The following is a 144179-nucleotide window of genomic DNA, read 5'->3' on the forward strand; positions in this document are numbered from 1 at the left end:
ATATTTGACAGGTTTCAGGTGTGTTTTTCCTCATAAACTTCTGGAAGAGACATTGGTGCTCCCATAATGGAGATGTGTGGGGGTTTGGAGACTGGAGGCAGTGTGATGTGGTGGTAAAAAGTTCAGGCTCACCAGGCAAATTGTCTGGTTCAAATCCAGGGCCTACTACTTTCCAGATATATGCCAATTATTTAACCTCTCTAAGCTTTAGTTTCTTCTCCTGTTAAATGAGGATAATAATAGAACTTCTCAGAGTCCTTCTGGGGGGCTTGGCATAGTGACTGGCAAATGGCAAGCATTCAATAAGAGGGTGCTATTATTATTTATTGGGTAAGTAACATGTGAATGTGCAAATTTTCCCCATTTTGTATATGGCTTACTTTTTGGGTGTCTCTTTAACCATTTCTCCTCTTTCTCCCCCTTACCCATTACGGCCAAAGGGAAAAATCAATAGGATTTTAGTATCCATTTATGTTTATCAAATAACGTTGTTACCCTATCTTATTTGAAAGCAAAACAAAACAAATATCAGAAAAGTTAAATATCTCCTATTTCTGAAGGAAAGAATTTATTGTTACATTCTTTCCCATAAGTGTATCGTTAACTTTTTCTTTGTGGACCACAATGTCCTTTCCCCAGTCCCGTAGGATTGTTTGACTTTTGCTGAAACTTCTAGCCCAGTTGTGCGGAGTAGGTCACTGCTCTCTCTTCATTCCTACAGTGGCAGTCTGGGAGTAACCTGATGCTTTAGCTTTACTTGAGAAGGAAGAAACATCCACGTCAGTCATGGTTTAAGCTGCGTTCCCAGCCCTGGTTTTATCAAGTATGACAGCCTAATTATAAGGCTTCCTACACGAGTTAATGTAGGCAACCAAGATCTTCTTGTCCTAATGTGGGTCTCTTGTGTTGTAATGCAGTCCTTTTCTAGCATGTTCATAGAACGTGTTTATTTGAGACTAATCCTTCAAGAGACTCTGGATAATTTCACCCTCAAATTTCCTAACGTTGTCTGAGATAATCTACTTATATGACAACGCCAGGGGCCTTGGACAGCGTATGAAGGAGGAAATCTAAAGACATCAGAAGTGTTAGTGCTTAATGCAAATATTAATCATGATAAGGTGCACAACTGGACAGGGGCATTCAGGGTTGACAAGAATTCATATGAGAAATCCCAGCTGGTGGAGGTAAGAATTTTTGTTAACTGCCAGCCCAACATGTGCCAGCAGCATAGTTCAGCTGAGGATGTCAGAAAAGAGAATAGACTGGGCTATAATTTTGTGTTTTCCCTACTATAAAGTGCAAGTTGGAGCTTAGCAGTCATTCACTTGGGCTGTTGTATGAAATTTTCTGGCATCAAAATGGAGGAGATTAAGCTAAAATGATCCTTGTGGTCCCTTAAAACTGTAAAATTGGATGCTGCGATGTTTCTTTCTCTAATTTTTTAAATAATAAAGTATAATTTATCTTTAACAAAATGTACAGATACTAAACGTAATGTTTGATGAGGTCTGACAAAGGTATACACCTGTGTAACCCCTCCTCAGTCAATATATAGAACATTTTCATCACCCCATAACGTTTCTTGTGGCCATCTACCATCAATGTCCCTTCCCCATAGGTAATCACTGTTATGATTCCTATTAACATAGATTCTCGAACTTTATGTAAATGGAACTATAATAGTACAGTCATACATTGCTTAACAATGGGGATGCATTCTGAGAAATGCATCATTAGGCAATTTTGTCATTGTGTGAACATCATAGAGTGTATTTACATGGACCTACATGGTATATCCTCCTACACACCTAGACTAGATGGTATAGCCTATTGCTCCTAGGCTACAAACCTGTACAGCATGTTACTGTACTACTATAGGCAAATGCAACACAATGGTAAGTATGTGTGCATCTAAGCATATGTAAACATTGAAAAGGTGCAGTAATAATATGGTATTATGATTTTTATGAGACCACTGTCATATATGCTGTCATTGACCAAAATGTCATTATGTGGTGCCTGAGTATATGTACTTATTTATATCTGGCTTCTTTCACTTAACATAGTGTTTGTGAGATTCATTCATGTTGTTAAATGTACCGTGGTTCTTTCTGTTTTATTGCTGAGTTGTATTCCATTGTATGGGTATACCAAAATTTGTTTATCCATTCTCCTATTGATAGACATTTGAGTTTTGGGCTATTATGAATGAAGCAGAATAAATATTCTTGTACAAATCTTTAGGTAGACATATTTTTTTTCCTCTTGGATAAATACCTGGGAGTGGAGTTTCTGGGTCATAGGGTAGAGGGATTTAACTTTATAAGGAGCTGCAAAGTTCCTTACTGAAGTTTTCAAAAGTGATCGTATCATTTTACATTTCCACCAGCCATGAATGAGAGTCCAGGTGTCCTACATCCTGGCCACTCTGGTTTTCTTGTCATCACGTGCATCCATTTCCTCTGGGTGTGTTCCTAAGGAAACCAGAGAGATGACCACTGTTACTAGCAAAAGTTCACTTGAAAAGTTACCCTAAGCTAGACCAAATTAAAATAAAGAGTTTCTGCTCAGCAAAAGAAACTCAACAGAGTAAACAGACAACCTACAGAATGGAGAAAATATTCAAACTACACATCCAACAGAAGTCTAATATCCAGAGTCTATAAGGAACTTGAAACAATTGAGCAAGTGAAATACAAATAACCTCATTAAAAAGTGGGCAAAAGACATAAACAGACACTTTTCAAAAGAAGACATGCAAGCAGCCAACAAACATATGAAAACATGCTCTGCATCATGCATCGTCAGAGAAATACAAATCAAAACCACAATGAGATACCACCTCACACCAATCAGAATGACTGTTATTAAAAAGTCAAAAACCAACAGAATGCCTATACACTGTTGATGGGAAGGTGAATTAGTTCAGCTACTATGAAACGCAGTTTGGAAATTTCTCAAAGAACTTACAACAGAACTACCATTCATCACAGAAACCCTATTACTGGTATATATCTAAAAGAAAACAAATTCTTTTACCCAAAAGACACATGCACTAGCATCTTCATCACAGCACTATTCACAATAGCAAAGCCATGGAATCAAGTAGGTTCCCATTAATGGTGGATTGGATAAAGAAAATGTGGCTTATATACACCATAGAATACTACGCAGCCATAAAAAGAATAAGGTCATGTCCTCTGCGGCAACATGGATGCAAGTGGAAACCATTATCTTAAGTGAATTAATGTAGGAACAGAAAACCAAATACCACATGTTCTCACTTATAAGCGGGAGCTAAACAATAGGTACACATGGACATAAAGATGGGAACAATAGAAACTGGGGACTAGACAGGGGAGGTGGGGAGAAGGGCGAAGGTTAAAAAACTAACTGGTGGGTATTATGCTCAGTACCTGGGTGACAGGATCATTCGTATCCCAAACCTCAGCATCACATAATATACCCAGTAACAAACCTGCACACGTACCCCCTGAATCTCAAATAAAAGTTGAAAAAAGTTACCCTAAGCTGATAGGATGACCAGAAAATAGCATGCATTGATCACACTGGAGGTGACTTTTGAGTAAGGTTTAACTATTAATCATCTTAAGGTAAATTAAAGCTGCATTGTGATTTACAAATAACCATGTGGGGAAAAACATGTGTATGCTAGTGTATCATTTCCTCTAAGTGTCTTAGAATGACCTGAAAGCTGTAGTTGCTAGTGTTTTTGCATGAAGTACTTTGGAAGTTTGTTCTGGCAATGGGCAGATAGGAAGAAAGTAGCAAATTACTTGTCCATCAATCTGAGGTACTTTTAGAAAAAGAATCCCTGGCAAACTGGTAGTCTGTGTTAAGGGCTGCTTGGGGCTCAGAAAAGAATTCCCCAATAAATGGTACTTTGTCATGTGGAACTACAAAAACAGCCTCAAGATCTCTCTGCTCTCTGACACCCCCCTCCCCACGCCCCCATCTCAATCCTCTGTCTCTCTCAAAGCATAAGATGAAGCTGTTCTCAGAAGTTCTGTTATCTACCTGGAAACCTGACTGCCAAAGAGGGACACAGTTACCCCAATCTCCTGCCTGAAATTTCATTAACCAGAGAACTTTAAACTCAAATCACAGAGGAAGAGACTGAAAATTAAACACCACACCTAAAGCCCAGATAAACTTTGTCCCAAACTATCGTCTGTTCTCAGGTTCCGTTCAATTTCCAAAGATAATTATTTACTAACCATTGTCTGAGCAATGGGTGCATTCATTCCCCTTAATAATTATTTACTACCCCTCAAAATAGCCACATTCCTCCCGTCTCCCTTTCCCCATAAAAAAGGGCATATAAGCATCTGGACTTCACTGAGTTATTGGGTAATCATTCTCTTGCAACTGCCTCATGCTTATACACATTAATACATTTGTACGTCCTTTTCTCCTATTAATCTGTCTATTTTCAGTTCATTTTCAGTGATCCTTTAGAGTTCAGAGGAGAAGCCTTCCCTTGGCCTCCACAGCTTTAGGCATAAAAAAGCAGGGTTGGACAAAATATCATGGATCTAGCATATATGGAAGAAAATGTTGTACAAGGTGACTCTTATATTGTGAGTGAAGAGGTATTTTGCATGGTAGATTAATAATTTGCCATTATTTATTAAATGATTATTACATGCTAGGCACTGGACTCAGTATTTTCATATATTGATTCATTTAATCCTTGCAACAACCCTACAAAATATGCAATGTTAATTTCCCAGTATTATGGAAGAGGAAAATGAAGTTAACCCATGGACAGAACTATTACACAGTACAGCTAGGATTTGAACCCAACAGTCCATGATCAAGCTACACTTTGTTAAGAAAGTTAAGCTGAATAGTCATGTGAAAAAAAGTTTTGTGTGTATGGGTGTTATAGGGTGACCAGCAAGTCTTCAAGCACAAAAAACAATTTCATTAGGATAAAATTCTATGGGAGAAGTGGAATGAAATATGAGATTGATGATGAGAAGAAACATAAAGTTTCTTTCTATATTTAAGAAAATGAATGATAAGTATCTAAATGGTATTTAGATTCTATTGGACACATCACATTTAAATGAATGATGTGTGTTTTATTTGTAAACATCCATATTTATACTGCACTGGTAATTCTATTCTTTATAATTACTTAAGTTTATGATGAAAATCTTGAGATGTCGACTTAAAAATGGGTAAAGAGGTTACATGGGTTTTCAAACTCCTTAAGTGATACAGCAGTTAAATTCTGAAGACTATGACTTTTGAAGGGCAGGGATCCCGACTTAGTTACATTTTAATCTTTGCACTTGGCACAGTGCCCAGAATCTACAAAGTTTTCAGTCCACATTTGGAGAATGAAGATTCAAGGAAAACGATGTATTGTGAAAGGCTATGCACAAAAGTCCCAGAGCCACAGAAAAGACTTCATGCATCATCAGTGTCAATGAGGAGAAGCTTCTAATCTTCCAGACTTATTTCCTCTGCTCAGAAAATAGAATTCTAAAATAGTTATCTCATACCAACAAGCAAATACTTTTAATAATGATGACTATTGTGATCATGGTATTTTACAGCTTAGAAACTCTTTTGTGGACATCAGCTCATTATAGTCCTGGGTGGGGAGTGCAGCAGTTCCTTTCTTTCAGTCCTCATTGTCTATAAACTTTCATCAGGTTGATTTTTTTTGCCTCAGACAAGCAGTTAAGTCTTGGAATGCTACATGGCTGTGCAAGGACTGACATTTACTCAAGAAGGTGAAAGCAAGGGAGGGGAGGCAAGAAGGGGACTTCTCAACCTGAGTATTCTTTAGTTCCAAGACTATTATGAGATGCCTGCAACATGGGGTCATAGATTTCTGTCTACACAGGAGATAAGTGGACGTTCCCTGTGGTTCGTCCATCCATCCATTCAAAAAACATAAACACCCACTTTGTGCAAGATCTTGGGATAGGAGGTAAAGAGGTAAATAATGCTCACAAGGACACTTTCTCCTGCCTCAGCCTCCCTAGTAGCTGGGATTACAGGTGTGTGCCACCACACTTGGCTAATTATTTTGTATTTTTAGTAGACATAGGGTTTTGCCATGTTGGCCAGGCTGGTCTCAAACTCCTGACCTCAAGTGATCCACCTGCCTCAGCCTCCCAAAGTGCTGGGATTACAGGCGTGAGCCACCACACCCGGCCTAAAGCAAATACTTTAATGGGAAAATACTTATTTCAAAAAGCTGTCAGGCAGAATTATTGTTCCCCATATAAGTTAATATTTTCTGTAGTAGAGATGAATGCCAACCTTCCCCTCTATCCACTGAAGGTTTTCTGGAATGAACTGACAATAGACAGGCTAATAGGAGAAAAAGGCATACAAAATTTAATAATGTATGTAAGCATGGATGTCCCACAAATATGAAACTCAAAGAAGGGCCAGATTGTTGAGGCTTAAATACTCTCTTCATAACAAAGAGGGGAAATGGGAGATGTATGTAATTTTGAGGGATAGTTAATGATTTTTAGGGGAAATGCATGAAACCAAAGAACAGACAATTGGCCTGGGACAAAGTTCCACTGAGCTTTGGGGGAAGTGGAGATAAATTGCAGGAAGGTGAGGGACAGAACTTCGCTGTGAACAAAAATTGTCTTATTATGTAGATGAAGTCTCCCAGGTAATCTCTTAGAGCTGCCTTTGGAAGAATAGATGAAGTCTGTCTGGGTATGGTGATGACTTCTAGTCTTTTCTCTTCTCCAGTGGTTAATCTTTCCTTCTTTCTTGGTTATTTGATAAAATCCCTGGGGTGGAGGGTGGGGGGTGCAGGAAGGCCGGGGTGCTGTCCTTAAGATAATTACATTTCTTTTGGAAAAAAGTTGCCTTAGTTAGGAAATTCCAGAAAGAGTCCCTTTATGCCCTTGGAGGGGGAAAGAAACAAGGTAACCTAGATATCCTTAATTCTGAGGCAGCTTCTAAGGCCTTCCAATTTCAATTCAAAGTGCTCAGCATTCCAAAGCACCATACTTCTGAGTATTGTTCTGCATCCCAACACTATGAACAGAATATTCCTTCTACATAAATGGTATTAAATCTGAAATGTTAGTCCATAACTTCATGACAGATAATGAGTCATATGGATTGCTGTTTTTACCTGTTGCCCAAGTGGAAAACAGAAAGAAGAGAGGACCTTAAAATTATTTCTGTAAAACTTGTAATCTACCTTTAAAGTGATATGCCTGAGTATGATTTTTTTTGTAAACAGGAAGGGACAATGCTGGACTGCACATAAGCATCAGCTGCAGGGGTTGTTTATAATTCAATAGCTGTGGGGTGGGGCCCAGACAAGCTCTTTGGTGATGCTGTTACTGCTGGTATGAAAACCACATTTTGAGAGCCATTGGTTTAATCTCAAGGATATTTATGCTTCATTAGGATTCAGGAACTCCCAGGCTCAGTGGTAACATGGTTTCTTTGGCCTGATCTTTCCCCAGTCTCCAGTCTGTGATCCTTTTCCTCCTCTCTTCACTTCCCATTTCACTATGTACCCAACACTCTCATGCTCCCTTGACCCTCCTCTATCAAACATTGCTCTCAGGAAAGGGTTTTATATAAAATATTAGCATGATGTTATAGCAATGTTTTACCCTTTACAAGGTAATTGTCATTAGAGCTTATCCCTGCTTGTGGAATGGGACATATGTCCATGTTAACTTTTTAGGGCCAATTTGTGCAAATCACCTCTATATAGGTATCCTTATTGCCCAAGATCTATTGGTCCAGGTGCAACACACATCAAGGAGTTTCTGCCATATGGTGTACACAAACACACAAACACCAAATGAAGCAAACAAACAAACAACTGTCTGTATAATGAGGGGATGATTGTTAAGGCAACTTCCAGCCCTACTCTTCTATAATGATTTAAGCAAGTTCAGGGGCAAGGTAAACCTTTCTGAAGTGTTGGAATAGTCCTCTCTCCTACTTAGGTGCTAATGACACTTAAAAGACCCCACTGCCACCACAACCACCATCCTTTTCTTTATACCCATCAGTTGGCGAGAGAGCAAAACAGGTATCCACATTCCCGCTACTGAGATTATGAAAATTAATCTAAACGTGAAGTTGTATCCAGAATGAAAAATTTTAAATGATACTTTTGACTTAAGAATTGTTATTACAGTTAAACTCTGTTGCATTTAAAGCAATCACTAAGTATTAATGTAAGAAAGAAATACTTCCTTTTTATAATTTTGATGGTTGCCTTCTCTTCACCCCCCGAATTACAGGGTTTAATTTTTGGTAGATAAAGGGAGACAACCTATGATTACTTCTGGTGTGTGAAACTGAGAGAAATTCAACATTAACAATCTACCTACCAATGAGTTTGTAGCAGGTCATGTGTCTATTCATCTGGGTTAAGGTCAGGTGCAATTAATGACTGGATAGTCTAATTATTTCTTAATCTAGTTAACTTTTCAGTTGAGTGGTTGGACCTGAATTTCAATTAGAGCAGTCAGTGGAGAATAACAAATGTGTAAATGCTGTAGCCAGTGAATTTGAGAAATAAGAAGAAAAAAGCAAATGCTTTTGTCTCTAGAAAGGAGGGGCACAACTGGAAACTTTCCTGCTTTCTTTCAATGCTCTATCCCTGCCCTAAGGAGGAGCAGGGTGGAGCTTTGGTGATGTGGGGACAGGAAGGAAGGAGGGAGGCAATTTCTCCCAGGCCTAGAGATTATGTTTCAAGCAACATATTCTTATATTCCTCTACATTTCTTCTTCATACTTTAAAAAGTAGCCCCCCCAAACCCCTTACCCACACACCTCCACTTACCATCTGACCATTATTGAAGGCTGGTACATGATGGTGATACAGAGTTGGCAGTCAGATAAAAGCAATGCTGGGTGCAGATTCTTGACATATTACTGGTAGCCTTAACATGCTCTGAAACTGCAAAGAAAAGGAGGATGAACTATTTAATCAGAATGAGTTCAAGTACCTTAGAACAATAATGGAAATGATGTCAGCTACTGATTATAAGGCTTCACAATGCATTCCTTTTTTGATTAGTACATTTTACCCCTTTGGTTCGTCAGAGTAATTCACTGAAAGATTGTGGGAGGTAGTGAAGCTTAATGCACAGCGAGTATACCAATTAGGAATGCATTCAACTGCTGGTAACAGATCTCAGCTTACCTCCTAAATGCTAGGCAAAATATGAAGCTCTTTTCAAATATGATTTCTTATCTTCACAGCAACCTTGCAAGATAGTTTTTTTTTTAATAAGTTAATTTTTTTAGATAATGAAGCTGAAGCCCAGAGTAGTTAAGTAACTTGCTCAAGGACACAACCTTAAAATAATAGCCTCTCCTGATAGTTTCCAAATCAGTAAACATTATAGCATTACTTGAGAATATAAAATGTGTAAATCAATTCGTAAAACTCAGGATCAATTTCCATGTGGCCTGATGAAAAACACAGAGGGGCATGTTCCTAAGTGGAAAAGAGGTCCAGGGACAGGGTTATCTTTTAGTTAGGGAGTATCCACGGGTTGTACATTTTGTACTTGCTACAAATGGATAGATACTTAGAGGTAAGCATTACTTAGAGGGAGAGGGGTTGGGTACAAAGGACGAGTGTGTTCCCTGTGGTATATACTGTAGGTTGTCTCAACATTCCCTTCCAACAGCCTTCACCCCTCCTTTTGCTATAAAGGCTATAATGCTGAAAACCTTATTTTCTAATGAGATACAAACGGACAGCTATTGAGGGTGGTTCTGGGAAAGGTTTTCTTTCTGAACACAAGGGGAGACTGTGTCAGCTGTCATGGTCCCTGGCCTTTTTTTGTCTTGAATGTAGACTTGACATATGAAGCTGCGCTAGCCATCTTACAGTCATGAAGACAAAAGCCAGTACACTAAAAATCATGGATCAAAAGAAGAGAAATAACTGAGTCTTTTGATCATATTACCAACCCAAGATTGTCTGCCTTTGAATTGCTCATCATGTGAGAAAAATAAATTCCTATTTGTTCCAGCAACTGTAAGTTGAGTTTCATGTTATTTACTGTTGAATATATTCCCAATTGACATCACCTCCATGGTATAAACCTCACCCCAAACCCCATAATGTTTTGCTATAATAGCCTGATAATCCCAAGGAAAAAATAGTGTACCTGTCAGAAAAGTGATAGAGAGTAAAGCCTTGTAATGCATGAAATCAGCATTGTAAATAGTGAAACATAAGCCATGCTTGCAAATTGTGAAATGCAAGTTTATATTTTTCTACAGCAGTATAAGAATCATAAATGTATAGGAAAAGATGAAAAGAAAAGTGAAAAACAACCTGCAGATCAGACTATTGTTCAGCATGTATTCATTCCTTCCTACTCCACCTCCCAAAAACTTCTTGGGAGGAGTATACCTACCTTCCCCATTGATGTTAGGCTTTGCCATATGATTGCTTTGGCCAATGGGATGTGGGCAGAAGTGAGAGGGTACCAGTTCTGAGTCTAGGTCTTAAGAGATATAATGTGTTTCTGACCTATGGCATTTTTGCTAGCACCATGACAAGAGTACACCTAAGGTAAGCTGCTGGTCTAAGGAGGATGAGAGATGTGTGGAGCAAAGTTGAACTAAACCCACACATTGGAGCTAAGCCCAGCCAAGATCAGCCAAACTCTAGCTAACCCCAGGATACCACATGAGGGAGAAATACATGTTATTGTACAGCACTAGGTATTGAAGTGGCATGTTATGCAGCATTAGTATGTCAAATAGCTAACTGATACAGAACCCCGACAGCATAATCTCATGGAGAGAGATACCATAATAGCAGAAGATAGTCCTGCTCAACTACACTATTCACACTAAAACACTGACCCAAATTAGCAAAATTATACTGTCCTGACTGGTTTTTAATCTCTGTAGGCTTTGAAGAGGGTTATTGATATAGGAAAGAGTCAATACAGTTTTCGACTTTGGAGAGAACTGGGAAAAGATGTAAATAGGCATAGGAGCAGGAATGGCGTCCTGATTTTACCAATAAAAACAGAGAAAATATTAAGGGGTTCTCAGCCACCATCTCAGAAGAGATTTGGGAAAAAAAAACACAGTCATGACTATAAGCGCTTAGCATGACCCTGAAACTTCATAACTTTCTCATATTTGCTATTTTCTGCCTGTTTCTCCATATGAGTAGTAGCAAAATCTTTGAAATCAGCAGAAAAGTGTTTGTCCTAATTTTGAGGGGAAAATGAAAGAGAGGTACAAGAAAGACTGCTCCTACTCCATAGCTAGTCTTGCGGAGAATTACCAAGAGATTGTAGTAAGAGTAGAGGAAGGAAAAGCAAACTGAGGCACTGATAATTGAAGTATGAGGTATTAGGCAAAAGGAAGAAATAAAGGATATACAAATTGGAAAGGAAGAAGTCAAATTGTCCTGGTTGCAGATGACGTGATCTTATAGATAGAAAAACCTAAAGACTCCACCAAAAAACTCTTACAACTGATAAACAAATTCAGTAAAGTTGAAGGACACAAAATCAGCAAAAATCAGTAGTGTTTCTATATACTGACAAACTAGTTGAAAAAGAAATCAAGAAAGCAATTTGTGTTTCAAAAATATTTGGGTACATAGTAGGTGTATATATTTATGGGGTATATGAAATACTTTATATGTAAAAATCACATCATAGAAAGTGGGGTATCCATCCCCTCAAGTATTTATCCTTTGTGTTACAAACAATCCAGTTATACTTTTAGGTATTTTAAACTGTACAATTAAATTATTATTGATGCTAGTCCCTCTGTTGTGCTATCAAATCTAGATCTTATTCATTCTTTCTAACTATTTTTTTTTTGTACCCATTAACCAGCTCCGCCTCCTTCCCCCTCCTCACTACTGTTCTCAGCCTCTGGTAACCATCCTTCTATTCGCTATCTTCATGAGGTCAATTGTTTTGATTTTTAGATCCCACAAATAAGTGATAACATGTAATGTTTGTCTTTCTGTGCCTGGCTTATTTCACTTAACATAATAATCTCCAGTTCCATCCATGTTGTTGCAAATGACAGGATCTCATTCTTTCGTATGGCTTAATAGTACTCCATTGTGTATAAGTACCAAAATTTCTTTATCCATTCATCTGTTGATGGACGCTTAGGTTGCTTCCAAATCTTGGCTATTGTGAACAGTGCTGCAACAAACATGGGAGTGCAGATATCTCTTCTATATGCTGGCTTCCTTTCCTTTGGGTATATATCCAGCAGTGGGATTGCTGGGTCATATGGTAGCTCTATTTTTAGTTTCTTGAGGAACCTCCAAACTGTTCTTCATAGTGATTTTACTAATTTACATTCCCACCAACAGTGTGCAAGTGTTCCCTTTTATCCACATCCTTGCCAGCATTTGTTATTGACTGTCTTTATAAGCCATTTTAACTGGGGTGAGATATTGTAGTTTTGATTTGCATTTCTTTGATGATCAATGATGTTGAGCACCTTTCCATATACTTGTTTGCCATTTGTATGTTTTCTTTTGAGAAATGTCTATTCAAATGTTTTGCTCATTTTTTGATGGGTTTATTAGATTTTTTTCCTATAGAGTTGTTTGAGCTCCTTATATATTCTGATTATTAATCCCTTGTCAGATGGATAGTTTGCAAATATTTTCTCCCATTTTGTGGGTTGTCTCTTGACTTCATTGATTGTTTCCTTTGCTGTGAAGAAGCTTTCTAATTTGATGCCATCCCATTTGTCCATTTTTGCTTTGGTTTCTTGTGCTTGTGGGTTATTATGCAAGAAATTTTTACCCAGACAAATGTCCTGGAGAGTTTCCCCAATTCTTTTGTAGTAGTTGCATAGTTTGAGGTATCTGATTTAATTTTTTAATCCATATTGATTTGATTTTTGTATATGGTAAGAGACAGGGATCAAGTTTCATTCTTCTGCATATGGACATCCAGTTTTCCCAGCACCATTCATTGAAGAGACCGTTTCTTTCCCCAGTGTATGTTCTTGGCACCTTTGTCAAAAATGAGTTCATTGTAGGTGTGTGGATTTGCTTCCAGGTTCTCTATTCTGTTTCATTGGTCTATGTGTCTGTTTTTATGCCAGTACCATGCTGTTTTGGTTACTGTAGCTCTGCAGTATAATTTGAAGTCAGATAATATGATCCCTCCAGGTTTGTTATTTCCATTTAGGATAGCTTTGGCTATTCTTTTCTTCTTTTCTGTTTTTTTGGAGACAGAGTCTCACTCTGTCACCCAGGCTGGAGTGCAATGGTGTGATCTTGGCTCACTGCAACCTCTGCCTCCCGGGTTCAAGCGATTCTCCTGTCTCAGCCTCCCAAGTAGCAGGGATTACAGACACGTGCCACCATGCCCAGCTAATTTTTTGTATTTTTAGTGGAGACGGTTTCTCTGTGTTAGCCAGGATGGTCTCGATTTCCTGATCTCGTGATCCACCTGCTTCAGCATCCCAAAGTGCTAGGATTATAGGCATGAGCCACTGCGCCTGGCCAGCTTTGGCTATTCTAAAATTATGTGATTCCACTTACATTTTAGGATTGTTTTTTCTATTTCTGTGTATAATGACATTGGCATTTTGACAGGGTATGCATTGAATCTGGTAGATTGCTTTGAATAGTATGGACATTTTAATAATGTTGATTCTTCCAGTCCATGAACATGAAATATCTTTCAATTTTTTGGTTTTCTCTTCAATTTCTTCCATCAGTGTTTTATAGTTTTCATTATAGAGCTATTTCACTTCTTTGGTTAATTCCTAGGTATTTTTTTTTGTGTGTGGCTATTGTCCTTCCCACTCTTTCCTCCCCTTTCCATAGGCAGAGGATCCTCTCTCCATGGCTACCACCACCAGCCCACAGAGAGTTCTGTCAGGCCACTACTGATGTTCACTTAACGGCTCCTCAGTCAGCTTGTGGTGAATATGGCCCTGGGACTCACCCTTCAAGGCAGTGGGATCCTTTCTGGCCCAGGGCATGTCCAAAAATGCTGTCCAAGAGCCTAGGCCTAGATTCCAAGTGCCTTCTTGGTGCTCTACTTCACTGTGGCCAAGGTGGTACCTGAAGCCAACACATCTCAGATTCTCTCACCCAAGGCCCATGGCATACTATTTGGGTAGTACTGTTGGTTATTCATGCTCTTCAGTCAGCAGGTCATGAATACTGCCAGGACTGAGTACTTCCTTTCAAGGTAGCATGTTTCCTTTTGGTCCAGGGTATGTGTAGAAATGTTTTCCATGAGCTAGGACCTGGGATGGGGGTCTCATGAATCTGCCTGGTGCTCTATCCTATTGTGACTAAGCTGGTATCCAAGATGCAAGACAAAGTCCCCTTTAATCATCTCTCTCCTCTCCTCAAGAAGAAGAAAGAAGTCACTTTCATTGCTGCAAGCTGGAGTTGGGGGAGGGGCGTGCAAGCACTCCTGCAGTGAAAGCAATCTGTCTTGTGTCTGCGAACCCTACGGGCTTACTTCTTCCCCCAATATCTTTGAATAGAGGCACTGAATTGCAGAACAGCAAACTTAAGCTCACATGGAGTCCAGCATTTTTTGTTTGGGCAACTGAATAAGATTTTTAGGAATTCAGATGACAGGATAACTACTTTTGTCTATGTTCTATTTCTTTGCTTTTTCTGTATGATTATGCCACCATTCATTTTTTATGACATGGTATGTCATCCATCACTTTTAAAACAGTTTTTCAAGGCAACATTGACATATAATAAACTGTACATATTTAAAGTGTACAAGGTGATAGGTTTTGACATATGTATACATCTATGAAGTCATCACCATAATTAAGATAACGAACATATCCATCACTGTCAAAAAAAATTTTTTATGCTTACTTATAATGACTCCCTCCTGCCCCTCTCTACCCCCATTCCTAGGCAACCATTGATTTGCTCTCTGATATTACAGATTGGTTTCCATTTTCTAGAATTTGTGCCCATCAAATCATAAAGTATGCACTCTTTTTGTCTGGGCTCTTTCACTCAGCATAATTATTTTGATATTCACAGATCTTATGTGTAGCAACAGTTCATTCCTTTTTATCACTGAGTAGTATTTCATCATATGAATATACCATGATTTGCTTATCCATTAATTATTCATCATTCTTTAATGGTTTGAGAAAATTATTTTGTGGGCAAGGAAATTTTAGCAGTAAGGAAATTCTGTCCCTCAAATTTATTCTTATATGAGAGGGACAGTTTATGCACCATTTTAAGAAACATCAGTGGACAAATAATCTGGCAATTGCATGGTTATATAAACTGCAGGTATAGATGTCACACAAAATAAACTGTGATTATTTTACATTTTTAAACAAGGACTAATGTTGTAATGACCTACGAAGATATTCTAAATGGAACCCAATTTATTAAAAAATAAAATCCAACATTTACAAAGATAAAACAAGCATTTATCCAGTAAATTAAGTGTTTATTTGCTTAATCCCATTATTTTAGGAATTAGGGATATCCCTATGCTTAGCCAATCCAAGGAAGCTTTCTGTTTCTTCCTAACAAAAGGTCTAGCTTTATCTTTTGACCTGCTTCTGTCTTCCTTCTGTTAATATGCTATGATCCATAGTACTCTACCCTTAAGATTTTAATAAGAAAAGTAACAAAGAATGTCTCTCTGATTAAACAAATATTGGATAGACAAATGTTTTCTTTGCTCAAAATTGATATTTGTTCTAAGTTCTATTAATTATCTATTGCTGTATTACCCCAAAACTTAGAGGCTTAAAAAATAATAAACTCTAACAAACAATATGCAATTTTAGTACATCAGGAATTCAAGAGTGGCTTGATGGGTGTTTCTGGCTTTGGGTCCCTGATGAAGTTGTAGTCAAGAAGTCATCCAGGGCCGTAGTCATCTCATAGCTTGACAGGAGCTGGAAGATCCACATCCAACATGGATCTCATGAGGCTCTTGCCATGTGAACCTCTCCACAGGGCTTGTGAGTGTCCTCATGATATGGCAGCTAGTTTTCCCTTAGAGCAAGTAATCTAAAAGATCAATGGTCTTATTGAAACCCTTTTGCAGAATTGTACATAATGAGAGAAATCTAACATGACTGACTCCATCTTGCTTCTAACCTCACAAGCTAAATTGTTGTTTTGCTTACTGTAGCACAGACAAGATAATTATGAGAATTTAGTGTATAGTTAAACACTGAGGCAAGGGAAATTGACCCCCTCTTTGTCCAGAGCTTGAAGCCACATTGATATAGTTGGGATCTGTGTCCCTGTTCAAATCCATGTTGAATTGTGATCCCCAATGTTGGAAGTGGGACCTTGTGGGAGGTGACTGGATCATGGCGTGTATCCCTCATGAATGGTGTAGTACCATCCTCTTGGTGGTGTTCTCATGATAATGAGTGAGTTCTTACAAGATCTGTTTTTTGTTTTGTTTTGTTTTGTTTTTTTAAATGAGGTCTCGCTCTCGTCCTCCTGGCTGGAGTGCAATGGCGTGATCTCTGCTCACTGCAACCTCCACCTCCCGGGTTCAAGCGATTCTCCTGCCTCGGCCTCCCAAGTAGCTGGGATTACAGGCGCCTGCCACCATGGCCAGCTAATTTTTGTATTTTTAGTAGAGATGGGGTTTCAACATGTTGGCCAGGCTGGTCTCAAACTCCTGACCTCAGGTGATCCACCCATCTCGGCCTCCCAAAGTGCTGGGATTACAGGCATGAGCCACTGTGCCTGGCCAAGATCTGGTTTTTTAAAAGTGTGAGGCAACTCCTGTCTCTTTCTCTCTTGCTTCTGCTTTCACCATGTGACATATAAGCTCCAGCTTGGCCTTGTGCCATGATTGTAAGCTTCCAGGGGCCTCCTCAGAAGCAGACACTGCTATGCTTCTTGTACGTACAGCCTGCAGAACCGTGAGCCAATTAAATCTCTTTTTAACATAAATTACCCAGTCTCAGGTATTTCTTTATAGCAATGCAAGAATGGCCTAACACAAGCGTTCATAAGGCAAGGTTAAAATTACAGTAGAGCCTTAAACTTTGCTAAAGAATAGACATAGTTAAAAAAGGACCTGCCATCATTTAGCGTGTTTCCCAGAGTTATGTAACAAGGGGTTGCAAGATTTGTGATTTACTCAACTACTCCTATAGATAGCATCACTGTTGTGAAACCTAGAGAACTGATCTTTGAGATATTTTTCAGACTTAGCATTTCAATACACCAAGAGACACCACTTGGTCCTGAACTTTCACTCCTGGGAACTGACTGAGCTGCATGAAGACAATTTTAGATGCCCTTGTGATTTCATCCCCAGCCAATCAGTTGTTCCAGTTCCCCACCCCGCTGCCCACCAAAATACACTTAAAAACCCTGCCTTTGAATTCTCAGGGAGACAAGTTTGAGAAATTTCTCCCTGTTCTCCCCACTTGGCCAGTTCCGTGATTATTAAACTCTTTCTTTGCTACAACACCTGCTGTTCACATTGTTTTTGGTGGTGGAGGGCAGCAGTCAAGACGAACCCATCAGGTTGTGGCATTATGACCTAGCTTGAAGAAAATCATACTGTGTCAGTTCCACCATGTTCTATTGGTTACATAGGTCAGCCCTATTCAGTCGGTGGGGAGGCTTATATAAAGGCATGAATACCAGAGAGCAGGACCATTGAGTGCTATCTTGGAGGCTGGCTACCAAATTTTCTAATACACATTTTCAACACGGTCTCTCTTGGACTGCTCTGAGAATCTTTTAAAAAATGAATTGACAATTTAAACTAGTGGTTCTCCCCTGCCCAGCCCCTGCCCCAGAAACATTTGCCAATATCTGGGGACATTTATGGCTGTCCCAAACGAGGGGAAGGGGTGCTACTGGCACATTTGTGCATCTAGTGGGTAGAAGCTAGGAATGATGCTAAACATCCTAAAATATACAAGACATTCCCCCCAACAACAAAGAATTATGCAGCCAAAATATCAACAGTGACAAGCCTAAGAAACCCTGCATTAAACTGTTACAATCTGCTAGGATAAACAGTTTTTCCTTACAAATCCTTCAATATATCATATAGATTCTGCTTTTCATTTTTAGTCAAGTGTAATCAGATTAAGCAAAATTGAGTTATTACAGTGCAAAATCAAATTGCAGGTGCACAACCAAAAGGGAGTGGGCAGCAGAAATGAGTTGGGCCAAGAAATACATACACACACACACACACACACACACACACACACACACATACACGCTCACACACACATACACACACATACACACATACACACATGCACATGCTCTCACAGACGCTCTCACACATACACACACACACATACATACACACGCTCTCACACACACATATACACACGCTCTCACACACACATACACACACATGCTCTCACATACATACACACACATATACACACACGCTCTCGCACACACACACACGCTCTCACACACACACACACAAGTCCCTTTCCCCAGAAGAGCTGTATGTGCGTTGGGGGGAGGGCTTCCCTTTTAGGTGATAGACTTGCTGAATTTGCAAAAGCGGCATCACATTATGCTATTTTATTAACAACTCCTTAATAAAGTAACTAGAAACAGCATTACCTGGGTGACACTGTGAATTCTGCAAAAATCAATCTGGGATTTTAAAGACAAGCAGAAGAATGAGAATGTGAATTCGATTGAGTTTTGTTGACAACATATAGTTTATAGAGCTTTCCTCTAACCCTTGAAAAGTCTTCTTTGCATCTGTAGTTTATCCGAGCACTCAGAAGGGGTTAAGTTAATAAATCCATAACAAAGTAGCTGGGTCTGCCAGTGACTGATCTCCTCCTTCCTCAAAAGTGCTTAGAAGCTGAGGAGTGATTATTAAGCAGACTGCCAGATTCGGGGACAGCCTCAGGACTCCTTGTGCTCTCTAACAATTAGGGAGATAAAAAAAGATAAGCCTGAACTCTAATTGTCCTTGAACAAACCATGCAGAACTGAATTGGCTTCTGGGCAATGTTCAGAGCCACTGGGACAATGGACAAAAGCTGGATTGAACCATACCTCCTGAGTGTCTCTAGGCTAGGACATGAGTAATGATTCTTAAAAAAAAAAAATGTAAATGTATCTTTGCGTTGTAAGTTCCGCCAGTTGAAGAATACATATACCTATATTCTTAATCTTGTTTTAGAAAACAAGACTTGGCCCGGCGTGGTGGCTCACACCTGTAATCCCAGCACTTTGGGAGGCAGAGGCAGGTGGATCACTTGAGGTTAGGAGTTCGAGACCAGCCTGGCCAACATGGCAAAACCCCATCTCTACTAAAAATACAAAAATTAGTCTTGCGTGGTGGCACATGCCTGTAATCCCAGCTACTTGGGAGTCTGAGGCACGAGAACTGCTTGAACCCGGGAGGCAGAAGTTGCAGTGAGCTGAGATTACGCCACTGCACTCCAGCCTGGGTGACAGAGTGAGACTCTGTCTCAAAACAAAAAACAACAAAAAACCCCCACAAACTTAAGAAATAACTGTAAAATGTTTTCCTCTCTTCCACATGGGAAACCATGTGAAGTGTTGGGAGGAGAGGAATAAAATAATTCCTAGAGATTAGCATACCTAAAAGTAGGGGAATCCATTATCTCATCCCCCAGTTTAGCATCTGCTTGGGCAGCAGATAAGAGAGAGACACAAAGAGAAATAAGAAAGAAAGAGACAGACGAGAGAGAGAAAGAGAGGAAGAGAGAGAGGAGAGAGAAATGTTATCTTCTATGGAAACAGGATCTTTGCAGATGTGATTGAGTTAAGAATCTTGACAGTCTCATTGGGCTGAAATCAAGGTGTCAGCAGGGTCAGACTCTGTCTGGAGTCTCTAGAGGGGGTCCATTCCTTGCCTCTTCCAGCTTCTGGTGGCTGCCTTCTTCTTTAGCTTGTGGCCTTATCACTCCAATCTCTGCCTCTGTGGTCACATTGCCTTCTCTGCTTGTCTGTCAAACCCTCCTCTACCTCTTTCTTATAAGGATCCATATGATTGCATTTAGTGCCCACCGTGATAATTCAAGATAATCTCCCCATCTCAAGATCCTTAGCTTAATCACGTCTGAAAAGATCCTATTTCTATATAGGTTAACAACATTTACAGGTTCCAGGGATTAGAACATAATATATTTGGGGTGGGGGAGACATTTTCCAGCCTAATGTATCTTGCCCTGCCTTCCCCTAGTCCTTCCAGGGTCTAACTCCACACCCTGTTTATCTGCACACACACACACACACACACACACCCCTCCCCCAGCCTGTTTTCTTCCTCAATAAAGTTTGATGACCCCAAATCTTTAACAACTGAAAACTTATTAGTCTGAAGAGCTAAACTCCAGCAGGAGAGGGCTGTGTTTGCATTCCACTAGTGGTGGTGCTAATGGTGAAGTAGGTTTTGGTAGATCTTTCTCATGGAGCAAAGACAAGGAAGAAAAACAAAGGAGAATGTTAACTTTCCATATTGAAAGAGATTGAATACTCTTATTTTTCTATGTGAAGAAATCATATGATTTCTTCACATAGAAAATCATATGTAAATCATATGATTAGTCAAGGAGCTGTTATAAAAATGAGTATAGAGATATCTTGCCAGAGAAATGGCTAATCATTGTTGGTCCTCAAAGGTAAACCTTGGTTGGATATTTTTGGCTTGAATTCTATAAGCCAAAAATATAAATGCTTCCCAAAAGTCTAGAAGATGCTGTCCTTCCTTTCCCTTGCACCTGTCTGTCTAGGAGACCTCCTTGTTTTCATTCAATAAAAACCTAAGGGGCTCACTCTGAAGCTTTTACTTTGAAAGCTAGAAATTAAATGTATACTGTTTATCTGAGGCTCAACCTCTGCATATTTTATATGGCTCTTCAGCTTTGGTTAAAAGACTTTCTGCTACCTAGTGGGTGTCATTAAATACAGACCTGATGTATCTAGCTAGAGGAACAATACTTCTGAAATCAGTGTGCTTTAGGTTTATAAGAAAAGATTTTTTAAAAATTCAGCTACATATACATAAGGAGGAATTTGTTTTAGAAAAAAGATTAAAGCTAGAAGAGATCTGAAGTTAAATGGTAAACTTGTTCAGTTTACAGATAAAGAAACTGAGGTCCAGAAAGATAACAAGATGTATCAGTTAGCTATTGCTGTGTAACAACCAACCAGACAATTTTAGCAGCTTATAATAAGCATGTATTTAGCTAATGCGTCTCTGAACTAGCTGAGTTTTGGCTGATCTAGGCTTTTGTGGCTTGGGCAGTTCTGTGGTTTGTTGCCCATGACTCTCATCTTCCTCGAACCAGTGGGCCAACTAGATGGTGGTGTTGAGGTGATGGTGAAGGCACAAGAGGGCAAGTGGACATGTACAAGGCCTTTTAAAGCCTACACTTGGAACTGAAGTAATTTCTGCTCATATGTCATTGGCCAAGGTATATCACATGGCCAAAACCAAAGTTAAGGGGCAGGGAAATAGTCTCTGCCCACAGTGAGGTCCTGCCAAGGGTATTGATTGGAGGTGGGGTGATGAATTGGAGGCAATCAATTAATCCTGCACCCAAAATTTGCCTAAGGTCAAAAAGCGATTGGCCCAATTAGGACACCAGAATTCGGGGCTCCTAACCCCCAAATCCACAGTTTCCCCATTAACCAAGCAGGCACTTAGTGGAACAAATAATAGATATATTTAAAATATCTCTTTGGAAAATGTAATTTATCAAGATGACAACACTGCACAACTGATTGCATTTATATTATCTGGATTTACTATTTTCTGTCTATGTAATTATTAAGAGCCATTCATAGATTTCTATAATTATGATCTGCAAAGGCTTATGAAACCTTGACGCATGTTAAACTTGGTACTGTTTTCATTCATTGTCAACCCAAGTTTCTCCAGCCTGTGAGTACTAAAGTGGTCATATTAAAAACAAAAGTCCAGATTTCGCCGGTTTTACAAAATCCCTTTCTGGCAGCTTGTAAGAAGCCTTCCCATTGTCTTCTCCTTGAATCCCTCAAGGGTATCTGCTACTTGGCGCTGCTGATCACCACAGCTAGCACCTCTGGGAGAGTGCTGATGTCCCAGGTACTCCAGAACTGTGAACCCTCTAGTCACCAAAGTTACATTATATTCCCTGCAGCCTTCATTCACTGTCCTCAGCAGAGCTATAGTACAATGCTGCTTGTGACCTGTGCATTCAGGATTTCTCACTAAAATGGGTTCCTCAGATTTTCTTTCTTTCTTTCTTTTTTTTTTTTTTTTTTTGGAGACAGAGTCTCGCTCTGTTGCTCTGTTGCCCAGGCTGAAGTGTAGTGGTGCAATCTTGGCTCACTGCAGCCTCTGCCCCTCGAGTTTAAGTGGTTCTTCTACCTCAGCCTCCTGAGTAGCTGGGATTACAGGCACCTGCCACCACGCCTGGCTAATTTTTGTATTTTTAGTAGAGACAGTGTTTCACCATGTTGGCCAGGCTGGTCTTGCACTCCTGACCTCAGGTGATCCTCGTGCCTCAGCCTCCCAAAGTGCTGGGATTATAGGCATGAGCCACCGCACCTGGCCATGGGTTCCTCAGATTTTCTTATTAGCCCATCTCTCCAGAAAGCTCAGACATCAAGCCAGAGGCCTATATTCAAAAGACTATTTTTGACTCTTCCCCAGGTGCTAAGCAAACTTCCTCTTCCTTCAGCCAAGGATGCTTATGCAAATCACTTTATAGATATAAATTGACTAGAGATATTTATATCAAAGTTTACACCTGAACTAAGACCTTATCAGTATATTTTGTTTGAAGAATGAACTCTTAGATTAACATTAAAAATATTGTTGCCCAAAATGGAATTCAGCAAATGAGTGAGTCAGTCACTCCCATTAAGAAAGAAAAATTAATGATGAATAGCTGATTTTAGTGACTTTCTCTGTAGTTCTTTTGATTTTTCTTTTTTAGAAATTATTACTTGAGGATTTTTAATGGGTTTCTAAAATGCAATTTATAGAAAACTTCTCAATTTCATGGGGCATAACTAAGTTGAATTAGAACATGGCAAATCCATTTAATTTTGCTGAGAATGTATTTAGAAACTGAATCTTCTGCTAAATGCTTCTGCCAAAGGCCATTTTTTTCTCTGCGCTGAAATACATTTTCAACATGGCTCTAAAGATGTGGATGAAATGGCAATCCCAATTTCAGCTTTTCTTTTCAGTTTATATATCTGTACCTTATTTACCCTTGGGTAGAAAAACAAAATGGAAGAACCTCTTTAGCAAATACTTTCCTCATTAGGTAGCACATTGTAATGAGGGATCTGGCTTAGCCCCTCGCAAACATTTTAAGCCAAAAGCAAACATGAGCATTTCAAATGACCCTTCTGAAACTCATCTGTCTCAATGTTATAATTTTATGCTGAACTCTTTTGAAACTTACTATCTTCTCTCTATATTTACCAACCAAAGAGATAAAAACCCAAAGTATTGCTATTTTATAAACATAAAATTATGTTATATTAAATATGGTTTTTAAAACTATACATACCTCCGAGATATTCTGATTCGCCCTTGTACAAAAGCACTGCCCCCAGTCATTTTTATAAGTGCTGTTCTTCTAGACTCTACTGGTAAAGCATCTACTGTCTATCTCCCCATATCTACTTGGGCCTTACCATTTTAGTGGGCAGGCTTAATTTCTAACTGCCAATATGTCATCTCTTTTCCTGAGGATTTTCTGTGGCCACTGAAGCCCTCTCTATCCATGCACATGGAAGGCCAAAAGTGCCAGGAAATTACCATCTTCCTAGGAACAGTTCTCAACCAATGTCCAATGAAAGTTGACATATAAACACCCCCACTCCCTTCCCTCTCCAGTAGAATAATTCTCAGACATTTGTTTATTTTATACTGACTCCCAGAGTTTCCCAGTGTGATTGAATTCTAGTTACTCACAGAGGAAATTTGCTTGATAATATAGCCTTTATTGGCCCTTTCCCTTCCCTGACGTGCTACCCTACTCACCTACCAGAACTTCCTAGATTATCTGCCAAATAAATTATTTGAAGTCAAATCTGTGTCTCAAGGTCAGCTTCTTTAGAAACTAAACTTATTAATGGTATCAAGAAGACCATCATGCCCTGATACCAAGAAGTGGGCTGCTGCTGTAATAAATACCTAAAAATGTGGAAGCAGTTTTAGAACTGGGTAACGTGTAGATGCTGGAAGAGTTTTGAGGTGCATGCTAGAAAGAGCCAACATTGCCATGAATGAACTCTGTATTAGTCTGTTCTCACACTGCTAATAAAGACATACCTTAGACTGGGTAATTTATAAAGAAAAAGAGGTTTAATGGACTCATGGTTCCACATGGCTGGGGAGGCCTCACGATCATGCCAGAAGACAAAGGAGGAGCAAAGCCGCGTCTTACATGGTGGCAGTCAAGAGAGCATGTGCAGGGGAACTGCCCTTTATAAAACCATCAGATCTCATAAGACATATTCACTATCAAGAATAGCACAGGAAAAACCCACCCCCAGGATTCAATGACCTCCCACTGGGTCCCTCCCACAACACATGAAGATTATGGGAGCTACAATTCAAGATGAGATTTTGGTGGGGACACAGCCAAACCATATCAAACTTTTAAAGATAATTCTGCTGAGGGATCAGAAAAAAAAAAATGAGTAGAGCTGTAGAGAAAGCCTCAGTCTTCTTAGAAAATACCTAAATGGTTATAAACATAATATTGGTAGAAATATCAACAGTAAAGGCTATTTTGATATGGTTTCAGATGGAAATACAGAACACGTTATTGGAAACTGGAGAAAAGGCAAACCTTGTTATAAAGTGGCAAACACCTTGGCTGAATTACATTGTGGGCTCTGCTCCCTGTGCTCTACTGCCACCTTCCTCAGTTGCCCTAGGTGTGGCTTGAGTGGGTGCAACAAACTGTGTTGCACCCAAAAAAGCCGTGGGAACAGAGCTTCCTGGAGTCTTGCAGGTCCAACTGATGCCCAGCAAAGCTGCAGAGGCAGGACCTCCAGCCCAGTGCGTCGGGAAAATGGGCCTTTTTCTCCAGTGTGTCCGTAAGTTGGGACCTTCACCCTGGTGGATCTGGAAGGCAAAGCATTGAGGCAAAGAAGATTATTCTCAAGCCTTAAGGTTTTGGACTCGCTCAGGACATGGTACTCCTTTCTTCTTTTCTATTCCTGTTTTGGAATGGGAATGTCTGCCCTGTGCCTATCTCACCATTGTATTTCGGAAGCACATAACTTGTTTGATAACACAGGCTCACTGTTGAAGAGGAATTTACCTTAAATCTCACCCATATCTGATTTAGATTATATTTATGTTGGTTTTTGTTTGTTTGTTTGTTTTTATTTTGTTTGTTTGTTTTGAGACAGAGTCTCACTCTGTAGTCCATGCTGGAGTGAAGTGGTGTGATCTTGGCTGACTGCAACCTCCGCCTCCTGGGGCAATTCTCGTGTCGCAGTTTCCCAAGTAGCTGGGGTTACAGGTGTGTGCCACCATGCCTGACTAATTTTTGTATTTTTAGTAGAGATGGGGTTTCGCCATGTTGGCCAGGCTGGTCTCAAACTCCTGGCCTCAAGTGATCCACCTGCCCGGCTTCCCAAAGTGTTGGGATTACAGGCATGAGCCACTGTGCCCAGCCTGGATTATATTTAGGTGAGACTTTGGACTTAGGCTTGTGAGTTGATGCTATAATGAGTTAATACTCTGGGGGCTATTGGAATAGGATGAATGCATTTTTGCATTTGAGAAGGGAATGAATTTTGAGGGCCAGGAGCAGAATGCTATAGCATGAATATTTATACCTCCACCCCCAAATTTATATTTTGACATTTTAACCCCTAGCATGATGGTATAAGGAAATGGGGACTTTGGGGAGGTGATAGGGTCATGAGGGCAGAGCCTTCATGAATGGGATTAGTGTCATTTTAAAAGAGACTCCAGAGAACTTGTTCACCCCTTCCATTATGTGAAATTACAGTGAGAAAATGGTTATCTATGAATGAGAAAATGAGCTGTCACCAGATGCCAAATCTGTAGACACCTTGATCTTGAACTTTCCAGCCTGTATTTTGTATAGTAGCTAGTTTAAGGTATTTTGTATAGTAGCTTGAAAAGACTAGGACAGGTGTTATACCTATTCTTCAAGAATCTTCAATGTCTAAAGTAAATTTTGTCTCTTCTGTCCAAGAAGTTTTTCTTTCTCGCCCTTAAGATATAATTTCTCATGCCTGGGAACTCTCTAGATGTATTATACAACTCTTGGGGTGATTTAGCTCATATTTCCTCTTATCTTCTGTTCTCCCCTAATACATAGAAAGTTTCCATATGGTAAAGACCATTTCTTATATATGTTTACATGCACTGCATTGTTATTACCTTGAGTAGGTCAGTGGAATGAGTGGGTGAAAGGAAGGATGGATGCATTGATAGATGAATAGCTGGATAATAAATTGATGGATGGGTGGAAAGATGGATGCATGGATGGAGGACAGATGAATAATAGACGAAGAAGTACATGGATGAGTGAGTGGATGTGTGAATAAATGTAATAGCAGTTTAAAAAGTCATTTTTCCGTGATACTTTAGTTCCTTATAGGCATAAATTACCCAAGAGTCGCATTCAATTAATAGTCATTTTACCATTCCATGCCTTATTAGAACTTTAACATCCCTTCTCATCATATCATGAATTAGAACAAAATTTATCTTATTCACCAGTAAGATGTATTTCTCCCAGTCAAATTTATTAATACACATAAACCTCCTTATCAAATAATTTGTTTTGTCTGTCCAAAAAAAGAGTACTGATTATGGCTTTGTATTAGGTCGTTCTTGCATTGCCATAAAGAAATACCCGAGGCTGAGTAATTTATTAAAAAAAGAGGTTTAATTGGCTCATGGTTCTGCAGGATTTACAGGAAGCATGGTGCCAACATCTGCTCAGCTTCTGGGGAGGCTTCAGCAAGCTTACAATCATGGCAGAAGGCAAAGGTGGAGCAGGCACATCACATGGTAAAAGCAGGAGCAAGAAAGAGAGAGAGCGCGAGGTGCTACACTTGTTTTGTTGTTGTTGTTGTTGTTTGTTTTTTTTTTTAGGGGGGACGGAGTTCTGCTCTTGTTTCCCAGGCTGGAGTGCAATGGCGTGATCTCAACTCACTGCAACCTCCGCCTCCCGGGTTCAAGAGATTCTCCTGCCTCAGCCTCCCAAGTAGCAGGGATTACAGATATGTGTCACCACGCCCGGCTAATTTTGTATTTTTAGTAGAGACAGGGTTTCTCCATGTTGGTCAGGCTGGTCTTGAACTCCTGACCTCAGGTGATCCTCCCGCCTCAGCCTCCCAAAGTGCTGGGATTACAGGCATGAGCCACTGCGCCTGGCCTTAGGTACTACACTTTTAAACAGCCAGATCTCATGAGAAGTCACTCACTATCTCAAGGACAGCATGAAGAGAATGATGCTAAACCATTCATGAGAAATCCACCTCCATGATCCAATTACCTCCCATCAGGCCCCACCTCCAATACTGGGAATTAAAATTCAACATGAGATTTGGGCGGGGACACATATGCAAACTATATAAGGCATATAATTTTTATTATATATATTTTATATATTTATATATTTTATATTTATTTATTATTTAGTCACATAAATACAGTGTGCTTATAGAGAAAAAAACAAACTTTCCCATAAAAGATGGGAAAAGCTAATTTTATACAAATGTGGCTCAAAAGACCACAATGGAGTTGGCTGAATATCAAGTGCAAAATTTGACAATGATACTGGGAAAAAGAGCTACTGTTTATTGAATATTTCTACGTGTCATTTAATTTTCACAACTACCTTGTGAGTTAGAGATTATTTCTACTTTATAAATAATAAGATGATATCATTTATAGATAAAGAAATATAAATACATAGAGATTCTGAATCTTGCTGAAAGTCACACATGGGGAAACCAAGATTGACAGTTGCAGTATTGTTGCCAATTCAACATAGTTCAGACTTGTGCTTTTTCCTCCTTTTCTTGGGATGCACACATGGCCACCACCAAGGAGGAAGAACTAGGAAGTAATTACATTGTTCCTATACCAAAGCTTTAAACAGAGAAAAATTGGAGTAAGTGTGTCCCCACTCCCCAGTCCACAGGCCCTAATAACATCAACAGCTTGAAGCTAGAAGTCATAACTATCTCAGTTTTCCACTTTGCAAATCAGGGACTAGAAAGGAGAGGAGACTGAGGAGAGAGGAAAATAAAGGGAATGGAAGAGAAGAGGGCTCTGGGAAATCTCAGGATTAACTTTAACAAAGGCAAAACCAGAGTCTTTCCTTCTTACTCTTTCTCCTGCCGGGCCTATTGACTATTAATCAGATTTAACTGCAAGTCATTCACTTCTTAAGAAGAGGTGTCTAGGAAAAGAAAAGAACATGGCCTGCTGTTTTCAGATACAGCATATTCCATAGCATTGTACTTAAGAGATAGGCTGAGTTTGCATCCCAGCCCTATTCCGTTTTAGATATGTGACTTTTAACCTCTCTGTACCTCTGATGCCTCATCTGTGAAATGGATGCAATTATACTACCTACTTCATTGTGTTGCTGTAAGGATCAAATAAATAATTCACATGTAGCTTTAAGCCAAGACCTGTCATTAATATTCAGTAGATGTCAATAGTGATAATAATGATCATGATGGAAAAAAAAGATCACGATGGTGGTTGTGATGCGATGGGACAATTTTGTCTGAAGAACTCTAGGAAGGCTTTGTAGAAGAGTGACATTTCAGCTTGGCATAAAACAATGAGAAGCTTGCCAGCTGAAGGAGAGAGTGAAGAATATTTAGGGCATTTCAAGCAGCATGTGAGAAAAAATTATAGGGCAGTAAAAGAGCCTACCTAAAAATAACAAGCACTTCTGTGTGGCTGCATTCACTACATTTTTGATTGTCTTAGGAATTTCTTTTCTCTTCTTTCTTTCTTTTCTTTTCTTTTCTTTTTTCTTTTCTTTTTTTTTTTTTTTGAGACAGGTTCTCACTTTGTTGCCCAGGCTGGAGTACAGTAGCACAATCTTGGCTCACTGCAACCTCTGCCTCCTGGGTTCAAGAGATTCTCCTGCCTCAGTCTCCCAAGTAGCTGGGACTACAGGCGTGTGCCACCACACCCGCTAACTTTTGTATTTTTAGTAGAGACAGGGTTTCACCATGTTGGCCAGGCTGGTCTCCAACTCCTGACCTCAAGTGATCCACTCACCTTGGCCTCTCAAAGTGCTGGGATTACAGGTGTGAGCCATCGCGCCTGGATGATTGTCTTAGGAATTTCTTAAAGGGGAATATTAACTTGAGAATCACCTTCATGGAAGAGGCTATTGAAAACACGAATGTTTTACCTTAATAGAGATGCTCTTTAACTTACTATGGGGTTACTTCCTGATAAACCCATCTTAAGTTGAAAATATCATTAAGTGAAAAATACATTAAATACTCCTAGCTTACTGAACATCATAGCTTTAGTCTAGCCTATCTTGAACGTGCTCAGAACACTTTCATTAGCCTATAGCTGGGAAAAATCATCTAACACAAAGCCTATTTTATAACAAAGTGTCGAGTAGCTCATGTAATTTATTGAATATCATGCTGAAAGTTAAAAAGAGAATGGCTGTATAGGTACTGGAGGTGTGGTTTCTACTGAACGCATATTGTTTTTGCAGCATCGTAAAGTAAAAAAGTTGTTAAGTCGAACCATCTTAAGTCAGGGATCATCTGTACTGAGAGACCTCACATACAAGAAAGACAAGGGAGGAGCAAAGACATTGTTCAAATGATTGGCCTTGAAATTTGATTATTTTCCTCCACCTTCAATGTTAGAAGTATCAGCAAAGTAGATTTTATTCCTGTGCCAGGTAGGTCCTCCCTGGAAAGCAGAAACTGAATTAGAATTAGGTAAGAAAGCGGTATGTTGCACAGGTGATAACTGTGAAAGATAAAAGGGTTATGAAGCAGATTTGGCTAGGGAGAGCCTTGGACAACGAAGCAGCTCTGACAAAGTCTCCACCAACCCAATGGGAAGCTCTGTAGCAAAGATTGCCCATTAGAAGAGTCTCCCGTTGGGCAGAAATGACCAGGTTGTAGGTCTTCTGCCATGCTGAGTCTTTGGCTGAGGGCTGCCTTGGAAGAGCATGGCTTCAGCTAGAGAGTTCAGGTGGATTTAAAAGGCACTGACTAGCTGGAGGTTCTTAGCAAACTGTACTCTTTGCTGCTAACAACGTGTTTTTTCTTGATGGGAGATCTGAGTGGTGCATCTTTGTGGATGCCATAGTTCTTCTGATGAAATGTCTCTTTAGAGAGCTTTATGGCCGGCGGGGTGGAAGGAGAGAAATATGTAAACTATCAGGAGACCTGGTTTCCGACCATCACTCAACATTAGTTTACTGTAACAGTCTCTTTCTCTCTTTTTAGTGGCTTGACACAACAATGATTTATTTAGCTTTCAATTCTGTGAGTCAGAAATTTGGGTTGGACTTAGGTGGTGGTTCTCAGTGAGTCTCAGTTGGACCCATTCATGCATCTATAGTTAGTGATTGGGATAGCTGAGGGACGTTTGGTGTTTATAACCTCAGATGTGATCGCTTGCTATTACTTCATGTGGCCTCTCATCCTCCAGCAGGCTAGCCTGTGTTCAACCACAAGGTGGTGGCAAAATTAAGCATGCTAGGATTCTTGAGACCTAGGTTATAGCTGGCACAAGGCTATTTCTAGTGCATTTTTCTGGGGAAAAAATGTCATAAAGGCCAGAATAAATAGAGAGTTAGTCTCTACATTTTAATGGGAAGAGCATCAAGGTCTTATTTCAAGCAAGTGTGGATACAGTGATGCAGAATGTGTGTACATTTTCACAATTTGTCATACTCTATAAGAGAAGTATTAAAATTAGGTTTATGTGAAGATAAATAAGACAAGGTCTTTGCATTCCAGAAGCTCTATAATATGATTAAAAGATATTGCATGTCGTAGAAACTGGGATGACAAAAATGCAATAAGAATGTAGATAAAAATAAATATTGTACTGTGACAGTCTCTTAACCTCTGTGCATCTCAGTTTTCTCAGCTATGAAGGGGTGGGGGAATCTATTTGAAATTTTAAAAATATCTGATTTCAGATAGCAAAAATTCTTATTCAGAAATTGCATGGAACTAGAATGGTATTAAGAGCATGAAATCTGTGCCAGATTGCCTGAGTTTGAAACCAGGCTTTAGCATTGACTAATTGTGTCATCTTGGGTGAATTATAAAACCTCGCTGGAGCTTGGTTTCCTCATTCTTAAAATGGGATTAATAATAGTACCTTCCTAATAGGGTTCAAAATCTAAAGAGCTATAAAGCATTTAGAATAGTGCCTGGCACATAGTGAATACTCAGCAAATGCTAATTCTAACTCCTACCCTTCTACAAATACATGTTCTCACATACAAACACTCTTGAATAAACCTGGATTTTGGAGTGAGAATTTAAGGGGTGAATGTGCCCATGTTAGGTTTGGCAGTAGCTATATCTAAGGAAAAACTTTGGTACTACTTTTCGTGTGTCCTAGTTTCTGAGAAAGGGTAAAAAGCATTTTTCTTCCAGAGTACAGTTTATGTTGCTTCTGGATTGCCTAGTAACAAAAGCCTCTCCTCATTCTTTTTCTGCTCTGATTGTTTTTACCTCAACAATTTAATTGAAAGTTAAAAAAAATTATTGAGTTCTGCCTCCCCGACCAGTTGAAGTCACTGAATCTCAATCAAAATGCTTCAGAAACCTATAAACATCATAGCCTGTTGTAACCTACTCAGAGTTATTAACTTTCTATTTTTTAAAAAATTTTTGTATGCTTGGCAACCAGGCTTTCTTTGCTATGGACATAATGAGGCTTCACCCTTAAGTCAGCCTTATAGCCTGGGGGGTCTGGTCAATCTCTTTTCAAAGGCAGTATTTCCACACTTTTAGGCCTTTGATTAAGGAAATCAAATGTGTGTTGGTAAGTTCTTCTCATGGTACAAAACCCAAAGAGGAAGACTATTATTAATCATAATCATCAGAAGGAGAGTTTACAAGTGAAGGAAGAGGAATGAACACTTTTGGATGACTAGAGTGAAGTCTCTAATTCCAACATAGCAAATTAGCTCTTCATTTTGAAAGGTGGCACTTCACTGCTGGTGAAGGGATATAGAAGTGGGGTTAGGACAGGGAGTGGGGTGCACTAGAAGGAGATGAAATACAACTTAGCAAGCCTTGCTCTAATCCTGTGAGAAGCCTCTTTGCCATGGGATCAGAAATGGGGGCATTTTCATTATTGCTAAGAGTCACCCTGAAGCCTAGCAGTGTTTTCAGTAAAACATTGCATAATTTGCTTCATGTTTCCATGAGGATGTTTTATCTTGTTTATTGAAAGAGGAAGTACAGTTGAGGACCTGTCATCATTAGGAACTAGTGAGTTTCTGCTTTTCTCTATTCCACATCTTAAATTATTTTGATATTAAAGAAATGTGACTATAGACATGAGACAGGAACTGAGCATCCTGTTTATTTCTCTAGAGGCGAAAAAAAAAAAAAAACCCAAAAACAAAAAACACAAGATACCGTTGCCGAGAAAGAAATAGAAACCACAGCTGCTGGATTCTCCTTATTGGTTTTTTTCCACCAGTCTTTCAGCTCCCTAATTCTTTATCCCTAGTTTCTACTTGTTTCAGTGCACTTTTTTCTTCATTTTCCTATTTGTCCATTTCACCTCCCAGGAGAACTCTGAGTCATAACTATCCCTCTAGTTCTCTCCCTTGTCCCCTGAGAGATGATGTGGTCTAGTGGTTACGCACCCAATTACAGAAACACGCTTCTTAACCATGTAACTGCAGGCGAGGTGCTTGCCCTTTCTATGCCTCATTTTCTCATCTGTAAAAGGAATGTAAATAGTCCTATATCATAGGGTGGTTGTAAGGATTCCATGAGAGAACACACGTAAAGCATCTGGAATCAATATTGGCTCTATTATTATATCCTCTGTCCTCACCCCTTTCCACAGATCCTGTAATACTCATTATCTATCTGGATATATATTTGGTTGCTGTGGGACACTAGCAGAATTTAAAATACACTAATATGCCCACGGGGAGGAATGAGGAAAGATTGGGGTGGTCAGTAAAAACAGCAAATCAGTCTACTTCCCTACTGCGTCGAAGAGTCATTTTCCTGCACTGACAATCCACTAGCTACTCTGAAACAAATTCCATTCTAAGTCATGTGCATTTCATGGCACTTCAATCTTGGACCTCCAGGTTGATTGATGTGGAGGAGAGGAAATGCATATCTGAATGGCTGGAATGATACTACCACCCTTTCAGGGAAGAGTTTCACTTTGCACCACCCAGCCAAGACCTCAAAGATATGTGAATAGTTACTTTGTTGGCATTATTAACCATGTTAATAATTAATTACATTTATTAGACGTTGTAAAAACTTTTTATAGTGCAGAATTTAAAATATATACAAAAATAGACAGATGCATAACATGGGCACCCACATACTTTTCACCTGTCTTCAGCAAGTATCAACTCAGGGCCAATCCTGTTTCATTTTTGTCCCTACCCACTTCTCTACTTTCCATATGATTTTGAAGCAAATCCTGGCTATCATGTCATTTTATCCATAAATATTTCAGCAAGTTTTCCTGAAACAGAATCAGCAAACTCTGGCCTGTGGGCTAACCTCCTATTTTGCAAATAAAGTTTATTAGAACAAAGTCACACCCATTCATTTACCTACTGTCTATTGGCTGCTTTCCCAGCAGGGACAGGCACACTGTGGTCCACAAAGCCTAAAATATTTACTATTTGGCCCCTTAAGAAAAAGCATGCTCACCCGTGCTTTAAAAGATAAGGACTTTTAAAAACACAACTACAATATGGTTATCACACCTAAAAAATGTGATAATTTACTACAAAGTCACTTAAAATTGTTTAGGACCTTACATCTTTTTAAATGCCTTCGTATGTGTTATCTCATTTGAATCTTGCAACAATCTCTGTGAGCTAAGAAGGAGAACCCTAGTGTCATTTAAATCCCTTTTATATATATGAAAAAATGGAAGAGTAGAGTTTAAAAGTAACTTCATCAAAGGCAGGCAGCTAATAAGCAATTTGAATAGAATTCAGCCTCGGATACCTTGTTGTGGGGCAATCAGATGCTTAAATTCTGCAGTTTGTGAATGATAAATTCCCTGTGTATTTCTCAGCTGTTCCATTTCAAGAGTATTTGACTTGAAGAACTTGGTATGGGATATATATTTCAGACATGACTTGGAGTTAATTTAAGGTGAGCCTCCTTCAAGCAGTAAAAATAACAGGGTTTTTATATTGAGTGAGAGTTCCCATGGAACCACTCTGAGTTTGAAGTGCCATAGTGGCGCTTGGAGAAAAATCTACGGATAAGCCTGTTTTCTAGCATCTTCCTTAGAGAAGAACATGGTGTGTTATTTTACGACCAAAGACAAAAGGTGAAATGTGAGGTTTGGATTCATTTTAGTTGCATGAGCACCCATAGTCTGGGGGTGCATCCCGGCCATTTTGTCCCATAAAGCTGGCTGGAAACAAAAATAAAAGCCAGACTGCTCATGAGAAACCTGATGGCATTTTTATTGGTTTGCCCATGAGATGATAACACCTTTGAGAAGAGAATCCAAGAGAGCATATAAAAGTGGAAAATAGTCACAGAAAGTCCAATCATACTTTGGAAACTCTAAGAACATTAGTTTCCATTTTTATATGACCAGAAACCTACTGTACAATCAAAGGTCCTTGCTGAAGCAGGTTCCAGATTTTATATATGAAAAAAATGGAAGCATAGAGTTTAAAAGTAACTTCATCAAAGGCAGGCAGCTAATAAGCAGTTTGAATAGAATTCAGCCTCTGATATCTTGTGGTGGGGAATCAGAAGCTTAAATTCTGCAGTATGTGAAATTCTGCTGGAGCAGGTTCCATTGTTTAAAAACAATGCTGGTTTCTGTTACAAAATAGCTTTCTTTCAATACATTGAAAACATTCTTCCTAGTTAGGCAATTAGCTACTTGAGGGCAGGAACCATTGTTTGCTAATTTTTGTATTTCTGGGACCTAGAGCTTGGGCTGGCTGGGAAAGGAACTTAATATAAATGGCTGGGCGTGGTGGCTCACGCCTGTAATCCCTGCACTTTGGGAGGCCGAGGCAGATGGCTCACGAAGTCAGGAGATCGAGACCATCCTGGCCAACATGGTGAAACTCCATCTCTACTAAAATGCAAAAAAAAAAAAAAAAAAAAAAAAAAATTAGCTGGGCCTGTTGGCACACACCTGTAGTACCAGCTACTCGGGAGGCTGAGGCAGAGGAATCGCTTGGGTTGCAGTGAGCCGAGATCGTGCCACTGCACTCCAGCCTGGCAACAGAGTGAGACTTTGTCTCAAAAAAAAAAAAAAAAAAAAAAAAAAAAAGAATGGTGTCAAATGGCTACAAAATGTCAACATTATTACTTATTTAGCTGTGAGTAAAATCATACTTTTAGCAATGAAAAAAAATCTATCACCCCAAATACAACTTTACAGTGGAGAAATCCTAGCAGATACCACCTTAATCAACCTCACCACTGATAACCTCAGGTTAACCTCACCACCGATAAATCATATGGATAATCGTGTACCCTGTAGTATGCTAAATAATGGCTCCCAAAGATATCCACCCCCTAATCCCCAGAACCTGTGAATATGTTCCCTTATATGGCAAAAGGGACATTGCAGACAAAATTAAATTAAGGATCTAGAGATGGGAAGATTGTCCTGATTATCCAGATGGGCCCATTATACCACAAGGGCTCTTATAAGTGGGAGGCAGTGGGAGATTTGACTGCAGAAGAAAAGGCAATTTGACAACAGAAGCAGAGATTGGAGTGATGTGGCCACAAGCCAAAGAATACTGGGAACCACCAGCAGCTGGAAGAAGCAAGGAACAATTCTCCATAGGACCTCCAGAAGGAGCCTGCCCTGCCAACACTCTGAATTTAGCCCTGTAAGGCTCATTTCTGACTTCTGGTCTCCAGAGTTGTAAGAGAATACATTTTTCTTGTTTTAAGCCACTAAGCTTGGGGTAATTTGTTACAGTAGCAACTAATACATACTCCCTGATAGGAAGTGATGAGAAGGGTGCCTTACCTCTTATGGTTTTTCTCCCCCAAATTTATATCCCTAGTCAAGTCATGAAAATATACCAGGCAAACCCCAATGAAGGGACATTCTACAAAATACCTGACCAATATTCTTCAAAAATATCAAGGTCAGGAAAAACAGGAAAGTCTGAGAAACTGTCGCAGCTAGGAGGAGCTAAGGAATCATGTTGATTACATGCAATATAGTATCTTGGATTGGACCCTGGAACAGAAAATGACAGTAATGGAAAGACTGGTGAAGTTTGAATAAAATATGTAGTTTAGATAATAGTGTTATATCAATGCTAATTTCTTCATTTTGTAACATTTTAATAATAGAGGAAGCTACGTGAGGGGCATACAGGAACTCTTTGTACCGTCTTTGTGACTTTTCCATAAACTGAAAGACATTTCAAAATCTAACATTTAAAGAGGAATCCATGCCAGCAACATGTTTTCTTTTCAGACATCTGTTATTAGAGATGGAAATAATATAGGAATGTATTTCAGGGAGTCTAGGACTGTGCTGATCGAACCCTCTCAGGGGAGAGGAAGAAAAGGCTAGAAACAGATGGCTGAGGGTAGAGAAACAGTACCACTCTCATTTGCCTTCCATGCTCCTGGTGGTGCTAATGCATCAAGTTGTCCTGGGGCATAGGCAAGGGGAAAATGTTCCTGTACTTTATGAATGGAGAATCCATAGCACAGAACAGTTCAGTAACAAATAATGTTCATTGAATTTATTTTACTTGTCCAAGTTCACTGAGCAGATGCAGAAATGAAATATAAACGGTCTAATTTCCAGGTATATGGTGGCTGAGCAAGAAAGTTCAGTTCATTTACAATATTTTAAAAATACATATTTTGATCCAGATAAGAAACTTTGGTGTTGCAGAATGACAAATGAATTTCAGTGTGCACAACCTTTCTAGATTTGACCATACTTTCCTTCCCTCACACCCTGTATGACCACTCCAGGTTTAACTCAGGTTTATAGCACTTGCCTTTTCTGGTCTTCCTCTTCTGTTTTCTTTTGTCTTTGGGGTGGTTTTCTTTTCTTCCTCTTCTCCATCCATTCTACTTACCAGGTGTTACCTGTGGGTGCATAACAAATTACCATAAAACAATGGGTTAAAACAACAAACATTTATTAACTCATGGTCTCTGTGGATCAGGAATTTAACAGTGGCTTGGCTGGGTGATTCTGGCTCAGGGTCTTTCATGAAGCTGCAGTCAGAGAGTCAGCTGGGGCTGCAGTTATGTGAAGGCTTGACTGGGGATGGATGATCCATTTCCAAAATGACTGACTCACATAGCTCTGGACAGGAGGTTTCAGTTCCTCCCCATGTGGATCTGTCCATAAGGTCACTTGAGTATCCTCATGACATGGCTGCTGATTTCCTTCAGAGCAAGTGATCCAAGGAGAGAGTGCAAAGAGGAAGCTGCAATGTCCCTTATCATCTAGTCTTGGAAGTTACACACTATTCCTGCTGTGTCATTCTATTTGTTAGAAGCAAGTCACTAAGTAAAGCTCACACTTAAGGGGTGGAGGTGGGGGTTAAATTAATCTACATCTCTTGAAGCAAAGAGTACTGAGAACTGGCGAATATATTTTAACCACCACACCAGGTGTTCTCCTAGCCTCAGATGTGTCTGAGAATTTCGTCTTCCTCTTTAGGCTTTCTCTTGGCATCTACATTTACTTCTGCAGTTTCATGTGACTCAAAATGAAACCCAATTCATTTTTTCCTTCCAGAAGACTCCTCTCATCTTTCTTCTAAGTTTTTAAGCCCCATAAAAAGTCACAGAATGTTGAGAAAAGAAAAGGGAACTTGAAACGATCCCAGCATTACAGGATCTGGATAGAGTCATCTGCCTCTTTTGTTCCTGCTGCAGTACTAAAATTTGACATCTCTGATTCTTCTCAAGCAAGAGTTGCTGCAGTCTTTTGAGCAGCTTCTCCGTGGTGCTGTCACAAATCTAATATTGAAATCACGCTTAGTCTTCACTGACTTTTACCACATAATCTTCTTCTCAAAGCCTAACTTCACTTGATTCTCTGTGATTCTTTTACTGTACATTTAAACTATTTGGCATTCAGGGTTCTAGTTCTCAACCAGTCCTCTTAATTATTTACTTCTATGCTTTCAGACTTCACCTCTCATTTTCCATTGGCTTTCTTACATTCCCTTGTTCATCTAGCAAACTCAATATGCCTGAAGCCAAATTCAGCCTTTCCCTCCAGAAGCTTCCCTTTTGACCTTGCTCATAGCCAGTGGGAAGAGGCTTTGTCTCCACACTCTGTGGTCCCATTGAATCTACCTGTTCTCCTAAATTCTATCAAGTCACTGTTGCCCACCTCATGTTAGAGCCCCACAGAAAATCCAGTCTTTTGGAAAGATGAAAAAGGTGACTCTATTGACTGAAATAGAAACAGAAGTGACAACCCTGTCCCAACACATAAGAAAAGATGCTGAGTCATACTCCAATTCTATTCAGAAATTGGACTCCCTGGGGACAGAGATTTTATATTACATTTGTTCCATGTCATGTTCACATGTCAGAGGCATCTCATGTTCACCAGTAAATAAAAAGCTAAGCAAATGTCTGAATACGTTTGGTGTTTGGTGTTCCGGCTCTGCCGGAAGGTGACACATAATGGTAGGGATGGAAAGAGTCATTATAGTTAATTAGTTGAAATGACATAGAAATTATGGAATTAGCTTTTTTTTTTTTTTTTTTTTTTTTGAGAGGGAGTCTTGCTCTGTCGCACAGGCTGGAGTGCAGTGGCACGATCTCGGCTCACTGCAAGCTCTGCCTCCTGGGTTCACGCCATTCTCCTGCCTCAGCCTCCCAAGTAGCTGGGACTACAGGTGCCCATCACCACGCTTGGTTAATTTTTTGTATTTTTAGTACAGACGGGGTTTCACTGTGTTAGCCAGGATGGTCTCGATCTCCTGACCTCATGATCCACCCGCCTCGGCCTCCCAAAGTGCTGGGATTACATGCGTGAGCCACCGCACCTGGCCCGAATTAGCTTTTTAAAGCATCCTTGATCCCCGAAAATATTAGATGTCAAACCTCAACGCACCTTTACTCCTAAAATACCATTAGAAGAATCTATAGTGCTGTGGAACACATAATGCTAACACCAGCTATGAGAAATCAATATCTATCAGCATCCCCTTAACTTACATTGGAAGAAACACTAACCACCCAATTAGATTTAAGTAGTGAGGCTGACTCAGCACACAGGGGTGTCTAAAGAAATAAAGGGAAACAACATCCAGAAGTTCTCTTTGTGAACCAAAAATATGCCTTTTAGACCAAACTTCTTAGCAAGAATACAAGATCCATCACAATCTCACCCAAACCTGCTTCTAGCTGCATTTCACGCTGTTCTTTTTCCACCCCTGTCTTCCAATCTGGGTGACCCTCTGGATTTATAGATGTCCCTCTGCTCAATGTCATGCTCTTTCCTTTATGCCTTGATCCTAGGCACATATGATTTTCTTCATTCAAAAGACCTTGTCAACACTTAACCTTTAAAGATATCGTCTTTTCTGGAGAAAAGGTAGTTGCTTCACTCCAGAGAGGGGTTGGGGTCTAAAGAGCTGTGAGAGTACACATCTTCATGCTATTTTTCTCAGCCTCTTGCTCAGTGCCTGGCAACTGGTAGATGTTTGATAAATTTTTTTCAAGTAAATAAAGGAGTTGCTAATTCACTCGTATGAGTGCTTGCCTATTGATCTGAGGTCAATCACTCTTCTGAACTCATTGGGCTTTTCCAAAGTAAGCCTTTCCCCCTCAATCTAATAATGATAATAATAATAAGTGCTAATATTAATTGAGCACTTACTATGTGCCAAATACTATGCAATCTTAACATGAATCATTTCATCTAACTTCATAAGTTCTCCTCACCCTGCAGATGAGGAACCTGAAGCTTAAGACACTAAGTAACTTGCCATAATTATAAATGAGGGAGCCAGGATTGAAGCAGAGCCTGTGTACTGTATCATTAAGCTATATTGCTGGCAACTAATCAACACCACTGGGCTCATGGCTATTGGCTGGTTACTGGTGCTACTGATCTCTGCCGAGAAGCTCTTCCACCTCTAGCCATGCAGCATCAGTCTCCCTCCTGCTGGCAGAGAGGGGCGCTGAGCCTTTCATATTTACATAGAAAGCATGGCAGCAGCCTCAGTGTTGGAACCTGCCACTGGAAATGTCCATAACAACACAGTTGGGGGCTTTCTTTGTGGGCCCTGGCATGGTAAGTGCAAGTTTTGTTATTCCTTATGGGTTCTGAAAAATGAGACTTCACCTGTTAGTGACTGGCTTCACGTCATGTACCTGGAGGAGCTGGCTTCACATACGTCATAAAGATGCACTCTAATAATGTATTTAGAAGTTGTTGGCTAAAGGTCTAAGCCTGATTCTAATAGCACTTCCTCAATTAAGCTTTTTCTAGCACTCCTTCAACGATAACTTACTTCTTTTACCACCCACTCAATTCCTCAGTATTGTATCTATCACGCTTTTATAGTTCTTTATTTTCCACACAGGGCTATAAAGAGGATATTTGCTATAAAACATGGCAAACATTCAATTAAAAATGCAAATAGCTGCATCAAAATGCCGATTCATAAAATTTTTAGATCAGATGAGAAAAGACCCATTTTTCTGGAAAAGACTATTGATCATTGAGAGTTAAGAATACAGCTGGTTCCCAATTTAATTTCTCCCTGGTAAACAGAATAGGAATGGCTTGGCAAATCTACAGGAAAGAACATGTGTGCATTGTGCTTCTGGCTTTTCCAGATGTCAGTTGCTGAAGGTTTAAGGTGTGAGTCTGTGCATGTGTTTCTGAGGATCAGTCCCTGTTCAAAGAGGCAGTGGGAAGACTGAGTGGGATAACTCACACATGGACACCCTGTGCATCAGTGTGCGTTTAATTCAAAGACAGACCTCATTTGATAGCAATATTGACATGTCATTCTAATGAATTAGAAAAAATGAGAAAATGGGATGTAAATCCCCATCTGGATTCATGGGGATAGTATCAGAAAGATTTTCAGTGCCTTTGCAGAATGCTAGCAACATTTATTAAATACCTACCCTAGGTGCTATGTGCTTACATGAGAAGCCAAAGGTATCTGTTAAGCTAGGTAGGAACTGCAGTCGGCTGGTTGCTTCTCATCTGGAGAAAGCAGGCAACTGGGCAGTGATTGAAGTGTCCAGCAGGGGGCTGGCATTCTCTGTCTATAAGTAACACTGGTTCCTCTTCAGAGCCTCAGCTCAGCGGAGCTGCCGTTTGCTGGTGAAGCCCGTGACGTGCAAAGCATCCTGCCTATAGGATTTGAGGATTTCTCAGTGCAGTTTTTTTCTACCCACTTTAAACCTCCAGATTCTAAATATCAGGAAAGACGCTGTGGGAAAATAGCAGGCCAAAAGTTCTTAGTAAACTGCAGCCAGGGAGACTCAGACTAGAATGGAGGTAGAAAGAACTGATGCAGAGTGGGTTTAATTCTAAGCCTTTTTGTGGCTAAGTTTTGTTGTTGTTAACTTATTGAATTTAGAGTTGTATTGCACTGGTCATGTGAAAGCCAGAGCAGCACCAGTGTCAAAATAGTGACAGAGAGTTTTGAATACCATAGTTAGTATATATGTACTCAGAGTATTTTTATTAAAGAAGGCAAAGAGCCCGGCATAGATCTTATCTTCATCTTCACTCGGTTGCAAAATCAATAGTTAAGAAATAGCATCTAAGGGAACTTTTAGGTGGGAAAAAAAATCTAGAGATGGCTCTAAATGACTGTTTCCTTCTGAACTTGGAGGTGGACCATTTCATGCACTGCAACATCTCCAGTCACAGTGCGGATCTCCCCGTGAACGATGACTGGTCCCACCCGGGGATCCTCTATGTCATCCCTGCAGTTTATGGGGTTATCATTCTGATAGGCCTCATTGGCAACATCACTTTGATCAAGATCTTCTGTACAGTCAAGTCCATGCGAAACGTTCCAAACCTGTTCATTTCCAGTCTGGCTTTGGGAGACCTGCTCCTCCTAATAACGTGTGCTCCAGTGGATGCCAGCAGGTACCTGGCTGACAGATGGCTATTTGGCAGGATTGGCTGCAAACTGATCCCCTTTATACAGCTTACCTCTGTTGGGGTGTCTGTCTTCACACTCACGGCGCTCTCGGCAGACAGGTAAGTACAGGCTGAAAGTTACATGCTCTCCAAGGGTGATAGACGCCTGGGTAAATGAACTACCATGTCGGGACAGGGAGCTGATTGCACAAGGGAAGTTTTACTCAAACACGGATTCCCTTCCAGGCAGGTTTTTATTCTGGGTATGACTTCTTGAGTGTAACATATTGGTTTAAGAAAGAAAAGTGAATGATGGGGACAGAAGGAGACAGATGAGAAAAAAAAAATCTCTAAGCAGAAAACTGAGGTGCCTTTTTCTGGAGACATATCTATTTAGCATTGCCTTTTCCTAACTTCTCCCTCCTTGCAAAATTAATTGACCAGTGAGAAAGACAATCACACCCAATAGAGTTTAAACCTCAGGCAAATGTTTTTTAGGAGCAATTGAAACCCCTCAGAGAACAGGAAAGTTCCACTGGATTTCTTCAAAACGTTCTTTCAGAAATAACCAAGAGGAGAAAATAAGCCTCATTTCTCTGAAATTCATTTTCCTCAGACAGTTTAACTTTTCTCACAGCTGATTTTGAATTTGACTCTCTGTGATAGAACAATTGTATGCCGGTTTTCCTAAGTCTCTCTTAAATGAAATCAAACATTATTTGAGTTTTTAAAATTTTCTGGAGAAAGCTCTATTCAAGGTTGATTTCTAATTTTAATATCTTTATTGACAATACTTCATATACCATGCTTTTGGGGCTTATTGTGGGGAGGAAGAGGGAGTTCACTACAGTTTTTTATTCTGGGAAATATACATATTTGCAAACTGCATTTCTTGTGTGAGCACATTGCATAAAAGTTTACGTTTATTCAGTCTTAAAACTATATATTCATTCTTTGAACATTTATCAAGTGTCTAGCATGTAAGAAACACTTACCTGAATTAGCAAGTCAAGAAATAGCTGCAGGTTGTTCACATAAATTACTGAACATACTTTATGTACTTCTGTGTTCTGGAAATTGGACATAGTAATGAATAGACTTTCAGACACAGCATAGACCATATGGTCAAACCCAGAAAAACTGCTGCAATGAACCTAGACTATAAATTTTTCACTTATAATCAACTGTATGTTATGTGTTAAAGATACAGAAGGATTTGAGAGTGTTCTGGAAAAGACATAGATGCTGCTCTTGAAAGTTTATACTCCGAAGAAAATGTCCCACATTTTAATACATGTGGTGCTGGATTCTCATTTTGTAGAGGAACAAACAGTCCTCAGGTGATCTGGCTTTGTTGAGTAATGGACAAATAAAGATAGTGTTATCAGTATTTATAGACATGTGTTTATGCTTAGCTACCTGAAGCACACTGCCCAGCACACGACATTTTCAAAGTCTGAAAAGTAATAGCACAGAAGTAAGGTTTGCACATTGTACCGACTGGACAGAGTTTCTCCATTCCCTCCATTCCCCTTCGGCTTGCACATCCTCCCCTGCACATCTGCCCACAGATACCAATGACCACAGACAGTTTCATGTATTGATTCAGGGCTGGCAAACTCTGGAGCTGGCAGAAGGGCTGTGGCTTGTTACCAATGGCCGAGGGCTCTTCAGGATGAGGGTAATTTTCTTAATGGGAAGGAGAGATTTTGGTTTCCGGGTTGGTGAGTGCAGTGGTACAGATGGTGTTTACTCTCTTCTTAGGGAGAAAAACAGAAAGGAAAGTGAGGGCATGAACTGTAAAGATGCAGCTGCAGGGAACTCTTCTCTGGAGTTTCAAAGCAGACCAAGTTCACCATCAACAGAAAGGGAAAGCTCTTTCAAAAGCCAGGTTGCACTCCTTCGCGGCTCCAGTGTGTTCCCAGTAAGTTTATAGTTACTGCCTGTCCTTGCCAAGTTCAGAAATTACTAGAAGCTCCCATATAGCTAACTTTTTGTGTTTTGCTAAGTCTTTAAAAAGCTGATGGATCACCTGAATCACAGGTAGTGCATCTAACCAATTCCAATAGAAAGAATAGGTATTGAGCTAAATGATTAAGACTGTACTTTTTTTCTATTCATCTCATTTTTGAAAACAATGGGATTCTTCTATCTTATATCTCTGAGGTTGGCAGGGCAAATATATATTCTATATTATTTTTTCTTCTCAACAAGGTGTAATCCATATACACAGTAAACTGAACAAGTAACAGCTCAATATATTTTTACATATGTCTATAGAACTGCATAACCAGATGGAGATATAGAACAGTTCCAGCATCCCCCAGAGTTTCTCTTATGCCCTTTCCTAGTTAATACCCCCATACAGAGGCAATCACTATTCTGATTCCAATCACCATAGGTTATTTTTGCCAGTTCTTTAATCTCATATAAATGGAATCATATAGCAAGTACTCCTTTGTATCTATCTTCTTATGCTTATCATTATCTCTGTGATATTCACCTGTATTAATACGTGTAACAGTGTGGTTTGTTCTTTTTAATTGTGTGTGGTGTTCCATTGTATGAATACACTTTGGTTTATTTATTCCTTCTAATACCGATGGACACTGGGTTGTTTTTAGTTTGGGGATGATGATAACCTGCTCTGGACATTCTTATTCATGTCTTTGGGGAAACATAAGTGTTTATTTTTCTTGGATATATGTCTGCGAGTGAAATTGCTGGGTTATAGGGGCCTATATTTACTAAATATTGTCAGTTTTCAAGGTGGTAGTCTGTATTAGGTAGATTGGTGAAAAAGTGAATGAACTAGAAGACCCTCCAAACCAGATGATCACCAGAGTCACAGGGGAGCTTTAAAAACATACAGATTCCTAGGCCCTGTCCTAAATCTACTGAATTCAGGGTTCTGAGGCATGAGTGGGGCACATAGTGATAACCATCCATCCCTGCCCCCTATACATTGCCCAGCATTGCCAGTCCTCATTCCAGCTTCCCTTCTGCAGTTCCCCCCTTCACCGGGTGAATTCGAGTCTTTGTCAATATGAAAAGAATATCAAGTTTCTAGAAAAGTTTACACTGGCATCACCGGGTAAAAGGGAGACTTCAAGGCAGTCCCAGAAACCAGAATTCTGGGGATTTGCACAGCTGAGCAGTTGTAGGTTTGCATTCAACCACCTTCAATATTGATCCCCATCCTCCCTCTCCTCCCATGCTTTCTGTCCTTACACACACACTGATATCCTCATACACAGTGGTTGCACTGATGTGTTCCTGGCTCTGTTTCCTGGCTTATGCTGTGTCCCACCCGCTCTCCAGAATGCTTTCTCCTTTCCTAAATACAGACTGTATTCCTCATCCCATGTGGCATTTGGGCTTGGAATGGGTATCAACAAACCTGCATTTTAGACATTTTCCTGCCATTACTACCCGTATGAGAAAGTGGGACTAAGTCACTTAACTCTCTGACCTTAGTTTAATCATCTATAAAATGATGGAGTCGAGCTAGGCAATGTCTATGGTCCCTTCAAGTTCTAAAATCTTGTGATTGTTTTTTCTATCTTCTTGTCTATCATTCAGAATCTGATTCAAATCTCCTCCTTAAAGCCCTAAGTTGAGCCATTCTAGCTCAAATTTCCTGACCCTCTTGAAATATCAGACTTATTATCTGAGACATGAATTATCTTGTGACACCTTTTATATTGCTGTTTGGAAGTGTTTTGTTTGTCTGTTTATTTTAGCCTCTCATATATTCATTGCTTTACATTTTTTAGGTAGATTATTAAGAATGTTGAAGGCAGAGATTTTCAATATATTCTTAAATCTTCCATAGTGCCCCTCAAGTTTTCTTGTGCCAAATGGGTGATCAATAAATATTGACTAATTAAAATTACGTTTAGTTAATGCATACAATTTTCCTCATTCTTATTCTTCATTCTATTTTGAGGATTAATCTGAAAGCATACTCTTAAAAATAATGTATTGGCCGGGCGCAGTGGCTCGCGCCTGTAATCCCAGCACTTTGGGTGGCCAAGGTGGGTGGATCACTTGAGGTCAGGAGTTTGAGACCAGCCTGGACAACATGGTGAAACCTCGTCTCTACTAAAAATACAAAAATTAGCCGGGTGTGGTGGCAGGAGCCTGTCATCCCAGTTACTTGGGAGGCTGAGGCAGGAGAATTGCTTGAACCCAGGAGGCGGAGGTTGCAGTGAGCCGACATTGTGCCACTGTACTCCAGCCTGAATGACAGAGCAAGACTCCATCCCAAAATAATAATAATAATAATAATAACAATAACGTATCACATAGTCACCTGCTCATCTGTTCTCTATTAAGCTCTCATTATCTGGGTAAATGAAAGAAAAACTATTTTTTGTGGGTCAGTAAGTAGATTCAGGGGATAAATAGATGGGTGGATGGATGGATAGATGGCTGGCTAGCTGATTGGGTGGGTTACATGTATGAGTGGACAGATGGATGGATAGATGGCTGGCTGGCTGATTGGGTGGGTTACATGTATGAGTGGACAGATGGGTGGATAGATGGATGAATGGTTGGATAGATGGAGATATTTTTTACATACTGGTCCTTCCTATTAGATGTCCACCTTTGTGCTAGGTGCCTCATTATTATGTAAATGAAATTTGAGACCTGAATTGGACCCTCAACAGAAAAAGGGTGAGCGTGGTTTGTGTTTTCTTTTCCAGTAAGTGTAAGGTTTAAAGCTGAATTTAATGTTGACAATATATGTAATGCCCAAGTTATATCAAGCCTGCTTCAGTGCCATTATTCAGTGTTATTTTTACTAGAATGGGGCTGGCAGAATGGATTCTAAGGACAGATGGATATGGCGGTTCCACTGTAACATGATTCTTCTTTGATTCTATGGAAAGACTGGTTATAAGTTTCTTTGTTATTTGGAATGTGGAAAGAAACAGGAAGGTGTTATATTTCTGCAAACTTCTTGAAGTACAGATTCTTTGAATTTTCTGCAAGGAATGTATGTGATAACATGGTTTGTAGCTTTCCCGACATCTAGAGTTGTATGGTCTAACTTGGTAGCCACTAACCACATGTGGCTATTTAAATTTGCATTTAATTTAAATGAAATGGAAAATTTCATTTCCTCATCACACCAGCCACACATCAAGTGCTCAGTAGCCACATGTGGCTAGTGGCTACTCTATTGGGCAGTGGAGACAGAGAACACTTCAGTCATTGCAGAGGGCTCTATTGGACAGTTTAGAAAAGAGTTTGCTATATGCTTTGGGGTCCAAATTTCTTCCCCAGGATACACGTTTGCTCCTCTCTCTCACAGAGGGTATCAGGAATTCCTCAGATAGGCAAATATCAAATGCCTCCCAGCTGCACAGGCTCTTTCTGTCTGTGAAATATCTTCTGTTGGAAGACACACACAAGTGAAGAGGGAAGAAATGAAGCAGCCCCATATCATCTGTAGTCACAGGCTTGGGGAATTTAGGCATCCCATTGATGAGGTTTTGAGGCTTTCCAAAGACATGAGGGGTCAGCTTTCCAGGTCTCCACTGTGAACTTGTGTCTGATCCTTTCATTCTTTCTTGTAGGTCCTCTTCCAGCTGCCAGTCTCTCTTTTATATCCCCCTGTCCCAAGACTTGCCAGAACAAACACTGCTCTAGCCAAACTCTTCTCACTGCCTCCCACATGTGCCACCAGACTTCTCCCCCTCTAACTTCATTTCCCCTTCTCTGATGGCTGGGCCCTATTCTTTCCATCTACCCAAATCCTATCAATCCTTCAAGGGATAGTTCAAGTCCTTTCTCTTCTATGAAGCATTCCCTGATCTTTGGCTTTCATTGATTTTTTTTCCCTTCCTAAGATGTTTCTGCCTGTATTGTTCATTAAATGCCAAATCTATCCTGTACTACTAGGTCTTTGTTAGAGATGTGTTTTATACTTCCTTAATCGTATGGGGTGGTTCATAGGGATCTGTGTCTTCTACAGTAGCCAGGCCCACTCTGCATTCAGTAAGAGTACAATAACTACACCTTGGTTGATGTTTGAGCAGTGACAAAAGGATAAAGTCCAGCAGCTAGAAGTAAAAGTCATCTTGAAGTTCACACCCTTGTTTGACACAGAGACCAAAAGAGGTGATGGGATTTAACTTTGTCACAACAAATTCAGAATGGACTCAGATTAGAAAGAACCCTTTCATCCTCATTCCAAGTCTTAATTCCTTCAGGGGAACTGGAAACTTTTCTTCAGAAGCCATCAAACACAGAGTCTGATTCCATTTCCCTTTTCTGGACAGTGGGAGCTACTGATGCCAAAACTACCCTTCTGAAGGAAAATACCCTGAGTGACTCCAGGGTAATCCCCTTCTAATGGGGTCACCCCAGTAATTCCAAAGGCTCCTTTACCATTCTGGAGGCCCAGCTTCATTGATTGCAAGGAGATTGGCCCCTTTCTCACAAGAGAAGACTTACTTAATATCATTCCTTGTAAAGCATCCTTCTAGAAATGCTTTACAAGAAAGTCCCTCTGCTGGAACCAGTTTACATAAGCTGCCAGTTCATAACTTCTGTATAGTTTGATTTTTCTGAAACACATGCTGCCCCTCTCTGGAAGGAAACTCAACTCATGTCTCTCCACGGCAGTGGAACTACCACAGCTGCCAGCAGCCTCTGGGAATGATGAGAGGACAGGTGCTGTTGAAGTGAGGTTTCCCAGCAAGGCTCTTTCAAGCGGATCAGGAGAGGAGAAGGGCAGCAAAGAACTTTGACCTTGTCTCTCACTTGTTATCTTTTAAAGTGTTAGGCTTTTATGTGACTAATTAAGTATCATTTCTGGCAACTTAATATGCATAGAGGCAAAAAAGAAAGCACAAGCTTGATCATGAAACATAGAGTATAGCCTGAAAGGGCTCCCTGCTGAGGATTTTTGAACTGTGCCTGTCAATAACATCCTTTGAAAATAGGCTAAATTTACATTTTTGAGCTTGTAAGTCCTCCTATGTGTGGGGTTTGCGTAAATTCTCTCTTAATTAAAACACATGTTTTTCAGAATAAAAGAAAAAAAAATTCTCCATTTCTTCTTTTTATCTCCTAGTAATAATAGAACAAGGGATTTTGAAGAAGTTCGTTTCACATATTACACATCATTTCCTGTAGGAGGTCTTCCTTGGCCACTGAATCTGAAGAAATAACCAATACTACCCCATAATCCAATTTCTTTTTTTCAGGTCTACTGAGGCGTAGTTTATATACAATAAATTTTTTACATTTGTATGAATTTTGACAAACATACAGTCACATCACTACCACCACCAGCACAGTCAAGATAGAGGACATTTTCGTCATCCCCCAATTCTATCATGCCCCTTTGTAATCTATCTCCTTCCTCCACCTACAGATCCTGGCAACCACTGATCATTTCCAGAATGTCATGTGAATGATATCACATAGTATGTAGCTATTTTAGGTCTGGCTTCTTTTAACTCACTTTTTGCACGTATCAGTAATCCATTTCTTTTTATTGCTGAGAAGGATTCCATTGTATGGATATTCCACATTTTGTTTATCCATTCTCCGGTTAATGAGCATTAGGGTTGTTTTTGGTTTGGGTGATTATGAATAAATCTGCCATAAACATTCTTGTACAGTTTTTGTATGGATATATGTCTTCATTTCTTTTGGGTAAATATCATCCAGTATTATTTTCTTGAGAATTATTTTGTTCATTTGTTTGTTTACTGTCTGTCTGCCACCACTAGAATATAAGCTCCAAAAAAGTGGGAGGCCATCTCATTCTTTGGTGTATTCTCTGACACTGGAACAGTCCCTAACCTGTAGTAGGTGCTTGATAAACATTTGTTGAATTGATGAATGGATGGATGCATGAAGAGAGGAATAAAGGAATTAATGAATTCTAGTAGGTCCTACTGGGTAAACCCAGAATACTGGATTATGGTCTGTAAATCATGTTGCTCATTACTTTTCATGATTAACAGAGTGATTGCAGGAGAACAATGGTTCCAACCCTAGATGACAAGAGTTTATCCAGATTTTATGGGGACTCTTGGAGTGGGGGCATTTTTAAAGAAAAACCAAATAAAATTATGACTACAAAATTAGGGAGAGAAGTGGATATTTTAAAACCTTTAGAAATCACACATTAGATTTAGAAATCATAATAAATCTCTCATTTAAATAAGCTGCTAAATTTCACCAACATCATAAAATCCAGAAAAAGAATATAATATCTATTAAATAACTGTCTGACACACCTCTGTCATACTTGTTTTCTTAAATATTTTGGCTTCATCCTCATTTGTCTCCCTTTAAAATGACATTATTTGGTAAAATCCATTTCTATAGAGAAAATAGAAGGAGGAGGTCAGTCTTCTAGCATGGTTGATTAAAATTGTCTTTTTATTAATGAGAGATTAGAAAAACTTTCTTTCAACTTCATATCTCATTATTGGTAGTGTCATATATATGTTTAGGATTAACATCAAACTTGGAAAAGCCATTATCAAATTTCTTTCTTATCTGGACTGTAAAAACCCAAAGCATTTCAAGTTTTCTTCTGCGTTGAGTAATCTTAAATACTTATTCAATTGATGACTCCTAGTAACCTATTTTTCATGGATATCTTCACATTATGAGTTTTGTGCTATCTCCATCAATGTCAGTATTTTGTGAGTTTGCACAACATCTGTGACTTTACACAAATATATTCGCTATTTGTAATTTGGCTACATGTTTCTGCCCTATAAACACAGACACTCATAAATTCAATTCTACTCATATATTTGGATTTAAATCTACCATCTTATTGTTTGATTTCCATTGATCTCACCTGTTTCATAATATTTTTTCCTTCCCTTCTTGCTTTCTTTTAAATTAGATATTTTAATTATTCTATTTCCCCTGTCTCTGAGTTTGTTAATTATACAAACTCTTCTTAATTTCTTTTAGGGGCTTCCCTAGAGTTTACAACAGCGTGTATCCCTGATAGAATCTACTACAAATTGGAACTTTCCTACTTCCTGGACAATGTAAAAATAATAGGACACTTTTAACTTCATTTAAAATTCCCTCTTGCCTTTTTGTTGGTTATTGTGATTCTATAGTTTAATTCTCTCTAGATTTAAAAACCTACATTATTTTTACTGTTTGTACATACTTTACATATACTCACATATTTACCTTTAGATTTAGATTTAGATTCCGTTTATTTACCTTTCCTGTTGTTCTCCATTCTTTCCTGTATCTCTGTGGCTTCATCTGAGATCACTTTACTTCTCCCCAAAGATCTTCCTTCAGTATTTCATTTAGTGTACCTATTTTCTCAGTCTTTGTTTGTCTGAAAGTGTCTTTGTTTCATGTACTTTTGGAGGATATTTTCAGTGGGCATAGAATTCTAGGTTGGCAGTTCTTATCTTTCAGCACATTGAAGTTGCCATTCATTGTCCTCTTACTGTATCTGACAGTCATATGTCAGTTTTATTGTTGCTCCTTTAATAGTATTGATTTTTTCTCTTGGACTGATTTTAAGATTTTTCTCTTTCTTTCTGATTTTCAGCAGTATTACTATGATGCACTTAGGCATGATTTCCTTTGTATTTCTGCTGCTTGGAGTTCATAGCATTTCTTAAATCTGTGGCCTGAAGATTTTAATTAGTTTTGGAAAATTCTCAACCATTACAACTTCAACTATTGCTTCTATCTCATTATCTCTTTCCTCTCCTTCTTTGTCTTGGCTACAGATAAATAGAATAACTACAGGTTAACTTTAAGCTTTTAAAGTGTTTTCCCCTTTGGTTATCTTTGCTTTTACTAAGGCAGGCAATTTCATACTAGAGTCAGACCTCTGTTACTGAGAAGTATTTTAAGCACAATTTCATTTCACCATTTTGCCATGTCCCATAAATTTCCTACTCTCTTTTCTGTATTTGCCATCTTTTTTTCCTCACTGTACTTCAGTCTGGCCATTTTCAGTTCTCTAATCCTTTCTTCAGTTGTGTCTAGGCTGCTTCTGAAGCTTCCATTTAATTCTTCATTTCAGTTATTATATATTGCAATTCTAGAATTTTCATTTTGTTCCATCTTGTAGTTTAATTTCTCAAATTAGTCCGAATATATTTTAAAATACCTTTCTGGTAAGCCTAATATGTAGAACCTCTATAAATCTGTTTCTATTTATGTATCAAGAATTATAGATAATTTGAGGCTCTAGATGGTATTATCTTCCAGAAGAGATTAGCTTTTGCTTCTTGAAGGTAATTAGGAAGTGGCATTACATCTGATGCAGTCAGGGATTGAACAGATTGAAGGATGGACTTTGGTTTTTGTGAGAGTTGGTCTATTTAATCTAGTTTTCCCCTGTCACTGAGGCTTACCCTTTCAGGCATCTCAACTAAAAGCCTGAGGTGTTAACCTGGGCTTCTCTCCTTGGTGGGCCCTGGACTCTACTTATTGTTCTCCTTCATCCTAAAACTCCTGGAAGCTCGGATCAGCTCTCACTTTCTCTGCTGCTGCTTGACATTTGGTTAATGCCTTAAGGGGGAAATGATGCTGAATAACAACTTCACGTTTTTGCACATCATTTCTCTCCAGGACTTTGGACTCTCAAATCCCTATTACCTTGGTATTTCTCTGATGTTTTCAAATAGATTTTTAAAACTTTTCCTTCCAGGAGAGTTTGCCATCAAAAAGAGTACATCCTATACTACTACCTCCCTTAAAGACCTGATCTGCTGCCCTCAAAACTACACACATCCCAGTTTCTTTAAAGAGGCATTCAGAGCTACCTATTCAGGCCTATGGGATCAACATTCACAGCCTCAAATTATCTCAGCAATTTTGAGTGAGAGAAGTGAGTTCTGGCTAACCTCAAAGTGAATAAGTCAGGAATCTCAACTGATGCCTGCCGCAGGGGACACTGCCAAGCATGTAGGTACATCAAAGCCTCTGGGATCTTTAAACTAAGCCAGGACTTTTAGCCCCAATAAGCAGGAGCTACAAATGACATTTTGCTATTCAGTGATTGATAACAGCTAAAATTTCATGGGAAGGAAAGAGCCAGAATGTTCCTAAGGTACATTTCTTTAAACTTCACATCTTTATTACTTTTTCTGTCTTTCTTTGTCTTCTTTCTCTTTTTTAATATTGTTTTTGTATTGTACTCAGGCTAGCTGGCCAGTGGTGATAGCTAAAGATTACATGGGAAAGAAGTAGGGGAAAAATGCAAAATTTGTCACATAAAGAATTTATTTTCCAATGTAAGGAGAATTTACTGTGACAATATTGTGTGTATGTGACTCACTTCTTTCTTCATGCTGTCTACATATAAATAGAATAACTACAGATCAACTTTAAGCTTTTCAAGGTTTCTTTTTTCCGTTTGGTGGTGGTGATTTTTTAATTGAGTCAGGCTGTTTCATATTAGCCACAGGCCTCTGTTATGAGAAATACTTTAAATACAATCTTAAAACAATAGAAAATTATGTACAAAACAAAATCACAGTAGTTACCCCATGAGTACATATGGGAAATGCTTATTTCTTTTTAAATGAATGGTGATCAGAACAGATTTCTAAGAATTTCATTATTATCTTTTCTTCTCCCTTTACACTTTAAATGTTTGGAAACATCATAGAAAAACAGAAAAATCAGAATTTGGCATCGTTTCTTTCCTAGATTGTGAACAGAAGTGAAATTGAAGGTTAAAATGATGATTTAAGGAATACATGTACTGCGGGATGAAGACAAGTACAGTCAATATTTAGTTTTAAGTATTCTTTACTTGTGCTTTAAAAAGACCCGAGCATCTAAAGTGCTATAGGTAAACATAAAAATCTCTGCTGACTTGGGGATCAAGAGACCCAGGTCTAGTCTTGGTTCTCAGCTAACTGGCTGTGGGACTTCTCTGGGCCTCAGTCTCTGGTCTCAGTCTCCTCTTCTATGACCTCTAAGTTTTATATTCCATAGTTACATATGAAACAGATTTGTGATTAGACGTTGACTCATTTGTCTGTACCAGGATAGCAGCACTTTATATGCTGACCTAGCAGCATCTATTCTAAGAGCTCTTCATAAAGGCATATGTCAGTATTCTTATATGGCTCATTAAGGGCTTTTCCTAGATGTATCTTGCTTCCCCAATTAGATTTTAAACCCTCAATGGCCGGGAACTATTATATCCATGGTGCCAAGCAGAGCCTGAGATGCCAAATTAGTACTTAAATATGCTGTTAGACTAAGCATCCTGAGCGATGAGTGCTTAGTACTGGAAGACCAACGACAGGGGTCAGTGGCCTATTGTCTTCATTATCACAAATTAATAAGTCTAACAGACGGTGCTGTGTGAGATGGAAAATGAGCTTACCTCTGTTTAAAGAAGGAACCAACAGCTTTGGTGTGGACAGGCAGAGAACAACAGAAACGGTAAAACTTTTGGCAAACATTTTCTGCAGCATATTAGGCTTTGTGGACCATACAGTCTCTATTGCAACTGCTCAATTCTACCCTTGTAGGGTGGAATCTGCCACAATGTGTAAACAAATATACACGGTGATAATACAATAAAGCATTATTTATGTACCTTGAAATTTGAATTTTATGAAATTTTTACATCTCAAAATGTTCTTTTGATTTTTTTCTCAACCATTTAAAATGTAAAAACCATTCTTAGCTCACGGGCCATATAAAAACAGGCAGTGGACCAGACTTGGTTGGTGGGTCTTAGTTTACTGTCCCTGATATAGAGTGTGCATGCTTTCTGGGGTGGTTATTTAGCAGTGAGAATTTCCTATTTGAATGGAGTGGGACCTAGGGGAATCCACGACCCCTTTCCAGTTAGCCAGGACAGACTTCCTAAGGAATATTATAAAGAAAAGGCATACATCTGTGTGATGCTTCAGGGTTTTGAGGCACTGTCATATCATGAACATTAACTTTTTAGATCATTTGGAATCCTTATCATTATCCCTGTTTTTAGATGGTGAAATGAGGGTTCTACATCACACGATTAGCAAACAGTGAAATTGAGAATCAAGCTGAAGTCTTTAAGCCAAGTGTCCTTTCCAGCATGACCTGGGTCCCGTGTGATGCTAACTGTTGTTTAAATGAAACAAGTAAGAGGGTTTTAAATGGAGGTTTAGCTGGATTCCAATTTCCATGGGTGGCAGACATGAGGGCAGGGCCTGGTAAATTGTTTACTAGGGAAGTAAAGGTGTAAACAGATGCTTCTCACCACCTCCTTTTAATGTTTCTCCATCATGCAAAGTGCTGCTTTCTCTAAGGTCTTTTCATTATAGGCTCATGTGAGCAAGTTGCCTTAAAATTGTCAAAAAGAGGAACTGAGTTTGGGAGAATCACTTCTTTGGTTACCCCCAGTGATTTTTCTAGTCTTGAAATGATTAGAGAAATAGGAAGTGTTTTGGCTCTAGGAGATCTCTTGGGAAAAGGCTAATAAGCTGGTATCCAGAGTGATTTTGGGTAAAAGGGCTTGAGAGTAGTGTGTGTGACTGGGAGCATGGCAGGGGAGGAATGGGTTGTCTTGAGCATCTTGAACCCATTTCCTTATCTGAAAGGAAGACATCACAGGCCAGACAAATTGGATGAATAGTTCTAGACTTTTAGTTTTAGTCATTTATTTATTTCATAAATAAAGTAGGCAGAAAATGAACAAGACCTAGACTCTACCCTTAAGAAACTGATACTCCTGTTACTCAGGGTACATCAACCTTCTTAATTTCCAAAATGGAATGAACATAAATGTCACTGAGTGTCCAGAGCTTATGCTTTGTTTAAACTCTTGTGTACCTAGCATAGGACCATGCAAAAGTAGCTGCTTAAGGTATGCTTTGGATTTGGATTTGTATATGCTAGAGGTATTACTTTTTGGGAAGTAGGGGGTGCTTTGTGTCATTTTAGCATGATGTGTTGCACTGAAGCTAATTGTAGGAAGAACCTGTGAAAGCAGGGACATTGCCCTCTAGCGAGCACCAAGGTTCTTTGAAAAGTCATGGTGCCCAGAAGCATGAGCAGAGCACTGCCTGTTTGCTAGAAGGGTCTTGGACATCTGTGTGAAACTGGGAGATGTTTATGCTATAGATCATTAAGAAAAGATACAGAATTGTATGCTCTCAATTCTGTACAAAAGACAAAAGGAAAAATTGGAAGGAAATATATCAAAACATGACATGCAAAACTTACAGATGATTTTTGTTTGTTTTTAGAATTCTCTACTAAGATTTTACAATAAGCTCTTTGTAGTTTGATAATAACTTTTTTGAATGAAAAACGTCCTTCAAAATAGCTAAATGCCTCCTAACCACCTTCCTTGTTGATGCTTTTGCTGACTCAAAGCGACTATTTCAGTTAGTTCTTACGATAACCCTGAAGTTGCATGATAACAAGCTTGAAAACTATTTCATCTTTCTTCCCTTTCTTCTTTTCTTGCTGTTTTGTTTTTTTTCTTTTTAAAATTGTACTGGGGTAAAATATACACAACAAAATTTGCCCTTTTAACCATCTTTAAGTGTATAGTTCAGTGGCAGTAAGGACATTCACAGTGCTGTGCAACTATCACTGTCATTCTTCTCCAGAACTTTCTTCATCTTCCCAAACTGAAGCTGTATGCCCATTAAGCAACAAGTCCCCTTATTTTTGTCATTTTCTTTTGTTTGCTTTCTTTTGTTTTATTTATGAATTTTGGGGGATCACATTTAGTACATCACTATTATTCATAGTGGGGATAAATTCAAAAGCATTAAATTTGAAGAAATGTCTGAGATTGAGCCCTGGTTCTTCCAGTTGTCAGCTATGTGACTTTGGGCAAACCACTTTGTAAGCTTCAGTTTCCTGATCTTTAAAATGGGGAGAGGATCATCTACTTTTCATATATCATAGGACTGTTGTAATTTTTGTAATGATGTAATTAAATAATATATGTTGACTTCTTTATGACATGTTACGATTCCTAGTCAAAAGAGTGAGTGCACCGTTAGCATGACTGCTATTTAGGTTCATAGGGGAGCCAAGAGGTTGTCGTAGAAGTTGACTTTCTAGTGGACTCGCTTTCCTTTTCAGGAAATACAATAATAACCTTTTATTTAAATCCAACTTTTCCAACCCGCAGCCTGCGGACCACCTGCGGCCCGGGATGGCTTTGAATACGGCCCAACACAAATCCATAAACTTTCTTAAAACATGAGATTTTTTTGAGATTTTTTTTTTTTTTACTTGTCAGCTATCGTTAGTGTATTTTATGTGTAGCCCAAGACAATTCTTCTTCTTCCAGTGTGGCCCAGGGAAGCTAAAAGATTGGGCACCCCTGATTTAAATAATGCTGTTTTTCAAAGTGCGTTTGAAAAATTTAGCTCATTTAAATCCTCATCATACTAAGTAAGATTGGTATCTTTAGCTCTGTTTCACAGATGAAGAAAATGGAGGCATCAAAATCTTGCAGTTTAAAGTATGGACTCAGACGCTAGATGGTCTCTGTTTAAACCCCAGCTCTTCCACTTGCTAGCTGTATGACCGTGAACAAGTTACTTAACCTCTCAGTGCCTTCGTTTCTTCATGTGTTAAGAAAAAGATGACAATAGTAATACCTATCTTCTAGTATTGTTATGTAGGGGCAGAGGGAAAGCTTCCTCTAATTCTTGAAAAGTGTCGAGAACTTTGTGCTAGGCACACAGTGAGTACTATGTAAGTTTTTGTTAAATAACAAAAAATAAAAAGAAACGGAGACAACATGCTTTCACAAAAACAGTTAATCATAGAAGTGGGACTAGAGTGCAGGGTTCCCAGTCTTCATCCAGTCCCTCTCTCCCCGTCTTGGACCTCTGCACCATATGGTGATGCCTCACCAGCACTGCCAGGATCAACCTCCTGGGCCAGTGGTCCCAGTAAGCTACAAAGTTGGGTCACCATTTCACCATTTATAAAACCTTTCCCAAACATTTATTTAAATCTAGTGCTGTTAAATTTTTATAATTAGACACAGTGACTCATATGCCATGATGGTATTTTTGAGCTGTAATGATTCTTATTTTGGAAAAAAATGATAATGTATTTTATTATGATAATTTAGAAGTTCCATTTTTATCCTTAATGATTTGAAATATATTTAAAAACTGAAAATTATCTGTGATATTTCATTTTCTATATATGTGTTTGATAAACTGACCGGATCAGGAGAAAAAATGTACATAGTGAGGGTGTCCATATCCCCTGGCACAACTCAGAGGTCACTTAGAGGGCTGGGCTTCCTGTGTTTCTCTGACCAAGGGTGATCTCTGGCCAAGGAAAGGTTTGGGGTAGGCTGAAGTGCCCCAGAATTACCACCAACAGACAATTGTCAACCAGAGATGAGAGTTGGTGGGTAAACACCCCACCCACCTCATCCTTTGGTGGCACAGTTCTGGAACGTGTTAACTGTGGTTTCTCAGGGGATTCCCAGCAAGAATGTGCCCCAGTTGCCCACCGTGGTGCCCTTTACTGGCTTTTTCTACCTCCCTGTGCTTCCTGGCATCTTCTTCCAAATAAATTACTTGCACCTAAATCCTTGCCTCGGGGTCTGTTTGGAGGTGAACGACAATTTACAAAGGCAATTTATGACCCTGAATCTATTATCCCTTCCACCTAGAGCACGGTTAATTTTTCTTTGTCTTCGTGATTTGTTTTTTTCCCCCGTTCTCTGTGTATCTTCTTTGCTACGCAGTAAAGTAATTGCAGGCTGTGTCTAACTACAATTTGCAAATGGGATTTTGAAATGTTTTTCAAACATTTTGGCTCATAAAATTTTAACAAGTTATAAATACATGTTCTTCCTCCATAACATTTTTGAGGAATGAACAATGTGTGCCAGGATGTTTGAACACCTACTGAAATTAAATGGATTACTACTTTCCTTTGTCATTTCAAACATATCCACTGGTAACTGTAATATTTCATCCTGCATATACCTTTCTGATGGGCTCCCTTACAGGATTAGCATTGAGCTTTGAAATTGGATCACTCTGCTGAAACTCATTTTTGGCCCAAGGGTCAATAGTTGCCCAACTCCTTATGAGAAAGTGCCATAAGATGTCCAACAACTAATTGCATCTCTCTTTCCATTTTATCCCTAAGCTTCTACATCCCTCATATCCCAGGATCAGTACCTTCTCAATGTCAGTAGCTCTTTCTCTAGCCTTGTTCCAGCCTCTGGTTTCTAGTCCTTCACTGGTGCCATTTTTCACCTTGGCTCTAAGGTCAAAGTCTCACTCAGATGACCACTGCTGGCCCTGAGGCCTCTGAATATTTTAAGGAGCCCAGACACTGCTCTAGGCCTCAGGCCATAGGGAACTGCAAGGCGTGTATATGGGGGTGAAGAGAACCTTTGAAACCTTAGCCAAGTTTTCTGGAAAGTGTCTTCTGGGACAATGAACCCCAAAGTGAACTTCACATGCTCCCGGAGAGGTGTGGCCTGATCTGAGAGATAAGGGAGGAAAGTACCAAAGCCTCTATTTATATTGATTTTTATTTTAATAGAAGGATGAATTAAACATGAGTAATATGTAGTATCCAAACTGAGGCTCACCCACATCAGAGGATTCCTTATCACATGTGGCTCAGGCAGCAGGAGTGAGTGGCCCACTATCTAGAAGGCTCAAATAGGACACCCTTACTCTTCTTTGCACTTTTAGCTTAAGGGAAGGCATCGCCAAGTGATGCTTGTTGTGCATAATCTAGTTTTAATTAAAGTAACCTCTTCAAATGGGCAAGTGGCTTAAAAATATTCCTGCTGAAACAAAATAGACAAAACCAAACCCCACAGATTGTAGATGATATTAAAATTGCAAGCCCAAGAGAGTAATATGAATATAACAGAGAAGACACTTCTCTCATTCCCGGTATAGGCTCTAATCAGATATGACACATTCAATCACATCACAGTTATAATAAGCTTTTCTGGTGGCAAAAGGTTCACTGACAATAAACTAGGATAAAATATTTAACAAAAAATATTTAAAGTAGGCTTTAAAATTTTATTTTACTGTTAGCTCATCTTTTAAAAATTCTACATTTTAGCATATGTTTTCTCCCTGACTTGTTTATGAACTCTTGTATAATACCCACCCACATTCAGCAATTACCATTTCCTAGATTTTTTTTCTCTCTTTCTTTCTGTGTGTATGTTGTTGTGTTTTGTTTTGCTGAGCTTTGGAAAGTAAGGTGCAAACATCCTCACCTTTCACCCCTAAGTATTTCAGTGTATATTTTCTGAGAACAAAGATAGTCTTCTACACAACCCAATGCCACCATCACATTGAATGAAATTAACAATAATTCCTGGTAACATAGAATGAAATTGTACCTAATATATTAGTACAGTAGTACATATATATAATTTATACATTAACATACATACAATGTAGGTGTATGTTCAATTTGTTATTACTTTCTTAAAGCTCTGTTCTTCAAGGATTTTTAAAGAATGGGGGTTGGTATACTTCCCTAAGTGCCCCCACTCCCCCTCCAACTTCCCACCACCCTTATTCCAGCTTCTTCTTGGGCATCCGAGTAGACTGACAAGGTCCAGATGAATGTGTCTGCAGGGAACTGGCCCAACTTGTGTTGCTAGCTGGAATATAACTTTTGTTCCTTTCTTCTCTTCTCCATCTTTTCTGTCTTCTCCCCTTTCATCTCCTCTCCTCCTCTCCCTTGCCTCCTTCTCTCCTATCCTCAAGTTTCCTTTCTTTTTCTCTTGTTCCTTTTTTTTCTCTTCCCCTCCTTCCATCCCCTTATTTCCCCAGTGATTCTGCTCTTTTCCTTTTAGTCCCTCAGGCATTCCTGCTCATGTCTGACAGCAGAAAAGTTGGGGAATTATTTATTTAATTGCCCTTTTGCTGGAGCTCTTCACCCCTCCATGCCCTGTTGATCACACACTCAGACCTGTGAGCTATAAAGCTGAAAGCTTGTTCCCTCCATGCAGGGACAGAAATTCTCTCCTGCCCCATATTACTGCTCTTTTTTACCCATCCTGGTGGGAAAAACTAAAGTTTCACCCCTCTCCAACACTTTACCTCTCCCTGTTGAGCCAAAAGCAAATCCCAAGACATTTCTTTTCCCCAGCTTAGCTTCTGCAGTCTCTCTGAATCATTGAGGTTTTCCAAGAAGTTGGTGCTCACGCACAAATTAAAGCAATGAAGAAAAGGAGCCAAAAGATGGAGGACTGCTGGAGTAAACAACCTGAAGATTCCCAAATATTAATATTCCCCAAATGCAACAAGCCACCCAAAGTTCTAGAACCTCCCTGCTCTCCTTCCTTTGTTCGTTCCTATTGGAGGAATACCTTTTGACTCTTCCTTAGCTTCTCTAACAGGATGTGGCTTTATTCCACTTCTCCCCAGTCTTCCCTCATCGATGTTGTCAATATTACTTGAAATTACCACAAAGACTCCTTACTCCTTTCTTTAGAGGTTCCTCAAAAGCTTGAGGCTAAGAATTGCAAGTCCCTTCTGGAGGGTAGAATAGCGAAGTGGGATGTGAGTTCTGTTTGTTCATTCAGTGTAGCACCTCAGTTCTTAAAGTAATGGGGAATGTAATACCTAATATCTAGAGGGTTCTTTCTAGTTATTTTGTTAACATATCCCCACGAGCTCCTTGTCGGTAAAGAATTGTCTCCTGTTCAAGGATGAGAATACTGAAGTGCAGAGTCCACGATTCATCCAAGACCATACAACTAGTTGGGAGAATCACCATTAGGAACTACATCTCTTGATCCCAGGTCTGCATTGGAGCCCAGAGGAAACTAGAGTATATTAAGAAGAGGTGAAAAGGAGCATTGGAGATATTTATCCTGGAGAAAACAGAAAAGCATAACTGCAATCTGTTACATACTTAAAGATAACAGTTGGATTGGCACCAAAGACCAGTAAGTTCTCCATTTGTGGAGTAATAGCTCAGAGAGATAAGATTCCATTGCTCTGGGTTATAATCATCATATAAGCCAGCTAATAATTGCCTTACTTGTTCAGAAAAATTCTTGGTGCTATTCTCAGGAGAAAATAAAGCTGATGTTTAGTAGTTTTGTCAAATCTCATCAGGTAGAATTCTAATTTTAAGGCAGGCAATGTGTCAGTTACCCTAGAGACCATTTAGTTTGTTTAATTATCGTCTTCACCTCAGTATTCTCCACATAGTATACATTAGGATTGCAGTGGAGTTTTAAAAATATTGTAGTGCAACAATTCCTACAGACTTCCGTAGGTAATTATGGACAAATAAGGGCTGAAATGCTGGATCCTTAAAAATAAACAAACTGCCCATATTTGAATAAAAGACATACCTTTCTGTGGGCAAAGGTTTCCAACCCAGAGTGTGGCAGCCAGCTACTTCTAGTTGCCAAGAATCTCTTTGACAAATTAATCTTCCCACAGAGAACGTTTTGTGACCTTTCCAATGTTTGTATAAGAAAAATGAAGCACAGATGTTTTCAGAAGTGGGAAACAATTGTTTGAGCCCCATATTGTCAGAGGACCAAATTTGTCAGTCTATTGAAGAATGATTTTTACTGACTTAATGTGTAAAAGGGAAACTTCTCTCTCTCATTTGTGAGAAGTTGGAAATAAGAGACACAACGGCAAGTCACATACTAATCATCAATTAATTAGCAAGTATTTGCCGAGTCCCTACTTTGAAATAAGTGATTTGCAGAGCAAGGAACCTGGAACATTTTTAGTGAGACAGGAAAAAGAGAAGAGGAAAGCATGTAAGCTTCTGACCTCAGGAAAATTAAGAAAAAGTCAGGTAGAAAAGACATACCCATAGAATGTAAATTAGTATAACCACCATGAAGAACAGTTTGGAGGTTCCTCAAAAAGCTAAAAATAGAGCTACCATATGATCCAGCAATCCTGCTGGGTATATACCCAAAAGAAAGGAAATCAGTATATCTAAGAGATATCTGCACTCCCATGTTTGTTGCAGCACTGTTCACAATAGCCAAGATTAGGAAGCACACTAAACGTCCATCAACAGATGATTGGATAAAGAAAATGTGGTACATATACACAGTGGAGTACTATTCAGCCCTAAAAAAGAATGAGATCCTGTCATTTGCAACAACATGGATGGAACTGAAGATCATTTTGTTAGTGAAATAAGTCAGACACAGAAAGACAAACATTGCATGCTCTATTTGGGAGATTTAAAAATCAAAACAATTGAATTCATGGACATGGAGAGTAGAAGGATGGTTACCAGAGGCTGAGAAGGGTAGTGGGATAGGCGGGAGGCAGTGGTGGTTAATGGGTACAAAAACTAATTAGAAAGAATGAATAATAAAACCTACTATTTGTCAGCACAACAGGGTGACTATAGTCAATAATAATTTAATTGTACATTTTAAAATAACTAAAAGAGTATAATTGGATTGCTTTTTACACTAAGGATAAATGCTTGAGGGGATGGATACCCCATTCTACATGATGTGATTATTATGCATTGCATGCCTGTACCAAAACATCTCATGTGCCCCATAAATATATATACCTGCCATGTACCTACAAAACTTAAAAATGGAAGAAGAAAGAAAAGACATACCCATAGAAAACTAGCAAACAATTCAAGATAGTGCATAATAAGCAGAAAATGAGAGGAGCTGATAATCTTGTCATAAAAGTCAGACAGGTTGGGAGAAAGAATGGGAACTATTAAGGCCTAGACTGGTCAGCAAAACTTCATCAAGATGATACTTAAACTGAAATTTGGAAGGATTGGATTTAAATGAATCAAGAATCTGGAATTGGGCATGATGGAAGGAGGGAAACAGGAAAGCAATGGAAAATTTAGGAATGAGGCATAGACTAGTCTATCTCTTGAGTACAATGAAAAGTGGACAGCTCTTTCTTTCAGAGGGTAGCAAGTGGGGAATGATCTATGTAAAATGATCTTGGAACTAAATCTGGTGATAACTTTAAAGGGTTATCACATCTAATTGTTTTAGATAAGGCTCTTTTGTTGGCAAAGAACAGAAGCCACTCAAACTAACTCAAGGAAAAAGGGGATGGTAGTATTGTAAAATTATAACAGGACATCTCTTGTACATTCAAAACTAGTACATAAGCCAGAAACCATACCCTCTGTATGACTTAGGGCCACATTATCTCAGCTTCTCCTCTTATGTCTGCTTCATTTTTTTTTCTCTCAGTCCATTTACTCAGCTTATTCATCTTCTGCATGTTTAAATATGGCTGCCCTGATCTTTTCCTTGACATCAAAATCTTATATTTCCAGCATCTATTACTAACTATATTCTCTCTATTTTTCCGTTTAAATGCTTAAGAGAAAGAGAATCTCTTTAGTAGCTAGCCAGGCAGTTCATTGGCTGGTTTAGATCGGGTATCTACTCTAATCCAACCAGCCATTGCTCCTAAACAGGAACTACCCTGTGGTGTCTCCCTGCATTGGGAGCTCTGGGCAGAGCAATCTAGGCCAGAAGAGGAAATAGACTGATATGCTCCATGCTATACAAAACCATTAGACTTGCAGGAAACATTTTGTATGTTCTACATACATTTGAGAAACATCTGGTCTATCTCTCTCCCTCTAGGAAGAATTTACCCAAAGCTCTCTTCTGAAAGAACTGTGGTGTTCTAAAAAACATTGGTTCTAAATTGAATGTTGACTCTACCACCTCTTAAACTGAGCTTCAATTTCCCATCTGCAGAGTGGAGATAATAATGTCTACCTATTGGAGTTGTCTGGAATATAAATGAGATAATATAGATTCTATTCTCTGCTTGGAAAAAGGCAAGAGCTTAGTAAATGGGATTTCTTTCGTTTATTTGCTATGTTCTGAACATACCACAACAGAAAATTGTTTGCAATGCATTTTAACTTATTTTTAATTGCACAAGTGATATATTAATATGTCAATACTTTAAAGCAAATACTAGATATTATATTATTTCACTGGTAAATACTTTAGCTTGTGTCTTTTATAAACAAGGTCTTTTAAGAAACACATAGCCGCAATACCCTTATCACACTCAATACATTAAAAATAATTCCTTGATATCACCAATAGTACATTTATATTTGATTTTCTTCAATATTTATTTCACAAATATCTTTTTATTGTTGTTTGGTTTGACTCAAAATCCAAAAGGAGCCTACACGTTGCATTTGGTTGATATGTCTTTCAGTCAGTCTATAACCATTCTCTCATTTTCTATGCCATATATTTGTTGAAAAAAAATGGGGTAATTATTCGTGTAGGATTTTCCAATTCAGAATTTGGCTGATTGTATCCTTATAGCATCATTTAGCAGGTTCTTCTATCACCATATTTCCTGAAGACTGGCACATAAATCTAGAGGCTTAATTAGATTTAGATTCAAATTAATTTTCTAGTAAAACTATAAATGCTTTATACTATATTTTATATTTTAAAAGTTGTGAATTTAAAAGAAAGAGCATAGTTCCCATGGTATTTTGCACCTAGGAAGACAAGATTCCTAAAAGAGAAGGACGTAAGCCATTTACTCTGGTTTCTGACTGAGTGAATCACCTTTACTCAGAGAGTTAGTGTAATTATGACTGCTATCTGCCAGAAAATGCAGATAGAAGTCTTAGTTATCATTTTATCTCTAACAAATTTATTAGCGATATCTTTAGCCATATGCATCTTTGGCTGAAGATGTTCTCATGCCTTTAATTAAAGATACCAATTTCTTGCCTACATTCTAAGCTAGGAAAATGTTTAAAATGGCTAATGAATAAAGAAGATCCAAAAGAAAATAGAACTTTATTTTAAATTTTTATTTTTATTTGTATTTGTTTAAAAATAAAGCAAATACAGGTACATTGAAGCAGGACTGTAGTATTGTTCTGGAATTTTGGGGTTTGGGGATGTTTAATAAATAATAGCCCTCTCTTCCCTACCTAATTTGAGAACAAAAAGCCAGATAAGGAAATCAGAGAGACTATGATAAAAATAGTTGCATCTATGTCTGATAAAGCTGTTTGGGGAATGTAACTCAGGTCTATAGCAATAATGAACTTGCAGACACTCTCTTATCTTCTATATTACACTTGCCATTCCTCTAGACAGGGCCAGTTAAACAACCATAATCCTCCCTGAGCCCAATGCACAAGCCAGGTTCTTTTTCCCAAACTTGCCACTGAATAATTCCCCCTTCCCTGGTAGGAGGAGGAAAGTGAGTGAGGAGTCAGGGTGCAGCCAAGAGTGGTAAACCAATGGAGGTCTAATCAACATGAAAACAAGTGGAAATAAGTATTCCCCTTCCCTGAAGTCCATGATATAAAAGAGTATCATAAGTAGAGTCCAGTTTAAACACAGCATTTTCAGCAATAAACACCCTCACATGTAGTTGGTCTCAACTCATATCAACTTCCACATTATAGTAGCTCATGTTCAATTGAACAAACTTTTGTGGAGTGTGTGCAAATCACAGTGCTGGCAGATTCCAACATAGAAAAAGACATACTCTTTGCCCACCAAAGGCTCATCCTCTGGTGGGTTCTCAGACAGGTGTACGCAAGATAATGGTGCCCTTGTCTTGTCACTCACTGTGCTAGAGACCGTATGGGGAGTGTGCAGACATGGAGATGTGCTGCTCAGACCTCCCTTGAAGAAGAGACTTGCCCAGTTGCAGGGGGTGTGGTTAGCTGAAGCCTCCAACTACCAGCTCTTTCAGGGTCCACTTCAGCTTTCAAGCTGTGGTCATGTTCTTTTGGGTGGTTCCTGCCCAGTGACTGAGCCAGGTGGTAACTGAGATCACATTCTTCCTGGGGTGACCCCATGCAATGACTAAGCAAGGTGATTATACATGGGCCTGGCAATTTCCACCCAAAGCAGGACTTCCCCGTTGGGTAATCTTTGTTCCTAGGCTTCCTGTTGGGCTAGCGTAGAATGACCAGCTATCCCAGTTTGCTTGGACTGAGAGATTTCCCAGGATGTAGGATTTACCATGCTAAAACTGGAAAATTTCCAGGCAAACCAAGATGTTTAGTCATCCTCGCTGGTGTAGACCTGAGAAGCTCCCTCTTTCTATCCTACTTCCTCCCCTTTTTCCTTTCACAGGTATTGCTCCTCAATAAAATTTGTATTTCTTACTTCATCTCAGTGTCTGCTTCCCAGAATACTCAACCCAAGACATGGGCACAAATAGCTCACAAACCAGGAAGAACCTAAATACTTCAAGAGAAGATAAGGCTGAGATCAGGAAGGCAAGGGAAAAATCAATGTGAAAATTACAGGGATTCTCCTGGGTATTACTTTTTCAAGGGACCATTTATTATGCATACTTTGAAAAAGAAAAGAGGCATATTTAAAATACTCAACGACTTAAGGTTCCCTGAAGTGGATCTGAATACGCAAAATGAAGGTTTTGCCAAAAAAAAAAAAAAAAAAAAAAAGCCAACCTCCTTGTCTCTGTGTCCTTTAACTAGCAACATGCCTTGTTATTAATTTCTATGATTTAAGAAGAAAAACAAAGGGAAATTCAGCTTTTCTAAGAGGTATTCTTAAAATCAAGAGAGAGTGTGAATTGTACAACATGGTGACTATAGTTAATAACAATGTATTGCACACTCGAAAATTGCTGAGTCGATTTTAAGTGTTCTCATTTTAAAAAGATAAGTATGTGAGGTAAAGTATATGTTAATTAGCTCAATCTAGTCATTCCACAGTGTATACATATTTTAAAACACCATGTTGTATACAGTAAATATATACAATTTTTATTTATTTATTTTTAATTGGCTTTAAATTAAGACAAAAAGAGAATATAAGCGGAATGGTACTTGTGGAGAGAAGAGAAGGCATCCTTCAGGGCTAGATTAGAATGAGGCAAGTGGCTATTTGGAGTACAAAATTTAAGGAGGCACTCACTCTCAGGGTCACAGAGCTCAGAGTCGGCACCCTCAGGACCCGAAAGTGAGCACCTCCTTAAATATTGTACGCCAGGTGTCTCGCTTGCCTCAACTTAGTCCTGGCCCTGGTATTCAGAATAATATTATGCAACTGATGGGGATGCTTCTTTCCTGCCCTAGATACAAAGCCATTGTCCGGCCAATGGATATCCAGGCCTCTCATGCCCTGATGAAGATCTGCCTCAAAGCCGCCTTTATCTGGATCATCTCCATGCTGCTGGCCATTCCAGAGGCCGTGTTTTCTGACCTCCATCCCTTCCATGAGGAAAGCACCAACCAGACCTTCATTAGCTGTGCCCCATACCCACACTCTAATGAGCTTCACCCCAAAATCCATTCTATGGCTTCCTTTCTGGTCTTCTACGTCATTCCACTGTCGATCATCTCTGTTTACTACTACTTCATTGCTAAAAATCTGATCCAGAGTGCTTACAATCTTCCCGTGGAAGGGAATATACATGTCAAGAAGCAGGTAGGTGCTCAGGATTGATTCATTTCCTCCTTGGGGATATAATCCCTTGCATTTCTTTTGGACCCCACTGACAAGCCATGACACTTGAATCTGCAATTAGATGAGGTGGGTGATGTGTGGCCAGATGCTAAATGGAAATGCCTAGCCATGGAAACCCAAGGTGTTCTTTATAGTCTTATTCTCCTGTTAAAGACCTAAGCTAGGGAGGTGTTGTGAACCTGAAATATTTCAAGTGTGGGTTTCTTTTGGAGAAATAATCTGAAAAAGAGTTGTATTTTTAAAATAAATAAATGAAGCTTTGAAGCTCATGGGGATGTGACTTCTTTAAACTCCAGTCACATTGTTTGCCTAGAAAGAGGATTACCACATGGAGACAAAGCAGGAGGCTGGAAAGTGAGGGCAGTTGAAGAAAAAGAGTAGTTTGATTAGGATAGGCTCACACTGATTTGGGCTCAAGTCCAAGCCGCATGATGTATTCAGCCTCTCTGAGCCTCAGTTTTCTTACCTATCAGATAGGCTTATAATCCCTACATTGTAAAACTATTGGAAGAAGATTACAAGAGAGAGTATATGTAAGGCCTACAGTGCCCAGCATGCAAGATGCCCTCCATATGATTAGACTCTCTTTCTTATCCCCCATAACACTCCATAATTTCATCCTTGAGTTACAAACAAATGGTAGAAAGCAAGGGCTCCGGCTTCCTCCTCTTTGTCAGTGCTTGCCTTCTAGCCCAGGTGTAGATCATGTAGCATCTATGATGGAAAAGCAGAAACACTCCCCACTCCATTTCAGTGAATAGCTGACTCACTTGGAGACCTTACCCTTTAACGTTCATTATTTATGTATTTGTCTCAGTTGTGGGGGAAGAGTGGCAGTTTCTAATGAAACTACCTTCCTACTTGAAAAGCCTCTCATTAGCCAACATCCATTGTACCCCAAACTCTTTATGGAGAAACATGTTTCCCCTTGAGGTAGTGGATGGAGTTGGGAGCAAAAGGAGATGCCCATCCCTCTTTGCCACAGTCTCTTTCTATAGACTATAGTCCAGAGATAACTCAAGATTTTAAAATCATAATAATAGAGAGTTATCTTGGTTTAGCCAGTGAAGAAGAACAAAGCTGGCTGCTCTTTCTGAGCATGAGAGGGAATAAGAAATTATTAACTGTGGAGAAAAGAAAGACATGAAGTAGTATGGCTGATAAACTGCACCAATGCTCTCCTGAGGAAAAAGGGGGCACTTATTAGAAGTTCATGTTGCAGTCCATTCAAACATGTAATCAACTTTGTTTAAAGATCTGTTCTCAGTGGTATGTTCTAACTCTATTCTTCCTCGTGGGTTTCTGCTTCCTGGCTCATCCATTTCTGTGTTTCTGACTCTTTTTTTTTCCTTTTCTGTCTGTTTCTGTTGCCTTTCTCTCATTTTACTGGATTCTCTCTTGCCCTCTCCTATTGAACTCTTTTTCGGTGGCTTTGTGAACTCCTCTATTGCCCTAATTGTTTTTCCCTTTCTCTTTCTCTGCCTGAATCTTTGTCTCTCTGCATTCTTCTGACACTGTCCCTTGGTTCCTCTGTCTCTCTCCATGTGATTCTCTCCTTAGATTGAATCCCGGAAGCGACTTGCCAAGACAGTGCTGGTGTTTGTGGGCCTGTTCGCCTTCTGCTGGCTCCCCAATCATGTCATCTACCTGTACCGCTCCTACCACTACTCTGAGGTGGACACCTCCATGCTCCACTTTGTCACCAGCATCTGTGCCCGCCTCCTGGCCTTCACCAACTCCTGCGTGAACCCCTTTGCCCTCTACCTGCTGAGCAAGAGTTTCAGGAAACAGTTCAACACTCAGCTGCTCTGTTGCCAGCCTGGCCTGATCATCCGGTCTCACAGCACTGGAAGGAGTACAACCTGCATGACCTCCCTCAAGAGTACCAACCCCTCCGTGGCCACCTTTAGCCTCATCAATGGAAACATCTGTCACGAGCGGTATGTCTAGATTGACCCTTGATTTTGCCCCCTGAGGGACGGTTTTGCTTTATGGCTAGACAGGAACCCTTGCATCCATTGTTGTGTCTGTGCCCTCCAAAGAGCCTTCAGAATGCTCCTGAGTGGTGTAGGTGGGGGTGGGGAGGCCCAAATGATGGATCACCATTATATTTTGAAAGAAGCCATCAAGTCTTAAGTTTTTCATTTCAACTTGTGAACGTTTCTTCTGATGTGAAGCAAACCTTCCCTTTTCAGAAAAGGGAACAAGTAGAAAATTATTTTTTAAGCCTCAAGCCCTGTTAAATGGTCGTGGCCAATTATGTCATAGAAACTGTATGAACAACCAGATTTACATAGCAGAGAAATCATACATTGAATGCTTACTTTGTGAAAGACTTCACCTTGTCATTTCTTTAAGCAGACGCTAGTACTTTAGAAATATAACTTGACTCTGTTTTCAGGAATATCTGTAATACACAAACCAAGGAACAACTTTTATTTACACTCCTAATATGAAAAGTCAATCCTGTGAGAGAGCTCCATGTATGAGGGACACTCTCCAAGTTGATAACAATGGAAGCGAGTTTAATATAAAACAATTCCCTAAGCATTTATTTTTTTTTTAAAAAGATGTTACTGAGGACCTAGAAGAAATGCTCAATACATACTTTGAAAGCAAAAATACAATCAAACACATTGACACGTATATAAAGATCCACGCGTGGCTGTGCGTGATATCTCACACTCTGAATTCTTACTTGATGGAGGTTTTGTTTGCTGCTACGGTTTTAATCATCCAGGGTGCCATTCCACCATAGAAGAGCAATCCTTTTAGGAAAAAAAAAATCATGCTATTAATTAATCAAATATCTATAAATGCATAAAGTACAGTATTTATTCTTGATACATAGGTTTTGAGTCAAATGTATTTACTTAGATTTGTCTTTGACTGCTACACTGAATCAGTAGTTTCACTATAAGAAAGAAGGGATTGTATCTGAGTAGAAATGGGAACATGTTTATATTTAATGTATGCTTCTCCTAACGTTTGTGGGAGGAAGTGAATAAAATTTCAGTAACACGTATTTTTTGTCTGAATATGTATAAGAAAGTCACAGGGGTCTTAACTTTAAGAACTGATTGAAAAACAGCTACAGACTTGTTTCTACTTAAGAAGAGTATTTATGAAAGAGCCATGTGCAGAAAAAGACTTGGCTGAAATATTTTTCTTTTTCTAAGTGAGTTTAGTTGGCTCTAAAAAGATTTGATTCCCTTACTTTAGAAACCCTGAATCGAGTTTTTTTTCACTCAAAGAGGGCAATTTTGACAGGTTGCAAACATATTAACCCACTTTCAAATAAATTCAAATTTTACAAATGTGCCCTTACACATTAAAATTCTAAGACAATTTTAATTTAGGTTTTCTCTATCCAGATGAGATACAAACAGTTGGCTCTCATTTTCACATGGCACATATGAAAAGATTCTTGTCTCTTGATATGAAGAAGTGCCCACTGTCTATGGAGCTTTAGGAGTTGGGACCAAGACAGAATGAAACTTCAATTCTGCTTGCTACGTGCTCGTCTGTACTGTACAAACCTGCTTTGCTGGTAGTCCATAATTACATTGAACAGTTTGAAAAGCAAGACAGATAGTATAGCTTAAAGAACCAAGATTTCTAGCTTGACAGTCCAACTCTGCCTCTAGCTATATCACTCTGGCTATCAATTTCACTTGTCTAGACTCTTGTTTTCATCTCTAGACTGAGAAGACAGTGCTAAGGTCTTGTCTATCGCTAAAATTCTGAGTCTCTTCATCGTCTCTAGTTCTGTCTTTGCAGCCTTTCTGTAGCCCATTTGGTCACAGTAGCCTCACTTCTGCTACGCTTGCAACAACAACTCTTTGGAAATCAACCGCTATTCTATATTTGTGTTCACGTTAGTGGTATGAAAGGAGACAGACCATTCTGTTGCTTCAAGGGGCTCCTTGGAATACTTTGCATGAACCCTGATGTTCCGCGAGCTTGCTATGTTTTGGAGTTAGAGCTGTAAGAGACATAAGAAAACATATTGCTGAGTCTTCTCATTATACAAAGGATACTCTTCCTATTCACCCTTCTTCAACCTCCATGAATCTGTTATTTTGAACTAGTGTTCCACAATTTTGCCCTTGGCTTTCTTCAAAACCCTTGAATATAAATGACTCTATGCTTAGTTAGTTGCTAACATGTATAGCCTTTTGAATACCTAGCATAACTCGTTCAGGCATCTCTGATCTACCTGCTTCCAGAGACATTTTGGGAGTAGAGCTCATCTTCATGTCTCCTTCAGTTAACATCATGGCATAGATTGTGTGTGGTCTTCTTCCTAGCTTCTGGACAAAGAGTGAGGAGATAGAGGTCTAAGTGTAGCTGTGTGTCCTTAGGCGAATCTTATTACTTTTTTTTTTTTTTTTTTTTGAGATGGAGTTTCGCTCTTGTTGCCCAGACTGGAGTGCAATGGCACTATCTGGGCTCACCGCAACCTCTGCCTTCTGGGTTCACGGGATTCTCCTGCCTCAGCCTCCCAAGTAGCTGGGATTACAGGCATGCGCCACCATGCCCAGCTAATTTTGTATTTTTTTAGTAGAGATGGGGTTTCTCCACGTTGGTCATGCTGGTCTCGAACTCCCGACCGCAGGTGATCCACCCACCTTGGCCTCCCAAAGTGCTGGGATTACAGGCATGAGCCACTGTGCCCGGCCAAATCTTACTACTTCTTCGAGACTCTTAAATGAAAGGATTGAAGGAGGCCTTTGCCAGCCAGTGACCAAGGACTGGTAAAACTATTCTGTGAATCAACTAATGGATTGACTTAGACCTTCTTACCAGGAAGGGCATAGTTGGGCCCTTCTCTAGGGAAATCAAAATTTTATTATTTTATTCCACCTCAAGAACCTAAAATTACGTGAGAGAGACCCAAGTCCCCACGTGTATCACTTCTCTGCCAAAGCAGAGTGTGGCAGGGGCTGGAGCTGAGACATTTCACGCCTGGCTTCCAAAGATAATCACGTTTAGCACTTATGTCTTTGGCAAGAAAAAAAAATCAATTTTTGCTGTGGAAAACCATCTGTGTTTATTCAATTGACAGACACTACCTTTCAATCTATCTTAAATTGAGCCTCCCTGAGGCAGGCAGCTCAACAGTGATAGATTAAGCAATAAACAAAGCAATCTTCCCACCAACGGCTGCTGCTGGCAGGGAAGGTGCAGCTGCTATTGGGAGTGATATTCTTTAGCAAGAAGATCCTCCCTGCTTAGTGAAGACAGGGCCCCTCCCTGTTGTTGATTTGATGATTCTCCATAAATGTGGATGGCTAAACCCTGTTTTTTTGACTGCCTTCACTCTCACACTGAACCTGCCTTCCGCCTCATTAACAAGCTCTGGATTTCCCTCTTTGTCCACAAACAATTTGGTTCCATCCGGGAGGATGGAGAACCCCTAGGTAAATAAACTGTTTAGGGGCTGCTGCAGATGAACCAAGCTCATCTTGTTATGAAAATGAACACTGAACAGAAATAAATGAACTTGACAATAGCACATGAGCATCCTTGCATTGTAAAGTCTTCATTCATGTCAAAAGCAGCAGTTGGTTATTTGTTTCAAAGTGTCTTCATGCATCAAGTAGCTTCTGGTAATAGAGATTAACTTTGTTTGGGGAGTACACATTGAATGGCATCATCTGTGGACTAAAAAGTGGCTAAGTCACTGTTCCTGGAAGCCAGCTAGAAACCATCACCCTGGGAAGCTGACTGTATGGAAGCTGAATGAAGAGCCATCCACTTGTATCGTGGTGAGATGGGAAGGGTGCAAACTTTCTTGCCATTTGTGCTCTTCACATCCACAACAGGAGGTAGCTATTGTTAGAGAGTAGCTTAGAATTATCCCTGGGTTTCTGGGGGAATGGAGCACCTTTTGTACACTTGTCTAATTTTTGGCTGTATTCTTATGAAATGGATTAACAGCTGAAAACAAAGGGATTAAAGAATCTTTCTTGGGCCTAGGCTTTCATGGGCCTAGGCTTTGTGCACACTGTTCGATGAAACCAAGGCTTACCAAGCTCTACTTTATTCCGTATCTGGATGGTCATTTCATTTCTCCTAGCCCACACCCAGACACACACTTCTCAAATACACACGACAATTTCACTATCTCACAATCTCTTACTGTAACTTTGGCCTTCAGAAACACCCTTTGTTATATTGCAGGCGGCCAAGCATTAAGTCCAGCTGAATATATTCAGAGCAATCAACAAATAACACACTGAGAACAGACTTTTCTCTTATGAGACTTCACATTAGAAATTCATTCAGTAGAATGTATCTAAATTTTTAAAAAGCTTCAATGTTGCACATATGTTAAATTTAAGAATCCCTGGGTTAGAATATTACTGTGGAATCATGTCCATGACTAATTTTTTTAAAAACATTGCATTTACCTAGTGTTCATGGTCTATAAAGTACTTTTATACTCATTACCTCATTTCATCCAAGCCTTCCCTGCTGGCCAAAGAGCTGCTTTACATCCTTTACTATGGAAATGTGACCATCTACCATTACATTAAAAGGCCCATGGAACTATGAGGCTGAAACATGAAACTGTTAAGATTGGGCCATTTTCGAACTACAAAAAGGCAATTTCATCTGGTTCAGCTTAATCTGATTTCATATTGTTTCGAGGTGAACTAACTGTACTTCATTCCCATGGGCTATTCAGTTATACTGAAGAGCAGTGCTGATCATCACTTCTCCACTTTACAGGATATTCTCTTGTCCCCAAAGTGAATCTGTTTAACTTGGCACAAGGGAGTGGACAGGGTCATTGTGGGCTGCCCCAGGAGAGACATATTGGTGGGCACAACATTCAATGCCACAATGAAATGGAAGGCTAAGACAAAGAAGGGTGGGATCCTTGGGAGCAAAGACACTGGCCAAGAAATACACCAAATTTGACCAAAACCTGAATGGAGTGCTGTGGCTCTGGAAGTGCTGGAAAGGAAGGGGCTCAACTTCACCAAACACTGACAATGTGCCAAGTCCAGTGCTGGGCACATGAAGCCGTGGCAGGGAGATTACTTACTGATCCTCAAGTCACATGGGGAAGTTGAGTGGCAGAGTATAAGTGTGGAGCTGATCTCTCTATGTCGATGTCCATTCCACTGCTTAGCATTGCTTCCCAAATCCAACCTGTGTGAAAAATTAAGTTCACAGTACTTAGAAGAAAACTCCACTCCCTATTCTAGGTTTTGTCCAGAGACCTGAACTAATGATAGAGTCAAAGAATGTATGCAAAGAGCATTGAGGCACCTAGTTTAAGGAATTGTTGAGGGCAGAGGCTGAAATGCAGCACAAAGCGGGTGAGTCAGAAAGTCCCTTAGGTCAGTTGTTCGCACCCTCCTTCTCCCCTACTCAGAGACACAATTCACTTGCAACTGGAAGCCCTGGGAAGAATTTCCCACCTAGTTCTGTGTCTGAGGAGAGAAAAAAACTTGCTAAGGACCAAGTTAGAGAGAAAACCCAAATGAGAACAGCGAATCTAGCCATCTTTCTTTGAATCAGAATTAGTTGGAGAAAAAGTGTCAGGTAGAGGTAGAACCACCTACGCCCCCACTTTCCCCAAAATAGAGTAAGATACGACAATGGTTGGTTTCCTAGAGTCTGGGGACCCAGGCTACATAAATAGCCTCTAACAGAAAAGCATCTCCTGGACTAAGGGGACAGATAAGAAACTCAGATATGGACTTAGGTATCTGAGTGCCCAGCCCTAGGTGCCCTGTTCTAAACACAGACACCACTGTCTCTCGGCCCTCTCTGAGCTCACATTTCTAGAAGATAAGATTATTTGCCTTTTTTCCCCCAATTTAAAATTCACTCACAGAGTCATATAATGACATGAAAGGACTCACATAATTTTATGACATTTTAAAAGAATAATTTTAATGGACAGTAAAACCTCGTACATTCAAGGCCTCATTAACTCCCAGACAAGCTTAAAAATGTTGGCATAACTCAGAACTTCAATGTTGAAGGTACATTATATAATTTGAGCCTGTTGTGAATCCAGATTTTCATAACTTTGCTTCCATTTTAGCTAATGACATTAATAATACGTGTATAACATTAAGAAAGTAAAACTCATTATCTTCTAAAAGTTTTTTTTTTTCTGCAGTCTGGGCTTTACTGATTCAAACATGACCTTTCTTGCATTCAAGTCAGTAGAGTTTTGGGTAATAAAATTCGTAAAACAGTCAATTCGGTGAGTTGTAAAAATAAATGGCACAAACTTCTTTAATGTCATTTTATGTTTTGTTTTAAATATTAGACTCATATTTCATAAATTATAATTGTACTTGCTACTATTAACTGTAAATATTTATTGCATTGAAAAATGTACTCTGTGTTAAATAACTCAGAACAAGTTCCAGGTGTGGTACTTAGTGTAAATAATGTCACGGCTTGGCTTTGCCTGGACTCCTTGAACAAATGAATTATTTATAAGAAATTCACAATATTAATATGAATGACTCAGATCCCTTTAAATGTTCAGACTTAACTCTGTGACCATGTAAAACTCTATCTATAAAGTGTGCTTTGAGTGAAATTGTTATTTTTCAACAAATGCTTCCAATGCTTCTATCACATTGTAAGTGGTCTGTATGACATTAAGTCAGATCCCGTGTATAGTAAGCTGGATGTTCAAGTTGTAGAAGAAATGAGGTTTATTCTTTAATATAATAAAACATAATTTGTGAAATGGACAGATACATGTATCCAACGTTCAATAAAAAATAGTTGTTGCATGAACATAGTCTGTGGCTATGTGCCCCACAGTTCCTTGGTTCCTTGGACCATCTACATCAGAATCAGCCAGGCTGCTCATTGCAAAATGCAGATTCCCCAACCCTCTATTGACTTGGAACAATGTCAGTGTTTAGGCTGGGGGTGTGGTGTTTAATTAAATTTTTAAAATATGTACTTACCTTTTGAATATGTAAGCCATTCTCATGGTCCAAAACCAAAAGCCTAGAAAGGAATCCAGTGAAAACTTACTCAGCTACCATTGTCCCCTCTGTACAGTTTTTGCACCCATTACCAAACCCTTCAAAGGAGTGACCATTGTTATGTTATTAGTTTCTTACTTGTGTACACTACTGGACATTTTTTACGCATATGCGAATAAATACAAATCTGTGTTTTCCTGAAGCCCACCACCATTTTACAGAAATGGTAGCCTATACATTGTTTGCCCCTTGTTTACTTCACTAAATACCATATCTTAGAGATCTTTCCATATCGGTAAACAGTAGTCTCCCCTTATCCACAGTTTCACTTTCTGCCATGTCAGCTACCCACAGACAACTGCAGTCCGAAAAAAGCCAAGTACAGTACAATAAGATATTTTAGGAGAAAGAGACCACATTCACATAACTTTTATTACAGTATGTTGTTATAATTGTTGGATTTTCTTGTCAGTTTTTGTTGTTATTTTGTTACCTTGCCTAATTTATAAATTAAACATTATAATAAATATGTACGTTTAGGAAACAAAGATAGTATCTATAGGGCTCAGTGCTATTTGTGGTTTCAGGCATCCACTGGGGGTCTTGGAACATATCCTCCACAGATAAGGGGGGACTATTGTATAAAGCACTTCCTCATTTTTTCTTACACCGGCATAGTAGCCCCTAATTTATTTACCCATCCCCCATTGATGAACTTTCAGATTGCTTCCAATATCTGGCTATTATCAACCATATTGCAATGAATAACATACACAATTTCATGCATGAGCAAGTGTTGCTGTAGGAAAAATTCTTAAATGTAGAACTGCAGAAACAAAGAGCATACGCTTTTATAATATTGACAGTTATTCTAAATTGCTCTCTTTAGGACTTGAACATTAAAGTTTGGGAGTGTCTGTTTCCTGGGATAATCGTAGGCATCAGAGAGCAGGAAAGCTCACACAAATTATAAATCAAAGTGAAGAAGTCTAGCTGAAAGTTCCAGATGTTTAGCCTACTGACTACCTGAAGCCTACTTTTCTTTCCATCTTGGCTCCTGCTTATTGTGAAGAAAGAGTAATTGATTCTAAGGTTAGCGTTCCAGAGACAGTGAGGAGAGTTGGCATTTAGTTCATTTATCCATTCCTGCAGGATCAGTTGTCAGGAAGCAAATTCTTTCTCTCTTTGTCACCAATTCCACTTATTTGAAGTCTGCCTAATGACTAAGCCAGTGGTCAAGTCTCTAGGAATATTTAAAATACTCAACAGCAAACGTTAGGCAGCATGAGAAATACCACAGTCGCTAAGTTGTGAACAAAATAAGCTGATGACAAAGAAATGACACAGCTACAGTGGATGCAAATTAGGGCTGTCCAAGCTCCCTGTACTCCAGGTGAGAAGAGGTAATACCAGAGATGTCTATTAGATGCAGTCACAAAACTCTTTGAGAGGCACACTGACAGCCTTGCCAAGGGAGCTCTTGAGTGTGCCAAAACAAAGGGGCTACAGGCTCCAGGCAAGTCTGAAATCCAACAGGGCAGTCATTACACCTTAAAGTTCCAAAATGATCTCCTTTGACTTCATGTCTTACATCCAGGTCACACTGATCCAAGAGGTGGGCTCCCACAGCCTTGGGCAGCTCTGTCCCTGTGGCTTTGCAGGGTACAGCCCCCTCCTGGCTGCTTTCACAGGCTGGTGTTGAGGGGCTCTGGCTTTTCCAGGTGCACAGTAGTGCAAGCTGTCGGTGGATCTACCATTCTGGGGTCTGGAGGACTATGGCCCTCCTCTCGCAGCTCCACTAGGCAGTACCCCAGTGGGGACTCTGTGTGGGGGATCCAACCCCACATTTCCCTTCTGCACTGCCCTACTAATATGGGAAGGGGGCAGAGAAGGGCTGGGTAGAGAAGGCCATGGTCCCTGGTAAGGGCTCCACCCTCAGGCATGTGCTCACAGACCTAAGTGAGGACAGGCACTCCTGTTTTTGCATCCAAATGTTGCATTTTTCTGGCCCACCATGCCCCCATCCCGTGCTCATATAAACTTGAGGGACACAAAGTGGCTGGACATTGAGAGGAACACACCAGCAGGAGAACACACCAACGGACACCAGCAGATGCCAGCAGGCCATCAATGGTGGAACAATGTGGACACCAAGGGGAATTCGACCAGGGCAGTCAGAGGAGGATCTGGCCACTGGGTGGACTGACTCCAGGGGAAGACCATCTTCCCACTCCATCCCCCTTCTGGCTCCCCATCCATCTACTAAGAGCTATTTCCACCACTCAATAAAACCTTGCACTCATTCTGCAAGCCCACATGTGATCTGATTTTTCTGGTACAGCATGGCGAGAACCCAGGATTCAGAAAGCCCTCTGTCCTTTTCATAAGGCAGAGAGTCTAATTGAGCTGATTAACACGCAACTGAAAGAGCACACTGTAACACATGCCCACTGGGATTTCAGGCGCTGTAAACAACCCTAGACACCGCCATGGGGTTAGAGCCCCAAAACACTCCTCACGACCTGCCTGTCTGCATGCTCCTCCTAGGGGTTTGAGTAGCAGGGCACTGAAGAAGTGAGCCACATCCCTGTTGCATGCCCTGTGAGGGGGATGAGGGAATACTCCTCCCTTTTCAACAGCAGAGGTTCTCCATGAGGGCCCTGCCCCTGCAGCAAACGTCTGCCTGGACATCCAGGGGTTTCCATACATCCTCTGAAATCGAGGCAGAGGTTCTCAAACTTCAATTCTTGACTTCTGTGCACCCGCAGGCTCAACATCATGTAGAAGCTGCCAAGCCTTGGGGCTTGCACCCTCTGAAGCCAGGGCCTGAGCTGTACCTTGCCCCCTTTTAGCCATGGCTGGAGCAGCTGGGACACAGGGCACCAAGTCCCTGGGCTGCACACAGCAGGGGGGCTCTGTGATGAGAGGGGCTACCGCAAAGTTCTCTGACATGCCCTGGAGACATTTTCCCCATTGTCTTGGTGATTATCATTTGTTTGTTACTTATGCAAATTTCTGCAGGAGGCTTGAATTTCTCCCCCGAAAATGGGTTTTCTTTTCTATTGTATCGTCAAGCTGCAAATTTTCCAAGCTTTTATGCTTTGCTTCCTCTTTAACACTTTGCTGTTTAGAAATTTATTCTGCCAGATACCTTAAATCACCTCTTTCAAGTTCAAAGTTCCACAGATCTCTAGGGCAGGGGCCAAATGCTGTCAGTCTCTTTGCATAGCAAGAGTCACCTTTACTCAAGTTCCCAAAAAGTTCCTCATCTCCATCTGAGACCACCTCAGCCTGGACTTCATTGTCCATATCACTATCAGCATTTTGGTCAAAGCCATTCAACAAGTCTCTAGGAAGTTCCAAACTTTCCCACATCTTCCTGCCTTCTGAGCCCTCCAAACTGTTCCAACCTCTGCCTTTTACTCAGTTCCAAATTCGCTTCCACATTTTCAAGTATCCTTATAGTAGCACCCCAGTCTCTGCAGGTACCAATTTACTGTATTAGTCTGTTCTCATGCTGCTAATAAAGACATACCCAAGACTGGGTAATTTATAAGGAAAAGAGGTTTAATTGACTCACAATTCTGCAAGTCTGGGAGGCCTCAGGAAACTCACAATTATGGTGGAAGGGGAAGCAAACACATCCTCCACATGATGGCAGGAAGGAGAAGTGCCGAGTAAAAGGGGGAAAAGCCCCTTATAAAACCATCAGATCTCATGAGAACTCACACACTATCATGAGGGCAGCAAGAGGGTAGCCGCCCCCTTGATTCAATTACCTTCGACTGGGTACTTCCCACGACACATGGGGATTATGGGAACTAAAATTCAAGATGAGATTTGGGTGGGGACACAGCCAAACCATATCACATGTCACTGCCCTAAACAAGATATGCTCCTTGTTTTGCTTAAACTCTTGCAAATAACCCCTAACAGGCTCTTATTTTTCTTCTTTACTTTTTTTTTTTCTAGATTATGCTTCCTTATTCATGCCTCTGATCATGTTGCTCTCATGCCCACATTTTGTTATTGTCCCCATTTCCCAGGACAAAATCTAATTTCTCTGACCTTGATTTGACTCCCTACTTCCCAGGCTTATCTCCCACTGCACTATCCCTTCCCTCTGCACCCAGAGACTCCCTCCATTCACACCTGGCTCCTAATTGTTCCCTGACACTTCTTTGGGCCAGTGTTTCTCAACCTGGGCTGCCCTTAGAATAAACTGTGGGGTTTTTAAAAATCCTGATGACCGCCAGGCGCAGTGATTCACACCTATAATTCCAGCACTTTGGGAGGCCAAGGCAGGAAGATTACTTGAGCCTAGGAGTTTGAGGCCAGCCTGAGCAACATGGTGAAACCCTCATCCCTATAAAAAAAATACAAAAATTAGTCAGGCATGGTGGTGCACACCTGTAGTCCCAGTTACTCTGGGGACTGAAGTGGAGGATCACTTGAATCCGGGAGGCAGAGGCTGCAGTGAACCGAGATCAGGCCACTGCATTCCAGAGCAAGACTCTGTCTCAAAAAAAAAAAAAAATCCTGATGCCCAGGTCCTGCCCCTGAACAGCCGAGTCAGAATCTCAAGGAGGGGGAACCCAGACGTCTCTATTTCAAAGCTCTCCAAGCAATTGCAATAAGCAGACAGGGTTGAGGACTACCTCACCTAAAATGTCCTCTTGTCTCTCAGCTGGCCTGAATCCAACCCATTCCCCAAAGCCCAGCTGCAGTGTTCTCTCTCCGTGAAGCCCTCCCATGCTCCTGTACTCACACAGTACTTTCTACATGGGTCTTATTTTTTTAATCATATCCTGCTTTGAATTATATTTACTTGTGTAAATGCTGATCTATCCCAGGAAATCAGGAATTGGCAAACATTTTCTGTAAAGGGCCAGAGAGTAAATATTTTAGGCATTGCATGACATACAGTCCGTGTCATGATTACTAGATTCTGCCTTTGTAGTATGAAAGCGGTCATAGATAACATGTATATGAGTGAGTGTGGTTGTGTTCTAATAAATCTGCATTTGCAAAAACAGGTGGTGAGCTAGATTTGGCCTGAAAGTTGTCACTTGCTGACTCCTGCATGAGACTAATAAAGCTTCTTAGGGCCAGGGACCTTTTCTTCTCTATAAGGCTTTCTTTCCTTCCTTCCTTCTTCCTTCCTTTCTCCCTCCCTCCATCCCTTCCTTCTTTCCTTCATTTCTTCCTTTTCTTTTCCCTTCCTCTTTTTCTCTCCCTTCCTTCCCTCCCTCCCCCGTTCCCTCCCTCTTTTCTTTTCTTCTTTCTTTCTTTCTTTCTTCTCTCCTTCCTTCCTTCCTCTTCCTCCACCCCTCTCTTTCTTTCTCTCTATCTCTCTCTTCGTTTCTTTCTTTTTTCTTTCCTCTTCCCCCAACGCTCTTTCTCTCTCTTTCTTTCTTTTTCTTTTCTTTCCTCTTCCCCCACCCCCTCTCTCCTTTCTCTCTCTTTCTTTCTTTCTTCCTTTCTTTCTTCTTTCCTTCTTTCTGTCTCTCTCCCTCCCTCTCTGTCTCCCTCTCCTTCTTTATTTCTCTCTCTCTGTCTTGCCATCCCTCATGTCTATTGCATTGTCTGAACCAATCAGAGAAAACCACAAAATTCCCTTTGCAGAGCTCTATGTGATCAGTTTCTCACAACCACAGACCCAGAGCATAAATAGCCAAAGTGAGGAGGGAAGTGTCAGAGTTAATAAATTCTGCCTTTTAGGCAACTATTAGTATTTACCTTACTTGTCATGTCCAATAGGACCATCAAATAAACAACTGTCATTTGTGGTGCACAGATTAGCACCAACTAACACTGACTTAATTCACCATTATTAAAAATGATGCCCACTCCAGACAAGAAGTAAAGGAACCATGACTCTCTGGCCTGTAGTCAAAGGCAGGGGAACGTTCTGAGAGTTCTTTAACATACATCACTGTGAGTGGTCAAACTTGTCATAGGGGCTCATATTAACTAGGAAGCATGAAACATGCTGGTGAATGCCATGGTAAGAAAAAAATAAACTTTCTTGCTAACCATCTGCAAGTATTGCTTTTTTTTTTTTCTTGAGATGGAGTCTCACTCTATCGCCCATGCTGGAGTGCAGTGGCGCAATCTCGGCTCACTGCAACCTCCACCTCCCGGGTTCAAGCAATTCTCCTGCCTCAACCTCCCAAGAAGCTGGGATTACAGGCACCTGCCACCACACCCAGCTAATTATTGTATTTTTTCAGTAGCAACAGGGGTTCGCCATGTTGGCCAGGCTGGTCTCGAACTCCTGACCTCAGGTGATCCACCCGCCTCAGCCTCCCAAAGTGTTGGGATTACAGGGGTGAGACACCATGCCCGGCGAGTATTGTTTATTTAGAATAAAACTATTCCCATACTGTCACACTCATCTCAGCCTGAGACAGACCTTGTGTATCTTAATTCACTTTTCTTCTCCCTACTCCAAATTGTATATCAAGTAATAAGAAGAAAAATACCGTGTACAAACTACTGGTTTGGAATACATAGCCAGAGCAATAAGAATACAAAAATAAATGAGAGCTATGAATAAGGAAAAGAAAGAGACAATACTCAGTGACCACATGATCATCTACATATGTGATGTCAGATCACCTGAAAAGATTGGGGACTCACAGAATCATGTGGCCCTACCCTTCCTTGGAGAAAGCCAATCTATTAGAACCAAAGTTACAGCAGAGGCAAAGTCTGGCTGGTAAAGAAATGGAATAGACCAACTGGCTTTATTTTGACCACCCACCACTTGTCCTGGGCCCCCTGCCTTGAGCTACAACTTCCTGATCTCTCATCACTTCAGGGCAAGGAGCCATTCTCTGCAAAGTTTGCGGAAGAAAAACTGTTAAAGAGATTGCAGGGATTTGGCATTTCCCAGGAAGCCTTGAATTAATGAGACAGGAACCAAGATGTGAAGCCCCATGTAGGAGGACTGAGGATACCGTCATCCCAGAATATTGGAGGTCCAACAGAGACCAGCCTGTGGCTGCTCTCAGACTTAGAGGGCCACAGGCAGGGCTGAGGCTGAGCATCTCCACAATTATCCTTCAAGGTTCTCAGGAGCATGAGAGATTTCAGGAAGACAAACTCAGGTCAGTAGAGGAAGGACTGTGAGCTTCTGATAGATACCAAGGTGATGACCCTGAATTAAGAATAAAGGAAGGAACAAGCCAGAACAGTGGGGTCCCATAGAGTCCTGCCCTGGCTGACAGCCCTTGTCGTTCTGGAATAGTCATTGGTAGATTTGGCTCATCCTGATTACAACTCTGTAGTCCCAGGAAGGTGAAGACCTTGATCAGAGGGGAGCAGCCTCAAGTCCCATGAGGATCGAGTTCCAGGACTAGTCAGTCAGGTGTCAAGGTGAGGAATTTCAGGGAGCAATTAGAAAACCACACATCCATACTAGAACAGAGGAAGACACAAAAACTCTTACCTCCACCAACCCACATCTCCCCTTCCCTGCACCGCCGCTGCCACACCATCCCATCCCCACTCCTGTCACACCATCCTTACCTCTCCTGTGACTTGGGAAGCTCAGGAAGAGCTGTCAGGTTGAGGTGACTGTCATTTCGGCCTGGAGGGTCTCAGGGAAGGGAGAATCTTGGTCTGGTGGGGGAAGCCCCAGCTGTGCATAGTGGAGCCCCAGAAACTGACTCGAATCAAGGTGAGGACCGAGAGTGACATAAGGGAATGGTTATCAGCAAAAAATAAAAACAAAAATAAAAAAATGCTTAATCTTGTCAGCCATAGCAAAGACCTCAGCTGAGGACCCCTTTTTTTCTGCTTAGATGCTCTAACGAGGGTAGTGACTCTGTCTAAAGGCAAAAGCACAGTTCAGCTGAGGGAGGAGAACTGGACACTCATTGGAGTCCCGGAGAGGACACTGAGTACACTGGAGAGGACTTCTATGCAAAAAGGGGGCCCGAGCAGAGCCCCGCCCCGCTTTCAGCCCTGGGAGACCCAGCAGGGACTTGATTGGATGTGGCTCACTCCGACATCCGCCCGCCTGGGAAGCTGCCGGAAGTGAGGATCTTCGTCTGAGGGACGCCACCTCAGGCTACCAGAACCCCAAGACTGGTTGGGTATCAAGGTAAGGACCCTGATCGTGGACTGAAAGGCCCACCACACGCAGCCAAGGCGACCACCCTGTGTCCCCCAACCCCCGCCCCCGGGTACCCACCTCCCTCAGCCGCGGGAGGCTCCAGTCAGGCTGTGGCACTGACTTCTGAGAGGGCACCAGGGAGGGGAGGGTTTGGTGTGAGGGTGAGGCTTCGATTCTGCAGAGGGATGGACTCCTAGGCCCTAATCGAAATGAGGTCCCTGATGCTGATGAGGAGACCTCTCCCAAACATGGGAGGCCCACGAGGCGGGCATGGTAGCTCACACCTGTGATCCCAGTGCTTTGGGAGGCTGAGGCGGGAGGATTACCCGAGCCCAGCAGTTCCAGACCAGTCTGAGTAACAAAGCGAGACCCTCTCTCTCCAAGAAAGAAAAGAACAAAAACTAGCGGGACATGGTGGCCGGCGCCTGTGGCCCCAGCGACTCGGGAGGCTGAGGCAGGAGGATCGCTTGAGCCCAGCAGGTCGAAGCTGCAGTGAGCCATGGTCACGCCATGAGCGTGGCGACAGAGTGAGACCCCGTGTCTGTCACAAAGAAAAAAAAAAAAAAGGAAAAAGCAAGAGAGCCAGGGAGAGCCAGAGAGCCAGGTTTCTGCTGCCCTGTTGTCAGCTCTGGGAGACCCCGTGCAGGCATAGCCAGACGGGGCATGCCGTGACTTTTCCCTCTAGCAACTTTGGGACGTGAGAGCTTGGGCCTGGGCCTGGCTGACTCAGGTCAGTGGAGCGACCTGAGTCGCGTCCCAAAGAGTTGGAGGTCCCACCCTGAGCCAGGTTCAGAACCCTGAGGCAGAGCAGTGGGGTCCCCTATAGTCCCACCCCTGCTGTCACGCCTTGAAGGCCCTAAACAGCCTTGAGAGGATGTGGCTTACCCTGAATGTCCAAATCTGAGGTCCCATTGAAGCAAGGATCTTGCTTTGAAGGGTGTTGCCTGTAGTGAGCTGAGGATGGAGTCCCAGGACTGGTCAAGTAGCAAGGTGAAGATCCTGAGCCCTCAGTAGACAGGGCTGCACGGAGCGTTTCAGCAGAGGGCTTTGGTTGCAAGACTGGCTGCCCCAGGTCAGCGGAGAAAGGAGTCCCAGGCTCTGTGGGGAGTGAAGGTAAAAAAAACCCTGCGTGAGGAGGGAGGAAAATGGCCATTCCAAAACACAGGAGACCACATAGAGTCTCAGCTCTGCTGTGCGCCCTGGGAAACCATGGGCAGAGCCATTAGCATTTGGTGACCCCTCGTGTCCTGAAGGGGTCAGGGTGGCGTTTCAGAGAAGTGGCTCTTTTGCACCAATGGGCGAGGCCCCATTCATGGTGGGGTGGGAAGGAGGACTTAGTCCCTGGTGGGAGTCAAGGGGAGAACACTGAATGAGAAGAGGGAGCCCTTCCCAGGGAGAAGTAGGCCACATAGAGCACCACCCCTACTGTCACCTCTGGGAGACCCAGGCACGTTGGCATGGTGAGTGGCATTTCCTCCCAGGGCATCTCAGGGAGGTGAAGAGCCTGGGTAAAAGGGACAGCCTCAAGACAGCTGCTGGAGGTTGTTAAGCTCTTGCCAGGAGTCAAGGTGAAGACCCTGAGGACCAAGGGGACCACCCATTTGTAACTGTGGGGCCAACACAGAAAATCTCCACTGCTCCCAGTCTTGGGACATGATGAGCATTTGTGGCCAGCTGAGGTGACCGTCACTACTTCCTAGGGGTATTTCAGAATGGAGGGGCTGGTATGAGGTAATAAGTCTCAGGTTAAGACAGGAGTGTTTTCCAGGTAATGATGGGAATCAGGGTTAAGACTCTGAGTGAGAGCTGAGGAGAGCACTCACCTGGATCCGGGGGCACCACAAAGGCTGGCTTCCCTCTCAGGCCTGGGAAACCTCAGGAGAGGGAGTCGGATAGAGGGCCCCTCACTTCTAGCCTATGGGGGCTCAGAGTGGACAGGGCCTGGGGCTGAGGCTGGAGGAATCTGGTGGGCTGAGCGACATGTCCCACATTCTGCCTAAGTGAGGACTAACAGGGCCACCGAACCCAGAACATCAGAGGCTCTGAGAGTCCAGACCCTGCTACCAGTCCAGAAAGGCCATGAACAGGGGTGGCTGGAGGGGACTCATGCTTTCTTTCCCCTTGGGGTGGGGGTGAGGTCTCAGGAAGGTGAGGGCCTTGACCTGAAGGGAAGGGCCTCAGATAGTGAGGACCCTGAGGAGCGTGGAGCCACCGACCCCAAATTAGTAAGAGGACCTCAGGATCCCTCCCTATGTCAGAGGTTTGAGGCCCCAGACAGGGATGTCAAGCCCAGATGGCCTCAGTTTCCCCTCAGAGGAAACAGAGAAGTAAGGATCTTGGTCTCAGGCAGGGCTGGCAGGCTGCAGGGCAAGGAGCACTGTAACTTCCTCCCCAGGGTCCCCAGGGGACAGGCTGCCCTGGAGAACAGGAGCCTGGTGGGGCTATGGAGCAGGGTCCTCAAGGACACCTGCATGGAGGCCTCCTTAAGGTGATATCTCCCCACTGAGGGGCTCACACACTCTGTTCCTCCTGCTCCAGGTGCCCACCTCCTGCACCCTCTTGCCTGCTGCCCCTAAGCACAGTCATCATGCCTCGCGGTCAGGCGAGTAAGCGCCGTGCCCGTGAGAAACGCCGCCAGGCTCGAGGTGAAGACCAATGTCTCGGGGGTGCTCAAGCCACCGCAGCAGAGAAGGAAAAGCTGCCATCCTCCTCCTCTCCTGCATGCCAGAGTCCTCCCCAGAGCTTCCCCAATGCAGGCATTCCTCAGGAGTCCCAGAGAGCCAGCTACCCCAGCTCTCCTGCTTCAGCTGTTTCACTCACAAGTTCTGATGAAGGTGCCAAGGGCCAAAAGGGGGAAAGTCCCAACTCCTTCCATGGCCCGTCCTCCTCTGAGAGCACAGGAAGAGATCTTCTGAACACGAAGACGGGCGAATTGGTGCAGTTCCTCCTCAACAAGTATATAAGGAAAGAGCCCATTACGAGGGAAGCCATGCTGAAGGTTATCAACAGAAAGTACAAGCAGCACTTCCCTGAGATCCTCCGGAGAAGCACTGAGAACGTAGAGGTGGTCTTTGGCCTCTACCTGAAGGAAATGGACCCCAGCCGTCAGTCCTATGTGCTTGTTGGCAAGCTGGACTTTCCCAATCAAGGAAGCTTGAGCGATGGCGGGGGCTTTCCCCTGAGCGGGCTCCTGATGGTTCTCCTGAGCACCATCTTCATGCATGGCAACCGTGCCACTGAGGAAGAGATGTGGGAATGCCTGAATGCATTGGGGATGTATAAGGGTAGGAAGCACTTCATCTATGGGGAGCCCCAGGAGCTTGTCACCAAAGATTTGGTGCGAGAGGGGTACCTGGAGTACCAGCAGGTGCCCAGCAGCGATCCTCCACGCTACGAGTTCCTGTGGGGTCCCAGGGCCCGTGCTGAAACCAGCAAAATGAAAGTCCTGGAGTTTGTGGCCAAGCTCAATGATACCGTTGCCAGTACCTACAAGTCCCGGTATGAGGAGGCTCTGAGAGAGGAGGAAGAGCAAGCCAGAGCCAGAGCGGTAGCCAGGGATAGCGCCAGGGCCAGGGCTAGCAGGTCCTTTCAGCCCTAGTGAAGTCTCAGGCAATCCTCACTAAGAGATTGAAAAGCCTGTCCACCATCTCAGTATTTGGGGGTGAGGTGGGGAGCCCAAGACGTGTCTTTCTTTTGTTCTGGTTATTTGCAAGCCACTTATAGATTCCTCTTTCTCTTCTGTGTCTACCGCGTGTTCCTTTGAAAGAGATTGACTTTGATTCAGAATCTAAGTTCATGAATTAGGTGCCTCACACAATTATTGCTGTTTATCACATTGAAGAGTGATGTTCTTGTATTTTGTAAAACAAATTGGAAATTTTTACTTACTAGATTATGATCTAGTGCAAGAAGAAATAGCATTGGAATAGCGATTGGCTTTAAACTGTGAAACAACTGAACACTGCATCAGTTGGGATCACAAGATGGTGGGAAAAAAGTGTCGATTGATTGGCAACCTTTGACGTTTAAAAATCTTATTTCTTTAAGTCTTTTGTTGTGATAAAATGAAAAGCTATATACTCACAGTTGCTATGTGTATTCAAGAATGTTGGAGAAATTAAATCATCATAAAGGAGAACACTTGCTCACTGGCTCTTTTGTTCCTTGTGCTAGGCAGTTCTTGTGTTGCTCTAAAGGCATACCTGAGACTGGGTAATTGCTAAAGAAAAGAGGTTGACTTGCTCACAGTTCACCAGGCTATGAGCGTGGCACCAGCAACTGCTTCTGGGGAGGTCTTGGGGAGCTTTTCCTCATGCCAGGAGGGGAAGGTGGTGCAGGCATGTCACGTGGCAACAGTGGGAGGAAAGACAGCCAAGCAGAGCGGGGGTGGGAGGTGCCACATGCTTTCAAATGACCAGAGATAGGGGAAGTCGCTCACTATGGCCAGGGCAGCACCATGCCATGAGGGACCCTCCTTGATGGTCCAAACACCTCCCACCAGGCCTTACCTCCAACACTGGGAATTATATCTCAACATGACATTTAGAAGGGACAAACATCTGAATTATGTCATTCACCAAACATGAATTGAACATCTGCTCTTTGACAGTCTTCATGCTAGTTCTGGGAAAGCACAGACAAAGAAGACCCAGCCCCTCACAATGATATTTTAGAATCCAAGAGCAGCTCTCCTATTAGGAACACGGTGGGGTTGGGGTGGGATGCGCGGAAGAGACACATTGGAATACCTAAGGGGCAATCAAGGTACTGGAGAGGAGGGAGGAGATTCAAGATAGGATCCTCCCTGCATTGCCCCTCCTCTACTATAAATGCCCTGGGACAGGGTAGGCTGGGAACTTGAGACACTGCCAGTCCCTCAGTAGGAGGGCATTTCAAGTTAGCCTGCATCAGGGGCTAGATGAGGCTGTTGTTGAAATGGTGAGCAGAGACCAGACCCTCAGGTGGTGGGTTTCAGAGTGGACAGACTAGGCCTTCAAGGGAAAAGTGGTCCCACCAGTTCCTTGGGGATGAGGTAGACCAGAGGGGCATCCCCACCTGGGGCAGGATTGGAAGGACTCCTGTGCTGTGTCCCCATGCCAGTGAGCACAGTGCACTATATAGATGGTTTGCCTGCTGTGTTAGGTTGTTTCTGAGAATGAGGGTGATGCTCCCTTCAGGTAGGATGTCCAGCAGCCACTGGCCTGGTCCTTTTGTCCCTGGCCTGGGGGAGCCAGACTGCTCCATTAAAAGGGAATGGAAAGGAGGTGTACTGCATAGGATGGCCAGTTCTTTGCGTAGTCCAGAGTTTTGATGGTGGCGAATGAAACTAGGGATGGGTTCAACGCAAGGGCAGCTGGGAAGGAGGAAAGGTGTTTGTCCTCTGCACACCTTCTAGCGTCTTCGTGGTGCATCTGACTGGGGAAGTCTTCTTCACACCCAGTTAAAATGACTGATCCTCTCATGGGGAATCATTACTCAGTTGGATTTAGCAAGCAGCATTTTGGCTCATTTGGTTTTCTTTGTAATAGAAGGCATGGTGGCTCATGCCTGTAATCCCAGCACTTTGGGAGGCCAAGGCGGGCAGATCACTTGATTCATGAGTTTGAGACAAGCCTGGCCAAAATGGTGAAACTCCATCTCTACTAAAAATACAAAAATTAGCCGGGTGTGGTGGCACGTGTCTGTAATCCCAGTTACTTGGGAGGCTGAGACAGGAGAATTACTTGAACCTGGGAAGCAGAGGTTGAAATGAGCCAAGATTGTACCACTGCACTCCAGCCGGGGCGACAGCATGAAAACTTGTCTCAAAACAAAACAAAACAAACAAAGAAAAAGCATTTGACAAAATCTAACACTTTTTAAAAATAATAAACACACTTAACAAACTAGGAATAGAAGAGAACTTCCTCAAGCTAATGAACGGCACTTATAAAAAACTGACAGTGAAATCATATTTAATGGTGAAAGTTTCTGCTTAAGATGAGAAACAATACAAGAATATCTGGCTCTTGCTACTTCTAGTCAACCTTGTAGTGGAGGTTCTAGCCAGAGCAGTTAGGCAAGGAAAAGAAATAAAGGCATCCAGTTTGAAAAGGAAGATGTAAAGCTATCTCTATTAGCAGATGATATAATCTTGTATATAGAAAATCCTAAGGGATCCACAAAAAATTATTAGAACTAATACATGAGTTCAGTAATCAGGATACTTGATCAGGATACAAGATCAATATGCAGCAATCAATTTTATTTCTATACACTAGCTATAAACAATCCAAAAATGAAATTAAGAATACCACTCCATTTATAATAGCATCAAAAAGAATAAAATACTTGGGAACAAATTTAACAAAGGAAACCCAAGACTTGTATGCCAAAAACTACAAAACATCATTGAAAGAATGTAAATAAAAGACAGACCATGTTCATGGATCGAAAGGCTTAATATTGTTAAGATGATGATACTCCCCAAATTGATCTTACAGATTTAATGCAATCCCTATCAAAATCCAAATTGCCTGTTTGAAGGCAATTGCCAATTTTCCTTCAAGTTGATTTAAAGAAATCAACAAGGTGATTCTAAAATTCATTCAGAAGTACAAGGGACTCAGAATAGAAAAAAAATCTGAAAAAGAACAAAGATGGAAAAGTAATATTTCTTGATTTCAAAACTTACTACAAAGCTACAGTAATCAAAATAGTGTAATACTCACATATGAATAGATATATAGATCAGTGGAACAGAACTGAGAGTCCAGAAATTAACCATTATATTTGTGGTCAATTCATTTCAACAATAATACTAAGAAAATTAAATGGAGAAATAATAGTCTTTTCAACAAATGGTGCTGGGTCAACTGGATATCTCCATGCAAAAGACTAAATTTGGAGTCCTAACTCACATCATATATAAAAAATAACTCAAAATGGATTACAGACCTAAAAATAAGAGATAAAACTATAAAACTCTTATAAGAAAACGTAGAAGTAAATCATGACCTATGATTAGATGACGGTTTATTAGCTATGACACCAAAAGCATAAGTGACAACAGAAAAAAAGAGACAAATTGAACCTTATCAAAATTAAAAACTTTTGCGCTTCAAAGATAATATCAAGAAAGTGAAAAGGCAACCCACAGAATGGGGAAAATATTTGCAAATCATTTATCTGATAAGGGACTTCCACGTAGAATATACAAGTGACTGCTAACCAGTACAAGCTTTCTTTTTGAGGGGATTAGGATGTTTTAAAATTAGATAGTGATGATGGTTGTACAATTCTATGAATATACTAAAAGTCACAGGTCTATTTCTAAAAGGTAAATTTTATAGCATATGAATTATATATCATTAAAGCTATTTTTAAAAAAATGAAGTGGGCTTTTCTCCCTGCCTTTTCAGCTGCCCAGAGCCAGCTTCTTTAAATACCCATGAGCATCCTTTTCCAGAGATTACAAAGTGAAGATGCAGACATATTTATTTTCAAACTTCCCACAAAGGAACTCATTCTTTATCTCTTGGCTAGTTATTGAAAGCATCTGGACCGAGGATATGCAAGACACCTTAAAGCTAGGACAGTTTTGCATCCAAAACTACAGGGTTACAGTTGTTGTTTGTCTTTTCAATTCCTTCAAAAATCAGTGCCTAGGGCAGGAATTTATAGCATTTGTTTACTCTGTTCCTATGTCCCTGAGGCAGAGCAGAGAGATAGACAAATAAAAATTGGTTGTCCCACACAGCTCCCTTTCTTTCAAGGTGTCTCACAGACACCTTGATTGGACAGTGGCTTCTTGGGAACAGCCCAGGATAGAAACACCACTCTCCCCAGTTAAGTCACTTCATGGGCTGGAGGGATTATGGAGCCCAGGGCACAGGAAGCACTGATTTTTTAAAAAATAATAATAACTGTTGTAATTAGATTAATTGCATATTCTAGGCATCTTTGTAATAAAATATGACATCTTTTCCTCTTTCCTGACAGATTAATGGTTCAGAGAATGATATTAAAAGCCAACTTTTTCTTAGCTCTGTGTCTCCTGGTTGCTCAGCCTCACTCTGTACTTATGGAATGATTTAAGTATTAGTTCAATAATTCATCATGAAGCAAACAGAATAATGTTCCCACTTCACAAACCCAGAGAACTACATCGATTAGGTCATTTCACTTCTGCAGAGACTTGTTTTGATAAATTCAAATACCCAAAGGGCACAGACATTAGCCTCGGTGGATTAATGGCTACTAATTCAATCTTGTGGAAAGAAAGCCTTACCAATGATTAGGTTTTCAATCTTGCAAGACCTGGAACAGCAACTTCTCCAAGATTCTTTATTCCATACCATATGTAGCAAAGAAATAAGGTGGTTAATATAACAGAATTGGTGTGAGAACTTTGCTTACACTGAGTATGAATCCTTGGTCTACCACTTACTAGCTGGGTAACCTTGGATATGTTACTTAACCTCTCTGTGTCATATTTTCTATATCTATCACATTGTGATGATAATCCCTAACTTACAAGATTGTTGTAAGAATTGCAAATGACATGAAGAGATGCACAACTTAACTAGTAATTAAAGAAATCGAAAGCCAGACTGCAAAAAGATACCATTCTACACCCACACAATTGGGAAAATAGGAAGCCTGACAATATCAAGTATTGAAAAGGAGATGAAACAATAGGTCTCTTATGTAATGTATCACTCATACATTGTATATTGTTCCAAATGATTTGGAAAACAACATAACATTATATCATAAAGGTGAACATGTTTAAACTCTGTGAAACAGCAATTCTACTCCAAGGTATTTACCCAAAGGAAACTCTTGCACATGGTTATTCAAAAATATATACAAAAATCTTTGTACCAGCACCTTTCAAAATAGCAAAAATTTTTGAAACAACCCAAATGCCCATTGACAGGAGAATGAGTAAACTAATTATGATACATTCACACAATGGAATATTAAACAGCAGTGAAAATGATTGAATCACAACTACTTGCAACAATATGTTGAGTGAAGACCAAGTACAATATTCTTTCACAAAGTTCAGTGCAAGTCAAAACATGTATTTATATTAAAGCGAATGACGTGTCAAAACAAAACAAAAAGACAACGGGACAATAAACACAAAATTAGTATAGTGGCTATCTCTGAGGGAGAGGGAGGATGGGAGAGGGGCAGAACTCAGAGTTAAAGTAAGTTTTTGTTATGTTTAAATTCCTGCGTTAAGTAGCAGGTTCATGGATGGTCATGGAATAATCAATAACATGTATTATTAACATTATAAATGCAGGTGAGGTGGATCCAGGTTTTGTAGAGGCTTCTTTTGGAAAAATAATATGAAGTTATACACATTCAATATCCTTGGCCACTCCAGTGCTCCTTTAAATGAGGGGGAAGTGTGATGGGGAAGTCAGAATGGGAAGAGAGTGTTCTTAACTGATCCTGTTTAAAATATCTTTCTTTTGCAGATTTTACAAAACCTATATGGCCATGGCAACACATTGCTCATGTTCTGCAAGGGGCATGGAAGAGGCCTCTGCAATTGAGGGGCCCTGAAGTTTAAGCTTTAGTGGCTTCATGGTAAATGCATCTCTAAGGAAGTTAGATGTAAAGGGCACCAGATGGCTCTAGTCCGGGCTCTAAAACTAGAGCTGTGTATGGTCAGGCAGGTCACTTACCTCCTCTGAACCTCAGCTTCTTTCTCTGTGAAACGATGGATCAGGCAGTATCTTCAAACTTAAACACCCTGCAACTCTGTTAGTGAAGTTTATAGACTCATTTAATAGACACACACAGTGTGAAGTCTATGTCATCAATATAATGTGTTTACAATGGGTTTTAAGTTAAAACTGTCATCTCCTATGTAGCCTGTGATAGTAGAATTTATACTGAAAAGGTTAATGGCAGCACAGAAGAGAGTTCTTTAGCACAGAATTTTTGTTCCCTCAGAATGTAAATATTTTAAAACATTATGAAAGTGCAAGACTATTTTAATGAGACAGGGAAAGTAAGTTATATATGAAAAGAGGAAACGGAAATAAAGTTAACCCCAATTAACATGCATGTTATCTTAAAAAGTTAAGACATTATAATGAATAATTACAGGTACTAATAAAAGAGTTCAATAAGAATGAAGGCTGATAATAAAAACAGACAAAAATTAATCACTTTTTATATATTGCCATTGCTATCCAAGTTTTAATTTGGTTAATATTGATCTGATGTACTTTTTTCAGGTCTTTATTTTAACCCTTTATATATGGGTTTATTTTAGGAGTTTCTCTTATAAATTAAGGTGGCAGATTTGGTTTTCATTTTTACTCTAATCTGATAGTTTATGTCTTTTACTGGGTGAATTTAACTAATTTATATTTATTTTATTTTTTTTAGAACTCATCAACTTTTAAAAACATATTTACATATACATTTTCTAAACAATACAATGTTAACCAGTTTTATTTATCTTCCTTCCAAAGGCAAAGATTTTAGCATGCTCTAACTATCCATTGAACAACTCGATCATTTTATTGTTGCTTTGAAATTTAGTTTTACTTTGGTTGATACAAAACAATTACTTTTTTCCGTCATTAAACTTACTGGCATATTTTACCAATTTATTTGTTCATTGTGATTTCACACATCTTAAGCATTCCCTCTGTGTTCACTTCTCTTCTTGATAATGTATATATTGTAATATTTCTTTCAACAAGGGTCTGGATCATAAGTATAGCCTTTGTAAATCTGATTTTTCCTTCACTCTTGAATAAGAATGTATATGCACATAAATTTCTAGCTTGAATACGTTACTCCATTGTCTCCTCGCAACTATTGTTAATGAGAAGTCTGCTTTCTAATTGTTTTGTTGTATCGTCTTTTTTATTTGGTAGCTTTTAAGATATTTTCTCTTTATTCTTGCTGCTCTTCAATTCCACTGCAATATGTCTAAAGGTGGGTATAATTTTATTTCTCTTGCTCAGTCTCAAAGTGTGCTTTGTTTTGAAGACTCATGTCTTTTGTCAATTATGGAAAATGTTCAATATTTTCTTAAATATTGCCTCTTCAACTTCCCACTCTCTTTTTTCTCATGTAATTCACATTATGCCTGTTTATTCCTCAACCTTATTGTGACTGTTCTGTTATATTTGATATCAGTATCTGTGTAATATTCAGGTTAAATTCTTCAACACTGTTTTCTGATTCACAAATTCTTTATTCAAATGTATCCAGATTTCAATTCATTTTATCTATTGAGTCTTTAGCACAATTAACTATGTTTCATTCTGTTTTGTTTTTCTTCCTTTCATATCTACCCACCCTTGTTCTTTCAAGTCTGCTTTGTTTTATAATTTTTTGTTATTTTTATGAAAATGTAGTTTTTCAACTTAGGCATACTTGTGATTTTCATGCGCATCTGTGTGAAGAGACTACTAAACAGGCTTTGTGTGAGCAATAAAGCTTTTAATCACCTGGGTGCAGGTGGGCTGAGTCCAAAAAGAGAGTCAGCGAAGGGAGATAAGGGTGGGGCCGTTTTATAGGATTTGGGTAGGTAAAGGAAAATTATAGTCAAAGGGGGGTTGTTCTCTGGCGGGCAGAGTGGGGGGTCACAAGGTGCTCAGTAGGGGAGCTTTTGAGCCAGGATGAGCCAGGAGAAGGAATTTCACAAGACAATGTCGTCAGTTAAGGCAGGAACAGGCCATTTTCACTTCTTTTGTGGTGGAATGTCATCAGTTAAGGCAGGAACCAGCCATCTGGATGTATACGTGCAGGTCACAGGGGATATGATGGCTTAGCTTGGGCTCAGAGGCCTGACATTCCTGTCTTCTTATATTAATAAGAAAAATAAAACAAAATAGTGGTAAAGTGTTGGGACAGTGAAAATTTTTGGGGGTGGTATGGAGAGATAATGGGCGATGTTTTTCAGGGCTGCTTTGAACGGGATTAGGGGCGGCATGGGAACTTAGAGTGGGAGTGGGAGAGATTAAGCTGAAGGAAGATTTTGTGGTAAGGGGTGATATTGTGAGACTGTTAGAAGAAACATTTGTCATTTAGAATTATTGGTGATGGCCTGGATACAGTTTTGTATGAATTGAAAAACTAAACGGAGTAAGAGAAGGAGAAAAACAGGTATTAAAGGTCTAAGAATTGGGAGGACCTAGGACATCTAATTAGAGAGTGCCTAAGGAGATTCAGCATAGTCCTGTCAGCAAAGATTATTTATTTACTTCAAGAGTTAAGAGTGGCAGTTTGGGGATAGCATCAGGAGATATCAGCTGTGATGTCTTGGAGAAACAGTGTAAACCGGCAGTGTAAACAAGAGCAGGGCATGTATGAGTAGTTGAGAACGGTGAATAGGAGTATGACTAGACAGAAGATAGTAGGGATGACAAGTTTTTTGGGGGCACAGTCTAAGTTGGTCTGGTGTCTGGCATGAGACTGGGGCTTAATAAAAAGGAGCAACCATACAGGAGCTCAAATGGGCTGTACCTTGTAGCATTCTGAGGACAGGTCTGACTTCTGAGAAGGCAAAGTGGTAAAAGTATTGTCCAGTCCTTTTTAAGTTGGTGGCTGAGCTTGGTGAGGTGTGTTTTTGAAAGACTTTTAGTCCATTCTACTTTTCCTGAAGACGGAGGACCATAAGGGATATAAAGGTTTCACTGAATACTAATAGCCTGAAAAATTGCTTGGCTGATTTGACTAATAAAGGCTGGTCTGTTATCAGACTATATAGAGGTGGGAAGGCTAAACTGAGGAATTATGTCTGACAGAAGGGAAGGAATGACTGCGGTGGCCTTCTCAGACCTTGTAGGAAAGGCCTGTACTTATCTAGTGAAAGTGTCTACTTAGACTAAGAGGTATTTTAGTTATCTGACTCGGGGCATGTTGAGTAAAGCTAATTTGCCAGTCCTGGGTGGGGCAAATCCTGGAGCTTAATGTGTAGGGAAGGAAGGGGGCCTGAATAATCCCTGAGGAGTAGTAGAATAGCAGACGGAACACTGAGAAGTTATTTCCTTGATGATAGATTTCCACAATGGAAAGAAAATGAGGAGAGATTCTAAGAGGCGGGCTAGTGGCTTGTACTATAGCATAGCCTGCCTTTGCTGGTGTGGCGATTAGGCCTGGTGGAACTGCCATCAATAAATCAAGCGTGATCGGGGGAGGAACAGGAAAGAAGGAAATATGGGGAAATGGGGTGAATGTCAGGTGGATCAGAGAGATACAGTCATGGGGGTCAGGTGTGGTATCTAGAAGAATGTGGGAGGCCAGATTGAAGTCTGCGCCAGGAGCAATGGTAATTGTGGGACTTAACAAAGAGTGAGTACAGCTGAAGGAGCCAGGGAGCAGACAGTATATGCGTCAGGTGTGAGGAAGAAAATAGATTTTGGAAGTTATGAGAAATGTAGAGAGTGAGTTGAGCATAGTTTGTGATTTTTAGGGCCTCTAACAGTATTAAAGCAGCGGCAGCCGCTGCATGCAGACATGAGGGCTAGGCTAAAACAGTAAGGTCAAGTTGTTTGGACAGAAAGGCTACAGGGTGCGGTCCTGGCTCTTGTGTAAGAATTCTGACCGCACTAACCATGCCTAGGAAGGAAAGGAGTTGTTGTTTTGTAAGGGATTGAGGTTTGGGAGATTAATCGGACACGATCAGCAGGGAGAGCACGTGTGTTTTTACGAGAATTATGCTGAGATAGGCAACAGATGAGGAAGAAATTTGGGCTTGACTGAAGTAATGGGGGCTATCTGTGAAGTCTTGCGGCAGTACAGCCCAGGTAATTTGCTGAGCCTAATGGGTGTCAGGGTCAGTCTAAGCGAAAGCGAAGAGAGGCTGGGATGAAGGGTGCAATAAAGAAAGCATGTTTGAGATCTAGAACAGAATAATGGGTTGTAGAGGGAGGTATTGAGGAGAGTATATAGGTTTGGCACCATGGGGTGGATAGGCAAAACAATTTGGCTGATAAGGCGCAGATTCTGAACTAGCCTGTAAGCCTTGTCTGGTTTTAGGACAGGTAAAATGGGGGAATGGTAAGGAGAGTTTATGGGCTTTAAAAGGCCATGCTGTAACAGGTGAGTGATAACAGGCTTTAGTCCTTTCAAAGCATGCTGTGGGATGGGATATTGGCATTGAGCGGGGTAAGGGTGATTAGGTTTTAATGGGATGGTAAGGGGTGCATGATCGGTCGCTAAGGAGGGAGTAGAGATGTCTTATACTTGCAGGTTAAGGTGGGGAGCTACAAGGGGAGGATGTGAAGGAGGCTTTGAACTGGGGGAAAAGGCAGCAATGAGGTGTGGCTGTAGCCTAGGAATAGTCAGGGAAGCAAATAATTTAGTTAAAGTGTCTCGGCCTAATAAGGGAGCTGGGCAGGTGGGGATAACTAAAAGGAGTGCTTAAAAGAGTATTGTCTAAGTTGGCACCAGAGTTGGGGAGTTTTAAGAGGTTTAGAAGCCTGGCCGTCAATACCCACAACAGTTATGGAAGCAAGGGAAACAGGCCCTTGAAAATAAGGTAATGTGGAGTGGGTAGCCTCCGTATTAAGAAGCGGACGGACTTACCTTCTACTGTGAGAGTTACCTAGAGCGTCTGTGATGGTCCTGCAGGCTTCTGAGGCGATCCGGCAGTGTCAGTCTTCAGCTGCTAAGCCGAGAAGATCTGGGAAAGAGTCAGAGAGCCTTGGGCTAGAGTTCCAGGAGCTCTGGAAGTGGCTGCCAGGTGAGTTGAACAGTCCAGTTTTCAGTGGGGTCCTGCACAGATGGGACACGGCTTAGGAGGAATCCTGGGCTGTGGGCATTCCTTGGCCTAGTGGCCAGATTTCTGGCACTTTTAGCAAGCTCCTGGGGGAGGAGGTTCTGGAGGAACCCCTGGCAGCTACGGTTCAGGCGTTTGGAGTTCTTGTGTGCTGGAGATGTGTCTGGGGTTTGTCTCACAGTGGAGGCAAGGAATTGCAACTCAGAAATATGTTGCTACTTGGCTGCCTCTATTATTGTACACCTTGAAGGTGAGGTTAATTAAGTCTTGTTGTGGGGTTTGAGGGCCGGAATTTAATTTTTGGAGTTTTATTTAATGTCAGGAACGGATTGGGTAATAAAATGTATATTGAGAATAAGACGGCCTTTTGACCTTTTAGGGTCTAGGGCTGTAAAGCGTCTCAGGGTTGCTGCCGAACGAGCCATGAACTGGGCTGGGTTTTTCATATTTGGTGAAAGAGCCTAAATGCTCACTGATTTGGGAGACGTCTGATAAAGAAAAAGGAGCATTAACCTTGACTATGCCTTTAGCTTCAGCCACCTTTTTAAGAGGAAATTGCTGGGCAGGTGGGGGAGGGCTATGCACGGAATGAAACTGTAAACCAGACCGGGTGTGAGGAGGGGAGGTGATAAAAAGATTGTAGGGTGGAGGAGCGGAGGCTGAGGAAGAATTGGGACCTAGCTCGGCCTGGCGAGGAGCAGCCTGGGGAGGAGGGGAGGAGCGTGGATATAACGGATTGGGGCGCCGAGATACAAGGTTGGGGCACTTGTACTTCCAGAAAAGCGGGACTTGCCGCTAAGGGTAAAGGAGAAGGGGTTGGGGGTGTCTTGCCCCCCAGAAAGGTGGAGAAGGGGTAGAGACACAGAAGGGGTTCGGGTACTTGCCTCTCCTCTAGAAAAGCGGGACTTGCCGCTAAGAGTGAAGGAGAAGGGGTTGGGGGTTTCTTGCCCCCCAGAAAGGCGGAGAAGCGGGTAGAGACACGGAGAGAAGGGGTTGGGCTACTTGCCCCTCCTCCAGAAAAGCGGGACTTGCCGCTAAGGGTGAAAGACCAAGGCAGGCGTCCTTGCATGGTCTGACACTTCTGAAACCTGGGTGAATAATCAGAGAGGTGTCCCTGAAATGATTAAACACCAAGAGAAGGCTGCCTTCCCTAGTCCGTGACTGGCGCCGGAGTTTTGGGTCCACGGATAAAACGTGTCTCCTTTGTCTCTACCAGAAAATGAAAGGAGTTGAAATTAAGAGAAGGGAGAGATTGAAGAGTGGCGCCAAGATTGAAAGGAGAAAGAGGTTGAGGGATAGTGAGGGAGGTTGGAGAAGAGAGTAAAAAGAGGCCACTTACTGTATTTGAAATTGGTGAGATGTTTCTTGGGCTGGTCGGTCTGAGGACCTGAGGTCATAGGTGGATCTTTCTCACGGAGCAAAGAGCAGGAGGACAGGGGATTGATCTCCTAAGGGAAGTCCCCTGATCCGAGTCACGGCACCAAATTTCATGCGCGTCAGTGTGAGGAGACTACTAAACAGGCTTTGTGTGAGCAATAAAGCTTTTAATCACCTGGGTGTAGGCGGGCTGAGTCCGAAAAGAGAGTCAGCGAAGGGAGATAAGGGTGGGGCCGTTTTATAGGATTTGGGTAGATAAAGGAAAATTACAGTCAAAGGGGGGTTCTCTGGCTGGCAGAGTGGGGGTCACAAGGTGCTCAGTAGGGGAGCTTTTGAGCCAGGATGAGCCAGAAGAAGGAATTTCACAAGACAGTGTCATCAGTTAAGGCAGGAACAGGCCATTTTCACTTCTTTTGTGGTGGAATGTCATCAGTTAAGGCAGGAACCGGCCATCTGGATATGTACGTGCAGGTCACAGAGGATATGATGGCTTAGCTTGGGCTCAGAGGCCTGACAATGATCAAGTCTTTTCTAAACTTTAAAAAATTATTTTAATTTCATCCTGAGTGAATTCATGTTTGAGTGGTGATTTTGTCAGCCGTCTTTCTTAACACATAATTTCTTTACTTTCTTTGGAATTTTGGTTTATAAGACCATTTTGAGTCTTTGAGACAGAGCTCTCTCCCTCTCCTCCTGTTGCTGCTTTCCAGCAGGTTTTTAGTACTTCTGCCTCTGGACTGATAATACAGAACCAAGAGTTTTTTTGAAAGTTCCAGGTCTCAACCCCGTGATGATATCAGGGATGTCTCAGATCCAGTCACTAAGCCTGCAGACATCTTGGCTCCATTCTGGTGTGAAAGCTGCTTATGTCTTCTCTTCTGTTAGAGGCTCACCTGTGAACTACAGCCAATAAACCTAGGCAAACAGAGCAGGACACAATACTTGGCACCTATTTCTAAAAGGTGGCTAAACTTTGTGCACCCTGCTGCCTGGGTAATGTTTTGTTGTTGTTGTTGTTTTGAGACGGACTCTTGCTCTGTCACCCAGGCTGGAGTGCAGTGGCATGATCTTGGCTCACTGCAACCTCCGCCTCCCAGGTTCAAGCGATTCTCCTGCCTCAGCCTCCCGAGTACCTGCGATTACAGGCATGCGCCACCATGCCTGGCTAATTTTTGTATTTTTAGTAGAGATGGGGTTTCACCATATTGGTCAGGTTGGTCTTGAACTCCTGATGTCATGATCCGCCTGCCTCGGCCTCCCAAAGTGCTGGGATTACAGGCATGAGCCACTGTGCCCGCCATGCCTGGATAATGCTTAAAGACAGAGAAGCAGACAGTCTATCCAGCTGGGGAACTTTAGGAGTCAGGCTTTTAAAGCCCAAGAGGGAATTTTACTTGAAAATGAATCTGATTTTATATGGGGTTATTTGCCCACAAGTAACAAAGATTTTAATTATAACTGCTTTTCTTTGGGAGATATATCAAGGATTCAATAAATGAACCTACCTTAAAGAATGTCAGAACATGAGAAAATATTCCAAAGACCAAAAGAAAGACCAGAGCAGAGGAAGGTGGGGAGAGAAAGAGAGAAACTAGGAGAAGGAAAGAGAAGCGGACGGGAGAACTAGGTACGGAGAAAGGAAGGGAAGAGAGACAGAAGCAGAGATACAGAGACAGGTGGGGGGCAGAAAGAGCCAAAGGGAGAAATATAGACAGTGAGAGACAGCCAAAGGCAGGGATAAAAAGGAAACGCTTGCAAAAAATCATGTCACTACATTGAAGGGATTCCATTTTCTGGCTTTTATAAAAGAAAATATGGCCACAGCCCTGTGAGTAGATGGACCCTACTTGCTGAGTCTGTTGAGAGGATAACCCAGAAGGGAGGAAGTGGTAAAAATGACTAATCTGGTAAAAATGACTAATCTTTCTGTCACTTGAATGACCCCTTCCAAGCCTGAGACAGAAGGCTGCTCTACACTAGCTGTTGCCCAGCACAGACAAGGAGCCTTCCCCACTGCCTCTGGCCGCTTCTAACAGCCAGGCTGATTCGATAGTCTCTTCAATAACCCATTCATCCACAGCCTTATATTCATTTTCATCCTGAGTAACACTAATTGCCCTTCTGCCAAGAGCATGTGGAAGGCATTGATTGATGACACTGCAGTATTTTCCACTTCAGCAGCAGCAGCCATGTGTGTCTTGGCTGATGCAGACTTTCCTCAGGTGAGCATCTTCCAGGATCAGTGACTGCAGGAAAAGTGAGCCCTCATCAGCAAACTAGTAGTTGGGTTAATAGAATGAACTACAGAAGATTAACCCCATCCTAATGACTGATCCTTCCCTTTGAAACATCACAGTGAACTATCATAATGAGGCCAAATATTTGCTCCCCTGTAAGAGTGCCTCCATTTATCCAAAGCTGTCTTTGCTTGGGTTTCCCCAAATGCAGAATCTGAGAGAAGGATACAAGTACAGGTAGTTTATTTGGGAGGTGCAGATAACACTGGTAGGAGAGTGGGGAAATGTCACAAAACAGAGAAGGCAGCCAATAAAGGATGCATTATCAAGCCAGCTTCCACTGTGGGAAACTGGAGCTTAATCCTACAGGGCAACTCTGAGAAGTGGTGTGAAACCTATGCCTTGAGGGTTTTTAACCCAAGGAGAGAGGGAGCTGGGGTATTTATATACCAACTTCTGGCAGGAATTAACCTCTCTTGGGAGGAATTGTTTCATGGAAGTTCCAGCCTGCCTTACATATAAGCAGAGTGGCCTTCCATTTAAACATTAAAAGTAGACATTTGCAGTTGAAAGTTGGCTGGGGTAGACTTAAGTGTTAAGGCCTGAGTTATATGTGGCACTTATGCAAAGCTTGCCCAAAAGCCTTAGTGGAAACACTGAAACTTGCTTCATTTACTGAGCTCCTCTGAAAACGGCTTTCCATCTCTAAAGGTTCACAGCATGAGCTCATTTACAAGTAGTTTAGCAACCTACATTCGTGGCACACCTGAATTAGTCCCAGCACTTAGGTTCAACGTCAACTCTTGATATGCAACTAACCAGGCAAAGTCATTTAACCTGAGTCTCAACTTTTTTCATCTGTCAGGAAGAGATATTAAGTTTTGACCTCCCTCACAGGCATGAAATGAGGCTCAAAATCAAAATATGATAATATGCATGAGGTGTCAACAAACTTTTCTAAAGGTCCAGATAGTAAACATCTTAGCCTTTGCAGGCCATGTGATCTCAGTGGCTACTCACCTCTGCTATTTCAGCAGGAAAACAGTCTAGACAATAGGTAAACAAATGCATGTGGCTGTATTCCAATAAAACTTGATTTACAAAATAAGGCAGCAGGCTAAATTTGACCTACCAATCCATGAGCTGTGTTTTGCCAACCTCTTATGTACACGAAAGACTTTTGTAAACTTTAGTGCTATGCACATTCTCTGTATCATTTATCCCTCACTCAATAAATCATTGGAATTCACTATCCCTGTCATCCCGGGGGTGGAATTCTTAGTTTCTTCCTTCATACAGCACGTATTTACTGAGCACCTCTTCTGTGGAAGGCATTATGCTGGCCCTGGGGCTTCAGTGCTAATAAGACAGACACAGTCCATGCCCAACACCTAGAATGGCAATCCTAAACCTGTTCTCCCACCAGTCTGCACAAAATAGTTATTCCTTTGGATGAACAAGTGACAACTGCAACTGAAACCCTATCGGTGCCTGGGAGAGTTGGAGGCATAGGCAGCATTACTAAAACAGCTTAACCTCAGGGCCCCACACTTGTATTGAATCCTTCCAAGGCCCTGGAAGGGGCCCTAGCAGTGATTCATATGGTCATATATTTTTGTCAAATTCACAAATACAAGCTATTTTAAAGCATAATTGAGTAAGGTCACTGTCTTTTTCTACTCTGACTTATCCTCCATCACACTTCCCCTGTGTTAGATGGTTTCCCTGATTCTTCCCTTTGAAACAGCATTGTAAGCTATGAGCAGTCACTCCAAACTCTTTTTACATTTTTTTTTTTTTTTTTTTTTTTTAAGAACGAGGCTTGCTCTGTTGCCCAGGCTGGAGTGCAGTGTCGCGATCTCAGCTCACTGCAACCTCCACCTCCCGGGTTCACACCATTCTCCTGTCTCAGCCTCTGAGTAGCTGGGACCACAGGCACCCGCCACCACGCCCGGCTAATTTTTTGTATTTTTACTAGAAACGGGGTTTCACCGTGTCAGCCAGGATGGTCTCGATCTCCTGACCTCGTGATCCACTCTCCTAGGCCTCCCAAAGTGTTGGGATTACAGGCGTGAGCCACTGCTCCCAGCCCAGCCATTCCAAACTCTTTTTAATAAAAAACATTATCACTGTGTGGACTTTGGAGTTACGGTCTATTGGGACTTCTTTCAGACAGGCCCCCTTTTGAGGGACAAGAATTAACAATAGTTAAGTCATTATTCGCCATGGCTCTTTGGTACCTTTGTGGCCAAAGCACTGTAGGAGAGGGCTGGTATTAACAGTCATGATAATTTCTGGGATAAGAACTAGTGGGAGAATGTAAAATGACAAGAGGGGCTGTCAAATTATTTAAGGAAGCAAACTTCTAAGTTTAGGGAAAAGGCTCAGGAAAAGCCAAGTAAAATTTATCAGCACTAAGATTTAGAAATTTACAAAGTCACCTTTAGCCTTTTACAGGCTTATATTCATTCCTGAGCTAACCTGAGCCCCATAATTTCACAGCATTTACCCACCTAAGGACCAGCCCAGTATTCATGAAAAACCCATGAATGCAAGTGTTCATCTGTGTATGGATATGTATACATATGTATTTGAGTGTATATGTACGCATGTAACTACATAAGTATGTTTGACATCTATGTAAAACTCTCTTAAAACAAATATTCAGATACTAGGAAAAGGTGACATCATTGTACTTCCAAATATAGACCAATTATATGAACAATAGCTATGATTCATTGAAAGCTTACCATGTGCCAAACATCATGCAAGCACTTTACACAAAATCTTACAAAGCAGGTGCAGTTGGTACAGTTATTATTGTCTCTGTTATTTGGATACAGAAATTGAAGCACTAAGAGGTTAGGAACTTTCCCAAGAACAGTAACTTATAACTGATGCAGCTAGGATTTAAACTCAGGTATTTTTGACTCCAGAACCTGATTTTTAACTACCACATAGTAGTGTGGTTAAAAAAACTGTAAATGTCCTGTCAAAAGGACAATGTCTTCACAAAACAACCTAGAGCCTTGGGAATGAATTTGTTCACCAAGAGTCATTGTAGGAAACTGGCATTTGTATGTCTGGGCTGGGGCCAGGATTCAGGCACAGAGAGCATTTTCTCCTGGTGTAAATGTTATGGAAAGGACTCCAGGACTCAGTCTCTCACTCTTTCTCTTAATACTTTTCCGTTACATCAGTCACCCCAGCGATGATTCCACCTGTCTTTCTCCAGATTCCATGAGCCCCATTTTCTGACAAAGATGTTTATTGTCTCTGACCCACTAAATATTGACACCATACACCTATTCCCTGGGCATCTTTATCTAAGTAAGGCACATATTCAATACAAGGTTTCCAAATGAGACATACAAGTTTTGTTTCTTTCTGCTTCTAGTAGCCAAGAGGCCAGGCTAAAAATGATTGAGGTACAAGAAGTCTCTCAAGTGGCACGTAATTGAGTTTTGGTACTGACCTATATGCAGATGGTCCTCAAGGTGTGATTTTTCTTGGTATTCACATTGTCTTCGAAATTCCACTCAATTTCTTTATGCTTCTGTTAATGTCCTTCAGCTAAAGACCATCAGGAGCACACCTATAGCCAGTCAAAGTTGGCTTTATTGACTTATTACAATGAGAGTGAATGAACACCATGGGGAGCCATAGGGCATCTCAATAGAGGGTGTTAGGACTTATCATAGTATTTGGACTTGTAGTGGGTGATTTGGAGGAAGGTTCAGGAAGCAGGACTTTATTCCAGATTACAAGCTGTTAGGAAATGGTAATTCTATTATTGAGTGTCATAATAAATCTTATCTAAAGGAAGGAAGACTAGTATGAGGCTAACACTGTCATTGATAAGGCAGCATCCGTTACTTATATTAGCCAAGATAGAAAGCCATTTGATCATTTTTGTGGTTTGAACGATGTTCATGTTTTTGTTTGTGTTCAGACATGACTGCAAGGTGGTCTTATTTTCTCTTGATCCATCGCGGTCAGAGTGGGCTTATCTGAATCTGGTGCTCTGTGAGATTGCTTACGCTTAACAAGAAAACACCATGGTTTAGCTGTAAGTGCCAAGCTAGCTCTTAGCAACACCAAGGATTAGCTAATAGGACCAGGCCAACTCTTGAGTATTAGAGATGCTTTAAATCTGCTGTTTTCTTTTATATTTTCTAGTTATTGTAGTTTTTAAAAAAAATGGATCCATAATACATGTACATATTTATGGGGTACATGTGATATTATGATACATGCATGCAATGTGTAATGATCAAATCAGGATAATTGGGATATCTATCATCTCAAACATTTCTTATTTCTTTGTGTTGCGAACATTTTACATCTTCTAATCATTTTCAAATATACAACAAATTATTAACTATAGTCACCTGACTGTGATATTGAACTTATTCCTTCTATCTGACTATATTCTTGGACCAGGCACACTGGCTCACTCCTGTAATCCCAGTGCTTTGGGGCTGACACAGGAGGATCACTTGAGGCCAGGAGTTTGAGACCAGTCTGGGCAACATAGCAAGACCCCATCCCTACAAAAAATCAAAAAATTAGCCAGGCATGATAGTCCTAGCTACATATCTGTAGTCCTAGCTCCTCAGGAGGCTGAGGTGGGAGTATCACTTGAGTTCAGGAGTCTGAGGCTGCAGTGAGCTATGATTGTGCCACTGCACTCCAGACTGGGCAACAGAGTGATGTCTTTAAAAAAAATAAAATAAATTTTTAAAAAATAAATTTAAAATAAAATAAAATAACTTAACTGTATTTTTGTACCAATTGACCAGCCTTTCTTCATGCTCGCCTTCCCCCACTCTTCTCAGCCTTGTCACCACCATTCTATTCACCAGCTCCAATTAATTTTTTAAGTTCCCACATATGAGTGAGACCATGAAATATTTATCTTTCTGTGCCTGGTTTATTTCACTTAACATAATGTTTTCCAGTTCCATCCATGTTGCTGCAAATGACTGGATTTCATTCTTCTTGTGGCTGAATAGTATTCTATTGTGTACACATACCAGATTTTCTTTATCCTTTCATCTGTTGATAGGCACTTAGGTTGATTCAATATCTAGACTATTGTGAATAGGGCTACAATAAACATGGAAGTGCAGACATTTCTTCAATATGCTGATTTTCTTTCTTTTGGGTATCTACCTAGCAATGGGGTTGCTGGATCATGTGGTAGTTCTATCTTTAGTTTTTTTGAGGAATCTACATACTGTTTTCCAGAGTGGCTATACTAATTTACATTCCTCCCAACAGTGTATGCACTTACTCAGTTTTCTTATCCTTCAGCGGATGTTTCTGAGCCTCATCTCTTGAATGAATAAGTTTCATCATGCCCACTTCTCCTACATGTAGAACTCATAGAAAAAGACAAAGTATCTCAAAGATGCTAACAGTGAGACTTAGGCCTTCCAAAAGATCTTCCACATTGGAGTAGAAAACAGACACAATGTTTTCCCTGCCTTAGTTTTCATTTCCTCATAACATGGAAATAATTCCATCTGTAGCTGTACCTAGAATAGACGAAATTATGGTGCCCCGTTGCTTGTGGCCTAATTAAAGTAGACGAAGAAAAGAGAAGTAAGCATCAATGCAAGCTGAAACCTGAAATTCAACAGTCCAAAGGTCACACAATGGCACAGACTAACAATAAGCAACAAAGTGCGTGTATAATCTGTGTCACAGTAGTGATTATAACTAAGTGGTGAGAGAGAATGAAAAAATCTGCTTAGGACAAGTCTCAGAATTGGCATTCTGTCTTCGGAAGCTCTTTAATAACTGACCTCTCTCTTGGGTAGCAGAGCGGACCTTCCTTTTTCCTTTTGCCTTGGGCTCTGCCTCCCCTCCAGTCCTTTCATCCTCTTGACTGTCACCTCCCTAATAGCCACACTGGCTGGTTTCCTATGAGCCAAAGCTTCCAAATGTCCTTCGGTGCTGGAGAATAAAGCATTTGACACAGACACACGTTGTTTGTGTTTCCTGGGCTGCTAATAATAAAAGTTGCCATCTTGTTGTCCTCAAATATAAACTAAAACTATCTGCCAGTAGTATTTGTGTTTGTCTTTCAGACAATACAGTTTTTCTCCCTGCATTGTTCATCAACTCTTTGTGTGTTTTCTCTGCAAGAAAAATATTTTCTAGAACTGAAAGTTGTCAGCTTGTTCTGATTTCTATTACCACATATTAATTTGCAAGTTCTACAACTTCATATAAATGAAATTATGCAATATGTATTCTCTGTGTCTGGTATCTTTCCCTGAGCATGTTTGTGAGACTTATTCATGTTATTGTTTGTATCAGTAATTCTTTTTTTATCGCTAAGTATTATTCTATTGTATGAATATACCACAGTTTGCTTATCTGATCTGTAGATAGATATTTCATTTATTTCCAATTTGGGGCTATTAAAGATGAAATTGTTGTAAACATTCTTATACATGGCTTTTTGTGGACATATGTTTTCATTTCTCTTAAGTAAATACCTAGAAGTAGAAATTTTGGGTTATAGAGTGGGTGTACGTTTAACTTTGTAGGAAACTGACAAATAGATTTCCAAAGTGAGTATATTATTTTACACTCACACCAGCAATGGGACTTCTGGTTGTTCCACATCCTCACCAACATTTTTTTTTTCTGAAAGTCTTTAAAATTCTAGCTATTCTAGTGGAGTTTTATAGCATTTTAAAGTTTTCTGATTGTCCACAGCAGTAAGAATGCTAGATTCAATTCTTATATTTTTTTGTTGGCCAGTAAGCAAAACTAGAAAAGGTACAATTTTTTCTTTAAAATTGCACTAAAAACCCTAACCATAAAAAAGATTGATAAACTGAACTTACCTAAAATTAAGAACTCCTATTCATCAAAAGATACTTTTAAGATAGTAAAAAGGCAAGCCACAAATGGAGAAACATTTTTAGATCTACAAAAAAATGGCTCATATCCAGAATATATGAAGAACCCCTACAAATAAATATAAAAAAAGACAAATAGCCAAATTTAGAAGCAGGCAACAGACTTGAACAGGCACTTTACAAAGAGAATATCCATATGGTCCATTAGTTCATAAAAAGGTGTACAACTTATTTAATTCTCAGGAAAAGTCAAACTTAAATCACAATAAGATATTACTGCACACTGAATAAAAGGTCAAAAATTAATAAGATTGATAATACCAAGTGATGGCAAGGATGTGAAGCAATTGGAACTTTCAAATACATTATTAGTAGGAATGTAAATTGGTAAAGCCATTTTAAAACACTGAGGGTGACTACTTCAGCTAAATAAGCATCTACTTAAGATAAACATGACCTAGCAATCAAATCCTAGGAAATAACCAAGAAAAATGAATGCATATGTGTTCCAAAGACATATACAAACTTGCCCATAATAGCCTTATTCATAATAACTTAAACTGAAAACAACATAAATGCCTGCAATAGGAGAAAGAGATATCAATTGTAGTATATTCATATAATAGAATAATACACAACAGTAAAAATGAACTACAGAAAAACGTACAGTGACATGGATAGCTCTCACAGACTTGGGGAGTGAAAGAAGCCAGACCCAAAATGACATATACTATATAATTTCCTTTGTATGAAATTCATGCACAAGCAAAGTTAATTAATATTGTTTAGCTGTCAGAATATTTTTTATCTCTAAAAAGAGGGTATTGGGCCGGGCATGGTGGATCACACCTGTAATTCCAGCACTTTGGGAGGCCGAGGTGGGTGGATCACCTGAGGTCAGGAGTTTGAGACCAGCTTGGCCAACATGGTGAAACCCCATCTCTACTAAAAATACAAAAAAAAAAAAAAAATTAGCCGGGCGTGGTGGTGGACACCTGTAGTCCCAGCTACTCAGGAGGCTGAGGCAGGAGAATCGCTTGAACCTGGGAGGCAGAGGTTGCAGTGAGCTGAGATCACACCACTGCACTCCAGCCTGGGCAACAAAGCAACACTCCATCTCAAAATAATAAATAAATAAAGGGGGTATTGACTGGAAAGGGACATGAAGCAGCCTTCCAGAGTACTGGAAATGTTCTATATTTTGATCTGAGTCATAAAAGTTCATCAAGTTACACATGTATAATTAGTGCACTTTATTGAATACTTAAATATTTTTTTAAACTAGCAAAGATTACAGTAGATATATTGAGAATTAAAAATCAGGCAGTAAGGAATTAGTCCCTTAAAATATGTAACCCTCAGAATGCTTAAGTGTTATAATTCTCCCCTCAAAATAGTAATTATTTATTTGCTTCCTAAATTGGGATGGAAAATAATCTGAATGGATGCTGCGTAGTTTGTAAACCATTGCCCAGAGACCTGGTTCTTAGGATATTTTCAAGATGGCTTATTATCTCTGATATGTCATGACCTCATTTGGAAGGATTAGAAGCTCTTCAAGGCCATTAACATTTTAATATTGGATTAGAGCCTTCAAATTAACTCATTTTTTTCTGGTCACTTGGTTTCACCAATATAAATTTGGAGAAAATTACATTATAAACCATGCTTATGAGCTATAACCATAATATTGAGATGCCAAGCCTGCAAGAAAATGGTAACCTATTCAAGCATCCTGGCCAGAAAATATGGTTTGCAGCACCATGGTACGATGGTCATCCAGGTTTGTGTGTGTGTGTGTGTGTGTGTGTGTGTGTGTGTGTTTCTGTAGTCTGGCTTAATTTCCTTTTATAACCAATGTTTCGCAATTTAAAAAATATTTTTGTTCCTGTTGTCTTAGGTCTAAATAGGAGCAAAAACAATCTTTAAAACTTTACTCAATTTTTTTTAGATATCATTTCCCACACTTTCCCTTATATTACATTAATGCCAATGCAAAAGAAACACACTGATTGGAGGGTGGAGTAGTAGGGGGAAGAGGCAAGAACAGAAATCTTATTGGAGTAGCAAGAAGCCTTTTGAGGGACTAAAATGACAACAAAGAGATTATGATTTATAAATTATAATAATACTCATATTTAGCAAACTCAACCATAGTATCAACACGAAACTGAATAAGTTTCATTTTTCCATAGAGGAAAGACTAAGGGCAAAATAAACTACATGCATAATGAAATTTCAAAATGCCTTTATAAGAATGTAAATTTTCCTTTTTTGTCACTATGATGGCCAATTCTGCTCATATTAGAGTGTTCACTCAAGTTTACCATGTAAATCCTTCCTTTGGAGTACATGTGATAGTAAGCAAAGCAGTTTCAGAACATGCTTGATAAGTTCTTACTGTACTGGATAATGTAAGGTCTAGTGATGAAATATTTATTTGGTAGGAACAATTCTTCCTCCATTTGATAAATATGTTCTCCTTTGACTTCTGAGAGTGAATCTATAACACTTTTTTCCTGGGGATTCCTGACTGAGGAAGACAGTGTTGATATGACTGGCTGGGGTGCAAATTTAAAATGGCAAATTTTATTCCACAGGAATCACATCCATGTCCCAGGCTTTCCAGATGGGATAGCCAGCCATGCACAATAGGTCCCAATTTTGGTTACTCTGCTTTGGACATGCTGAGTGAACCCTCACATATCTGGTATAATGCATAAAAGTGAGGCCGCCACTCAGCAGGAGAGAAAAATTGACTTGGCCAATCACTGATTTTAAACAGCTGGGTTAAATATTTATTTGCAAAAATGTCCAAAAGTTGGGTAGGGAACAAAAAACCTTGTATCACAGTACCTCAAAAAAAATCCCTGTATCACAGAACATCCCTCAAACGCAAAAAGAGTGTGACAACTAACTGAGGGAAGGTTCCTCCCTAGGCAGGCCTTCACCATTTATTGTGAAATGATTAAGTTTGATTTTAGAACATGTTTTGCTATTAGCAGATTTTTAAATTGCTTTAATTCTTTGCTTTGATTGTTTTGGTGACAGATTCTCAAGTCATACTTGAAGGAACGTTTGTTGAGGACATTGTGGGACATTGGAGTATAGTGACATGTTATATATTGTCCAAAACCGAGTGGTTTTAAAAGTTTTTAATATTTTTTATACTACACATTGTTCAGCTTACAAATGGAGACATTTGTATCAATTATCTGGGATGCCCAAAGGGAACATTTTGTTAGATGATGCTATGATCTGGATATGGTTTGTCTGTCCCCACAAAATCTCATGTTGAAATTTAGCCCCCAGTTTGGTGGTATTGGGAGGTAGTGCCTCGTGGGAGGCGTTTGGGTCACGAGGTAGATCCCTCATGTATAGATTAATGCCCTCTCTTGGGACTGAGTGATTTCTCACTCCATTAGTTCCTGAAAGACCTGGTTGTTAAAAGAGCCTGGCACCTTTCCCCTCTCTCTCTCTCTTGCTTCCTCTCTCACCATGTGGTCTCTGCACATGCTGGCTCCTCTTTGCCTTTTGCCAAGAATGGAAGCTTCCTGAAGCCCTCAACAGATGGAGATGCTCAATCATGAACTTTCCAACCAGCAGAATTGTGAGCTAGTAAACGTTTTTTTCTTTCTAAATTGCCTAGCCTCAGGTATTCCTTGATAGTAATACAAAATGAACTAAGGGAGATGAGAATGTTACACTAAAGCACAAAGCAGAAATATACTTCCATCCACAGTTTCAAGGGTACACAGACTATCACTTTTATATTTTTTTGTACTTTAACTTAATTTCTGACTCCAAATACCCATTCCAACAGGCTAATGGATTACTAAGCCTCTGTACTTCCTGTGGTGCCCCACCTTCTCCTCAACATTGTATCAGGCTTCTTATGTCTTGGGACAAAATGTTGATTGGAGGCAGGGGTGAGGAGGGCTTAGAATGACCATCTGATTTTCAGTCATGGCCCATGAAGGCTTCTGCTGAGTCATCCTCTATCTCTAACAACATCTCCACTGGGACAAGGACATAGTTTGCTACTTTCAACTGTAAAATGCACCATTGAGCCAATCAGCTTTGGGGGCTTGCCAGCAGAACATCCAGGAAGTTATCCCAAGATCCTTAGGTTCACCTTCTTGTTCCATTTCTCAGGGGAAATTAATTTCTAGTCTGGGAGAGAAGAAAACCTCTCTTCCCTCTGCTTTTTCAAAACTCTGAAAATGGCTGAAAACACACAAAAACTACTTTTTACCTTCTTTGATAACCCACGAGGATATCCTCAGAATATCATGGAGACCCTACAAACTTAGTCTTTTGGATAAAGTCAGAAAAGGGATTACTTCTGTTTTTCAGCCCTTTCCATATATATCATCCCCCAAAAAGAACACACTGCTGTCTGATTGAATAAGCAGAATAGAAGGGAACTTAAAAAGAGAACTTTTATAAGTTAATATGTAGAAATGTTATCTCTCCAAAATTGTGTGGCTTTATTTTTCCTGGTGTAATTTTAAACATCGAGAGGGTAAAAATCATGTTGTCAAGTCTTTGATGCCCTTTATCCACATAGTTAGATCAGTACCTAGAATAGGATACAGTGTCAATAAGTGAAAGGAATAATAAATGAATGTTCTGTCTGTTATGGGAGCTCCAAGCAAAAGGAAATCACGGCAGAATACAATAGATGAAAGATGCTGCAAGGAAACAAAGGATCCTGATATAGACCACAAATGTCTTTGGCAAGTGGAAAGGAGAGGGGGGAAACGACATGAGTAAAGGTGCAAAGGGGATAGGATATGTTGTATTCAGGAGTAAGGAGTTTAGGCTGTCTTGAGAAGAAGATGGGATGGAAGCAATAGGATATGGTAAACTAGCTTAAGTAGTGTTAGGGAAGCTCAAACTTTCCCTCTGAAGGTCTGAACAGACTGACAATAGACAGATTAATAAAAGAAAAAGCATGCTGTAAACCAAAAAATGAAATTCTAAGCCTCCCAACTGACTGAACAGGTCCCCTCTTGGCCAAGGAGACCCCAGAGAAACCTGAAAAGCTGAATTCCCGGCATGACAGGAAGGGAGTTAACTCCCTTTTGCAGTTTAGGCACGATTGACCAGCATTAGGGTTAAAATAGAGATCCCAGGACTGAAAAACCAGATTCTTTGTGGCAATAAAATACTAAATTATAAAGAAGACCTAAGGTCATGCAAAGCAAAGGTCAAGTCACTCTCTACAAACCATAAAACCTTGTTAAACAGGCTTTTTATTCACCAGGTATAATGTGGCTTGATTTCCAAACTGACTCTGGTATAGCATCACATGACAGATAGCAGACCCTGAGGGAAATAAAAATATTTTATATATATATATCTCATTTAATTAAGTTCTCCTTAAGAAATTTAGAACACCAACTTGTGAGGATAAATTCCATTCATCGGGGCAAATACAGATCGCAGGTAGCCCTGGAGCTGAGGAATAGCTTTGATTTTTGGTAAACTTTGTGAGTCCACAGCTTTCTGATTGATCTTGCACTGCTCTGTTATCTCATATTTCTCTTTTTCTGTGTCAAAGATCTCACTTGCCTGGTGTCTGGGCTTCTGCAGCTGCTGCTTCTTGAAGTAAATGCCAGTAAGATGTTTAGGGATTTTTACATTGCTGATATGAATTTTGGTTGAGGTGGCAATGACAAATTTCTGGTGTGTTCTTCGTAGAGGAACTCGATTGAAGACCAGAGGTCCAGTCACAGGTAACAAACCACTACCCAGCTGCTTCAGGAAAACCACCCTCTTGCCTCTGTGGCATCCAGTGAGGATGATTAGAATAGTCCAGGGGGTAATGCTGGCTCGCAGTTTTCTCCCGTGCTGACTGAAGCCGTGGCTCAACAGCTTTCGAGGCACACCTTCAATAGGATAATATCTAGTCATTTTGAGAAGTTTAAGCACCCGGGTACCACCATTCTTGTCACTACCAACTGATTTTGTAACAAGTGCAAGAACCTTCTCCTTTTTCTTTTCAACCTTGGATCCTTGGATTTAGCAGCTGAGTACTTCCGCTTGTACATGGCCTTTCTGCAACACATAGCAGATCGGGAATATCTGCCAATTCCTCTGTCAAGGACAGGATTGCGGCTGCAATGGCACTTCCCCTTCTTGGGCTTTTTAGCCTTGAGGTAACTACCCTTTCACCTTGCCACCAGCATCAGCCTTCTTGGCTTCGGGTTTCTTGTCTTTAGTATCTGGCTTCTCAACTTTTTCACCTGCCATCTTGCAAGATGAGAAATAGCCAAAATATATTTTTTTGACATATTTTGAAAGGACCCTGCAAATCTGTCTTTTGTGGGAGAAATTTGCATCTGTAGAGAATCTCCATCAATGCAGCCAGGTCTTTCCTGGATCTAGGAGAGATGAACTGAGAGTCTGATGCCTTTAAGGACTGGAAAGAAACATTTACCATCTATTCTCTCTAAGGGCTGCTACCTATGAGGCTTTATCTACATAACAAGGGCCTTGCCCCCGAAACTCCCTCATCTTAACTCAAGCATTCCTTTCTACTGACTTCAAGTCTTTAGACAATAGCTTAACTCTCTCAACCAGCTGTCAACTAAGGAATACCTAAAACCTACCTATGACTTAGAGATGTCCTACCTTTTTGGGCCAAATTGATATATACCTTCCATGTAATGATTTATATATTTGCCTGTAACTTCTGCCTCCCTAAAATGTGCAAAACTAAACTGTAACCTGACTGCTGTAGGTGTACTTTCTCAGGACCTCTCGAGACCGTGTTCCCTGGGCCATGGTCACTCATCTTGGCTCAGAATAAACCTGTTTAAAATATTTTGCAGAGTTTGTTTCTTCTGTTAACAATATAAATTTATTAACATACACATGGAAACAGGAGTCCAGCAAATATGAGACAAAAAGGGCCAGATGGTTGAGGCTTAATTATTCTCTTCATAGGGGAGAGTGAAGTGGGGTGCTGTAGGCAGTTTTAAAGAGGTAGTTCATGATTTTTAGCGAAAAAAAATGGGCCTGGGATACAGACATTATCTTTTAAATTATTTTCTTCGGAAACTAAAATGGGAAGCTATGGGAAGGTGATGGGTGGAACTGTACTGTGAACAAAGATTGTCTTCTTATGTAGATAAAGTCTCTCAGGTAATCTCTCAAGACTGCCCTTAGAAGCATAGATGAAAAGTCTATCCAGGTGTGGTGATGACTTTTAGTCTCTTCTCTTCTCCAATGATTAATCATTCCTGGTTATTTGACAAGATTCCCAAGGAATAGGTTCCTAACAGTTGCATTTCTTTTAAAAAATAAGTATCCTTAGTCAGATAAGGAAATACCAGAGTTTCTCCCTGCACTTGGGAGAGGGAGGAGAGCCTTCCAATTTCTTTTAATTCTAAGTGCTCAGCATGCCAAACCACCATGCTTTGGAGGTATTATTCTTTGTGCCCAAACAGTAGTAAGATGATATATTTGAATGTGGTTGAAGAACCATAGTAGAACTTTGGACATTTGATCAATAGATACCCATGACTACCACAGTAGGAGATCTTGCTGTGAAATGTAAACCCCACATATTTGAGGGCTACAAGTAGAACTTTTGGTGAGAAATGATTATTTCTAATTTCTCTTGATATATCTTAGCTCCATAACAGGTTCTAACTTACAATTGAGAAGAGAGGGGATACTCAATAATACTTTGTCAGTTGACTAATTAAGGTGTAAAGGTCTTTAAATTTTGTATGAAAACATGGACTCCAGTCGTAGCTCTGCCACTAACTAGCTACATGATGTTAGGCAAGCCACTTAGTTTTACTTGACCTCAGTTTTCTCAACTGTAAAGTAAAGAGACTGGATTTAAAAATACTCAACCGTCTTTGGGCTCCCAAAGCATATAATTGATTACAGCCCAACTAAGGAATCAAGTTGCAAAAGATTTTCTGGAAGAAATGAATCCTCAGGAGATTTTAAAAAGAAAATAAATATCAACAAGCAAGGATAACAAAAGAATCATTGAATCTTCATTTAATTACAAGGGTAGCACATCAGTGAAATTACATTGTAAGCTACAAATTCTATTTTCAACAAAAGTAGGGAAACACAAAGCCAGATTGATTCCTAATTGGAGAGAAGACCTGTGTGTGTGTGTGTGTGTGTGTGTGTGTGTGTGTGTATCTAAAGGCACTCTCCATTCTTACTTCAGAGCAAAGTAAATATGTCCTCAATGACCTGGATTTTCTACTGTGACCTGTACTCTAAACTGGGAAGTCAACAGGGACTTAGCAAAAGTTTTAATTTAGCTGAAATCATTCAGAACGTTTGAAATCAATTGAAACCTTCTCCCTGGATGTAATTCAGATAATTCTCTGTCCACCATACTTCAGGGTAAGGTAAAGGTGAGGGGAGGTCAAAAAGTCATAGTTTCCAAATTCATCAATAGAACAAATCACTCAAGACATTTGAGTTAATTTTTCTTGTTGTTTAGATTCCTGTCTTTATTGTAGAGTCTAGAACACAGATCATAGACTTATACCCAACCCTAGATTTTTATCTTGTTGTACACTATTTTTTATCAATAATAAGGAAGAAAAGGCTATAAATGGAAGTGGAAGAATTTTGAGCTCATCAGAAGTGGTCCTTGGATTTGTTCCTTCATGTGTAAGATATTCAAAACACTAGAGGATGGGTGTACAATAACTTACAGTGAGCCTGTGTTGACCTTCCATATCTCCCAAAAAGCCTGACATGAAATGATGACCTAGAACATTAAGATTGTCTTTCTCAGGAATTTACCCTGGGAGATATGGAATACATTAGTCATTGAAAGGATGTATATAGGAAATGTCAGATAGTAGGATTCAGGTGATGATGGACCATGGCAAATTAAAATAGCGAGAAAGCAGAAACCGAGTAAGTAAAAGACATGTGTTAAGGAGAAGGCAGAGGAGAATGGAATAGATTTCCAGAGCAACGCAAAAATGCCATGACAAAGGCCCCCTCGGATATGATGAAAGAAGTGAATTCCTAGAATCACCTTTTACCTCCCATTTCAGTTCAAACCACCTGGATCCTAACTATAGATGAGCACTTTCCTTGTGGTAACTTGAGAAAGACCTTACTCTTTGAGGCCAAAAGGCTTAGCTAACATAATGAAGAATGTTTAATGCCCTATGGCATTTATGTCCAACAATTCAATCCCAGAGATAGGATAAACTTATTAACATCTTGTAAACACCAATGGCAATTCAGTCCAACCCCCCCATTTTGCAAATGGGAGAACTGAGGGCAAAACAGCAAAATAATATAACCAGTATCATGCTGGTAATTACTGTCACTTGACTGAGATATAAGTCTTCTTTGGTGGCTGTTTCTAAAATGGCTCCTAGTGATCTCTTCTTCCTACTATTCACGCCTTCCTGTTGTAATCCCCTCTCCTTAAGTGTGGGCTGGACCTAGTCACTTGCTCCTAATGAGTAGAACATGGCAAAAGTGATACGATGTCACTTCAGTGATTAGGTTGCCAAAGACCATGACTTCCATCTTGCTTGCACTCTCTCTTTGGTTCTTCTTGCTTGCTCGCTTTGATGAAGCCAGCTGCCATGTTGTGAGCTGCCCTGTGGAAAAGCTCATGTTGCAAGAAATTGAGGGCTGCCTCTGGTCAACAGCCAGAGAGAAACTGAAGCCCTCAGTCCAACAGCCCGTGAAGAACTGAATATTGTCAACAACCATGTGAGTGAAATTATAAGCCATCAAGCCTTGAGATGACTGCAGTCCCCGTCAGTACCTTGTTTGTGACCCACTGAGAAACCCTTAGTCAGAAGACTCAACTAAGCCTTGCCCGTGTTCCTGACTCACAGACTGTGAGAGAATTAATATTTCTGTAAAAAGCTGCTAAGATTTTGGGATAATCTGTTAGGCAGCAAAAGACAAATAATACACACCCAATGCCTAGACTGGTGCTTTTTGCTCAACAGCGGATTCCTGCAGATTCAGTAGTAGCCATGTTCACCTCTATTTAGTTGGAAGCTGTGCCTGTGATTAACCTTTGATCCCAACACCAGGTGTTTTTCACTGCTCACCTTGGCAAGGAAACAATATTAAAATGACATTGGAGCAAGTAAAGCTTGGATGTGAGATTAAAACAAATAGAAACAAACCGTTGCTATCTCTAAAGTGAATGCCAGTTTCTGTGATCTGGAAGCACAGACATGAATTACCTACAGCTGCCCCTTAAACATTTCATCAGTAAATGCACAGCAACAATCTTGTTCCTGGTGACGTTCCCAGCGAAAACAAACATTTTTGATTGATTTTTTTTCCTCCAATAGAATGAGTTACCCATGTTCTTTGTCAGTGTGGGCAAACATGCGTGCATATGTATATGGGGAAAGTGCACATCTTTCTCACTTGTTCACTATAAAGAGTTATGGAAATCTAAGATTTGCATTCAGTTTTTAAAGACTTTGATAGTCACACAGTATAAATTAAGATAATAAAAATTTCTCACGGAGAATAATTTTATCATTTTTTATTCATCCACTTATTAATTCATTCACTTACTTATTCAACAAATACTTATGATGAATCTACTATGTATCAGGCAATGTTCAAGGTCCAGGAGACCAAACAATGAATAAGATGATAAATTCCCTGACATCAAGGATCTTGTGGTCTAGAGGGGAAAGTAGACAAGAAACAGACTCTTTCTGTTACAAACCTGTAACACATGACCAAAGTAACCATTGAGTCTTTAGATTTCTATAACTTTCCTAAATTTAAACAATCTTACTGAAATTTTACAGACTGTTTTTATCTTTCTAGATGAAATTCTGGATCATACCACATAAGTCATTTTTGTAACCATGTAGCCATTCTGTCAAAACTAGCCTGAGGGGCCCATGTTTGTGGCAGCACTGTTCACAATAGCTAAGATTTGGAAGCAACCTTGTATCCATCAACAGATGAACAGATAAAGAAAATGTGGTACATATACACAATGGAGTACTATTCAGCCATAAAAAAGAATGAGATCCTGTTAATTGCAACAACATGGATGGAACTGGACATCATCATGTTAAGTGAAATAAGTCAGGCACAGAAAGACAAACATCACATGTTATCACTTATTTGTGAGATGTAAAAATCAAAACAATTGAACCCATGGAGATAGAGAGTAGAAGGCTAGCTACCAGAAGCTGGGCAGGGTAATGGGGGACTGGCAGGGGGAGGTGGGGACAGTTAATGAGTACAAAAAAAAGAATGAATAAGACCTAATATTTGATAGCACAACAGGGTGACTATAGTCAATAGTAACTTAATTGTACATTAAAAAATAACTGAAAGAGTGTAACTGGGTTGTTTGTAACACAAAGGATAAATGCTTGAGAAAGATGGATACTCCATTCTCCATGATGTGATTATGTCACATTGTATGCCTGTATCAAAACATTTCATGTGCCCCATAAATATATACACTTACTATGTACCCACAAAAATTAAAAATAAAAACGAAAACTAGACTGAAGGGTATGTGGTGCCACCCACTTGAATCTTATCAGTCCTCTTGCTCCATTTCTGGATATTCTTAACAGAAGGCTAATCTCTAGGCTCCTACCCTTAGACACTAGATCAAAGAGACCTTTCTTGGCCCCCAAGTGACTGTGCCATCTACTCACATGTTGGCTCTGCTTTAGTAAAGAACAAATTTGTTTCACCTGACTCTGTTTATTCCAAAAGATCTTTTGAAGTCATGAGTTCTGGCACAAGTTCAACCAAGGCCTATTCAGATCAAGGTCAATACTTTTGTACGTCTGCCATGCTCTTAGCATCTGCTCCAGTGAGGAGAAACAAGGCGGAAAAGCCCATGTGAGAGCAATTATAAGATGTAAATTTCCACCTTATATTGAAGTACTGGTCCACACATAAGTAATTATAAAATTCCTTTTAGCTCCAGAGAAATGTCATAAAAAGTAGCATTTAAATAGATGCAGTGAAAAACAAAAGTACTAGTGAGCAAGGCCATTCAAGTCAGCTCCTGGAAGGTTTAAACTTCTTATCAGCAACAGAATTATGTATGTGTGTCATAGAATGGCTCTTGGGTTTCTCTGTGTCTTTAACATAATTGGTTTCCACAATGTATAAACTTGCTATTGAATGTTAATATCCAACACTCCACAGGACACTGCTATTTTATTGTGGACCCTCAGTTTCTCTGGGTAGACTAAGTCCAGGTACCTTCTGGAGAGCCAACTTCTAGGTCGTTAAGGACATCTGGGGTCTCATTGTTCTCAACTTGATAAGGGTCATTGATGGGACTGATATCAATGCACAAAGAAGGTAGAGAAGGGACCAAATCCTCTCCGATTTCTGAGGCCAGACCCTGGTCCCAGCATCAGGTGAGGGCTAGTTATGAAATGGTTTCTGAAAACAAAACAATCCATCACAAATACAAAATTCTTTGATCTGCTTTGTTCTATCCCAAAATTTCATCAAAATTTTGCATGCTGCTCAATAACATCCATACCAGAAACTGTCCAAATCTTAAGTCTACAACACAATAAACTGTCACAAACTGGAAGCAACCACGCGATCAGCTCCCAGAACATTACCAGCAGGCCCAAAAGCCCCATTGTGTCCTCTTCCAGTCACTGTCTACTACTCCATCCCCACCCCAAGGGTAATCATTATCTTGACTTCTAAGAGCATGGATTTGTTTTGCCTATTTTTGAACCAAATGGAATCATACTCAACAAACTCTTGTATCTGGCTTGTGTCATTCTACATCATGACTATAAGTTTCATCTGTGTTGTAGTATGTAAGAGTAATAATAGTATTCTGTTGGGTAAACATGTACCAATTCTTTCCTCTGTTAATGAACATTTGAATTTCATTCAGTTTGTGCTTATTACTAATATTGCAACTATGAACATTCTTCTGTGCCTTTTGCTGAGCCAATTTCTGTTGGAAATATATCAAGGATTGAAATTTCGTAAGACAGGCAAATAATCGCTTTTATAATACTGCCAAACCGTTTTCCAAAGTGGTTTTGTCAATTTGCATTCCCACCAGCAGTGTATGAGAGTTCCAGTTGCACTAAATCCTTGCCAACATTTGTTATGTTCTGTCTTTTAAAATTTTTAGCCAATGTGATGTGCATATAGTAGTCTATGATTATTTTAATATGAAAGTAATGACTCTCCCCCAACCTTTGAATGAAATTGAACCCTCCGGCAACATGCCACATTTATACTCTTCATTTCTGTATTTCCTGACATGACATCCTGTATGTGTCTTTCTCCCTGTGTGAGACTGAAGCATGTTGAGTGGCAAGCATAAGTTTTGGGGTCCAGCAGAGTTTTCAAACTCTGTCACTCATGCTGTGACACCAAGGTCAACTTACTTCAACTGTTTTATCCTGAATTCCTGTCATCTAAAAATGTAACAAAAATACATTGTTTGCAAGATTGTCAAAGGAGTTCAAGTGAGATAATGTAGATAAAACACCTGGTCTGTAATAGTTGCACAATCAATGTCTTTCTTTTTTTCCATTTGGAGAGAATGAGAAACTCAATGGACTTCAGATAAATCCCCAGTTGTTCTCTGGAGCACCTTGATTCTAAGGAAATAGTACAATTTTTTGTTTCCAACATACCTTCTTCAGGAATGAGCTCCTGGCTTCTGCCTCTCCATTTTGGCACTTGTTATCTCAAAACACTCTGATACAATTGGCCCTTGAACAACATGGTAGTTAGGGATCTCAACCCCTATGCAGCTGAAGATCCACGTATAAATTTGACTCCCAAAACGTAACTGCTAATGAACAATTTGCAATTGCAAAATCCTGGAACCAACCCAAATGCCCATCAATCAATGAGTGGATAAAGAAACTGTGGTATATTTATATGATGGAATGCTACTCAGCCATAAAAAGGAAGGAAATAATGGTATTTGCAGTGACCTGGATGAGATTGGAGACTATTATTCTAAGTGAAGTAACTCAGGAATGGAAAACCAAACATCACATGTTCTCACTGATATGTGGGAGCTAAGCTATGAGGATGCAAAGGCATAAGAATGATACAATGGACTTTGGGGACTTGGGGGGAAGAGTGGGAAAGGGGGCAAGAGATAAAAGACTAAAAATATGGTACAGTGTATACTGCTCTGGTGGTGGGTGCACCAAAATCTCACAAATCACTACTAAAGAACTTACTCATGTAACCAAACACTACCTGTATGCCAATAACTTATGGAAAAATTTTAAAAAGTAAAAAAAAACATACTTAACTGCTAGTGGCCTACTATTGACTGGAAGCCTTACTGATAACATAAGCAGTATTAACATGTATTTTGTATGTTATACATATTAGATGCTGTATTCTTACAATAAAATAAGCTAGAGAAAAGAAAATATTATTAATAAAATCATAAGAAAGAGAAAATATGCATTATTTACTATTCATTAAGTGGAAGTGGAGCATCATAAATGTCTTTGTCCTCATGTTAACATGTCTTCATGTTAAGTGGCTGAGGAGGAGGAGAAAAAGGAGCGGTTGGTCTTGCGTCTCAGGAGTGACAGAGGTGGAAGAGGTGGAGAAGGTGAAAGGGGAGGCAGGAGAGGCAGGGCACACTGGTAACTTCTATTGAAAAAATCTTCTTATAAGTGGATTCATGCAGTTCAAACCTGTGTTGTTCAAGGATCAATTGTATTTGAACACTGCAGTACCAATGATGCTTCACAGTGCATTTGTGCATGGTCCAAAGTGGAGGCAAAACTGGAAAAGTGCCAGCAAGCTGTTCCTTACAGCCTCTGATGGCCTTATAACCTCTGTCTGGCTTCTTATCCTCTAAGACTTTGCCCTCCACACTTTATCTGATTTACAGCTGCTTGACAACAACCAAACTAAAAGGTTAACTCCATAACCGTACTTGGCCTCCTGAGTCTTCACAGGTATTTTAAAAAATCATCATAGGTAATTATCCATCCTCTAAATAGAAAATCAAGATAATTCATGTTCATGCCTCTCATCATCTTTCAGCAGACATTCAGATACCAGGTAAAAGTGGTCAATTTTGAGTTGTATGTGTCAAAGTAAATTGACAGTCTACTTAAGGGCTGGCTTTCTTCTCTGATAGATATTGCTATTCTCTGCTACTGAGAATTCACCCCGGGTAGATTTTGTAATCATTATTGTTTCTTTTCTTCTTTTTTCTTCAGCAATTCTTCTATTCACTGAGTACATTCTATGTAATAGACATTGTGTGAGGTATTTGACAGTTAGAAGATCTGGACTTTTCCAGGCTTTGCCACTAATTAACACTGAATCTAAGATGTCATCAATTATAAGATGTACCATTATTTATGTAACACTAAGAAACAAAAAGTACTTAAGTTATAATACTTCTTAATTACTTATAAATTTTATTGTATAGCTTTTAAAAGAAGTTTTTTAGACTTATTTAAGCACAGATTTTAATCATATTTCACTATTATGCATATATCTAAAAGGGAAATATGAATGGAATAAACTGATTTAATTCCTAAGGATTTTTCAAATTTATTGTCTAACTCTTTTGAATCATTTTTCGTTACAAAATTTCCATGTCCATGTTTTGGTTTTACGTCTGTGTCATACCATAGAGTACATATGATCTTGTCCTCTATGTTTTCGAGAGCTCTGGTAACACAGCATTTCTTAAGATGGTGCTCCACTATTGTTCCTGCAATTTCCTTGCAAGCTGCTGACACTCATTCTGCAAGTGCTGATATTGGCACATTCTTGCCTGATGAGGTGTAGGTAAAGCTTTTGGATGAACACGAATGGCAAAATCCAGCAGAGTTTCATCTACCTGTGGATATCTTCCTTTCCTAGATAACCATAAAGCAGTTGCTTGTTGCATTGAAAGAAAATGTAAAATTGTCATCATTCCTTCCATGACAGATATTTGTTTCATTAATATCAAATTTACACCCTGCTGCTCTGTTTCTCCGCTTCTCTGTATTCACATTATCTTAATGTTTTAATACCAAATCATGGAATAATCCATTAAAGATACTTCAAGTGCTAGTTAAATTTAAACTTAAATACCAGTTATATTTATTACTACATTGCTATGTGAACAAATAACACTACATATAAGTCTATTGAAATGGTAATATGAACACTGTGTGGTCAAGCTGGTGCCCATCCATGTGATAACTACGTGACAGTGCCCACCTGGCTGCCAATGATAGTAAGACACCACCAGCCATTAGAAACATCTTGATTTCAGAATGTTAATATAGGGAAGTGGGAATATATCTTGGAATTGATGAAATATGTAGATTTTAAATAAAGTCAAGAATGTGTTTAGATTTGTTCACTTAAGCATCAGTTCCAATGTTTCCCCTTTTCTCTATGTGGGATCATTAGTAGTTGCAAAGTGAGCTTGAGAAGGAAATCCAGGGATTCTACCCACACTTTTGCATAATTTAAATAAAAATACTCAGTGTGATTGTGTTTCTTTCTGCTGATGTTAAGAACACAGCCTATGTAAAGCAGCAAGGTTTTAAGTCTAGTTCAGTCCCAGACATGGTTTAGGGAGCTTGATTTGAAGACAGACATCTCATTTCAGGACTCTTTTTTTCCTGGTTCTCTTCGTCTATTACAAAAGCACATCAAGGAAGCCTTTCTCTCAGAGAAAATCTGAATATTCACTAATAACACCTGAAATGGGGCCAGGCGCGGTGGCTCACGCCTGTAATCCCAGCACTTTGGGAGGCCCAGGTGGGTAGATCACGAGGTCAGGAGATCGAGACCATCCTGCCTGACACGGTGAAACTCTGTCTCTACTAAAAAGTACAAAAAAAAATTAGCCGGGCGTGGTGGCGGGCGCCTGTAGTCCCAGCTACTCAGGAGGCTGAGGCAGGAGAATGGCGTGAACCTGGGAGGTGGAGCTTGCAGTGAGCCGAGATCGCGCCACTGCACTCCAGCCTGGGCAACAGTGCAAGACTCCGTCTCAAAATAAATAAATAAATAAATAACACCTGAAATGACTCAAAATGATTCTCTTTCTAGGATTATGTGCATTTTAATAGGGAACTCTGAAAGATAGAAAGAAGCCTTCAGAACCCAGAAGAGTTAGTCTCCCAAAGAGGATATGTGTGGGGTGATATTTTGGTTGAGAGAGATTTCCTAGTGCACCTCCTTTTTCTGCCTACTCGTGAAGATGGCTCAGCTTCCTAACAGACATGTGGGTGTAAGCCACAGATTTCCTCAGTGAATTGTCTCACCAGGGCCAGTCCCTGGGACTGGAGATTTGCTGAAAAGCTTCTTATTTTGAGATTAAAAAGAATGAAAGATATTTTTTGGAAGGCCAAGAATATCACGATCATGCCAGATATCCAAATTTCCCTAGCATTACTTTCTCATCTTTCAAATAATACGGTTAGATAGAGTAATCTCTAACATCCCTCCCTGCTCTCCCATTTTATCATTCTGTGTCATGATCCAGTGAAAAGAAAACTGGGAGAGAAGAGAGGATGACTGATTCCTGGTCCCAAATATGCCATCACTTAGTTATTTAACCTAGTACAGGTCACTTAGCCTCTCTAAACCTCAATGGCAAAAGGAGAAAGTTGAAGAAAACTTTGTCTAAAATTCTATCAAGGTCTACATTCTGTCCAAAGCTTCCACTTGTAAGGGATCATGTCATTTCTACTCTTTGGAAACCCTCATTCAGAGATACATATCAAATGTTATTTTAGCTCAGAAAAAGAGAACTTAGAAAGAGAGTAAACAAAATCAAATGGAAACCAATTTTGGATTCTTTAGATGAGTATTACAGTAAAGAAAGGGGAAACTTTAAAAGTATAAAATATAGAGAGGTTGTGGACCTAAAAGAATATCAACATAATGTACTATTTTATTTTGAAAGCCCTTTAATGAACATCCTTGGAAGGAAAATAAATAACTATGCCATTGAGAAAGGTAGAGTTTACAGTGTGTTTAATCAGAAAAGCCTGCTACGAAAAGCTAAATCAAAACCCCTGCATGACAGAGTGTTGATGACTTGCAAGGAGTGGCTACTGTTAGTAGCAGCAGCACCATGAAGTCCAAAGTGACAACAGATAAAGTGTAGCTCATTTGGAGTATGGGGTTTTGGGGCAGAACATAGAGATGATAAGCTCCATAAACATAGCTCTGGTCAATAAATTAGGGGGAAGCTCTACTATATGCATCATGAAAACCAGTGAAAAGCTCTCGAGTATATTGTTAGCAATGGAAAACATTTGTGGCCAAACCAACAATCATATTTAGGATACGATGCCAGAATTTCTGCCAGGCATCTTTGAAAGGGAATGTCTTTTTAAATAACATAATTTCAATTGACTGAAGAATGTGTTAATTCCTGCTGATGGTTCTTTGTGGTGTAATGAAAGTAATATCAGCATAATAATTAAGAAAGGACAGAATTCTTCACTGGTAGTCAATTATATGTGAGGGTGTGATGTTGTGCTGTGACCTCAAACAGGAGAAAAAGATTAGAACATAAAATTAACGTATGATAGTTGCAACCCTACAAGTAGGGGCCATGTTTGGATTATCTGTTTTCTCTCTTCACCCATAAATTCACCCTTTGAGCAATAAATAGCCAGCTCACATACAAGGCAATCTTCTGATTAGTTTTCACCTTGTTCCCCCAAAGCCACATAAAAAAGGTACCACTTTAGATGATGAAGCCAGACCTAATGGCCTAGCTGCATCATATAAAGGTTCCACACTGAATGAGCTGTGTGGATTCCAAAAGCTTAAAAAGCAATTCCTGGGTTTGAGTTTTCCATTAAAAGAGTTTTTTTTTTTTTTCTTTAAAAGAGCCAATTTGAAATCTACTAAGATTCTTCATGATGTTATTCCTGTTCTGCTGTGTACCTGAAGTGGTGACTCAATTTGTAGCCCATTAGACAACATGTGGGCTAAACCTTCAGAAAAATCAGAAAATGGACCCAGAGTCTGTATAACAATTCAATTAAAACTATATATTGATCTCATCTTATAATCTAGGCACTGGCACAAGGGATATGGAGGAAAATCGATGTATTAGTTATTTTTTTCTGTATGACAAATAGCTTCAAATATCTCAAGAACTTGCTGCAATGAATATTTGTTTGATACTCATGAGTCATAAGTTGGCTGTCATTTCAACGATCTCAGCCAGCCTAGGCCTAACACTACCTATGGTTCATGTCTGCTCCACATTGTAGAACTCAATCTGAAGATGCAGTGGCTCTTTGGGCCATGCTGTTTTCATGGATGGTAGGAGCTCAAAAGAGCTGGTGGAAACTTGCAATACATGTCAGTCATGAATTTATTGCCTCTCAACTCCAAATTCACCCTTCAGTACCTGCTCTGCAACAATAGCCTAGACTCTTAAATCATTTGTCCTTTATAGTAAACATGTCCTTTACAGTCAGCTTTGTCAGTAGAGGGACATTACAGGAGGAAGGGGCCTTCTTTTCCTGGTTCCATTGTGCTGATTTTTGCTTTTTCTTGCTTCTGCTGCATGGTGCATGTGTATAGGGACATCTAGTGGTGCTCTGTCCCAGCTATGTGCTGAGAGTGTACCAAAACTCAGTAATCCCACAGCCTGGCCCAGATCCAGTGATCTCCATGACATGGCCCTCCTAAGGTGGACACTGGTGAACTCCAGGCCTCATGCTGGCAGTGATACCCCAGCTCTCTCTGCACACCCACCCAAGTGCCTTGGCTCACTGGTGCCCCAGTGATTAGTTTCTACAGCCCTCCCACAAAGGCACCATGTATCAAGGGCTGTGTACCACCCTGCCAGTGAGTGGACTGCAGATACCCTGACTCCCTCTATGCCCCAGCCTATCAGCCTCTGTGGCTGTGTGACTGTGGCCCAGCTCTGGTCAGGGCAACCCAGCAAACTTCTTCATTATCCAGTAGGCTGTGGCCACATCCTCTGCAATGAGGTCTAAACGCATCCTTGGGGAACAGGCCCTCTTCTAAGTTTTTCCTCCTTGATTCCTCTCTCTTCCTCCCCACTCCTCTTTGTCTCTCTCTCTAAGTTATCCCTTAGAGTTACTTTTATGTCTTTATATTAAACTTCTGCACCACAAACCTTACCCTGTTTACCATGCTTTTCCTGGCCACCTCCTCGTTACTGGCCTCCCAACACGCTTCTTTCTTGATTTCAGTTAAAGATGATATTTAAGTCTGAAATCAAAGCCATCTCTTAAAGAGTTACTCATTTCCCTTGAGTATCTCCCATGTATACATGAGGTATACATGCTATTAAACTTCTGTTGGATTTTCTCTTGTTAATCTGTCTTTTGTTAAAGACATCCATCTCAATTAAGAACTCAGAAGGATAGAGGAGAAAATTATTTTTTCCTCCCCTCCACAAACATATGAGAAGTGAACCTCCAGCATTAGATTTTCAAAAATGAATAAGACATTATCATATGCCTCAAAGAGCTTCAAGTCTCATAGAGAAAACCTGCATATAAATGCATAATTTATAGGCCCAAAATTATAAAGTGAAACGCTGGACGTGTAAGTATAGAGTTAACAACAACAAAAAAGTATCAAGAAAATTGTGGAGGGAGGAACATCTGATCTGATCACGAGTCAAGAAGACCCATGGTGAATAGCAAGGTTGTGCGCAGAGTTAGACTTAAGGGGGAAGGGATGAAAGAGGCAGAAGGAATACAAACCATAGGAAGGCCAGAAAGAGTCATATCATGAGCTGACATTTGTATAGCATTTCCCACATTTCAAATTATAATCACACCCCACTATCCTATTTGATTTTTAATGAACTCATTGAAGTTAAACTATAGTGCCAATGCACAGAAATGTTTCCCAGCTGATGGGAAACATCTTGAAATGAATCCAAGCTTAGATTATTTCTGCTCAATGTAGAGCAAGAGTTGAAAACTGTTTTTATGTGAGAAAAAGACTATATATTAGCCCCAAGTGGGAATTGAGAAGAAAAATGTTCTATCCATTCAAATTGTTTCTAAACATAAATCAAATGTGACATTGGCCCCTGAGATATTATGAGCAGCATGGTATCATCCTTGTTTCTAACCAGAGAAATGTTATTGTTTTAAAATTCTGCCAAAATTCCCCAGGGAGCAATATTTCCTTCGTTTGTGCTTTTATTTCTCCCTCTCTGGAAGAAGCTACAATAACATTGTCTTACAGTCTTGTTTCCACATACACACGTGCATATATTCTCCTCATTCTCCAAAAATGGAACCCATATTTCAAGGGTCAGTCAAGGCCCACTCCTCTGCTTCATTTCATCCTTTTTCAGAACTCCCACTTCTCATACCCTGCTCCCATAGCTGGCTGTGAACCATAAAAAATTTTTTTCTGGGCCCCACTTGAATTTCACAATCTCTGGGGCTGGGTCTGCATGTTAGTTTCCCATATGATTTTAATGTGGCCCAGCATCCATCAGCTGGGAACCATCAATTAATAAACATCACATGATTAATACTGTACTTAATTGTCTGATTTATATGTTACTGTATGTTCTATATCAGTGCTTCTCAACCTTTAAAGTCCATATGAATCAGGGAAACATCTTGTTAAAATGCATATTCTGGGTCAGCAGATCTGGGATGGGGCCTTAGATTCTGCATTTCTTTTTCTTTTCTTTTTTTTTTTTTTTGAGACAGGGTCTCACTTTCTTGCCTAGACTAGAGTGCAGTGGTGCGATCTCAGCTCACTGCAACCTCCACTTCCCAGGCTCAAGCCATTCTCCTGTCTCAGCCTCCCAAGTCGCTGGAATTACAGGCGTGCAACACCATGCCTGGCTAATTTTTGTATTTTTAGTAGAGACGGGGTTTCACCATGTTGGCCAGGCTGGTCTCGAACTCCTGACCTCAAATGATTCACCTGCCTTGGCTTCCTAAAGTGCTGGGATTACAGGCGTGAGCCACCACGCCCGGCCTAATTTTAATTCTTATAACAACCTTAGGAGATAGTATGATTATTTGAGGAAACTAGAGAGGTTAGAAAAGTTACACAAGGTCATACAGCTACTAGCTGGCAGAACTGGGTCTAGAACCCAGATCTAGGAGGAAGAAGGAGGAGAGTAAATACCACTCTCCCAGCACTCTTTCCATTGATTTACCTTCTAGTTCTCTTATCCTACCATAAATCATTTCACCAAAGAGTTATTTCTCCCTTTCATGTATTCCCTGCCCCTGTCCTATTCTTAGATATACTTAAAAGAGAGCCAAGAGTCCCCAACACTGAGAATCACCTTAGCTCATCCCATACTCCAGCCTTCTTTTTTATCTTTTAGTGCAGCCAGCCCCACCCTGCAGTTTAGGCTGCTCTCATAGAGATGGCATAAGGATAATTTTGATTTGATAAGACAGATTAAAGGATAATGTTCAAAAAAGGTAAAATCATCACTCTTATGCAAGTATAAAATGATTACATCACATATTTTTATTTAACCCATCAATTAACAGGGACCTGGAAAAGACGTTACAACCAGTTCATAGAAGAAGGCAAAGAACCATAAATGTATGTACAGTTGTTGAAATAAGTTTGCAAAAAAGTGGTCTAACCATTGGGCAGTAATGAATTGCATTTCACTAGACACAGCTAATTTGCATTTCTATGTAATGTAATAAGTATTTACATTGCCATCAGTTTTCCACCAGTTAACATCTATCTCTTCAGAGTCATATAATAGCCTAGACAAAGGCAAAGGCGCACACCCTTGTGGCAAGAGATAATCCCCAGAGGTTCCAGCATTTCATTAAAAAAATACTCAGTAGTTTCTTTTGTCCTATAGGAACCAAGAAAGGAAACATCCTCTTTGCCCTCTAAAGGTTCAACTGAATAGCAACTGACAAAAGGCAGATTAACAGGAGAAAAGGCATGCAAATTTATTAACCTGTATGGGAGAGAATCACAGAGTGATTACTCCACCCCCCAATGGGATATAGAACCTTATATACCCTTTTTCTGTAGAGGAGGGAGGAGATGGGAAATGTAGACAATTATTTTGAGGGACAATAAGAGATTATTAGGAAGAATGAATGAACCAGAGATAAATTAACTTATATGTGAATCTCTTTGGAATTTTAATGAACCCAAGAGGCAGGTATTATCTCATGGAAAAGTTCATCCAGGTGTGGCTGCATTCTTCCGTCTTCTTTTCTGCAATAGATAAGGTAACTGGGAGGGGATAGAAGACAGTTGTGTTTCTTTTGATAATAAATTTTCTTGGTCAGATAAGGAACTTCCAGAGAGAGTTCTTCCCTACACTGGGTGGGAGAGGAACAAGGTTAGAGGGACCTTGATTCTGAGGCTTATTTCTGAGGCCTTTCAATTTTCAAAAGCATTTAGCATGCCCGAGTGCCATGTCTTAGTCCATTTGTGTTGCTATAAAGGAAAACCTGAGGCTGAGTAATTTATAAAGACAAGAAGTTTATTTGGCTCATGGTTCTCCTGGCTGAAAGATTGGGCATCTGGTGAAAGCCTCAGACTGCTTTCACTCAAGGCAGAAGGCAAACGGGAGCCAGTGTGTGCAGAGATCACATAGTGAGTGAGGAAGCAAAAAGACACGGGGAGGGAGGGGTGCCTCACTCTTTTTAACAAGTTCTTGCAGGAACTAATAGAGTGAAAACTCACTCATTACTGTGAGGGTGGCGCCCAGACATTCATGACAGATATGCCACCATGACCCAGTAATCTCTCATTAGGTTCAACTTCCAACATTGGGAATCAAATTTTAACATGAGATTTTTGTAGGGTCTGTGAAATAAAATATTTCAAACTTAAAATAATTCATACTTAAAGCTGTTAGTGTCACACGCATCTGTGTGAAGAGACCACCAAACAGCCTTTGTGTTAGCAACAAGGCTGTTTATTTCACCTGGGTGCAGGCAGGCTGAGTCCGAAAAAGGAGTCAGCAAAGGGTGGTGGGATTATCACTGGTTCTTATAGGTTTGGGATAGGCGTACAAAGTACATTCTCAAGGGCGGGGAGAATATTACAAAGTACCTTCTTAAGGGCAGGGGAGAATATATGTATCAGGGTGGGGCAGGAACAAATCACAATGGTGGAATGTCATCAGTTAAGGCTATTTTCAGTGATTTTGTGGATCTTCCGTTGCTTCAGGCCATCTGGATGTATACATGCAGGTCACAGGGGATATGATGGCTGAGCTTGGGCTCAGAGGCCTGACATTCCTGTCTTCTTATATTAATAAGAAAAACAAAACAATACAGTGGTGAAGTGCTGGGACAGCGAACATTTTTTGGGGTGGTATGGAGAGATAACGGACGATGTTTCTCAGGGCTGCTTCGAGCGAGATTAGGGTCAGCGTGGGAACCTAGAGTGGGAGAGATTAAACTGAAGAAAGATTTTGGGGTAAGGGGTGATATTGTGGGGTTGTTAGAAGGAGCATTTGTCGTATAGAATGATTGGTGATGGCCTGGATGTGGTTTTTATATGAATTGAGAAACTAAACAGAAGACACAAGGTCCAAATAAAAGAAGGAGAAAAATAGGTATTAAAGGACTAAGAATTGGGAGTACCCAGGACATCCAATTAGAGAGTGTCCAAGGGGGTTCAACGTAATTATTTGCTTGGTTGGAGAGTTTTTGGGCTCTATCCTTGAGTTTTTTTTAATGTTGACATATACCAGGCCAGATTGATTTAGGTAAAAACAACACTCTTCATTTAAAAATATACAGAGTCCTCCTTTTTCAGCAGTGAGTAAATCGAGGCCTCGGTGATTTTGGAGGAAAGAGAAATGCAAAGCCAGCAATTGTTTGTTAAAGAAGGATTAGAAATGGCTAGGAGAGAGTGAGTGAGATTGATAGTGTGGTGGAGATAGCTGGGGAAAGGTAGAGGGTGGCATAAGAACGGGAACGAGAATAAGAGTGAGTATAAAAGTAAAGAATAGGACTTCATCAGGGTGAAAGTGTTGGAGTGTGTCCTGTCAGCAAAGATCATCTATCCACTCCAAGAGGGAGTCAAGAGTGGCGGATTGGGGATAGATTTTCACAATGGAAAGGAAATGAGAAGTTTTAAGAGGCAGGCTAATGGCTTGTAACCTACATGGAAGAGGTTATGAATACAACAGGCCTGTGAGGCTGGAAGGAGATACAAATTTTTTTGGTTTAAGAACCATCTGCCTTGAGTGGAGAGGGAGTGATAGGTGGAAACTTCAGTGGGAGAGTAAATAGGAGTGACCAATGAGAAGGAGAAAAACTGGCCATGAGGGACAGAAGTTGGAAAGCTAGCTGCTTCTTTAGCGACCTTATCAGCATAAGTGTTGCCCTGAGCAATGGGATCTGATGGCTTTTCATGGCCCTTGCAGTGAATGACTCCAGCTTCCTTTGGAAGTAAAGCAGCTTTAAGCAGAGTTTTTATTAAGGAGGCATTAATGATGGGGGACTCTTATGTAGTGAGGAAATTTCTTTCTGCCCATATAACAGCATGGTGGTACTGGATATGGAAGGCATATTTAGAATCAGTATAAATATTGACAAGTAGTCCCTTTGCAAGAGTGAGGGCCTGAGTTAAGGCAATGAGTTTGGCTTGCTGAGAGGTAGTGGAGGGGGGCAGGGCAGTAGCCTCAATGATAAATGTGGAAGATACTATAGCATAGCCTGCCTTTGCTGGTGAGTGGCAATTAGGCCTGGTGGAACTGCCATCAATAAACCAAGTGTGATCAGGGTGAGGAACAGGAAAGAAGGAAATATGGGGAAATGGAATGAATGTCAGGTGGATCAGAGAGATACAGTCATGGGGGTCAGGTGTGGTATCAGGAATAATGTGGGAGGCCGGATTGAAGTCTGGGCCAGCAACAATGGTGATTGTGGAAGACTCAACAAAGAGTGAGTATAGCTGAAGGGTCTTGGGGGCAGAAAGTATATGCGTTAAGTGTGAGGAAGAAAATAGATTTTGAAAGTTATGGGAACTGTAGAGAGTAAGTGGAGCATAGCTTGTGATTTTGAGGGCCTCTAAAAGTATTAAAGCAGTGGCAGCCACTGCATGCAAACATGAGGGCTAGGCTAAAACAGTAAGGTCAAGTTGTTGGGACAGAAAGGCTACAGGGTGCAGTCCTGGCTCTTGTGTAAGAATTCTGACCACACAGCCCTACACTTTGGCTGTGTGTAATGAAAAGGGTTGGGATGAGTTAGGGAGTGCTAGTGTGGGAGCAGCTTTTAGGGCTGTTTTTTAAGGAATGGAAAGGGGAGTGGGGAAAGGATTTAGGATTTATGGGGTCAACTAGGTTTATCTAGAACAGAATAACGGGTTGTGGAGGAGATGTTGAGGATAGGAGAGTATATGGGTTTGGCACCACGGGGTGGATAGGCAAGACAATTTGGTTGATAAGGCACAGACCCTGAACTAACCTGTAAGACTTGTCCAGTTTTTGGACAGGTAAAATGGGGGAATTGTAAGGGGGAGTTTATAGGCTTTAAAAGGCCAGGCTGTAGCAGGCAAATGATAACAGGCTTTAATCCTTTTAAAGTGTGCTGTGGGATGGGATATTGGCATTTAGCGGGGTAAGGGTGATTAGGTTTTAATGGGATGGTAAGGGGTGCATGATCGGTTGCCAAGGAGGGAGTAGAGGTGTCCCATACTTGTGGATTAAGGTGGGGAGATACAAGGGGAGGATGTGAAGGAGATTTGAACTGGGGAAAAAGGCGGCAATGAGGTGTGGCTGTAGCCTAGGAATAGTCAGGGAAGCAGATAATTTAGTTAAAATGTCTTGACCTAATAAGGGAGCTGGGCAGGTGAGGATAACTGAAAAAGAGTGCATAAAAGAATGTTGTCCAAGTTGGCATCAGAGTTGGGGAGTTTTAAGAGGTTTAGAAGACTGGCCGTCAATACCCACAACAGTTATGGAGGCAAAGGAAACAGGCCCTTGAAAAGAAGGTAATGTAGAGTGGGTAGCCTCCATATTGATTAAGAAGGGGACGGACTTACCCTCCACTGTAAGAGTTACCCAAAGTGTCTGTGACGGTCCAGGAGGCTTCTGAGGCGATCGGGCAGTGTCAGTCTTCAGCCACTCAGCCAAGAAGATCTGGGAAGGAGTCAGAGAGCCTTGGGCCAGAGTTCCAGCGGCTCTGGGAGTGGCTGCCAGGTGAGCTGGACAGTCCGATTTCCAGTGGGGTCCCACACAGATGGGACGCAGCTTAGGAGGAATCCTGGGCTGCAGGCATTCCTCAGCCCAGTGGCCAGATTTCCAGCACTTAAAGCAAGCTCCTGGGGGAGGCGATCCTGGAGGAATGCCTGGCCACTGCGGTTCAGATGTTTTGAAGTTCTTGTGTGCTGGAGATGTGGCTGGGGTTTCTCTCACAGCAGAGGCAAGTAATTGCAACTCTTCTCTCTTATTGCACACCTTGAAGGCAGGGTCAATTAAGTCCTGTTGTGGGGTTGAGGGCCAGAATCTAATTTTTGGAGCTTTTTCTAATGTCGGGAGTGGGTTGGGTAATAAAATGCATATTGAGAATAAGACGGCCTTCTGGGCCCTCTGGGTCTAAGGCAGTAAAGTGTCTAAGGGTTGTTGCCAAACGGGCCATGAACTGGGCTGGGTTTTTATATTTGATGAAAAAGAGCCTAAACACTAACTGATTTGGGAGAGGTTGGATAAAGAAAAAGGAGCATTAACCTTGGCTATGCCTTCAGCTCCAGCTACCTCTCTAAAAGAAAATTGTTGGGCAGGTTGGGGAGGGCTAGTCGTGGAATGAAACTGTAAGCCAGACCTGGCGTGAGGAGGGGAGGTAATAGGAGGGTTATAGGGTGGGGGAGTGGAGGCTGAAGAAGAGTTGGGACCTGGCTCGGCCTGGCGACGAGCAGCTTGAGGAGAAGGGGAGAGGTCAGATGAGTCCGTAGAAAAGAAGCATTCAAAGGACTCAGAACTTGGGGTGGAGACTGAAGGAACAGACAGGAGAGAAAGAAGAAAGATTTGGAACGAGTCGCATTGGGAGGAGAGACTAGGGAGGGACTGATGTGTAAAAGAATGCCTGGACGTCAGGCACCTCAGACCATTTGCCCATTTTTCGACAAAAATCATCCAGGTCTTGTAAAATGGAGAAATCAAAAGTGCTGTTTTCTGGCTACTTGGAACTATTGTCGAGTTTGTACTGGGGCCAAGCGGCATAGCAGAAGAAAATAAGATGTTAAGGTTTTAGGTCAGGTGTGAGTTGAAGAGGTTTTAAGTTTTTGAGAACACAGGCTAAGGGAGAAGAAGGAGGAATGGAGGGTGGAAGGTTGCCCATAGTGAAGGAGGCAAGCCCAGAGAAAAGAGAGGGTAGAGACATGGAGAAGGGGGTTGGGGATGAGCAGCCCTGGGCTGCAATGTGGGTGAGCAGCCTAAGCAGGCGTCCCTGCAATTGACTTGCCACCAAGGAAATGTGGGTGAATGACCAAGGCAGGCATCCCCACAATGATCAGACACCAATGAAATGTGGGTGAATAATCAGGCAGGTGTCCTCGCAGTGATTAAACACCAAGGGAAGACTGTCTTCTCAAGTCCGTGACCGGCTCCGGAGTTTTGGGTCCATGGATAAAATGTGTCTCCTTGTCTCTACTAGAGGGGAAAAAGAACTGGAATTGGAAGGACAGGGAGATTGAAGGGTAGCGAGAGAGGAAGATTGAAGGGTAGCAAGAGAGGCTGGAGAAGAGTGAACAGACGGCTTACCTGATTTGAAATTGGTGAGATGTTCCTTGCGCTGGTTGGTCAGAGGGCCCAAGGTCATAGGTGGATCTCCTCATGGAGTGAGGATGAGGACAGGGGACTGCTCTCCCGAAGGAGTCCTCCTGTCCCGGGTTTTGGCACCAAATGTCATGCACGTCTGTGTGAAGAGACCACCAAACAGCCTTTGTGTGAGCAACAAGGCTGTTTATTTCACCTGGGTGCAGGCAGGCTGAGTCCAAAAAAGGAGTCAGCAAAGGGTGGTGGGATTATCATTAGTTCTTATAGGTTTGGGATAGGCATACAAAGCACATTCTGAAGGGTGGGGAGAATATTACAAAGTATCTTCTTAAGGGCAGGGGAGAATATATGTATCAGTTAGGGTGGGGCAAGAACAAATCATAGTGGTGGAATGTCATCAGTTAAGGCTATTTTCAGTGATTTTGTGGATCTTCTGTTGCTTCAGGCCATCTGGATGTATACATGCAGGTCACAGGGGATATGATGGCTTAGCTTGGGCTCAGAGGCCTGACATAACTTTAAATTATTCTTAGCCTTGAGAGGAATGTGGCTATGCAGCCTGAGTCATGCAACATGCAACTGCAACTTCTGCCTTTTTTTCCCCTGTAAATAATAAAATCAAATGGAGCCAGAGATAAGACCCACTCAGATCACTATCCCTCCTAATGGAGTAATAATGTCATCTTCCTTGGAATGTAAATGTAACCAATCAAATTGTTGTGAGGTATGCACTGGTCTCTATGGAAAATGTTGTAATCCTGCTAAAATATCTCTGTCTCTGCCTATATAAGTGAAACTTTTACTTCTCCACTTTTTGGAATGCTGACCCCATTCATTTGGAGTCTGTTCCCAGGTGGCATTCCTCAAGCTTGGTGCTCAAATAAACTCTATACTGAATCATATTTTCTGAATCACATTATTTAAGGTTGGCATGTCAAACAGACCAAACTACAGCATTGTAGCCCTAGCCCCCTGAATCTCATGTCCTTCCCACATGCAAAATACAACCATCCCTTCCCAATAGTCTCCCAAAGTCTTAACTGGCTCCACCACCAACTTAAAAGTTCAAAGTCTCATCTGAGACCAAGGCAATTTCCTTACAGTTGTGAATCTGAAAAATAAAAAACAATGTATTTGCTTCCAAGATAAAATGGTTGTACAGGTATTGAGTAAACATTCCCATTCCAAAAGCAAATCCAAAACCTTGCAGGGCAGAAATTAAATCTTAAAACTTCAAAATAATCTCCTTTGAATCCATGACCTACATCCTGGACACACTGGTGTAAGGGATAGGTTCACAAGGCCTTGGGCAGTTCTGCCCCCATGGCTTTCCTGGGCACAGCCTTTGTAGATGCTCTCATGGGTTGGAGTTGAATGCTTACAGTTTTTCCAGGCTGGAGTTACATGCTGCTGATGGCTCTATTAATGCTGGAGTCTCAAGAGTGGTGGTCCTACTCCCACAGCTCTACTAGGCAATACCCTGATGGGAACTCTGCAGAGGCAACAATTCCACCTTTCTTCTCAGCATTGCCTTGGTAGAGCCTTTCTGTGGGAACTTTGCCCCTATAGCAGGCTTCTGTCTGGGCACCAAGACTTTCCAATATACCCTCTGAAATCTAAGTGGAAACTGTTAAGCCTCCACCACTCTTGCATTCTGGGAGCTTGCAGAATTAAAACCACATGGAAGCTGGCAAAGCTTATGGCTTGCACTCCCTGGAGTGGTACTTGGGGCCCCTTGAGCTGTGGCTGGAGCCAGAGCAGCTGGTATGCAGGGAGCAGCATCCCAAGGTGGTGCAGTCTAGCAGTACCCTGGTTCTGTTCCCTAAAACCATTCTATCCTCCTAGGCCTCTGGTCCTGTGATGGGAGGGAGTAATCTTTAAGATGGCTGAAATGCTTTGGGGGTCTTTTTCCCATCATCTTTACTATTAGCACCTGGCTCCCTTTTATCGGTGCTAATCTCTCTAGCAAATGATTGCTCCATAGCATCCTTGGATTCCTCTCCTGAAAATGCTTTTTTTTTTTTTTCTCTACTGCATGGCCAGGCTGTGAATTTCCCAAATTTGTATGTACCGCTTCCTTTTCAATTATAAATTCCACCTTTAGGTCATTCCTTTGCTGCCATATCTGATGGTGAGCAGTTAAAAGTAGCCACATTACTTTTTGAATGCTTTGCTGCCAAGAAATTTCTTCCCCAGTTATCCTAGGTCATTGCTCTTAAGTTCAGCCTTCCATAAAGCCCTAGGGCATAGACATAATGCAGTCAAATTATTTGCTGCAGTGTAACAAGGGCGATCTATGCTCCAGTCCCAAAGTTTCTCATTGTCATCTGATACCACAGTTCAGCATGGCCTTTACTATCTATATTTCTATCAGCTTTTTGATCACAATTATTTAACCAATCTCTAAGAAGTTCCAACATTTCTCGTCTGTTTGAATTCTTCTGAACTCTCCAAACTCTTCTAGCTTCTGCCCATTACCCAGTTCCAAAGCTGCTTCCACATTTTCAAGTTTCTTTATGGCAAACCCCACTCCTCAGTACCAATGTTCCGTCTTAGTCCATTTAGTGTTGCTATAAAGGAATACCTGAGGCTGACTAATTTATAAAGAAAAGATGTTTATTTGGCCCATGATTCTGCTGGCTGAAAGATTGAGTATCGGCTGAAAGCCTCAGGCTGTTTCTACTCATGACAGAAAGTGAAGGGGAGCTGGCATATACAGAGATCACATAGTGAGAGAGGAAGCAAAAATACAGAGGGAGGAGGTATCATGCTCTTTTTAACAACCAGTTCTCACAGGAACTAATAGAGCAAGAACTCACTCATTTTTGCAAGGACAGCACCATGCCATTCATGAGTGATCCACTCCCATGACCAAGCACCTCCCACTAGGCCCCACCTCCAACATTGGGGATCAAATTTTAACATGAGGTTTAGAGGGTCCTACAAATCAAACTATAGCATGCCATATTTTGAGGAATCATCTTCTGTACCCTAATAGTCCATTTTAAGGTTTTATATTTTTCCTTATACTCTCTTTCTCCCTATCTCTTAGAGATCAAAGTAATCTCTATGAATGATTATTTATGATCACAAAATAAAACTAGTCTCATTAGATTTGGCCTGATTATTTACATAGGTGTAGGAAGTTTTAGTTTACCACATAGGCCTTCCTAAATTAGCTTTGCTGGAAGTTTACATTAAAAACTCAGATTTAACGACCTCTACTATTTGCAGTCCTGAGGCTAGGAAACCAAGCCCAAGAAATGCTCTGCACAAAATTTCATTTGCACTATCTATACCTTCTCCTCAAGGTCCCGCAAGTGTACTAAGGTTCCTGGCTCCTGGCCTGCCAGAAAGCAATGTTTCTGAGCTCATGTAAGGCTGGACTCTCTAGGTATCGTGAGTTTTCCTGGAAGGATTTTGTGGGCATTTGCTCCAAAAGTAAAGCCAATTTTAGTCCATAAAAATGTCTGGCATATCTAATTCAATTAGCATAATTCTCAAATATGACACTTCAGGCACGATCTTGCTCATATAACTGTTTCTTCTAATTATATTCTAGTAAAAAGGATGGCAGGTTCTTAATTAAACTATGCAAATAACTATATTTCTAGGAAAAATAAGGAAACAAAATTTTGGAATTCAAGGGGCAGTGGTAGAGGGAGAAAAGGTGTCAGAGAGAATCAGATATAATTTTAAATGTTGTGGGTTACAAAAATGTTTATCATCTGATGAAAAAATAAAATGTGCCAAATCCATACAATGAAATATTCCTTTTTATTCAGCAATCAAAAGGAATGAAGTACTGATATACCTACAATATGCATGTACCTTGAAAACACAATGCTAAGTGAAAGAAGCCAGTCACAAAAGACCACATTGCTGCATGATTCCATTTATATGAAATGCCTAGAATAGGCAAATCTATAGGAACAGAAAGTAGATTAGTTGTTGTTGGGGGCTGGAGATGATGGGAGGAATGACTGCTAATAACTACAGAATTTCTTTTTAGGATGATGAAAATGTTCTAATTGTGTTCATGGTGTGGTGATGGCAATATTCACTCTGTGAATGTACTAAAAAGCACTGAATTTTATATTTTAAATGGGTGAAATCTACGGTATATAAATTATATCTCAGTAAAACTGTTTAAAAATGTTGCGGGTTACAGATAGCTTAAGTAGAAAAAGAAAAGTTTTCTTATACAATACAGGAAAAAAACCACTAAAACAGCTTTATTCCAAACAAATTCAACTTTATTCCAAACAAGTAATCACAACAAATTTTCTCTTATCAGTTTATTCAGTCCTATGTAAAGTTATTATTCTGATGGAGTGTCAGTAGTGTTATGAAACTATTTACTT

The 144179-nt window shown here is 40.6% G+C and overlaps 2 protein-coding genes, 1 long non-coding RNA gene and 1 pseudogene across 4 annotated transcripts, besides 9 other annotated features; 2 read left to right on the plus strand and 2 right to left on the minus strand.

The window, feature by feature from the left end:
* Window positions 37880–38019: an enhancer, noted in NCBI's record as "active region_29452". NCBI's record gives its function as "activates an Ori minimal core promoter by ATAC-STARR-seq in GM12878 lymphoblastoid cells {active_cell/tissue: GM12878}" and the evidence as "EXISTENCE:reporter gene assay evidence [ECO:0000049][PMID:35858748]".
* Window positions 41337–41631: an enhancer, noted in NCBI's record as "tiled region #9466; K562 Activating DNase unmatched - State 12:CtcfO". NCBI's record gives its function as "activates a minimal TATA promoter and a strong SV40 promoter by Sharpr-MPRA in K562 cells {active_cell/tissue: K562}" and the evidence as "EXISTENCE:reporter gene assay evidence [ECO:0000049][PMID:27701403]".
* GRPR (gastrin releasing peptide receptor) lies at window positions 41636–71589 on the plus strand. The gene is made up of 3 exons (NM_005314.3): window positions 41636–42437; window positions 68376–68727; window positions 70327–71589. The coding sequence occupies exons 1-3, from the start codon at window positions 42025–42027 to the stop codon at window positions 70714–70716; spliced, it is 1155 nt and encodes a 384-aa protein (NP_005305.1). The 5' UTR covers window positions 41636–42024; the 3' UTR covers window positions 70717–71589.
* Window positions 56196–56265: a silencer, noted in NCBI's record as "silent region_20677". NCBI's record gives its function as "represses an Ori minimal core promoter by ATAC-STARR-seq in GM12878 lymphoblastoid cells {active_cell/tissue: GM12878}" and the evidence as "EXISTENCE:reporter gene assay evidence [ECO:0000049][PMID:35858748]".
* On the minus strand, window positions 71171–86750 carry MAGEB17-AS1 (MAGEB17 antisense RNA 1). Its single transcript, NR_187144.1, has 5 exons — window positions 85278–86750; window positions 77724–77766; window positions 75824–75930; window positions 72669–72751; window positions 71171–71534 (listed from the first exon to the last, which is right to left on the minus strand). It is a non-coding gene; the product is annotated as an MAGEB17 antisense RNA 1 (long non-coding RNA).
* Window positions 78471–79670: an enhancer, noted in NCBI's record as "P300/CBP strongly-dependent group 1 enhancer chrX:16178523-16179722 (GRCh37/hg19 assembly coordinates)". NCBI's record gives its function as "activates an origin of replication core promoter dependent on BRD2, BRD4, P300/CBP, MED14 and CDK7 cofactors, with strong dependence on P300/CBP, by STARR-seq in HCT116 cells {active_cell/tissue: HCT116}" and the evidence as "EXISTENCE:reporter gene assay evidence [ECO:0000049][PMID:35650434]".
* MAGEB17 (MAGE family member B17) lies at window positions 85552–89535 on the plus strand. Of its 2 annotated transcripts, none has more exons than NM_001277307.2 (2): window positions 85552–85854; window positions 88405–89535. In NM_001277307.2, exon 2 carries the CDS (start codon window positions 88454–88456, stop codon window positions 89462–89464), a length of 1011 nt encoding a protein of 336 aa, NP_001264236.1. In that variant the 5' UTR covers window positions 85552–85854; window positions 88405–88453; the 3' UTR covers window positions 89465–89535. The 2 variants fall into 2 exon arrangements, with proteins under 2 accessions (NP_001264236.1, XP_047298311.1); XM_047442355.1 differs by lacking the exon at window positions 85552–85854 and adding an exon at window positions 86545–86979.
* Window positions 86287–87172: an enhancer, noted in NCBI's record as "H3K27ac-H3K4me1 hESC enhancer chrX:16186339-16187224 (GRCh37/hg19 assembly coordinates)". NCBI's record gives its function as "activates a minimal SCP1, AML or CMV promoter by ChIP-STARR-seq in primed H9 embryonic stem cells {active_cell/tissue: H9 hESC(primed)}" and the evidence as "EXISTENCE:reporter gene assay evidence [ECO:0000049][PMID:30033119]".
* Window positions 97185–97810: an enhancer, noted in NCBI's record as "OCT4-NANOG hESC enhancer chrX:16197237-16197862 (GRCh37/hg19 assembly coordinates)". NCBI's record gives its function as "activates a minimal SCP1, AML or CMV promoter by ChIP-STARR-seq in primed H9 embryonic stem cells {active_cell/tissue: H9 hESC(primed)}" and the evidence as "EXISTENCE:reporter gene assay evidence [ECO:0000049][PMID:30033119]".
* Window positions 103375–104574: an enhancer, noted in NCBI's record as "CDK7 strongly-dependent group 2 enhancer chrX:16203427-16204626 (GRCh37/hg19 assembly coordinates)". NCBI's record gives its function as "activates an origin of replication core promoter dependent on BRD2, BRD4, P300/CBP, MED14 and CDK7 cofactors, with strong dependence on CDK7, by STARR-seq in HCT116 cells {active_cell/tissue: HCT116}" and the evidence as "EXISTENCE:reporter gene assay evidence [ECO:0000049][PMID:35650434]".
* Window positions 104568–105312: an enhancer, noted in NCBI's record as "OCT4-NANOG-H3K27ac hESC enhancer chrX:16204620-16205364 (GRCh37/hg19 assembly coordinates)". NCBI's record gives its function as "activates a minimal SCP1, AML or CMV promoter by ChIP-STARR-seq in naive and primed H9 embryonic stem cells {active_cell/tissue: H9 hESC(naive and primed)}" and the evidence as "EXISTENCE:reporter gene assay evidence [ECO:0000049][PMID:30033119]".
* Window positions 116473–117381, minus strand: RPL6P30 (ribosomal protein L6 pseudogene 30; annotated as a pseudogene).
* Window positions 133582–134402: an enhancer, noted in NCBI's record as "OCT4-NANOG-H3K27ac hESC enhancer chrX:16233634-16234454 (GRCh37/hg19 assembly coordinates)". NCBI's record gives its function as "activates a minimal SCP1, AML or CMV promoter by ChIP-STARR-seq in naive and primed H9 embryonic stem cells {active_cell/tissue: H9 hESC(naive and primed)}" and the evidence as "EXISTENCE:reporter gene assay evidence [ECO:0000049][PMID:30033119]".

This window comes from Homo sapiens, chromosome X (assembly GCF_000001405.40).
Source record: "Homo sapiens chromosome X, GRCh38.p14 Primary Assembly".
Classification (NCBI taxonomy): Eukaryota; Metazoa; Chordata; class Mammalia; order Primates; family Hominidae; genus Homo; species Homo sapiens.

Coding starts and splice junctions, on each gene's coding strand:
- GRPR (NM_005314.3), top strand. CDS start 42,025: ATGGCTCTAAATGACTGTTTCCTTCTGAACTTGGAGGTGGACCATTTC. Junction 42,438..68,375: donor ACGGCGCTCTCGGCAGACAG/GTAAGTACAGGC, acceptor TTCCTGCCCTAG/ATACAAAGCCATTGTCCGGC. Junction 68,728..70,326: donor ATATACATGTCAAGAAGCAG/GTAGGTGCTCAG, acceptor TTCTCTCCTTAG/ATTGAATCCCGGAAGCGACT.
- MAGEB17 (NM_001277307.2), top strand. CDS start 88,454: ATGCCTCGCGGTCAGGCGAGTAAGCGCCGTGCCCGTGAGAAACGCCGC.